General features: G+C 34.1%; 6 protein-coding genes, 2 long non-coding RNA genes, 2 other non-coding genes and 2 pseudogenes across 20 annotated transcripts in view; 7 read left to right on the top strand and 5 right to left on the bottom strand.

Moving 5' to 3' along the window:
• Window positions 1–22,034: 22,034 nt before the first annotated feature.
• Window positions 22,035–23,792, bottom strand: LOC105172354 (spermidine hydroxycinnamoyl transferase pseudogene; annotated as a pseudogene).
• Window positions 23,793–52,100: 28,308 nt separating this feature from the next.
• Window positions 52,101–53,761, bottom strand: LOC105172355 (hydroquinone glucosyltransferase pseudogene; annotated as a pseudogene).
• A 13,591-nt stretch (window positions 53,762–67,352) lies between these two features.
• Window positions 67,353–70,106, top strand: LOC105172783 (homospermidine oxidase). The gene is made up of 5 exons (XM_011094360.3): window positions 67,353–68,122; window positions 68,202–68,586; window positions 68,673–68,786; window positions 68,873–69,411; window positions 69,702–70,106. Exons 1-5 carry the CDS (start codon window positions 67,353–67,355, stop codon window positions 69,922–69,924), a joined length of 2,031 nt encoding a protein of 676 aa, XP_011092662.2. The 3' UTR covers window positions 69,925–70,106.
• Window positions 70,107–86,785: 16,679 nt separating this feature from the next.
• Window positions 86,786–92,279, top strand: SLG1 (Tetratricopeptide repeat (TPR)-like superfamily protein). 5 transcript variants are annotated; one of them, XM_020697108.2, is made up of 6 exons: window positions 86,786–89,882; window positions 90,046–90,122; window positions 90,268–90,431; window positions 90,740–90,838; window positions 91,466–91,588; window positions 91,781–92,279. In XM_020697108.2, the coding sequence occupies exon 1, from the start codon at window positions 87,103–87,105 to the stop codon at window positions 89,671–89,673; it is 2,571 nt and encodes an 856-aa protein (XP_020552767.1). In that variant the 5' UTR covers window positions 86,786–87,102; the 3' UTR covers window positions 89,674–89,882; window positions 90,046–90,122; window positions 90,268–90,431; window positions 90,740–90,838; window positions 91,466–91,588; window positions 91,781–92,279. The 5 variants fall into 5 exon arrangements, with proteins under 5 accessions (XP_020552767.1, XP_011092045.1, XP_020552768.1 ...); XM_011093743.3 differs by lacking the exon at window positions 90,046–90,122; XM_020697109.2 differs by lacking the exon at window positions 90,046–90,122 and having other exon boundaries at window positions 91,463–91,588.
• A 525-nt stretch (window positions 92,280–92,804) lies between these two features.
• Window positions 92,805–94,570, bottom strand: LOC148785205 (uncharacterized). The gene is made up of 3 exons (XR_016067978.1): window positions 94,509–94,570; window positions 93,929–93,996; window positions 92,805–93,066 (listed from the first exon to the last, which is right to left on the bottom strand). It is a non-coding gene; the product is annotated as an uncharacterized LOC148785205 (long non-coding RNA).
• Window positions 94,571–97,798: 3,228 nt separating this feature from the next.
• On the top strand, window positions 97,799–116,328 carry REV3 (recovery protein 3). Of its 3 annotated transcripts, XM_088885795.1 has the most exons (15): window positions 97,799–98,071; window positions 98,239–98,321; window positions 101,663–101,720; window positions 102,863–102,912; window positions 103,002–103,114; window positions 104,337–104,379; window positions 104,849–104,917; window positions 106,848–106,997; window positions 107,086–107,257; window positions 107,347–107,438; window positions 107,527–107,907; window positions 109,441–113,090; window positions 113,296–113,599; window positions 114,550–115,164; window positions 115,968–116,328. In XM_088885795.1, the coding sequence occupies exons 1-15, from the start codon at window positions 97,966–97,968 to the stop codon at window positions 116,139–116,141; spliced, it is 6,060 nt and encodes a 2,019-aa protein (XP_088741921.1). In that variant the 5' UTR covers window positions 97,799–97,965; the 3' UTR covers window positions 116,142–116,328. The 3 variants fall into 3 exon arrangements, with proteins under 3 accessions (XP_088741921.1, XP_088741922.1, XP_088741923.1); XM_088885796.1 differs by lacking the exons at window positions 97,799–98,071; window positions 98,239–98,321; window positions 101,663–101,720; window positions 102,863–102,912 and having other exon boundaries at window positions 103,050–103,114; window positions 104,846–104,917; XM_088885797.1 differs by lacking the exons at window positions 97,799–98,071; window positions 98,239–98,321; window positions 101,663–101,720; ... (4 more) ...; window positions 106,848–106,997; window positions 107,086–107,257 and having other exon boundaries at window positions 107,349–107,438; window positions 107,531–107,907.
• A 7,192-nt stretch (window positions 116,329–123,520) lies between these two features.
• On the top strand, window positions 123,521–124,751 carry LOC110012724 (uncharacterized). Its single transcript, XR_002287927.2, has 2 exons — window positions 123,521–124,233; window positions 124,343–124,751. It is a non-coding gene; the product is annotated as an uncharacterized LOC110012724 (long non-coding RNA).
• A 2,509-nt stretch (window positions 124,752–127,260) lies between these two features.
• Window positions 127,261–130,932, top strand: LOC105172369 (zinc finger CCCH domain-containing protein 48). The gene is made up of 9 exons (XM_088886065.1): window positions 127,261–129,066; window positions 129,189–129,284; window positions 129,370–129,459; window positions 129,562–129,663; window positions 129,761–129,910; window positions 130,039–130,158; window positions 130,237–130,296; window positions 130,452–130,549; window positions 130,645–130,932. The coding sequence occupies exons 1-9, from the start codon at window positions 128,485–128,487 to the stop codon at window positions 130,790–130,792; spliced, it is 1,446 nt and encodes a 481-aa protein (XP_088742191.1). The 5' UTR covers window positions 127,261–128,484; the 3' UTR covers window positions 130,793–130,932.
• Window positions 130,933–132,250: 1,318 nt separating this feature from the next.
• TRNAA-CGC (transfer RNA alanine (anticodon CGC)) lies at window positions 132,251–132,323 on the top strand. The gene has a single exon. It is a non-coding gene; the product is annotated as a tRNA-Ala (tRNA).
• Window positions 132,324–132,579: 256 nt separating this feature from the next.
• LOC105172359 (protein farnesyltransferase/geranylgeranyltransferase type-1 subunit alpha) lies at window positions 132,580–136,657 on the bottom strand. 5 transcript variants are annotated; one of them, XM_011093747.3, is made up of 6 exons: window positions 136,455–136,657; window positions 135,603–135,888; window positions 134,968–135,077; window positions 134,490–134,610; window positions 134,262–134,357; window positions 132,580–133,274 (listed from the first exon to the last, which is right to left on the bottom strand). In XM_011093747.3, the coding sequence occupies exons 2-6, from the start codon at window positions 135,840–135,842 to the stop codon at window positions 132,846–132,848; spliced, it is 996 nt and encodes a 331-aa protein (XP_011092049.1). In that variant the 5' UTR covers window positions 135,843–135,888; window positions 136,455–136,657; the 3' UTR covers window positions 132,580–132,845. The 5 variants fall into 5 exon arrangements, with proteins under 5 accessions (XP_011092049.1, XP_011092050.1, XP_011092048.1 ...); XM_011093748.3 differs by having other exon boundaries at window positions 135,603–135,869; XM_011093746.3 differs by having other exon boundaries at window positions 136,490–136,657.
• A 4,707-nt stretch (window positions 136,658–141,364) lies between these two features.
• TRNAA-CGC (transfer RNA alanine (anticodon CGC)) lies at window positions 141,365–141,437 on the top strand. The gene has a single exon. It is a non-coding gene; the product is annotated as a tRNA-Ala (tRNA).
• Window positions 141,438–142,030: 593 nt separating this feature from the next.
• Window positions 142,031–144,179, bottom strand: part of LOC105172358 (protein farnesyltransferase/geranylgeranyltransferase type-1 subunit alpha-like) — a 5,537-nt gene continuing 3,388 nt past the window's right edge. Inside the window, exons 3-5 of the mRNA XM_011093745.3 lie at window positions 143,967–144,087; window positions 143,739–143,834; window positions 142,031–142,734 (exon numbers count right to left, since the gene is read on the bottom strand). Of these exons, the coding sequence (XP_011092047.2) occupies window positions 142,306–142,734; window positions 143,739–143,834; window positions 143,967–144,087 (646 nt within the window). The 3' untranslated portion in view covers window positions 142,031–142,305. The remainder of the gene's footprint in view (window positions 142,735–143,738; window positions 143,835–143,966; window positions 144,088–144,179) is intronic.

Here is a 144,179-nt window from a genome sequence, read left to right as displayed (position 1 = left end):
GATGGTTGTACCTTGGCCTAGTGAAAGATGATTGGTGATTTTGATTATGGTCATTATATGTCTTGTTCAGTGCAATTATAACATATAGTGAGGATGGTGAGTTCCAAGATTAAACCCGTCGCTTGTCATTGAATGACAATAAGATCTCCTATGCGCTCTAAGATTTGTTTTATATTCCTTAAGTCGGTGGTTGCAACGATTGGTTAAATTGGAAAGGATTTTCTATGTCAATCAATGGAGTAAATGTATTTAGAATGATAAGTATAGTTGTCTAGCTCAAAATGGGAACTGACATCGAATTTTATGTCTTGGACTTAGACCAGGAGACTATTGATTGAAATGTCGTATCTGCATGGTACTTGGGAACCTAAATGTTCGAGCCACATTTATCTAGTCCCTAGTGTCATACTGTTGCTAGACGACCACCTATTGTGACGGGCGCTTCTGCATTAATGGTGAATCAAAGCTGATTAATAAAATTAAATTTAGTCAGTTAATTGTGTTGCACACAAATTCAAGTCTAATTGAGCGTCAACTTAATGAATTGCACACATAACACTATGGAAATAGTACAACTAATGGCGGAATTAATTTTAAAAGAAATAAATTAATAGTTTAAATTAATTTTGAAGAATAAATTATTAGATCATTTAATGGAAACGTCCATTTGATGAATGATCCAAAGTCTAATTAATAAAATTAATTAAATTTGACTGTGCTTCAATTAATTAATGGAATTAATTGATATGGACCCAGATTATTTAATTAGTTTCGCGTTCAACTTATCTTTGAGATTACATACAAGGGCTTGAAAATGATTTTCTCTGTCTACTCACTTCTCTTTCAAGTTTTGCACTTCCATTTCTCCCCTACACCCTCCACTTATCTTTTTGCAAACATACATAGATCCCCCCAAATCCGCATGCACATCCAAGCTACCTTTAGCTAATAGGGCTGTCCTTAAGCAGCACAGCAAGGCGAAAGCCCAAACAACCCAACAGGGTTTTCCCTACTAGATGAGCATAGATGAAGAGAAAAAGTATTATTTTAGTCCGTTAAATATGCTTAATTTTAATTTTAATTTGATAACTATGTCTATTTTTGTTTAGATTCAGTAACTTACGAAATTGCTTACTGTTAGTCCTCTGACAAATTTTCGGATAATTTTATCTCTATGCGAGTTTTGAAAGGTAGTTTTAGTCCATATGGACTCATAGGGGTAAAATTGTCCGAAAATCTGCCAGAGGACTAAAAGGAAGCAATTTCATAAGTTACTGAATCTAAATAAAAATGGACATAATTATCGAACTAAAATTAAAATTAGGCATACTTAACGGATTAAAATAATACTTTCCCCAGATAAAAATATATATTTTCTTTTGCATGACAATTGCTTGCAACTCCAACAGTCTAACACCAAGTCTTGCACTACTAGAGTGTTGGAGGAATGATGATGTCCCCTCAACTAATTTATCTCTCAAAGTCCAAAGTTAATGAAGTGAGTCTCCATTGAGAAGCCCAGCAGGTCAGGCCATGTTGGCCCATGAGTAAGATATTAAGTCCACAATATGATCTAGCTTTACTAACCGGGGCAGACCCAAAAAACGAGTCCAATCCAGCATGGCGAGTCAACTCACAGTAGGGATTACACGTCACACAAGTTGCTGATATCCTATGGCATCTCATACTAAAAAATCTCCAACTAATTTCTAGTGATTCGACTAAAACAAACTAATTCCTATTACATTTCTCAGTGAACCGATTCTCGAATTCTTAGATTGACCTTACAAGACCCCTTAAAAAAGTCATAACTCTTTCCAACTAAGTTCAAATCTTAAACCATTTTTTTGTTATTTAACTAACATGTCCAACTTTTAAATGACATATCATTCGCCCTAACTACTTCTCGATCAATGCGGATGCCTATAAATTGACACTTCCCCCATTAATCTTAAATTTTCGTGAAGATCTTTCGATTCTTGCGATATGGTTGGACTCCAGTATGCATCAAATATAAAAGATCTATATCTAACAATTACTAGCAACTATAAGAATTATATATTAATTATCAATATCATATAACTGTATCTAATAAACAACTACGACTAAAGTAAATTTTTTTTGAAGAAATTGATTACAATCATCAATATCAAATATTTATATGTAATAACTATTGACAACTAAAATCATGGGGCTCCAATTTCCCCAATTAAGCTACATCTCATTGGCGTAGGAGTTGAGAGTTATTAACATAATATCATTTCATTATTTTAGGTTTTCTTACTACAAGAGAAATTAATTTGTCAGATCTTGATTATGGGCATAATTTGGTGTTCGTCATATTTTTTAAATATTTCTAGAAATTGTTCAAATTCTGTATCTATATAGATTTTCCTTTCTTTAATTTCTTACATATTTTAATCTATTTTTGGTATTTTTTTTAAAGTCTTTTAAATTAATTTCATAATATCCTATTTTTCCTTCTGTTAAATGTAATTTTCTTTTTTAAGTAAGAGCGATGAACTATTATTAATTAAAATAAATTGATTATAATTATAATTATTCCTGTCGACATCAATATTTAACAAAAACTATTACAATAATCATATTCTACCCAACAACACCTGCTATTACAGTAGACAACAACTTTCACTATGCAGTAGATAATATCCCACACACATGGTAAAAATCGAACTCACAACCTAAAATCAATAGGTCCTCAGTTTCGACAACTGAACTAGGCCTCATTGGCTAAATGCAAAACTAGACATAGTTTGCAAACCTAATTGATCAACCAGCGGTTTCTTCAAATAGATTTTGTCAACATTTTGCACTTTCTTTGATAGTAACGTATACTCTTATTGTCACGATTCCTAATAAGGTAGTTCGCATGAGTTCGAAGTGTAGATTGGAGTTTGAAAAATATTGAAATAATAATTCTTGTCGAATAGTTTCTTTCTCTTTTCTTTTTCCCGACATTTTTATGAAATAGAAGTTCAAAATAGACATTCAATAATAATTATTTAAAAAAAACAAAGGTTTTAATTTTCTTAAAAATGTTGAACAAAAATTCTACAATAACTAATCAAAATTCAAATATTTTTTAAAGTGTAAAAAAATTAAAATTAATAATTCTTATTATATATTTTATTGTTTAATTATTATAATTTGAAGTATATTATATATTTTATTATTGAATTCTCATAATTTAGAGTATATTCATTTAAGCTAGCATGTAAATTTTCACAAGTAAAGAAAAAACCAAAGTTAAAAAAGTGATTTACATCTTATTGTCGTGAAGAAAGTAAAGAAAGTGTTATATATTGTTTGGTACAAATGTCGCAAAGTTGATACAGTACGTTGACACAATTATTTATAACATGTAATTCAATTAATATCTAATAGCTAAAACAAAAAAAAAATAATTTGCTAGTAATTTCAATTATCTATAACATGTAATTCAATTAATACCTAATAGCTGAATAATAATTAATCAAAATAAATTTAAATAGTTAATATTAAATATTAAATATTTTTTTACTAAAAAGTATATGTCCATGCAATTAATAACTAGTTTTATTTAATATAAATGAAGTTGGAAAAGGCTATCCAACTTTAATTATAACAGGAATATTTGCCAAGACTTCTACTTTTTAGAGAAAGTAATTTTTGTCTACATCACAACCAATACTCCGCAACAGTATTGCCAGTGCCATTCAATATGACCCAACACCAAAAAGAACAATTCTCAAGTTGACATGCTACACAACAGATAAGTTGCAATTCCTCACAGCAGAAGATTTTACAGTACACATAGCACTAGCATCATTCAGCTACAGCCACAGGAATTCCAGCTTCCGGTGAACCAGCTGACATTAAACCTGCCAAACAAGGATTTCCAATTGTCATTCTCAATTCTGAAAAAAGATCTGGTCTAAATTGATGGAGGAATGACTTGAACAGAAGAACAATACCACACCCACCCCTAGACAAGAAGAAGGGAAATCAAGTGCACTCATACAACTGAAGCCTAATCATGCTCATTCAATGGCAATCATCTAAACCCATGGTGCTCGCTAGTTGCTTCCACAAGCTATGAAGAAACTCATCTTCTATAGCCTTACAACCTCTATTAGCAACTTCTAAGAAATTCCAATCTCACACGGAAATGCAACCAAACCATACCATTCTTAAAAGACACAGCTTGCTAGCAGCATAAAGGTTCAAATATCAAACCTTCCTCGCTTAACTACAGGTTAGTGAATTTTTAACTATATTCAAGTTTCACGAAAATGAGTTAGCTTGTCACCAAATACTTTTAAGGAATCCAAATGCATCCAACATCACTTTAGGGGAAAGCTAGTTGGTCGTAAGGTAGACCTCACAAGGAAAACACAGGGTGAAACCCTATATAATGCAGACAACATACGACTGCAGGGAGAGACCTATCAACTTAAAATAATGAGTGAAGAAGGGAATAGAGAGCAATTAAGATTGAAGAATACAGGAACGAAACCTCAAACAAGATAAGAAAAGAGACAGGAACAGACTTGTCCAACGCGCGCGGAATATGGTGTCAAATGAATCAATATGCATAGCTCTAATCTGCAACTGAGTCAACCTTCCCCAAAACATCTCATTATAATAACATCTTCATTGGAAAAATAAATATATTTCATACTAGATATTAAGTTACATAAATGGCATTGTCATAATTGTGGTCAAGTAAAAAATTAAAATAGAATAATTTTACACTTCTTTCTATGATTAACTAAATATACTTGTCATCTTCAGGATTCAGTAGAATCCCTTCTCTCATTCAATGACCAGTCTAGGCACTCAACATGGCGATGGGGATTCCACATTAGATCCACTAGATCCATGCTATTACGAATAATCCTGGATTATTACATGCAATCCCCATCGCCATCCTGCCCTTGCCATCTCTCCCCTAGTTGTCGCCCTCCTTCTCCTTCCCTTTCTCCATCTCGCTGTCCAATGCTGCCCCCTTCCCTCTTCCCTTAGCTCCTGGCCCCATCACCACTCCCCCTCTACATCCGCCCAATACCATTGCTGGCCTCCCCTTTCCCTGTTCCAATCACCGGCCCTTTTCGTACAGGCCCTTGTTCTCAATAATATAAAATAAAAAGGAGAGGCCGGGGCGGGGTTGGGACAAGCCCCATACCCGGAGCCGGGGCAGGTTCAAGAAGTCCCAAACCAGGCCCCGATCGACTTTTTTTATTTATTACAATTTTAATCATGTTTTGACGAATTTAATTTTGAGCATCTCATATTTGATACTTTTTCTTTTTTTTGGTAAATTTAGTGCTAAACATCTTACATTTGGTCATTTTTTGACAAATTTGATTCCCTTCATATTGAAATTAGAGTAATGGTCACGTGACTTTTTCATTAAAAATGGAATAGAAAAATTACAAGAGACTAACATTGGAAATTTTCTCAACTGTATAGGACGCAATATAATAAAAGTGTAGCAAACGGTACTAGATTCAAAATGAGGTTAATGTATGAGAAGAAAAATACGATTTCTCTAAGGAAATTACTATAATAGTACATATCCTTCCACATTTGTGAAATTCAAAGCCGCAACCTTACTAATCAAATAAGATCTCATTGATAGTCATTTAGTGTTGTAGTCGTGCGTTGTTGGCCGAATAACAATCAGGGGATACTTGCGGGTGAATTGAATCAAATTTTTGTTTAATTTCGCAGCAAAGTGCTTAGGTTAGGGTTTTGAAAGAGGAAAAAATTGATACGAGACAAAAGTACAGTCAATGATGTTCCAACCCTGTAAATTTGTTTTACTCTTCAACTCCCATAAACCCTACCTTCTAACAAACGTGCACTTCATCTGGCATTTGAGCTCCAAAAAGTCAGATTTATCAGATTTTTGTCTATAAGTTAACACTAACTTGGAAGCCCATTTATATATCATTTATGATGTTTAAGAGTTGCATGATACCAACTCAGTTTACAATGCATTAATTTTAATTTGGTTTTGTAATTATGATATTTTGGTCCTATAACTTACTAAATAGCAATTTAATTTAATACATTTTTAATTTTTGTGATTTTAAAATAAAATTGGTCAAAAATTTCAAAATTAATGACGTTACTTTCTTGCCAATTTTCATAATTGTCCAGCCAACTTTAAAAATACTGAACAATTTTATCCTGAAATTATAAAAATAAAAAATATACAGAACTAAATTACTAATCTACTAACTGAATTAAATTACCAAAATATACAGAACTAAATATACATGATAATTAAAGCTCAACTCTCTCTCTCTCTCTATATATATATATATATATATATGTATATGTAGTTATCATGTATATAGCTTTTAGTGAGCTTGCTACTGTACAATACTTTTTTGTTTGGCAAAATTATGATTTTGGTCTTATAACTTTAAATTGTTTGTATTTTTTATTCTGTAATTTATTTATTTCCACATTTAATTTTTTCTTTTTTTAATGAAATTAGTTTTAGATATATCACATTTGGTTTTTTTTTTTTTGATAAATTTAGTTTTGTATTGACAATTTTAATTCTAACAACTTATAGTCAAATGACAAAAAATGAGATGTGTTATAGTTTTGAAGGGGATCATAATTGTCAATATAGGACCAAATTTGTCATAAAATGATCAAATATGAGATATTCATAACTAAATTCGTGAAAAAAAAAAACTAAATGCATAAATACAGTAAATTATAGGACCAAAAATACTAACAACCTAAAATTACATAACAAAAAATATAATTTTGCCTTTTTGTTTTTAGTAATTGCTCCAATAACTTAGCCATCATGCCTCGATTCTTAACTGTAAGCTAATAAGGGAAAGTGACATTTAATAAGCAAAGGTTAGGAAACTTGTAGTCCATATCAGATTTAATGGAATTTAAATTAATTATGTAATAAGTATAATATATTTATGGTGTGATTGATGTACAGCTCAGAAAAAATGATTAATGAGATAAATATTTAATTTATTGGCTGAAAAATCCGTCTCAATTAGAGGAGGACTTTGCAACGACATTGTGAGGGCGACCTTAACTGGTGTCCGAAAGAGAATAACTCAAAGCGTCGCTGGAAACGCCCTTCTAAAATCCGTCACAGAGTTTTTGTTGTCGCTGACAGGCAGAAAAATTATCACAATTTGTTGTGTGTTCTAAAAGTCTGATGATTTTTTGTAATGAAAGTGAGCTGCCCCAAATTTTGGATCGATTTTGCGACCATGAGAAAACATTTATGATGGTGTTTCGTGCATCTACTTCTGTCGTCCGACAACCGTTGCCAAACTCGTTGCAATGGAGGGGTTGACTGGCAACATCTTGCCCAGACTGTCGCGAACGCACTAGCCTGTCATAAGTATTTGTAACAGTGCTACTGATCGAAATATTGTTGAAAAACCCGTTGGAATATGTTTCAGTCGCTATATATGGCTGGTCTTTTTCCATCACAAACTATATTGCAGCGCCCTTCGCAAATTTATCTGTATATATATATGTCTTTCATCTCATTTGTATTCACTCTTTTGAATCATTGAAACACAAACAGTACCTATGTTTAGCTGGTTTGCAAGTACATTACAAATATTACCATCATCGTGTTTCGTTGATCTCTAAGCTAAGTTTGCAAGAGGTGGACCTTGATTAACTTGGTAACAATTGGAACTTTTCTTTATGTGTGTAGTTTAAATATTATTTTTAATTATGTATTTCAGTATTAATTATTATTAGTGGTAATTAATTAATTTATAGTTTGGACTATGTATATATATATATGCGCATGACGTACAATAGTTTATTATATGTATAAAATATTAGATATGTTATTGATGATGCCCCTTAAACCTTTCACACACTAAGCCCATAAGCAAGTCATATCACTCAGTTGGTTGCAAGACCGGTTGGTCCACCAATAGGGAAGTAAGGCCACAGACTAACTTTTTAAACTGTCAGGCCAAAAAAACAAGCCCGTCCCAACCAGACACATCATCATACCATTGGATGGACATGTCATCAACACATCAAGACATGTCATACTAAAAGATCTCATATAGATTTACACAGATTGGACCAAAATTGAACTGATAAGCCACTAATAACAGCATCCCGAATGTCACGGTAGACCTGGCATCACTTGGTAGAATAGTCATATCTCTTTCAATATGTATCAAAAGGCAAAATATCACTTTTGGTCCCACTAGATAGGGCCCTTCTCACTTGCAGTCCCACGCTTTACGAGTTCAACACCTTTAGTCCCAAAATTCTATTTTTTTAACAGAAATAGTCCTATTTCGTTAACAAATTTCGTTAACAACTAACGGAAATGGCACGTGACTTGTCAACCGGGGTACATGCAAAAAAAAACATTCTAAAGAAAATGTCTAATGGAACAATGTTAAATTTAATTTAATCATAAATCTATTATTTTAAGGTTCATGTCTTTTGATCCAATTAAAAAACCCAAGCCCACTCTCTCTCTTTATATTTATAAATTCAATTTATAGATTAATCCAAGTTCAATTTAAATTAACCCAAATAATTTAAAGGGCTATGGTAGTACGCTACCTGCACATGGTGGTTATTCAAGAATTTTTCATGGATCTTGTGATGAGATCTCGAGCCCTAAAAGCTTTTGCCCTAGCCTTGTCATTTGCCTCCAAGGTTACAACCGACTCGGCTATGCTAGGCAACACATCGAAACAACAGATGCATTTTTTCAATCCAAACCACTTTTCTAAACCGACTTTTTAAAAGTTTTCAAACATTCGACCGTAGGACAGGAGGTCGTGGTTCTCGCTTGAATCTTTTCCAAGCTATCACAATCACCATTAAGCCCAAATATACCTATAATTTGAGTACTTTCTCATTATTCACGTGAGTCTGGAAGCTAGTATCACTTAGCCTTCCAGAATTAACTCTCCAAGAGTCGTGTGTTAAGAACACTGCTTTAGTCCTTATTCAGGTATTAAATACTGCTTTTGACGATTATCTACTACCGTCTTGGTGTATTCCCGATATTCGTTATGTCATGGCCCAAGCACATGTAGGGGATGTTAGAGAGATCTCAACCTTCTTAGTAGTTTGGACATGATTAAGTCTTGAATAATTTAAACTTTCTCATCAGTCTGACACGACTAAGTCTGGGAAAGCTCAAGCTTTCTCATCATTCTGCCATGACTAAATCTTGAAAAATTTATCCCTTTTATTTAGGAATCAAATTCCTTTCATCAAAAATTTTGTGAATAAGTACGTTTTTGTGTCTTAGTGTTTTCCAACATCTCAACTGAGTAAAACATCATATATTGAATAATTTGGAACACAACCCAACTCCTACTAACCTGTAAGCTCGTTTTCTAGAGTCACACCCAGTATGATCTTAACAAACCGAATATTCCATTACATGAACTCCCAAACCTAGATTAAAATTCATGTTGAATCATAAGACTTCAAGTCATTGATTCTAATCGATGCCCTACATTGCTTTTCCTTATGTCCTATTGGATTGTAATCCGATTGATTGGACAAGCAAGGACTGGAATTTAGTCAGTTATAGAAAATGTAATTATAAATGATGTTTACAAGAAGTTGCATAAAATCAAACTCCCACTATTTTCTTGGTTTTGTATAAGAGTGTCCTATTAATTAAGTACTTCGTAGAAGAAGGTTTGTCTTACAATCAGGCCAAGGTGATTCAGTGAAACACCGATCTGTTTGAAGTCCAACTAAGTTTGATTTCTTTCTGATAGGAAACCATTCAATCATGGTCCCTTTAGGAAGAACTTAATTGAGTGAAAATTACATTCTCATTTTAAATTTTTAAGAACTCCCACTAAATCCACATCCTGTCGATCCAATTGAAAGACTATCTATTTGGTTTACCACTACAAATTTAAAATACTTTGAACCTCTCAAACACCATAGACTTGCGAATCCCATACTATTCTTATGTATTATGGTGACCTATAGGTGTCATATTGGATCCAATGCAACAGATTATTGGTAAGCTCATTCTGTCCCAGAAAGAGCTTTTATGGTCGTTCTCCCTTTTGAAAAGATTTTAAAAACTTATAGATCCAAATTGTCTATTTCTAGACTTTTTGAATCTATCAATCTTCCTCATCCTTAACAAGAACAGATTGACCTACCAAAATTGTAAGCTTCGTTCTTCATTATCAATTTAATCGTTTATTTGAGTATTTGTAACATAATTATGAGATAGTGAAGATTTATGTTTCAACCAAGTCCGATTCTATGTCAAATAAAATAGCTTTATTGATTAAAAAAAACATGTAATAAAAAATTGGCTTAAATGCATAAAATCTCCCTGTGTTCTAACAAGTCCCCTTTAAAACCCCCTTTGTTTTAGAAGTAGGCAAAAACCCCTCTGTTTTATTAAGCGTACCTCAATCGCCCATCTGCGTTAAATCTAACTAACAACTTATGTTTTTTATAAAATAATTGTTATACTCATACTTAATATATATTATTTTTTATTTTAATGACCGTTGGATCTTCTTTCATTAAATAATGATTGTTAGATTCAACCAATTAATCTCAATCTTAATCTTAAAAAAATAAAAGGTCAGAATTGAAAAAACTATTTAACTTATATTTTATATAAATAATTCAAAATTATAAAAAAATATTATTGTATGAAAAATAAAAATAAAAATCCTAACTACCCCCTCCCCAATCACCGCCACACCCCGCCCCCCCAGATTGGGGTGACAGACGAAGGGGGCAGCATCACCTCCACTTTTTTTAATTAACTTAATTATATTAATTAAATATATTTTTATTAATTAAGAAAAAATTTAGATAAATATAGTAATTAAATATATATTTTAGTTAATTAAGTAGATAATTATAATAATTATTGTATTTCAATTAATTTATAACTTATTATTATTATAATTGCTTAATATTTATATTCATGTACAAATATAAATTTGAAAAATAAAATTTAGTATATTAGTGTATGTAATGTAATTTTTTTATTTTTTACTTTTATTTTATATTTAATATAAGTATGTTTAAAAATAAAACGAATTTATATTTAAGAAGACAGGAAACTGTAAAAAGAAATTTAAAAAACCTATTTGACCATAATAATTTTAGATACAATATAGGGGCATTTAGTCTATTAAAGACCAAAAAATATCAAAATAGAAAAAAATCAAACCCAAATGCACTATAAGTGCGTGTTGGATACCTTCTGTTAGTTTCTAAAGAAAACGGATTTTTTTGCTGAATTTGTTAAAGTACAGGGGGGTTTTAGCCATTTCAAGAAAACATAAAGGGGTAAAATAGAGTTTAGCCTAAAAAATTATCCACCAATAAATAACAATAATATTTTGATCATGTTTGGTTAAATAAATACTATACTGACATGATCGCTACTAACCTAACTTAATCCCTAATTTCTGCACCAACAATCTCGTTATTGCTAAATGTAAGAACCATTCGTTTTGGCTCTCTACTCCTCATCACCACTTGCAAACCATTAGCAGATTGTGAACAATTAGTATCCAATACCGAAGGTAGAATAGTAGTCATGTTAATAGACAATTTAAAGTTTTACCTTCGTCAGAGAAGAGCTTGGGACACTCCCTCTTCCAATAGCCCTTTTCTGGACAGTAAATACAAACATCATTTGGAATCCTTTACTGCCGAACCATTTTTCTCTTTTCTTTACCGCTGCCTAGCGGTGTACCAGGAGCACTCGATGTGCTAGAAGTAGTTGATGATGTCTCAACCTTCTTCCTCTTCCAACGTCCGGCACCCTTTTCCTCAAGTCATGTTGTGGCAAGATTTTACCATATGTTTGATCTTATATCACATCTCCACTGCTTAATAGTGAATTAGGTATAGGAATCAAAAGAGTCTTTTTTGAGTTGTAATGGGGCTTTAGATATGAGTTGGAAGAAAGAAGAAAAAAATATAGAAACACAAAAGGTTCTTTTAGGTTAAAGGAACTAGATGACAATGCTTGCATAGTATACCACTCTTACGAATTCGATTGGTTCAAGTTTATACTTTGTTGACCCCCTTGTTTTCTTGACTTTCTTCTTCTTTTATTTTCATATTTTTCTTTTCTATCACAAATTCTTCTCCAACCTTCTCTTTTTCTGGAGTTTCCTCATTGTTCCATTGTCTTTTTCTCTTTCTTTCTCCATCAACTTTCATGCGCCATTTTTCTCTTTTCCTCCTCATTTTTTTTAGAGGGAATGGAGATTGTGCATTTGAGCCATATGCTAATGGGAAAAGCAGTCCACAAATTGTCATTCTAATCCTTTAAAAATATGATTCAAAGGTCTAGTTAAAAAAAAGTATCATTAAGGCTTGTATTTTGATTATAATGACAAAGAAATTAAGCTCGGGCTCAATTGGACTACTAAGGGTGGTTATTTGTGCAGGTTTAACAAAATGTTTTGGTTGAGTCCTAATGCCCTTATCACTTTCATGACACCCAACTCAACAATGAAGTCTCAACATATACAACTTAGCAAGTTCTAGAAAATCAAACTAGAGATGATATCACACTGCCAAACAAAATATCAGATCAATAAGATATGTGCTCACAGGCCCAAAAGCTCACAAAAATTGGCCCATATATGTTACTCACAAGCATTTATCATTCAAAATAATCATCAAGATAATAAAAATAGATGTGGCAAGTTTAATATTTTTCCTATTCATGTCCATTATCTCCTGCAATCCTAACACTGCATTCATTTATCATGTCATCAAAAGTAAAAATTAGGGTATAGCATACCAAGACTCAACGTGTAGCCAAAACAAAAGCATTCACCGCACATCATGCCGACTAAATATAATCATGAAAGCATACGTGATAATAATGCATTAAGATCTTTGAAAATAATGCATTAAAATCTTTGAAAAACCTACGTAACCAAATGAATCACGTCTATGTATATCTACATATCGTTCAGTTCACACTATCAATTACCTTTTCCACTATGATGAATTTCCTTCTAGTTCATCAACATAATTAATTAAATCTAAGAGTGGTTCAGGCTCGTAATTTATAAAAACAAGCACAGTAGCACATGAATATATGAAAATGAAGTTGTAGATTAATTTGATAAAATACTTAAAATATGGCCTCAATTAGGTTTTCAAAACTCCCTAGCAAAAAGTAAATTAGTTCATACTAGCTAAATCTAACACAAATAAGAAAGATTAAGAAAAAAAAACTCATGGGATAGAAAATCAGGCTTGAATGGCAGGATCTACTCATCCACTCATTTCCATGTCTTCTCTTGGTGCTTTGATGTGAATCTCAGAATTTTTTCCAACCAAAAAAAGAACCTGCTCAGCTTTTTTCTCTTCCTCATATTTATATTAGTTCCCAAGAGTCATAAATTTAGTCTAATTCACCTTCTATTTTTCTTAATCCTATTCCTACCAAACTTCTCAACATAACTACTAAGAAATAAGCTTCTCCACATAATACTTTGACACAACAATTATGTTGCGGACTCTTCAATTTTCGCCTAGTGCATATTTGGTAACACGTTGGTCACAGGTAAAACTGGATTTGGTTCTTAGCTAGACGGACCATTGATAACCCACAGGTTACATGTTAAACTGACTTTGAGCTTCTGTTTGCTAACTTTCTGATAACATGTTGGTCATGGGTTATTCTTGATACATTTTTTGCTGTATTTTTGGACTTTTCTCGCACTTGAGATGTTTTGTTGCAACTTGTTCTTTTTTTTTTATGAAAGCATCTAAACTGTAACAAATAAACCCTAGAACAAGCATCATATCACAAGAATATAGAGATATTAACAGCAAAATGTAGCATATAATTTTCACTAATCAATCGTCGTACCTCTCGTACTAGTTCTAGAACTCGTTAGTCATCCAGCCCAACTACTATGTACTTTTCGGTTTTCCCCATGCTATTGTTCAAAGTTCTCAAACGCCAAATATTTTCTGGGTAGGGACCCCTCCTACATAAGTTTAGTTCTCAATCGAGGACTATCTTAGATTTCTCAAACAATTAGTGTAGTTGGTTCAATCAAATTGGTTTGCGTCAAGTATAGAGTATAGTGGATGTTTAGACATCTACAATAATATAATAGTATCTTACTAGATTATCGTAACATTGTGCTTAAGTTCAGATTTGGTCTTTAGTCATTAACCTCTTCCACTATTTTTACAAAAACACATCACTTTCAAATGGGGTTTCAAAAAACTATTTTCTAGTGGGTTGGGAGTCCACAAGAGAAAGTCTCCATGTCCGATTTTACAATTCACATGAAAAAAAAATCTTATGGGAGGTATACGATACCATTCTATTCCTATGAGATCCCCAAGATATTTTATGTCATCTCTTTATATGATCCTAACAACTCCAAGCTAAATATATTACTCAGCATTAGACCTAATCCATCAACCAAATCGTAGCACTACAACGCCCCCCATGACTCGTGAGACAAGAAATAGAAGTATATTCACTTTTTTTAGAACTATAGTGTAGCTTTATTTCATCCCAAACATGCCACGACGCATGAGACCACGAATATGTGAAATTAGTTTTGTCACTACATTATCTTGAATGAAAGGTTTGGAATAAATACACCTTTGTTTATAAGTTCCATTTTGGGTCCAATCTTAACTTGGTCCAACCAAGTGAGAGAGGTTTTAAATTTAACCGAGAGTTTATCATAATTTATTAAGTCTTGCAGGATAAATATATCCAATATACCAAACGCGTTAATAAAAACACATCACATACGTAACTATAAGCCTAGCATGCCCCTATTGGATGATCACAAGCCTCAAATCTATGCGACTTATTAAGCCCGCAATGAATTTGTGGTCAATTCAGGGTTAGGCTTACGCTATTACAAGATATCTAATACATTAACAGACAATAGGCCTTATAAATCTCCTCTTTATTATCTTGGACACTCCATCATAGGCTCCACCGGGCCTCTACTCTATGGCTCCTCTGTGGGCTATCCAATAGCTTCCTCCATGGGACTCCATCGCCTTGAATTTGCCTTCCTTACATTTTGTTTACAAAAAAATAAATGGCCTCACCTTCTATCTACTCTCATTACATCAAAAAAAATTAAGAAAGTGCAATCATCAATTCGGAGGAGTACAAAGGGAGGAAGAAAGCAAACTTTATTATTCCAAGGCTAAAAATAAGAGAGACAAAGAAAAATTTAGAGGCACGCAGGCCCCTGCCCAACAGATAAAATAAATCTATCCACGGGCTTAATGATTCTCATATTAATCCGATTAACTTAATTATAAACAAGCACGAAAAAAATACACCACATAATTATGCTAATTTATCACATATGATAACCAATATCATTAAAGAAACACATATTCAAGTGTAGAAAATACATATAAAATTTTGTAATTTAAATGTTTGGCATAGGTGCAACCTATGCAAAACGATTCTTGCGAGAAAATTCTTTTTAAATTAATTTTAGTAATTTAATTGTTATTATTTCAGTTCGCTAAAGTATGTCTAATATTAATTTTTTACCGATAACTATGTCCATATTTGTTTAGGTCCAGTAACTTTCAACATTGCTTACATTTAGTCTTCTGACAGATTTTTGGGCAATTTTACCCCTATGCAACTTTTAAAGAGCAGTTTTAGTCCATATCCATTCCTTTTGCGTTTTATTGTTAATGCTCGTATAGAATGGTCTCAAAGCCTAGGTTTATTGAAGAAATATTTATTTATATTACATTTAGATATTATTTATCCACAAATGAAGGAGATTCTTTGAGAGAAAATGGAATTGAACGAAAGTTCGAGTTACTACGAAAACAGAGAATATTTTCAGATTTTGAAAATACAAATAAGGGAATTTCTCAGGGAAATTCTTGACAAATATTACAATAGTCCTAAGAGGATTGACCCAAATCTTCTCAGGCCAAAAGAATAACAAGAATGGTTGAGGAATTTTCAAGTTCGATCGATACTATCAAGAAACGCGGTGAACCATTTACACTCCACCGAAGTCCATGGCAGAACTCTAGCCAAGAGAAGCGGAACGGGTAAATTCCTGCATAGTTACAGTTCTAAAAATTATGATTAAAGAAAGTGACTAGAAAGAACTTGAGCTAGATACCTCGAAGATCTCCCAAGATCTGAAAGAAATACAAAAGACGGTTTAAGACTATGGACATAGGTTAATTCATATACCTATGAAAATAGAAACCTTGATCAAGAAGGTGGACGAGATTCTTAAAATCCTTCCCGATCTACACAAGGATCTTATAGATTTGAAGTCAGAAAGTGTAGATCTAAAGAGAAATCAAAGGGAGGCCCTTAGACATCATAATCCAGACAAGAGAGAATAAAGGACGTCCATCAGAAAGGGAAGGCCACGGAAATTCTAAATTTGATGACCAGAGAAGATCTGACCATTGTATTCATTAAACCTGCAAAGTAATGGAGGTGACGAGAGCAGATCTATTAGATTTATAAGAATTGGCGAAATCCTTTTCCCAACTGGGGATTATAGATTTAGTTAATATTCAAACCAATGGAATCACTCTAATACTACCACCATCGAAGGGAAGTACATGTTCCAATGATCCTCCAGAGAATCATCAAATGAGAGAGAGTGCGGATTTCCACACCAATGGCACCCCAATGTTCGTAAGGACCAGGCTTAAAGAAAATTTAGGAAGAAATCCAAAAAGAGTGCCTGAAATACACCTTGAGTGAGAACCATGCTTCAACCCTTACATCCATACGACACTATACTTAACCTGAATATAATTAATTTTTGAAATACCGAGAAATTAATAGATGAATGGGTTGCAACAATAAAGATAGCAACAACTACCTTAGAATTCGACAAGAAAAACTTCATAAAACTAGTGGAGTCAAGTTTAGACTGTTTTGCAAAGATTGGATGGGATAATACCCCAAAAGATACCAAAACCAGCATCCTTGCTGGATATTCAAAAGGTGGGATACCAAACCGACTAGTAAGGCTTATCAAGATACACTTCATCGGAGATGGTTACTTCGAAGGAAATAGAGCAAAAAAGGTTAGAGAATATGCACAAGCTATTTTTAGCCTTGAATTAAGAAGTATTTGCACAGTAGACGAATATATCTATTGGTTTCGCAAGTATTTCTTCCAAAGTCGAGTAGCAACAGAAGTAACAGCTCCAATGTTCTTTGCAAAAATACGTAGTTCATGATGGAAAATATTGATCCAGTCATACAAAGTACCTGAAAAACATCTAGATTAAGTTGAAAGAAGGATGTTGTTCCTTAAAGACAAACTGAAAGATTGGTGCCATCAAGCACCTATCCAAAAAAACATGAATAGGCTGAGACATAAGATCAAATGGACCCCTCTCTATTGTGATAACAACGATTTTCAACTATTATAGGAGAATCAAGCGAGCCAAGGAAGAGGAGGAAGCAAAATAGTACCTCATACCCTAGGAGTTCCAAAAGAACCTTTCCCAGATGAAAATCATTTTGGTCCAAGTTAAAAGCCAGATCATACCAATCTGGATAGAAAATAGGACCAACAAAGGCTTCATCCCAAGGATCTAGATGAACAGATGCAAGATCCACAGGAAGAACTCCTACAATAAAAACTTTCAAATAGACCCATACCCGTACCAATGAAAGTTTCATAAACTTTAATTGCTAGACTTGCGGAGCAAGAGGTCATATCTCTCTCGATTGCCCGCAGAAATGGTGAATTGAGAAAATTTGAAGACATAGATGACATTCTAGATGCAGTCTACTATGGCGATTTAGAACCCATTTACCAATTCGAAGATCTTTTGTCAGACAAAAGCGTCTATGAAGAGGAAATAGAGACTGATTCGGATGGATCTTCAACCGAGTTAGAATAATTATAATGAGGATATAGGCTTCAAACCTCTAAAAGCCTGTCAGGATTCTTTTCCAGGATGACGGTGTCAAACAAAATTATGAGAAGAATCATGTGACAAGACTCAAACCTTATCCCATATGATGGAGGAATTGGAAGAGTCTTTAACCAAATAGGACTGAACCAAAGAAAGCATCACATAATCTACAAAGTAAGTTCGAGTGAGTTTGCTATACCTATCGAATTTACTGGTAATGTGATGGAAATGCAACTTATTCCTAAAGAAGAAATTCTTGAAGAATTGAGTAAGCTTAGAGAAGAACTAGCTGTCTCTATGAAATGGATCCACGTAGGAACTATTTGAAGTAGTGATAAAAGCAACTCTTTAAGAAAGAAATTGATTCAGAAATACGTTTATCAATAATGGATAGAAGAACCAATAACTTGAGAAATGGTTGTCTTAGGATAATGGTAGGTAATCTGTATGCATAAAAATTAATGTCTGAAATTCATCCTAGGATTGCATACAACCTAGCAGAATCTTGACCCTTAATTAGAATTTTAAAAGAAAAGATCTAATGAAATAAGGTAATAGACCATATTCTATAACTTGTAGAATAACTTATGCCATTTTCAATACACATTATTAAGATTTGTTTCTTTGAAAAGAATACATTAAGATTCCTAGAATTTTCAAGGAATTTGCTAAGGTTATGCCACCAGATTCAATTAGGATACCTAAAGTAGGTGGTGTCGATATTGTTACAAAAGATCGCCCAATTTTAGATCGAATACTTAGCTCTAGAACTGAGTTTGGTAGCAAAATGTCCTTTTCGAAAGATAGGATCATAGGCTACAAAGGGAAGGAGAAAGAATTATTAAAAGCATTAACTCCTCAAGAGAGTAGGTGGATAACGTAAAACTTAGATACCCTGAAAAATGGAAAGAAATACAAGTTATATTTGACATGTCTAAAAAGAAAACTTTTTTTCTTGTGATGACTTATATAATTTGCACCAATCTGTTGTTGATAGATATGAAGGCATGTTAGAAATAACAGGCCATGAAATTCTAGTTGTAGGTATTGCAGGACGAGAAAATGGAAGTATGACTTTTGGGTTAAGTTTTTTTGAAGATCATAAACCATGGGGAAGAAAAGATAACAGAATGACATTCAGTTTGATGGCGTTACCATAAGGATTGAATGACGAGTCCCTTTTGTATATACAAAGCAGTTGGTATGTTGTATGATCACTATAAGACAGAGTATTTTGCAACTTATATAGATTCAGCATCAGTAATTTGCACTGTAAAACTTGGAGTTTTCCCTAAAGAAGTAAGGAAACCTTAGCCGTTATTGCAGGAAGGAATTTTTTACAGAAAATCCTAATACTCAATAAAGGAATACGAGTAGCCAAGATCATGATCGGAGGAGCATTTGGATCACCCTGGTTTAGGGTAAAAACACATCTTATTTACTTTCATGATATAGGTGCCGATATCTTGTTTGGTAACAATTTTATTCAAACATTTGCAAGATATACGCAGAATAATAGTGAGATATAGGTTTCGCGAAAAGAAAATGCCTTTAACAGGATAATGCTTATAAATTTTTGCAGCAAGCGTCGTGAGTTTGATGCCAAATTAACTCATCCAAAACTGCACGATAAAAGAAAATTTGGTAAAGTTCTTTTGTCTTTCAGGCAATAGGGACTCATCGATAGCAGTAGCTTCTATGAGGAATTTGAAGAGTAGATTAGGAACCTCAAAATAACATTACAAGAGATAAAATCATTAGACATTAGCAAAGAAAGCAAGCTCTTTCTTGAGAATGTCACGAGACTCAGAGCAACTACAGTGAAAACACTCTGGCATGGTGGGATAGGAAAAAGATCGAAACTACTCTGAAAATTAAAGAAGAATGCAAGTACGAGTACGTTCCATATAAGTCTATCCAAATGAACATGGACGATTGGAAGGATATGCAAGTAATTATCAAAGAACATATCAATTTTGGACTCATCAAGCCTGTAGTCCTACCTACAATAGCTCTGGATTTCTGGTGAGAAACCATGGTGAGATAAAGAGAGGTAACCCAGGTTGGTAATTAACTATCAATGTATTAATAAAGTATTAAAATTTTATAATTATTACATTCCTAGTAGAGAGCACTTAATTGATTGCAGTAAAGGTGAAAAAGTGTTTCTAAGTTCGGTTGCAACTCTAGTTTTTATTAAATTAAAATGGAGAGTGAATTAAAAAAATTACAGTACATATACAGTATATTTGGAATGTGCTTCCAATGCCAAGAAACATTAAAGGCAATCGCGTGAATTTTTGCTAGACGTCAAAAGTGGTTGAAATATGTTGTCATAAATGTTTTCTTGATCTTACCAATTCCTTCAACTCTTGTACCACAATTTCTCAAATGAGGATAACCTGGTGATATAAAAATATCTTCCTTTTCCTAATTGGAATTAACCCTTGTACAATCAAATAGATCAAAACTCACACGCTAAATTTTGGAAATCTTCAAGAGCATGCTCTTTATGCATTAATATATGCTAACCAAAAAATAAGGCAACGACAGCAATATATGGCAAGATCAACTCTTCAGGACGACACGAAAATACTAACTAATTGCTGCTGAATTTTACCTCATAGACAAAGTTGAGGTAAATGATTGATTCTAAGTCAACTTGGTCAGCATCCTTTGTTTCCAGTGGGATTTGAAGCCCAATTTGCACCACCGTGAAAATCATATACTTTTGGCAATCACGTAACCTAATTAACCCAAGAACGACAACAGATCTCAAACATTAAACCTGTGGATTCCATCCCACCTTTTCTTGGTATTATCTGATAAGAAGGCATCCACAAACAGAATGTCAAGGCACGCAAACGGAAATGTAAATTTAAAAACCAAACGCCAGAATTCAGCTTTCAACTACTAGCGGAAAACGAGGCACTTATGGAATTTTCTTTTTGCAAGAAATAAGAAACGAGAGTTCAGAAACCCTGCACCTGCAATTCAAAACCCATGATCAACCAATTAATTTTTTTTTTTTTTTAAAAAGGGGGCATATAAAATGCATGTAAAGCAAAACCCATACCCAAAATAATCAAAACGATTCCGTGAAAATCAAATAGAATGTAATGAGTTAACATAAACGAAATGTGAAAAAGTGAATTGATAAAAGATCCACAGGGAGGAAGCAAGAATTAGAGCAAGAAACCCTTAGTAAAACTCGGCCCATTCAAGCATACAAACATGTATTTATATTTCAAAAATTGTCCGAAAATCTGTTAGAGCACTAAAAGTAAGCAATTTCGTAAGTTATTGGACTTAAACAAAAATGGATATAGTTATTGGACTAAAATAATATTTTTTTCTCAAAAAACAAATAACGATTTACGTCCTTATATTTTTTAAAAAGTAATGTAAATTGCTATTCACGCTAACAATTTATATGATTAGAGGAGGCGGAGAGGGAGAGAGAGAAAAAATAAGACGTAGAAGAGGAAGAAAAAAAATAATAAATTAATTCTCTTTTTTTTTTCATTAATTATACACCAAAATCAGTTATTCTGACTCTCTCCTTAGTTAATAGTATAGCTATTATTCTGACGATAATGTTTCATTCAATTTCACTCTAAAACTTCTTAACGCATACCAATGAACAACAACATATATCTTACTCGTATTTTATTTTTAAATTTTTAGCAACTTTAATTTAGTATCTTATAATGCATTTTACTTGTATTACTTGACTACTTATTTTAAAACAAAATTGGATTACGAGGGAAGAATTCGGTCCAAATCAAATTTGATCTAATTAAAACAACTATGTACTTGTAATGTAATTATTATTTTTTTCTACTGTAAATTAATCACATAATCAGTCTATAGTTAATATGGGCTAAAAGTTATTGCATTGTGAGTCTGCCTGGCTCAGGGATGTACTGCATTCCGGGTGCAAAAGACATTATTTTCCCATACAAGAAGTCCGGCAAAAAGAAAGTCGAAAATGAAAAATTCTTACTTAAAATCAGATTTGATCGAATTAAACCAATCACACAACAGATATGATATATTCATTATATAATTCGTCACTTATATTGAACTGTGCATCAATCACACAATAAACTTATAACACTTGTTATATAGTTGATTTAAATCTGATCAAAATCAATCCAAATTAAAATTTTGGATCGAAATTAAGGAGGAAAACCAGTTGCAACACACTTCTCCGATTTGTTCACATGATTTCTTATGGCATGAATATATAAATTGATACATTAACATATGGGAACTTGAAGTTAATCAGGCAGAAACTATCACTCCTTAATTATCTATAATAATTTGATTTCTTGAAGTCTATTACCATATCACGACCTCATCAGTTAACTCTTCATCTCTCTCTTAGTTCATCCCTTCAACCCACAATTATAGATCCATTCTTCTTAGTTTCATTAATGTCTTCGTAGAAGAATTTCTTGAAATCCCCCATACAGACAGCCTGAAGACACAGTGCAACAACCAAAGATCCATCCCCCTCGTAACCCGGCAGGACCCGCGAATCCCCGTCGCAGTCATGTGTTCCGGGAGCCATAAAGATTTCTCTTCCCCACCCAAAGTCTAAGCCCTGCAAAGGAAGAGCCATCCAGCTTATCACTCCAATATTCGGGTTCCCGTAGAATGGCCCCTGATTTGTTGTAATTGCATGTATATCTTGCAACCTGGAGAAATCTTTCAGGTTTTTCAAGAAATCAATGGCCGAATGCACGTACTCGCTCGTTACGCTGTCTATCGCTTCTCTTATTTTGCCTGCAGCATAGCCTAGTGGCCTTGTCATCAGCTCCCCTGAGAAGCTGGTTGCTATAACATCAACTACTGCATTGCCGAAGAACTTGTCCGGGAGCGGTGGCTTCATGCGCCTGCGTATGTCAACGCATATGACCATTGCAGTTGGCTGCTTGTGTACATGCCGGCGGGCTTTGCACGAACATCTCCATATATGTGCTGCCATGGACTCGTATCGGGTGTAGGCACGTACCCTGCGATCACAAGCCCGCGTCCTGTTAGCTTCGTTCTTGAGCATTTCGACCTGGATTTTCGACAACTTGAACATGGTAATTGTTGTTTCCTTTTTCCACTCGTTTTCGCTGCTCGATTGGCCTATTAGAAGGGGTGGAGGATCGAACTGCGCATGCTTGAAACGTGGTTGTGCCGAGGGAGGCTCTCCAGCGCGCAATAGTTTCCTGTCAAGGAAAGGCGCTGTCCGTAACGGCTTCCCGCGAGCAAGCCTAGCCCATTCGGAGATGAAATGGAAGGCGCTTTGCCCGTCAGCCACAGCATGAGATATAGTATAGCTTAGAGAGATGCCGCCACATCGAAACTTAGTGAGCTGAACGCACAGCAGTGGAATTTCTTCAATGGGGACCATATAGTTTATCTGAGGAATAAGGTAACGAAAATGGGGAGATGGAGTTAGATCACCAAGGTCATTCAACGTCGCCTCACAGTGAGCTTCAATGAGTTGGGCACCTTTGCCGTTGCAGTCAAGCTCGAGACGGGCACCGTCTAGCCAGCGTAGACGGCCGGCCAACGGGTAGAAATGCACCAAGACTCGTCTTAAAGAAGTCCGCAGGGTAGTGAAGATGGTGTCTTTGGGTGTGAGCCAGTTCTGGGGAGGCCTGTAGAAATAGATTGTCGGGACATGAGTTAGAACACCGGCTTGGTCCAATTCTGTCAGGGGCATGCAGCCGTTGCATGTCCGTTCAGATGGCTGGACTAGGCAAGAAGAGTTCAATATGACTTTAATTTTCATTTTGAGAGAAAAGGGAGTTGTTGGTATGGTATTGGATTTTATTACATCATTAATTATGTGGTATTTATAGACCACACTTTGGGTGGCATTTGAGTCTTATGACCATAGATTAAGGAAGCTGGAACTGAGTTCATGAACTGTACTATAGTTTAGTTACCAGTAATGGTGGAGATTTGTGGATGAAATGAGCTTTACGGGAGTCGTAATTGTTCCATGAATTCTGACTTGTTTTAGCAATCCTCCTTATGATGCCAAATTCCCACAAGCTTTGATATTTATCCTAACAGCAAATGAATTCTTATTAGATCAATACAAGTGCGATATTGACGTTTATAAAGCCTTATATCACTTGCCGTTGAAGTGCATAAGTACACAAATATTCTCAAATTTGCAGGCCAAAATACCCCAAAAAGAGACATATTTTTTAAAAGATTAATAAAAAATATCAAGAATAGACGTTCAAATACATACGATTGCTCTCCCAAACAAACTCCCACTCTTGTTTCTCCTCTTTGCCTCATCAATTCATTGTTGTTCAAACAGTCATCATCAATTGCCGACCAAGCCCGCGACTCATGGTAAAATTGCAAAGTTAGTCCCAGAAAATAGAATCATCTCATACTTGATCCTGCATTTTACGAAATTTTAAAATTGACCTCAAATCCTATTAAAATTTGCATATAGATGTCAAAACCATTGCGCACAAAAAACCCCTCCCACTGTGGACTAGCATGTGAAAGTCACATTCCCTGTGTAATTAATGGGTCAATAAGGTAAAATCGCAACATTTGTCCATAAGGCGATATATACAACCAAACGACAATATCAATAAATATAAAAGCATCATCCAGAACTAGGACCACTATTTAGAAAATGAGAATCATCCACCTATAAAACAAAACCATAAATATTGTGAATCCTTAAAAACTACCTTATGCTTTGATTTGTTCATATATACACAACCTTAAAAAACAACCATAAATATTTGAATGCCCCACAAAAATCCACAATTTCTAAATAATAACTTCAGTACTGTCTTTTTCAATTCAATTTTATCTCTTTTCACTATCAGTTAATTTCATATTTCTTCGCGTGTGATCATTCACTAGTCGAAATTTTTACCTAACGTATAGAGTTATATGTAATTTTTACTGTGTTTAACCAAATTCTAATCCCGAATGTTTACTGCACTTACATTTGTTTTAATATATTAATATAGCAAAGGTTGAGTGCGTATGAAATTCCTCTTCCACTTGAAATGATGAGAAAAATGTTTAAGAAACATATTTCATTACACTTATTTGATACCATTTTCATTCGTAGCACAATTAATGCTAGTTTCGTACTTACATTCTCAACCATAAAAACGAAACTCAATAGATAAGTTTTGGATAAATTATATTTTGTCATTTAAATTATTTTTACATCTAATTTTTTTTGCGTCAACTTATCATCTTAATTTTATAAAATTTCCATCCTGCCATACATAACCATTTTTCGGTCGATTTTTTTATTGAAAAAACATCACATGCAGTGTATATATAATGTTTAACGGTAATGCGGTGTGATATTTTTCAAATGGCACTGCATATGATGTTTTTTCGATAGAAAAATTAACAAGAAAATAGTCATATATAACAAAGTGTAATTTTCACAAAATTAAGATGATAAGTTGACGAAAAAAACAAAATATAAAAATATATTTTACCCGATAAATTTCATAGTAAAATGCAAACCATCCCCTTTGTCATAATCGAATTATTAAAAAAGACTCCCTGTAATAATAATAAAAAAAAAGAAAGAAAGAAAAAGACCCAACCTATCTCCCTATCTTTTCCAAAAGATGCCCCTATTCCTAGAGGTGCTAATTTTGTAGCCATTAGTTGCTCGACTTTTAACTCTAAAATGACATTTTTTGCCCATAATTATATACCATTGAATCTTAAGAAACATACAAGTAAGGAAGCTTTTGGGAATTTAAATCAAAAGGTTACAATATCTGAAAATAAAAACTATTTTCGGATCAATTATTCTCTCCAAAGTACATCTAAGGGTTGGAACTTGGAAGCTTGTTATTGGTGTGGATGCGTAATCAACTCTCAATTTGTGGGGGCAAATTACGAGTTATCTTAAAATTAGTGCTAAGGTTTTGAAGGTTTGTAGCCAAGAAAGCATGGAACCTCCCGATTGACGCACCTCGTCATGACTGAGAGTTTTGGGCTCGCTTTGAACTTGAGTCATTGTGTTTATGTTGTATGTATGTAGTTTGTGTCTTTCATTGTGTCATATGAAGATCTCTTTTAAGGACATGAATTGAAATTTGGACCTGTACTTATGGGTTTTTTGGTGGATCAGTTGTAGGTATGCAAAATTTATTGTCAATTATATTGACAAGTTTCATATATTTTTCCATCAATTTTATACTGTTTTTATAGAATAAGATATTAATTGATGAATAAAATCAAATATTGCCATGTAATCGAATTGAAGTATTTAAATTGTAAATTTGTGCTTCAATAATATTAACTCATTAAAATAAAAAATAAAATAAATTTTACGACAGAAAATTCGGTGTGATGTATATGTATTTGAGTTTTTATACTTACTGATTAATTATTTTTATGAGTTGGTGGGAAATAATGTGTTTAATTATAATTAAGATGACAAATATGAGCAATTTGGATCTTGATTGGATGACATGTGGCAGCATCAAGGAGCTCCAACGTCATAATTGAGGGTTACCTATAAATTATAGCCCCAAACTAAAATTTGAGTTTGTTTTGTATTGTTGAACTACTTATTTAGCTAATCCGTCGAGTTAAGACCATTCGTAGTGTGATTGGAATAGTGTTCTTATGGGAGTGACCCTGACACCTTATACGTTTTTGTGGACTTCATAATTATTTTTTTTTAACTCTATGATCACAACAACTGTGCGACGCCAACCCAATCAAATATATAGTTAGATGGGATTTTATTAATTAAAGTATTCTTGAAGAATGGCAACCTCAAGATTACATGATAAATGAGTGGTCATATTCGTAACTACAGCTTCTCAATAATTCTTGCATGTTATCTCCCACAAAAAATTCATGAGATCTTTATTCTTGTACAATCAAATACTATCATGGGATCTTTATTCTTGTACAATCAAATTATTGTTTTATTTCCCTTCTTTGTTAAGACCAATGCAATCTCAATCATTTTCATGCGTACACATACATTATGTTTAGCTAATGCACCCCGATATTACTAAGGCATGGGGAGACCAATTCAACTTGAATTGGATTTTTTTGTTGTAATTTTTATTATATTTTAATTTTTAATTATATATATATATATATATTATGTTTAGCTAATGCACCCATGATATTTCATAAAAAATGAACAATCGTTTTAAAGATTATTTTTAATCCATGTTTGTCTACATTTACGATATACTAATTGTATTTAAAAATATGAAAGATCATATTAAACGTGTTAAACTATTTTCTGATGCATGCCATAAAAAAGGTTTAGTGCTTCATCAGAAGAAAGCTAGTATTGTTGTCAATAAAATTGAATTTTAGGAGTTCTTATTGATGAAGCAGGAATTAAGTTATAGGATCATATCGTGGAGAAAATCTATAATTTTTCAGACATACTCAAAGACAAGAAGCATTTGCAGAGCTTCTTGGGAGTTGCTAATGTTGCTGGTATCTTTATCAAGGATCTTGCAAAATACAGGAAGAATTTCCAATCAATTTTAAAGGAAAGGGAAAGCTTAAAGTGAAAATGGGAAGAAATCCACACAAAAAGGGTTCGCGAGTTGAAACAAGTTTGCAGTAACTTACCAAAGCTTGCTATACGCAAGACAATGATGAATTGGTGGTCTATACAGACGCCAATGACTATAGATGGGCAGCAGTATTCATGAAAAAGACACTATAAGGGAATAACCTTGTACATATATACTAGAGGATTGTTCTCAAAACAACAAGCCAAAGTCTGGCACATTAACGAGAAGGAATTCTTTACGGTTTGGAAGGCTTTAAAGAAATGGCCTTTATGTTAAGGTTTTCCTAAAGAATTCATTTCAAAAGTTGATAATACTAATGTTAAGGTTTTCCTAAAGAATAAATTAAAATCTAAAATAGAAAAAGCTCGTATTATCAGATGGTAAGTTGAATGCCAATATTATTATTATAATATTGACATTATAAAATCTCATGAGTATGTTTTTGCAGATTTCCTGATAAGAGATGGAGGCATCTGAAGCAAACTCCATCATGCTGAGAATCAGGCACCTCCGGGAAAACCTCGAAGGACTTGACAAGAAGTTCGAACAGCTAGCGGTGAATGCTCAAGTTGCCGGATAAATCCAACAAGCTAATCCAGATACTGTCCAGGGTGCTATAAGGAGTTTCTTTTTAGCATCCACCTCGCTATGGAACGACCTACAAGAACCAATTCATAAGACACCTTCGGGGATGATTACGAGTTGAGGGAGCATGACTTTAAACATACCCTTAGAGTGCAGGGTTCTAGACCTATATCGTTAGATTCAAGTACCAATTGCACAAAACCATCGCCATACTCTGGTGAAACGGCATCAATTTGGTCACAGGAAGTGCAAACACCTGATAATTCAAGTCAACCCAACACATCTGGGGTAAAAGATGGAGAGATTAGTCTGAGGTCAATGATAGGCACCTCTAAGGCTAATACTAACAAGTTGATATCTTCTTCTTCTATTGCTTGGCAGGAATACCAGCATATGTGGAACAAATTAATTTCCCGCAAAGGAGTAAATCCAAGCAAGACCATCATCGAAACATCCGAAAAATATGACAGGGTCTAAATTTAAAGGGGTCCAAACCAGAAGAGGTTATAGAATGGTATGGTTTTGTAAGTTAGAGCTCTAATTTCAGTCCATACTATGTCACCCAGTTTTTCAAAAATTTCAAAGCTGCAGGAGTAGATTAGCGGGGCGGTCTTTGACTCATGGCAAAATAACCCCCACTTAAAGAGATGAGATATTCAAGAGATAAAATTCATTTTAGTTGCTCCAGAGACTGAAGGTAGAGGGTCTCATCCAGCATTTCATTTTAAGAAGTTGCAGAGACCGGACATGGTAGCTTTCAACAAAATCAGCTGTCTCAGGAGAAGCTCTCCTGGTATCAGCTACTAGTGAAGACGATATCTCTAACAGAAGAGCTTGGGGATTATGGGAGTGTCTCACTGAGACAAACAAAGTCAATTATCCAATCAAATTTTTTTCTCAAACAAAGTGAGTGGATCGTTCTTGTTAAATTTCATGACGTGAAAGAGCACTGAGTTCGCATAAAGCTTATTTGTGAAGAAGCAGATGTTATCCATTACGGGAAAGAATGTCGCCACTTACAGTTATTATTGGAACAGTTATTATTGGATGATAGGATCGCATTTTGTGCTTATTCATGTGATATTCGACCTATTTTGTAATCAAAATGCTCCTAATTAAATGTTATTTTGCAGCATTAGGACAAATGAGATGAAAAATGAAGAAAAATAACCAAAATAAAAACTCGGACAAAACTCAAACTCGATTTTTGGCCAAAATTTGGAGCTACTTGAACTATCTTTTGATGAATGAGGAGTCTAACTAGAATTATAATTTTATTTCTATTAGTTTTTTAGTTCAATTAGGAACCTATCTTCAATCCTATTAGAACTTGGTATCTAGTTACTATATATATATATGATGTAATTCACTTTAAGAGACAATAAGTTATTCCATGAGCATGTCTAGCTAGTTCTCTTATTCCGGTTAAAGACTTGGTGAATGCTTAATTCCAACAAGTTGTGAGATCTAATTTATGATTTCTACTTTTATTCATATTGGTATTTGTGTTGTTCTCAATGTTTTTATTACAAATAATCTGATTTATGAATGATAGGTACCATTATTCATTGTCAAGAATATTTGCTTAGCCAATTGAACCTGGGAATCCGTAATTATTTGTTTAGTTCAATAACTAGTGGTAACATAGCATAATTGATTATGTAGAAATTTTTAGATTATGTTATTGGTTAGAATTGGATCTTTCTAGTTTTTAATGCTGTCGGTAAATAAATCTTGAGGACGTTCTCAAGGTTGTTTACTGATTAGGGATTTAGTCAACGGACGTTCCTTGACTATCCACAAGGTAAGGAAAGGTGAGATTGTTAGGTTGTACAAATTATCATAACCAATTTATCTATCATTAATAATTGTTATCTTTGCATCTACGATCGACCGCGGAATTAAATATGATCCTATCTTTAACTGGAATACTTTTCTCTTATATTTATCTCTTCTATTTTTATTAGCTCTTTAGTTTAATTTGGCTTTTATTTTTATTCTTCTTCACAATAAAAAAATTTCCCTAATTATTTTTATTTCTGAAGGAATTAATTTAAAATCAATCCCTGTGGGTTCGACCCTAATTTAAAATCAATCCCTGTGGGTTCGACCCTACTCACACTTCTATAAAAGTGTCCGTACGAATTATTTTTGGTGGATTCGACACCCATTATTGGACAACATATTAATTATGAAAATGAGACGATGGTCGGAGTTAATGAGGAATTACCAGTGGTCAAGAAGAAATTATGTAAGAGATCATCATAAAAAGTAGCGAAAAAACAATGTCGATAGTGTAAGTTCAAACTTAATTTTCAAAGTTATAGAAGTATAACTGTCAAACTTAATTTTAATTTTGAAACGGTCAAAAATTTCCATACCGTTCCTACAAACATTCCTAAACGTTAATTATATTGAATACTCAAAAAAATATTTTCTAATTTATGCACTATCAATATTTCTAGAACTGTTCCAAGACCGTTCCTACGTATAATATTTTTTCACCTTGGAACGGTAAAAAACTGCTAGACCACTCCTACAATTGTTCCTATGTCGGGTTGATATTCTAAACAAGAGAGGGAACTTCAAAACATAGGAACGGACGACTAAATTCGACTGTTTCAAAGACTGTTCCAACAAATTTAGTTACGCGCCAAAAGAAAAACTGGAGGAAAAATTAAATTAGTAAACGTTTGATACTTTTTCACCGTTTCTAAAGTTGAATTTTCCCAAGTCCGTTCCTAAGTGTGTCGATAAACCTGTTCCTAGAATATTTTTTCAACCCGTTCTTAAATGAGTTTCTGAATCTGTGCCTAAGAATGTCCATAGCTTGATCATTTTTTTCTCGATTACGATATCTCTACATCCGAGACCCTAATTAATGCTAAATTTAAATGTATAACAATACTTACCATATGTGAACATTTCTAGCTGTCCGATCTAAAATCAAGTAGTTTGATGGATAGTTGCATCGTTTTTAACGTCGTTGATTGTGTATCAAATACAATATTTCAACATCCGTATAACAAAAATGCCCGAAACTTTAGTGACTGTAGTATTTTGTCAATCTAATAATATCCAATGGTCCAATTAAAATGTTAACGATCTGACTACACGATCCAATACAACAGTATAAGATGTTGTTTACATCTATGTAAGACTAATAATTCTGTACATACAAATATACTTGATCTTTTGAACAACTGCTAAATTCTATTCGTAACATTATATGTTTTCAATTGCCTTAATTACTTGTTGGTCTACTTTTTTATGATCATTAACATGTCTGGGACAATTTTTCCTATATTTTTCTCAATTTTTTGGGAAATTAATTTTGAGACACTATTGGGAACGGTTTGGTGATTATTAGAAACGATCTCGTTAAGTTTATACAAAAACTAACTGGTTGTTGGCATGGTTACTAAATGGGAACGACTTTTTAGTAAATGATCGTCCACCCCATTTTCTTCTGCTCAAACCCCACCCCCACCCCACCCCACCACATTTTTGTTTGCTGAACCCCCCCCCCCACCCATGGTCGTGTCTGAGGCAGGTGTCGCCAGAGCACCAGCATTTCTGGTTCGAGAGCATGAAGGACATTAGTTTTAAATTAATTTTTTTATCTAATACATAATCTAATTATTTAATTTATTTTATTAATATTTTGTTTAATCTTCTTACTACAGATGACCTATTGGTTCAACTGTGACGATGAGTCCATGTTCCGAGTCTTCTACATGTGGGCCAGGAAGTACATTCAGAAAACCTTCTCCATCGCCCGTCCAGCCTAGTCAGGCCACTATGGCTGGCCAATGAGATTGGGCTCCAGCCCCAGGCGTACTAGGCCAGCGAGGACTTCCAGCAGGAGTCCTCCAAGAATGTGGCGAACCGGGCAGCGAACCCCACAGCGTGCTCAACTATGTACCAGGGGGGGTCTTGCTCAGTTCGCATACACAAGAGGAAATTGATAAGTAACTAATAATTTCAGTCTGTCAAATCATTATTTTTAAATATGATCCTAATTAACTGTTTTTTTCTTATACAGGAGACAGAGCTCGGACGGCCGCCCAAGCAAATGAAATTATTCAAGAGCTGCTACAAGAAGAAAGAGGACGGCGACTGGAGTGGGCCGAGGGCGGCAGACGTGGCGGTAAGTAGCTAATATTTGATATTATTTTTTTTAAATAATCAATTCTTCATTTAATAAAGTGCTACCAATTTAGTTTGTTTTGCAGGAGACGTTCCAGAAGATATCGGAGGATCGTCACCACAGCCCATGGCCAACAACCTCAATGCCTCCGTCAAATCCTAAGCTTCGGTGGTGATGACAGAGCAGCAGATGTGGCTGGCTGCAGTCAGGGGCAAGAACAATGGCTGAGTATTTGGCTTTGGTTCTCAGGCCCACGTCTCCAGCCGCACATTCACATCACCACCGCCACCGCCACTGCCACTGTCAAATCCAGTTATAAAGGACCGCATCAGCCGTGACGAGATGATGATGGCCGACATGAGGTGTATGATGCGGGAGATGCGGGCCTTCTCATCCACTACAGAACGACCTCCAACGAATCCCCCGGCTAAGAATAAAGACAATGCTGACGAGGACCATTTAGATTAGATTTTATATTTTTTTTTATTTTTGTAATTAAATAATTTTTTTATATTAATATAATATTATTTATTTATTAATTATTTCATAATGTTTATTAAATTCCATTGTTTTATATTTATTCAATTAATTGAATAAATAAAATGAATTCAAATTTCATTAAATATATCTGATAATTTATTAAAATGTATAAATTTATTTATTCATTCAAATTTATTAAATATGTTAATAATCTCTAAAAAATTATAAATTCAAAATTAAGAACAGGTTTAGTAATGCTAAAGAAAATATTACAAAATTTTATAAAAGCCCGTTCCAAAAACCATTTCAACGACTGTCCCAAAAAAGTATTCCTAAACTGGATGAACTGTTACAAATTTAAATATAACCTTTCCAAATAGAATTACTAATCAGTATCTAATATGCGTTCCAAATTCTATAAACCGTTCCTAATTCTATTACTAAAATAATTTTACAAATGTGTCTCAAATTCAATAACCCGTTGCAAAAAATATTCCAAACGCTGAACTTTTTAGGAGACACCTAATTTAATTTTAGGAGATACCTAATATCAAACTAAAATTAAATTCACAAAAAATTCATTTCATAAAAATTCAAAAAAAATATAGAAAATAAATTTTCTGGAAAAAATAGAAAAAAAATCAAAAGCCGAAATATTGACATCAAAATTACCTAATTTTTACTGCCATGGACCATTATTAGGCAACAACCCAAGGTGATGGGTTCTTCTCAAATTGATGGTTAATAGAAGCAATTAATTAGATTAATTAATTAATTTTTTTAGACATAAATCTAAATCTAACTGAGGATTAACCTAAAGATTCATATACAGACCACTACAAAAGTATTAGAATTAATTTAAATAATTTTAATTAATTCGAAAGCATAAATAATTGTATCATTTAATAGGAAGATCCATTTAATGAATCGGTAAATATTTAATTAATTAAATTCAGGTCTAACACAACTAAGGAGGTGTTGAAGGCTCCTCCTTGGGGACTGATTGTGGCCAAGAATACAACGCAAGAGGGCTTCAAAATGTGGCGACCACCAACACCAACATAACTAAGTTGATGATGTTTGATTTGGGTGTTACAACAAGCCAAACGCATCAAGGCTTGATTAGCTTGACTAATTGAGGGGGATTACTAATGGTTAATGCAAATCCAAATTCTTTTCTTTGGTTGAGAGAGTACGAGCTATCCAACAATTGTCTCGTGCATGCTGATTCCATTTGCTGGGTGTGGACAAACAGATAAAATCTACGTTGATCCTTGCATGAACGCAAATCCAAAACAATACTAGTAGTCGATTTAGAAATCGAAAATAAAAGAGAGTTGAAATCCTAAAAAGTCAACGGATAGACCCCTTTAAAGTTAAATTTAATTTAAATATCTTTTCTGCTGCTTTCTCTTAATCCTACGCACGTACCGTTGCTTTTATAAACTCTACCGCTTTCAATTTGCAACTGTATTTCCTTGTTTTTAAATGGATATCTCTTATCTTTTAGGTTAATCCTCTACCCGGGTCTCATGGAGCACCTTCCGCAATATGGGGGAAGGGGCACTGTGTAGCTGGTAGTCCGTAATAAACGACTACTTCCATTCAAGAGCAACAAAACAGAAGTCCCGCCGACACTAGCGCGAGGCACGAACAAGAATAGGAACACGAAACCCGACTGTAGCAACACAAGTAAGTAAGGTGCAGTAGGAAAGCAGTAAATTGAATGCAATTTCAGAATGTGGATTTCATTGGTAGCAGAATGCAATAAACATTGTACAGAAGATGCTAGCGCAAGGGCATCGCCTTGAGGGGGCACTAGCACGTAGACTACACCAATCTTCTCAATACTCATTCCTCCATATAATAGTCTTTAAAAGATTTTTCCTATTTATAGAGCTATATAGTGAAAAGGTTGAAAATTGCACCTCAGAAGGCACAAAGTCCCCCACAAGTAACCAAAAGTATTTACATGTGTACAAGAAGTACATGACAAAAGGCTTATGCCTAAAAACTCTAAGACTGAGGAAGTCCAGCGTCTATCAATGAAAGGCTGTTGGTCGACCTAATTGAGCAGTTGTATTGATGAATATGAGTCAAGGGTGCCTAGAGTGCGAACAGTCCTTGGCATTCTCCCTCACTTGAGATGGCGATGACCTTGGTGCTAGGGAAGCATGGCAAGCTTCAACAAGAGGTTGGTACGCCTTAAAGTCTGTACCCACTCCCAAATGTTCTCCTCAATGCTACATCCCCTCTATTTCACCTAGTACTCTGTGTCATTGCACTTTGTGGTACTTGTAACTTGGTGATTCAGGATCGCTTCAGCCACCTTCTTTTTTGTTAATTCAAGTTGCGGGCAGTTGGGATGATTACAGGTGTCGTCCTCCTTGTCTGTTCAATATTTCTTTAGCTAGCTCACGTGGAGGATATTGTGGATCTTCCACAAAAAGGTGTATCTCTACTTTGTAGGCCACCATTCCAACACGTTTGATGATAGGTAAAGGCCGCCATATTTTTTAAAGAATCGGTATGATTCGGGACCTGGTAGGAACACAACGGGAACATAAAAATAAGCATATTTAAATTTAAAATAGAAAGGGAACTAGTCCCTTAATTCCAGGCATTCGGTATTCAACAAGCATAAAACAAGTTTGAAATAAAACAAGTGGCTATTGTAACATAAAGTGACAGAATGTAATCACGAAAATCTACTTTTCTGATTTGAAAACTTTCTTCAAGATTTTCTCCTCCAACCATGTGCTCACGCAAAGACCAACGAGATCTCTTCTACGTTGAACACACACTACACCACAAGGTGGTGTACACCAAACCTTACTAGAGATAAACTGTATGTAGTATAAAAGACTTGATTATACTATTAACTTGGTATATTAAACTCAAGAGGACCTTGCTCTCACATGAAATTAGTTTAAGAAGAACAAGAATAGAGAGAAAAAGAGGGAGAAGAGAGTTGTCAAGATGATAAGTTGTGAAAGGAGTGTTGTCTTTTGTATCATATACAAAATAATATATACACAAGCCTATACACTATACACACAAAAGGCATCTCATGTACTTATTATGTACACATCGCTGTCAAGTGAAAAATAGTTACAATATGTGTCCTCACAGTTCACTACCTACTTATACCATAAGTACTCCAACAATAACTCCCTCATCCTTACAATCTCATATATATATGTATATTACATATAAATATATATATATTCAAGCTAGGCTACATAGCCTTGGGCCTCCATAAAATTAATCCATCAATTCTTAAAAGCCTAAATGAAATTTATTTAATCTTATCAAATAAATTCTAGCCATATCTCAATTAATTAATCCATCAAATAATTGAGCCTAACCCAATTTATTTAATCTCATTAAATTACCAAGTTAAAACCCTAATCAATTGATCTTATTAATCAATTCATCGGGTTCAATAAAAATTAATCTTATCAAATTAATTAAACAAATTCAAATTTAATTAATCTCATTAATTAGTACATGGATCCTCCCATTTAAATTATCATATCATTTAATCTCTTCAATTAATTTAAGCTCTTTAAATTAATTCATTCCTTCTAGAATTAGGTCATAATTAATTCTACTACTTCCTTGAGTGGTGTTTTGGTGACTCTGTAGGTTTCACCCTCAGCTAGACTTGGACTTGTGTCAACACACAATTCAATTGGCAAATATTTTTGCGCTAGATTAATTAAATTAGCTAGATTAAATTAATCGTTTTCTATTAACACTTAATCCAAAAGTGTCGCACCCCAAAAGTAGGACTCTTGCCTTAGGCCCTATTCTTGGGACATGACCTAGCCAAAGTCTTAAAAATAATTTCTACTTAGCAATTTAAAACCTGATAATCGGGACAACTATGAGTCTAAGCACTCAGCCTCCTTCCTAATCACCTTGATCACTTTCCTAGGTCAGTGGAATCCTGACTTGATCAATTTATCACCTATATCTGGAGGAACAAATTTAAATTGCATAAGCAAAAGCTTAGTGAGACCACGAGTGGCTACACGTGGAAGAAAACAGTCAATAATAGAAAACTCAATTTAAATACTTAAATTATATCATACTGACTAGCAACAACAACAATTGAGCCTGCAAAAACCATATTAGGTAAGGACCATATCTTATGATTACCACCTTGTGTCTCCAGCACGATCATATACTACCTCATCGTCGATGCAAGGAATGACCCCACGACCGCATAGAATTGGCCATGCCTAGATACATGGCAGTGCCAATCACACAGGCAACCTCCAGCCTGCCCGTGAGAGGACACCCAAGTGAGAATTGAATGACGAAGCTTCAACTGGTAGCCCAATTCCACCCCAGCGTGCCCCACGAACCGTCTAGCCCATGACCCATTGACTGCTTAGCAAGAACTACCTGATGAAATCCACAAAACCAATAACAATTATATAGAAAAATAGACCATTTAAAGGCTACATGCATATTCAATATTACGACGGATTGATCAATATCAAGATAAAAGAGACCTTTTGGATACTCATATAGACTAGAGATGGCTCCCAACTGAAGTTAATTACGAATACTAGAATACCACATGACAATAATAATAATCACATCGTAGCACTACTTCCATAGAGTTCCTATTATGTTTTGTGGCCCAAAGTTATTATTGATTCAGCCCACTTAGAAGCCCACGGATCCGCCCAGCTGGCAGCCCACAACCCGACCCATTTCCTATCACTTATAATGTAACCCTAAAACTATCTCTATCACTCATTCTCACTCTCTCTCTTATGCGCCGTCTGCTCTCTTCTTCTCTCTCATATCTTTTTTATTCTCTTTCTTCTTCTCTTCACTGGTGAAATGGTGACTTTCCATCACCAATGCGATGGTGTTAGGAAATCCACCATGGCTTTCCTTCTCGGACTCTTTACTCGATACTATTTAAAGGGGTTCCTCTTCCCCTTATGAGACACGGTTGAAAACCAATGAGAAATCCATCCTTGTGCCTTCATCTTTGTGATTACTGAGAAGAGTCTTTGTGACCGACGTGGATATAGATATGAGTGATCGGAGTGTGGTCGGGTTTTTTGATTTCGTGGTGTTACCGTGGGTCGGTGACTTTGGGAATGGTACTTACTTGTGACCGGTTTTCCCTTTACTTGGATTTGGCATAATCTGAGCCGATTTGTTAACTGAGTTTGTTTTCTTATTCTTACATTTGTTTATTCAATATTTCTGTAATATTAGTTTGTATTTATTAAGGAGTTTTGTACTTCAATAGTTTGTAATAGTTAATAGGATTGTCTGATATCCACATTACAGTGGTATCAGAGCCTCCTCTGATATGAAAGCTTACTGTGACGGTAACCTCCAAACTCTCTCTTTACATTCTCCGATTTATTTTTGTTATTATATCTCGTTTTATATTTCTGAGGTGCATATCCCCCTGATTATCCTCCTGGTCGGACCCGTAAGGTCGTCGAGTATCAGGATTGGGTGTTAAGCTGGAAAGGCCTCGGTCTCGTGACTGTTGATTTATTATCTAACTGTTGATTATCTCGTGAGATCTAGGATTTTCTCTTAAACTGCTACTATTGCTCTGTGCCTGTTCTTGGTGAACTGATAAATTGCATTTTGAACCCATTTTTCTGGATAATTTTGGACTGTGAAATATTATCTCTAACTCGTTGATATACTCCCTGTGACTTATTAAATTTATCTCTGTTGAAATCTGTGACCTAGTATAATCCATTTTTTGGGAACTGCATTAAATCCGTGACTTAATCTGCTTTTGAATATCTATCACTGTGATTTATGTGACCTGCCTTGATTTTTGAGATATTGTTTCTTAAGTTCTGTAACTATTTCTTGACTGACTCCACTGCAAAACATTTTTCTCTGATATTTATTTCTCGAAAAACCTTCTCTTACTTTTTCAAAAGAAAATCCTCATTAATGGTCAGATAAAATTTGCAACCATTTGATGGAAAGGATGATTTTTCTATTTGGCAGCAAAAAATGAAAGATATTTTAATTCAACAAAAGGTTTTTAAGGCCATAGATGGTAGATACTTTGATTCTATTTCTAAAGAAAAAATTTTGGAAAACGATGAATATGCCTATTCTTCCATTATTCTAAATCTGTCTGATAATGTTCTAAGAAAGGTTGGTAAACAAAATTCCGCAATAGATTTATAGGAAAAATTAGAAGAGCTTTACACTGAAACTTCTTTGTCGAGTAAACGGGTTTTGCTTGAGAAATTTTTTAGATACAAGCTTGATTTGTCTAAGAACATTGATGAGAATTTGGATGATTTCACTAAATTAGTTCAAAATATAAAATTGACTGGTGATAAGAATATTGATGAGTATTCTCCTATTGTGCTTCTAAATGCTATCCCTGATACTTATTCTGATATGAAAGCTGCTATAAGTATCGTAGAGCTAGCGTGAACCTTGATACTGTTGGGAATGAACTTAAAAGCAAAGAAATAGACCTAATAACAACCAACACGAGGTCAATTCTATGAGAGGGAAGTCTAAATTTAGGAATTCTAGCTATAGACATAACAGTAGAAGCAAAAGCCGTAATAGAAACAACAATAGGAGTAAATCCAGAATTGGGGATAATTCAAACAGAGATGATAGAACCAGAGAGAGAAGGTGTTATAATTGTGGTATAAAAGGTCACTATATAAAAGATTGCAGAAAACCAAGGAGAGATAACAAAGATAATAACACTGATGAAAAAGAAAGGGTTAATTATGTTGCTGATGAATCTGGAGAAGTGTTTGTTGTTTCTGATGTGAACTCTATGCATCCCATGAGCATGTATGAATGGCTTGTTGATTTTGGTTGTACTTTCCATATAAGTCCTTTTAAAAACATTTTGTCAAACCTCAAACTTGGTGATTTTGGTTCTGTCCCCATGGCAAATGAAAAAAGTTATGATATTAAAGGCATTAGTGATATTTCTTTGATTTTCAATGATGGTTATAGAATGACTCTCAAACATGTTAAATATGTTCTGAACTTAGCCATAATCTTATCTCTTGTGCTGCATTAGAAGATGAGGTATTAGAGGGCAAATGGGGAAAGGGCATTATGAAAATCATGAAAGGTTCTCTTGTTGTTTTTAATGCTGAAAAGAGACGCAATTTATATTTATGCTCTGTCACCTATGATTCTATGGCTGCATCTGTGAACATGCATGATAAATCTTTTCTCTAGCATAAACGTTTTGGGCATATCAGCCAAAAAGGACTTGAATTTCTGAACAAAAAAGGCATCTTATGTGATAAAGTTGACAAATTGCCATTTTGTGACGAATGTATTATGGAAAAACAACATCGTGTGCATTTTCCTGCTACACCTACCCCAAACCCTTCTATGTCATCTTGCATACTTGATTACGTTCATGCTGATGTATGGGGTCCTTTTAAAGAACCCACCTATGGTGGAAATCGGTACTTTCTGTCAATCGTTGACAATTTTTTCAGAAAAGCTTTTGTTGTCTTACTAAAACACAAATCTGAGGTTTTCGAAAAGTTTGAGAAGTGGAAATTTTTTGTTGAAAACCAAATTGGAAAAAGGCTTAAATCCTTGCGTACTGATAATGGGCTTGAATTCTGTAATAAAAATTTTGATGATCTTTGTGATAAATTTGGGATTAAGAGAGACAAGACCAATCCCTACACCCCATAGCAAAATGGCGTTGCTGAACGCATGAGCCGTACTTTACTTGAGAACGTGAGATGTCTACTGATCAGTTCAGGTTTACAAAAATCATTTTGAGGTGAAGCAGTTTTAACTGCTGCTTACTTGATTAACTTGTCTCCTTCTGTGCCATTATTGAGTAAATCTCCTGAAACTATTTGGAGTTGTAAGAAACCTGATATTTCTCTTTTTCGTACCTTTGTTGTTCTGCTTTTGTTCATCAAAATTCTGATAAACTTGAACCTCGTTCTATGAAATGTGTTTTTATTGGTTATCCTGATGGGGTTAAAGGGTATAGGTTGTGGGTTCGTAACCAACCTGGTTTTAAGGTCATTATTAGCAGAAATGTGACTTTTAATGAGAATGAGATGCCCTGTCTTTCAAAACCCGAAATAGAACAAAATGACATAACCTTTAATAAGGTGGAGGATAACCAAGAAGAGGGAGAGATTCTAGAAGAGAATAATGAAGATCAAAACATAGAAGAAACCATAGAAAACCCTTTAGAAAACAACCAACTAGCACGAGATAGGGGTAGAAGAGAACGAAGGATCCCTTCTAGGCTTAATGATTTCCAAGTAGCACTCAACATTTCTGAACCTTCAAACGTAGACGAAGCTCTTAAGTCTAAAGAATGGCTTGGTTCCATGAATGAAGAAATGAATTCCTTAAAGGATAACCATACTTGGGATCTAGTGCCTAAACCAAAAGATTTTTCCTTAGTGGACCGCAAATGGATCTTTAAAATCAAACAAGAAAACCCTTTAAAATACAAAGCTAGATTAGTAGCCAAGGGTTTCACTAAAAAAGAAGGGATAGATTATAATGAGATATGTTTCCCTGTTGTTAAATACACCACTGTGCGTATAATTCTTGCTCTTACTGCTCACTTTGATTGGGAGTTAAAACAAATGGATGTCAAAACTGCTTTTTGCATGGTGATCTTGATGAAAGCATTTATATGCAGCAACCAGTTGGTTTTATTGATAAAAACAAACCTGATCATGATTGCTTGTTGAGAAAATCTTTATATGGCTTAAAGCAATCTCCAAGGTAATGGAATAAAAAGTTTGATATGTTCATGCTTTCCCTTAACTTCAAAAGAAGTGACTATGATCATTGCTTATATTTCGAATTTTTTAATAATATTCCTGTCTTTCTTGTTTTGTACGTTGATGACATGCTTATTGCTAGTCCTAGCATAAAACTGGTTGAATCTTTACAAAATTATCTTTCCAAAAACTTTAAAATGAAAAATCTTGGTGATGCTAAAAGAATTCTTGGCATGGACATTAGTAGAAATAGGAAAAAGTTTTCCATACTTCCAAATCAAAAGACTTACATTCACTCTACTCTAAAAAGGTTTTTAATGGAAAACTCAAAACCCACTTCTATGCCATTAGCTGCTCATTTTCAATTGTGTAAAGATCAATGTCCGAAAACAGCTCCTGAAAAGGAAAAGATGAGTAAGATTCCTTATTCAAATGTCATTGGGTCAATAATGTTTCTTATGGTATGTACTAGACCCGATATTGCATATGCTATAAGTTGCTTAAGCACGTACATGTCAAATCCTGGACCTCCCCATTGGGAGGCTCTAAAATGGCTTCTAAGGTATCTACGTGGTACTGACAATATAGGTATAAACTTCTCCAAGTTCTCTAATTCTATTAATCTTGTTGGTTATGTGGATTCCAAGTATGCAAATGAAAAGGATAGTAGAAAATCCACCACTTCATACATTTTCACTTTGTGTGGCTCATGCATAAGTTGGAAATCCCAACTACAATATATTGTTGCATTGTCTACCACTGAGGCCGAATATATTTCTACAGCTGAAGCATTCAAAGAAGCGATTTGGCTAGAAGGCCTCACTAATGAAATAGGTTTTCTCAAAAATAAACTCACTGTTTTCTCAGATAGTCAATCTTCAATTCAACTTTGCAAAAATCCCGTTTTTCACGATAGGAGTAAACACATTGATGTAAGGTTTCATTTTATTCGTGACATTGTTAGCAAAGAGGTTATCAAATTAGAAAAAGTCAAATCCGAGGAAAACCCAGCAGATATGGGTACTAAGTGTCTTCCTGTTGAAAAGTTTGTTAATTGTCTGAAAATTTTAAAACTCACTCCTGACTAGTTGTATTGCAGGTAAGACGCGATTTCTTTTGCAGGTACAACGGAGCAGGGTTGAAGGCAGTGATGATAATGCCAGATCCAATAACTCCTGACCATTCTTTCTTTAAGGGGCTTTGGTCCAAGGTGGAGTGTGTTATGTTTTGTGGCCCAAAGCTATTATTTATTCGGCCCACTTGGAAGCCACGGATCTGACCCAGCTGGCAGCCCACAACCCGACCTATTTCCTAACACTTATAATGTAACCCTAAACCTATCTCTACCACTCATTCTCACTCTCTCTCTTATGCGTCGTCTGCTCTCTTCTTCTCTCTGATATCTTTCTGATTCTCTTTCTTCTTCTCTTCACCGGTGAAATGGTGACTTTCCATCACCAATGCAATGGTGTTAGGAAAGCCACCATGGCTTTCCTTCTCGGACTCTTTGCTCAATACTATTAAAAAGGGTTCCTCTTCCCCTTATGAGACACGGTTGAAAACCAATGAGAAATCCATCCTTGTGCCTTCATCTTTGTGATTACTGAGAAGAGTCTTTGTGACCGACGTGAGACATAAATCTGAGTGATTGGAGTGTGGTCGGGTTTTCTGGTTTCATGGTGTTACCATGGGTCGGTGACTTTGGGAACGGTACTTACTTGTGACCGGTTTTCCCTTTACTTGGATCTGGCAGAATCTGAGCCGATTTGTGAACTGAGTTTGTTTTCTATTCTTACATTTGTTTATTCAATATTTCTGTAATATTGGTCTGTATTTATTAAAGAGTTTTGTACTCCAATCGTTTGTAATAGTTAATTGGATTGTCTGATATCCACCCTACAGTTCCAAAGGCCCATTGAAATCTAAGTAGATAGCCAAATATCATATTTATTTTCATTCATCAATGAACAATTTCAAAAAACATTTTACACAAGTTCATCACAAAGAAAGATCACTTTAAATACATATATATAGTCATGCACAATAACATATAACATTCCTCTAATTTTACAAATAACAATATACTTTAAATGGCGTTCACAATGAGGTCCATAGTAAAACACGTCTTGAACGATTACAAAAAAGCTGAGTGGATAATTCATCTCCACCAAATCCTATGATTCCAACATTCCCACAAGTATGAATATGACGTTCACTTGTACTAAAATGGGGTTATGTACGGATTCTATATTTTTATTTTTCTACTAAATAGAGTGGTGGGTAATTTTAACACATCCGTATCTTTCATGTTGCATTTCTGTTTTGATTAGTTAACTAAACATAATTAACAATGGTAGTTGAAAAATAAGGAAATTTGCCCAACAAGTTGTCGGGCCAACCTATTAAGTAACTTTCACATTTTTTTGTTGTCCTTTTTGTAAATTATAGTAACTTACGAAATTGCTTGCTTTTAGTTCTCTAACAGATTTTCGGACAATTTTACCGCTATGCAACTTTTAAAAGGCAGTTTTAGTTCATATGCACTCATAAGGGTAAAATTGTCCGAAAATCTGCCAAATGACTAAAAGTAAGCAATTTCATAAGTTACTCTACCTAAATAAAAATGGACATAGTTATTGAACTAAAATTAAAATTAGACATACTTAACGGACTAAAATAATATTTTTCCCTTATAGTACTGAAATAAATTGGACAATAGTTAGTTATTTCATTTTAATTAATGTATATAGAATTTTACATCTTAAACGGATGGGAATGTTACTAAACTTCTCATATTAAATAATATCAATAATAAAATTGATAAGTACTATTTTTAACAAAGAAAATACAACTGTTAAGAAATAATTTGTTAACTTCCAATTATACATATTCAGTTTCAAGAAACAAATTATGCCTAATTTCTTAATTACAAGTAATCAATATAAACTTAGTGAATTATTTAATAATCATAAATTGAACCAATCAACCAAACGAGTCATTAGGGAGTAGCATGACATGTGGAGCAGTAGGAAGACACGTGCCATACTCCACAATTTTCATTCTCTTCTCTTCTTTTTTTTCTTTTTTAATAACTTGTACAAAATTATAAATTAGTCCCTTGATTTTTTGACTTGCATAATTTAAGCCTAAATTCTATAAAATTTCAATTTAATCCCTTAAAAATTTTGGTATATATGAATTGGACTATAATTTATTTTCTAATTGATACGGGACTTTCTAATTCTAGCAAATTGGGTAATTATGTTTAATGTATATAATTTCTTCTGCATATTAAATTAACTCAAATACACTTTTTTGTAAATAACTCTTAAATTTGAAATAGGTAAAAAAGAGTATATTCCTGAGTAATAGTAAATAATTTTATTAAATATTGTACGTAATATTTAACATAATTATTACGGGGTGTCACAGAAAGCACCCGTTACTATGGATGGCCGTCTAGCAGCGGTCCATGGCACTAGACAATAGGTAAAAATAACGTGAATCTTAGGGCTACCGAGTGTCATATGGGTACAATTCTTCCATCAGCCATCTCCTGATCTTCGTCTAGGGCATTAAATTGGTCATTAGTTCTCATCCTGGACTAGACATATATGTTTAATACTCTGATTATGTTTCTCCACTTGATCAACATAGAAAACACTATGTTATTTGATCCGCTGTTGTGGCCACAAAACTCCCGGGAGCACAACACACATCAAAACGCGCAGGAGATTGCTCTGATGTCATGATAGGCGATGGATCCTCTCTTGAAACTCACTAGTCTTCATAAATGTTCTGACTATACTAGAAAAAGGCTTGTAATATACTACATTAGAACATGGTCATCTTTCACCAGACCCTAGGTACAGTTATCCCATATATGAGACTTCGTGGATCCTCAAGTTCAAAGATTAAACCCTATACTATCTGAGCCGATCTATTTAAGTCATATCGATCAAGCCTCACAGGCTTCCATATGACGACTCCCTACAAGTCAGTTCAGTCGGCTTGACAATCTTTGTCAACCACCCACTAAAATTTTATAAACTTCATATGTCTATTGCCTATAAAACAAGGTACCCAGCATATAAACTCAATATAGAACCCTCGATGCCCATTCTTAGGGCTCTCCACTTGGAACTATTCAGATCCAACCCTTAAAAATCAATTTCATAATTGCCATCAAATATGCAACCTAACTTCATTAGTTGATTAGTAATTTGCGGGCTTTGTTGCAATGTATAAAAATTACATGAGGAAGAACAACAAAGTAAGGCCAAATGAATACTTATTCATATTCATTTAATAAAATATTCCAAAATAAAAATAAATTACTTAAATAGATTATACAATAACCAATCTAATTGGTTTTCTTATTGCAACAATTTCTGCATCAAGCGAGGATCTCTCCCCCTTAATGCCTTTGATAATATTGGGTTTGGGACCTTCACCGTCACAAGGTCTTCCACATTGAACTCAATGAAACTGCATTTTTTATCTTCATACTTTTTCATCCGCTTCTGCGGTTTTCCAAGTAATTTATGGTGATGTCAATGTTCTGCTTCCATTCCTGAGAAAAACTATGGGCGAGAAGGGATCTCACACTTTGTGGCGAGTCGAAGGTGTGAGGGAGGAGCAGTTGCTGCCCAATAACAATTTCAAAAGCACTCTTGTTGGTGGAAGGGCTCTTTTGACATTGAAACACAGTTGGACGACATCCAAGAGCATTACACAATACTTTTGAGTACCGAGCACAAAGTGTCAAAGGTATTCTTCAAACATGGAATTGAAGCATTCAGTCCGGCCATCAGATTATGGGTGATAGCTTGAGATCACAAAAGGTTTGGATTCGAGGAGTTTGCACAACTTTATCCAAAAGACGCCAGTGAAACACGAATCCCGAATATTGAGAATATTTTTCGGCATGCCCAAATATTTGACAACATGCTTGAAGAAGAGATGAGTTGTCCTTTCCGCCGTAACATGCTTTGGGTCTACGATAAAAGTGGCATACTTTAATAGTCCGTCTACCATAATGATGTTGGAACCTAGGTATCCCACCTGAGATAATCCTAAAATATAGTCCGTGGAGAGGCTCTCCCACGATCTCTTTGGGATGGAAAGTGGTTGCATCAAACTTGTTTTCTTCTAGTGGTCTGCCTTATCCTCTTGGAAAATCAAGTAAGGTGCGGACATAGGCCTCTACATCATCCCTCATCGTGGCCAATAGTAGGCCCTCTGCACCAACACATTGGTGCGCTCTTCTCCCGAGTGTCTGGCCCAAAGAGTATCATGGCATTTCGAAATGAGTAATTTCGTACCTCCTCGCTTTTTGGTACATATGAGGGGTTTCCTTTGATCATCAACAATCCATCTTCTAACCAAAAATTGACTAGTTTTACCCTGCTCGAAGAGGTGGACCAAGCCCTGCGCTGTAGGACCTTTCGGTAGTAATTTGCGCCCCTGATCCTTATAGAGGTGGAAACCACGTTAAAGAAGGGCGCTGCTATTGACCCCAAAGTCACCAAATCCGTTCTACAGCTCAGGGCGTCTGCTACATGATTACTAGAGCCAGCCCGGTATTCCAGCACAAAATGAGACTCAAACATCCTGCAAGTATACGTGTTTGCTGGTCAACTTCGATGTTGTACGTTTTGACCATGAAGGGAGAGCCCAATAACTAATACCTCCATAGTCTGAACCATTGAACTACGCCCATCAACTCTTTCTCTTCCTCTGAATAACGCCTATCTACATCTTTTAGCTTCATGCTCTCAAACGCAACTGGGTGGCCATCTTGCATTAGGACCCCTCCTAATGCAAATTCTGAAGTATCACTCTCCACCACGAAAGGTTTTGACATGTCTGGTAAGGCCAACATAGGATCTATCACCATCGCTTCCTTTAAGTTGTCGAATGCTACTTGGCATTGAGGTGTCCAATTCCAAGTCTCCGTCTTCTTCAATAAGTCTGTCATGGACTGTGCTATCTTGGAGTAGCCCTTCACAAAATACCTATAATAATTCACTAAGTAAATAAATGAGGTCAACTCATGGTGGCTACCAATCCTTAATAGCATGAACTTTCTTAGGGTCCATCTGAATCTGTTCTTTCTCCACAATGTGCCCCAAGAAACTGATAGTCCCCTTAGCAAACAAGCATTTCGACACCTTCGCATGTAACTCATGCTCATGGAGTCTTGCTAGAACCTACCGCAGATGCTCTACGTGCTCGGCCAAGGTTCAACTGTAGATAACAATATCGTCCAATTACACCACCACAAATTCGTCAAGAAAATCATGGAGTACCTAGTTTAACAAAGTGTTGAAGGTTGTGGGACTGTTAGTCAGGTTGAATGGCATGACAGGAAACTCGAAAGCTCCATACCTCGTGACAACTATCGTCTTCACCTCATCCCCCTCTTGGATTTCGGACTTGCTAATAGCCTAAATCAAGTTTATCTTCTTAAAGTACTTCAACCTACTTAGACGGTGGAAACAGTCTGCCACAAGTGGTATGGGGTATTTATTCTTCACAATAATTTTATTTAGCACCCGATAGTACCATCACATATGTAGGGAGCTGTCGGCCTTCTTCTAGAATAGCAACAATGCACCACATGGCGACTTAGTGGTCTTGATAATACCATTCTCCAACATATCCTTTCGTTGCTTCCTAAGCTCCACAAGCTCAGGCTATGACATTCTATATGGTGCTCTGGCGAAAGGTTTTGTGCCAGGCCAAATCAATTTCTTGATCCACTACCCTCTTAGCTTTCGAGGCAGCTCGATAGGCATCAGGTCCTCGAACTCCTTCAACAACTTTTTATCATGCCATGGATGGGCCCTAGCGCCTGCTTATTCTTCAAAACTAAGAGTGCAAAGTATGATGGTTAATTCCACTTGCGTTCTTTCTCAAACCACATGGCCGATAGATTTTTTTCACCAGTCCACCCAACGAGTGTGGGGATGATACAAGGCTTAGAGCCTGGCATCATCAGTGAAACAACATGGGGTAAAACCATGGTACGTGTGTCTCGCAAAAGCTCAAGCCCGAGGATGAGCTTGAAATCATCCATCACCACGACAAAAAGATTGGTCTTGTCCTCGAATGGACCAACCTTAATCAACACAGATTTGGCCACACCAGTAATAGGTTGTGCAGTCGAGTTAAACACCTTCACCCGACCAGCACAAGTCTGAGTCTCTCCACTTCGGCGCTCGCAAGGTAGTTGTGAGTAGCTCTAGTATCAAACATGGTATGGATTGGCTTACCATAAATCTTCACATCAACCTTTTCTTTTTAAAAGTTCGGGGCTGTACTTCTTCCTCAGAATGGCTCCCAGTTAGAGTCGGGGCAGTTCCCCACCGCCGGTGGCAGGATCTTCTTCGCCGCCACCTGATGGGACAAAATGTTGCACCATTAAGAGATGGCACCCAAGTTGTCCTCGTCCTCCTCTGATTCATTATCGCCACTGGTAGATGCTCGTGGCTCCACTAATTTTACAGGCGACGCCTTGTCAGTAAAGATCGCCAACATATTCAATAGTTGTTTCTTTAGGCAGTCCCGATATCTATACGCGTCTTGGCACAGGAAGCATCTGTTGCTCTTCTATGGCGCTCCCTACTTGTTCTCTTGGAGCCCTATTTGAACTGCCATCTTCGCCCCTCCAAGCTTACTATGTGCAGTGTTAGACATTGTCCGCTTACCCCTCCGGTTCTCAAGGTTGAAATTTGTTAAGCATTCGACCGCTGCTACAGTCGATCCCAAATCAATCACCCGTTGACGCTACAGCTCAAGAAATGCCCGAGATTTCAGTCCTGTCACAAATGTGAAGAGTTTATCCTTCTCCAACATGTCTCGGATATCCAGCATCAGAGCCGAGAAGGCTTTCACATAATCTCACATAGAGGTTGTATATTCCAACTTCCTCAATGCCCGCTTGGCATTATACTCCACGTTCTTCGGGAAGAACTGCTCTCAAATAGCTTTCTGAAGAAGGGTCCAAGTATCTTAGCCTGAATTTCAGCATATTTGGTGCGCCACCATAGTTTGGCATAACCAGCCAAGTACATCGTCCCAATCATCACCTACCTCGCCTCGTCTTCCACGTTTACAGCATGGAAGTATTGTTCCATATTAAAAAAAAATATTCTCGACCTCCTTCTCATCCCGAGCATCATTTTAGGTTTTCGATTCAGGAATCTGAAGCCTTACACCATGATCATGACAACAACAGGGGCGTTACTCACTTCATGTTGGAGAAGACGAAACCTGAATAGACATATGCTCCATCTCACTCCTCATATCAGCAATGCCACTACCTCTGAAAACACTAGCCATTTCTTGGACAACCTGCCGACATTACTCCAGTTCGGGATTCAGCACCGTGATCTCTTGTTCCAGAAAAGGGACCTCCTCCAAATTCATCACCAACTCAGTCAATCGGGAGTTTTAATCCTTCAGGTTAGTGACCCACTCGCTAGGTGACGTTGCCCGTTCAAGCTCTTAGCATCTTGGCCCGTCATTCTAGCAAAACTTGCGTGGGCCACAACATCCCGCCTCAGCCCCATGGGTCAGGTACCGAGGCTCTGATCCACATCTCACAAAGTTCTTTCCGCAATGCGAAACCGTGTGGCTGGTACTTCCGCTTGACAGCAACAATAACAGAACTCCCGCCAACACTCACATGAGAAGACAACAAGAATAGCAACACAAGCAAGCAAAGTGCAGTAGGAAAGCAGTAAATTGATCAGAATGTGGATTTCATTGATAGCGGAGTGCAACAAACATTGTATAAACAATTCTAGTGCAAAAGGATCGTCTTGAGGGAGACACTAGCACTAGACTACACCAAGCTCCTTTTTACAAAAACAATTCTTATTTACAACACCAAATACTGAAAAAGTTGAAAATCGTAACTCAGAAGCCACAAATTCTCCCACGAGTCAATAAAAGTATCTGTGTACAAGACGTAAAAGACAAAAAATCTACATCTAAAAATTCTAAGACTACAAAAATCCAACGTTTATCAATGAAGATTGTTGATCGACCTGAACGATTTGCATCGAGGTGCCTGGAAATGCGGGTGGCACCTGATACGCCGCAAGGTAGCTTAGCCCTTTGCAAATATCCACTGTGCAAATGTTTCTATCAGCATTTCCCTGAGTTAGAACCTCTCAAATAACACTAAAGAATATCTTATGAATATGGCTGTCCACGATTCCATAAATTAATCAAATCAAATCAAAATTAAAAAGTTCGTTTAGTATTCAGTTTGTATTTTCTTAAAATTTCGATTTTCAGTTGGAATTTCAGGTTTTAGTATGGATTTACTAAATTCTAACAAATATCATAATGTTATTTTTATTTATTCTTTATTAATTTTTAAATACTAATTATTTGTATACTTTACCTATAAAAATTAAAAAAATAAAATGTTTATTTATTATTTTTTAATATTTAATTTTTAACATTTTTCTATGTTTATGAAAAATTCGATTTACTGGATATTAATTAGAAAACTCAGATAATTATCGAAATCGAATTGATCAATTCTATTCGATATTTAGCACAGTATTTTAGCATATTGAATTTTTTATTTATTAAAATTTTAGTTTGATTTTTCAAAACCGACACCTCCATTTACAATATATGGCACTATCAGAAATATAACATTTAATTATGGTTAATTATCATGATTGGTAATGAACAGTTGTAGCAAATAGTAACTACGGCTACCACAATTTTCAGCTATAACCAATATTATTATAGTCTAAATATGTAAGGAGAAACATATTCCTGTTTGCCTTTTTCCCTCATTGAATGCTTCATTTTTTAGTCTAAATAAAGTCATCATTATAAGTTAATTACATTTTGTCATTTAAACCATTTATGTTTCTACACTTTGTCATCTAAATTTTGTTTTATGTTAACTTATCATTTCAATTTTATGAAATTTTACACTTTTTCATTTATAATTATTTTTTAACTAAGCTTTTTTATCAAAAAAATCACTACATGCAGTGCACATATGAAATTTAAAGTTATATAATATTATATTTTTAATATATACACAACATGTTATTTTTTCTGATAGAAAAATAAATAAAAAGAGGATTATATGCAGAGTGCAAATTTTATAAAATTAAAATAATAAAATAATACAAAAAAATTTAAAAATAAAATCTAAAAACGAGGATAATTCGAATTGAAGAGACGCTCTACCTACCCTAATAAATGAGCCCAAATAATTGGACCCAACGTGCTGGTTTTTATTTCTTTTTTCTGACCAACACAGAGCACGTCCTGATCCATCATTGAGATTCGTGACTATCCATTGAAAGATTATTGAGGAAACACATCAAACCAATAACTTAATTTATTGAAAAGAAAAGTATTATTTTAGTCCGTTAAATATACATAATTTTAATTTTAGTTTGATAACTATATTCATTTTTATTCGGGTGTAACTTACGAAATTGCTTACTTTTAGTCCTCTAACAGATTTTCGAACAATTTTACTCCTATGCAACTATGAAAGGCAGTTTTAATTCATATGCACTCCTAGGGGTAAAATTGTCCAAAAATCTGCAAGAGAACTAAAAATAAGCAATTTCAAGTTACTGAATATAAATAAAAATGAACATAGTTATCGAACTAAAATTAAAATTAAGCATACTTAACGGACTAAGATAATACTTTTCCATTGAATATCCGAAAACGGAAGAAGAAAATTTAGAATTTGGAGTTACTTCCAGTTGATCCATTGTTGGACAACATGAGCGAGTGCTTGGGTAGAAGATCCCTCTTGGCTCAAAGCATTTCCAGCAGCAATCTTAACATCATTCATCCTGTTTCGAATCTGCTTACCTTCTTCCCCTTGCATCAGTCGTTTCATCAGTTGTGCGATCTGCTCTCTCCCCACAACCCCATTTTCATTCTCTTTTACTCTTATTGCACCCTTCAAACCATCCGTCAAGAACACTGCATTCATCCTGTGCTCGAAGCAGAGCGGCCATGCGATCATCGGCACACCAAACACTGCGCTTTCCAGTATAGAGTTCCACCCACAGTGCGTCACGAACCCGCCTGTTGACCTGTGGCTCAGCACTTGAATTTGAGGAGCCCATGAGGCCACCACTAGTCCTCTCCCTTTAGTCCTTTCCAAGAACCCGTCTGGTAGAAAATCCAATGGATCCTTCACAATGCTTTGACTGTTCAAATATGCGTCGGCAATGTTTTCTTGCGGGGTTCTCACCACCCAAAGAAACCTGTGCCCACTCATTTCAAGCCCCAAAGCTAGTTCGTTGAACTGCTCCACTGATAAGGTCCCTCCGCTGCCGAAGGAAACAAAAAGCACTGATTTAGGTGGCTGATCATTCAGCCATTTCACACACTCAGATCCTCGATCGGATTCGGCTTCCGTGCCCGTCCGGATCAGGGGACCGACTGGATAAACGGGGGGAACATCCGGACGGCGTTGTTCTAAATCCTTGAATGCTTCTAGTTCCAATTCAAGAAAGCTATTCACCATAACGCCGTCGGCTTCCAGGAACTTGTTGCACCAATCCAGAGCCCATTTATGCACTTCACTGTTCCTTTCTTTCATTGAATCCGGTAGATCTTCCGGGCTCAATACAATGGAACCTGGCAACGTGATTGGCTCCTCCATGTCTCTGTATTCCGAAGTGCAAGATTCATCAAGCTTCGGCATCAGTACCGAGAGTGACAATTCATTGGTTGCTATCACATGGAAAAGGTAAGCTGGGATTTCAAATTGCTTTGCTATATCAATGGCATCAATAGCAAAAAGATCCACCACAAGAGCAGTAGCTGGAGTTCCCAACTGCTTGAGCGAAGTCAACGTGTCACGGAGTGCGGGAAATGATCGCGTCAGGCGGACGGACACCAGCAACTCGACTCTTGCGTTCTCCGGAAGATCGTCTGTCGACGCCGGTGGGAGAAACACGGTGTTAATTGTGGTGGGCAGACCCTGAAGAAGGGACTTCTGAGATTTCATGGAAGAACCATCATCTAGGATGATGAGTGTGATAGTGCAGTTATGGTGGAAAACAAGTTTCTTGGCAAGCTCGATGAATGGGATTAGGTGGCCTAAAAAGATTGGAGGAGGTAGCAAGGCTATGTTGTGTGGTGGTTGGGATCTTTGTGTAGCTTCCATGGCGGACCACACACAGATATTGTGTAGTTTAAATCAGCTTATTTTGTATGAACTGGTGAGATTGTTGCAGGGATGCGACTTTTGGTTGTTCTCTATATATAGAGAAGGGATAATTACACTACCAATTTATGAGATTTAGTGTATTTATACATAAATACTCATAATTTAGAAAATTGTATCTAGTAGTCTGGTGTTAAATTATATCTAACAAATATATCTATTTAATCGTCAGACTTCGTTAAATTTGATAATATTAGCGAAAAAATTAAAATAAAAATTAATATTTAGCTCGAGTCACTATAGGTCAATACATCCTTTTGACCAAATACCCTATAAGGATGAGGATATATCTACCCACACGTATTAGCATGTGAAGATGCATAGTGATATTTTGGTCAGAAAAAATTTGTTTGAACTGCATATATCAGTAATTAATCAATCAAGATTAAATATAAATTTATATTCAACTTAGTTTTGTTGATATCAGCAAATGTTTTGTGAATTTTTACAAATGGAAGGCCTATTTGTTAAATAAACACAAACGTCATGGGTACTAAATATAATCTTTTAAAATATAAGGGGTTTGCGTGTAACTACATAAAAACATAAGGAGGGCATTATAATTATCCCTATATAAAAGAAAGGGATAATTTCAATTTTGTCCCCTTAGTTAGTCACTAGATCAGTGTTGTTTAGACCTCATCAATCCTGGTCCTCAATTTTTTTAAAAATGATCAAAGTCGGACCTCTCTTTATTGACTGTCTAAACTGACAACAAGAATACTGTGGAGGAAAATTAAAAATGGCAGTAGAAACAGAATAAAAGATCATCACTAACACACACACGATAATTTCAATTTCGGTACCCTGGACCACAAAACTAATGTTGGTACCCGATGTTGCTTTCTTGTGCATGACATGGACGGTCTACCCATGACTAACTTATGGGACTAAAATTGAATTACCTCGAAACAAAAACAACATTAGCAATATATACTTCTTCACATGCATTAACGCATGAAGGCATACGAGGGTAATCTAGTCATAAAAATAAATCAGTAATAAGTGAATTGAGGGTAAATACAGATTTTTTTCCTGATTTTTTTATTAATATCAGCAAATTCAATAAATTTTAACTAACGAAAGAACTTCTTTTTAAACAAAATTATATATCAAGATTGCTAGATGCAATTTCTCAAGTTATAATTATCTCTTCTTTAATTTATTATGCACGTGTTTTACTCTCGCCCGATCTAAGCCGGATATGCGGGATATGTGGCTATAGTCACATTCAATTATGAGATGGTTGGCCCGCACACATCCACAATGTCACAGTAAGCAACATATTTTTTTTATCCAAAGATGTTTGAATATTAAGGCCACGTTTATTTTGAATGATTAGTTATCGTATCATTGCTAAATATCTCTTATTTTATATTTGGTTGAATAACAATTTATCTCATGTGATATTGAAAATAAGTACATTATTTTCTTATGAAAAAAATATAGCAATTTACTCTCCTATATTTTTTAAAATGAAGCAATTTACCTCTTTATAAAGGGTGGTAAACTGTTTCATTTTAAAAAATATAAAGAGGTAAATTGTTGTATTTTAAAAAATACAGAGAGATAAATTATTATTTATTTTTTCATAAGAGGGTAATTTGCTCATTTACAATATCACAAGGGAATTGCTTGCATTATTTCCCTGTATATTTACTTGGGTATGGGTCGGCTTGTGACATTTGCTTCAAGCCGGGAACTAAATTCTATTCAGCTGTGATTGAAATCCATATTTACATTAGGGTATTAATTTATCACAATGGACCACCACAAGATGGCTAATTCTTGGTTGATACAATTGTACTCATTAATTTATGTAATATTTCAGATTTACCCTTGTTTTTGTAATAAATTCATGACAGCTGAATAGCAATTTACCGTCATGTGATATTGAAAATGAATATATTACCACCTTATTAAAAAAATTATAGCAATTTACCCCTATGTACTTTTTAAAATGAAGTAATTTACCTCCATAGAGAGGTAAATTGTTGTATTTAAAAAAATATAGGAAAATAAATCATTATTTGTCTTTTTATAACGGGATAATTTGCAAATATTTAAGTCTTTTTAAATGTCTTATTCTGTGGTGTGATATTGATATTTTTATTTTATTACGGGACAATTTTGTCAGTTACATATTTTAAACGTCAGGGGCGTCAAATATAATTTTCAAATCATAGGAGTTTGCGTGTAATTTCATCAAATCACCAGGAGGGTACTATAATTATCCCTATATAAAAGAAGGGATAAATTTCAATTTTATCCCCTTAGTCACTAGATCAGTTTCGGTCCCTATGTTTAGACCTCATTAATTCTAATCCTCAATTTTTTTTAAAATGATCCAAGTCGAACCTCTCTTGACTGACCGTCTAAACTGACAATGAGGCCATTACGGAGGGAAACTAAAAATGACAGTAAAAACAGAATAAAAAGGTCGTCACTAACACATGATAATTTTAATTTTGGTACACTAGACCACAAAATTAATGTTGGTACCCTATGTTCCTTTGTTGTGTATGACATGTTCGGTCTACCTATGACTAACTTATGGGACTAAAATTAAATTACCTTGAAACAAAAACAACATTAACATAGGTTATTTGCAAATATTTTGGTCTTTGACAATAATTCTTTGACAACATCAGCAATATATACTTTTCCGCATGCATTAACGCGTGAAGACATATGAGGGTAATTTGGTCATAAAAATATTTACTTGACTTGTAATAAATTAGTAATAAGTCAATTGGGGATAAATATAAAAATTTTTTATTCATATCAGCAAACTCGATAAATGTTAACTAACAAAAAAACTTAATTTTTAAACAAAATCAAATATCAAAATTGCTAGATGCAATTTTCAAACTATAATTATCTCTTCTTTAATTTACTATGAATTTTGTAATGTTTATAAATAAAAATTATTTTAAATAAATACGATTCTTGATGAAGATGAATATAGTGCTGATGGAAAACTGATATAGATATAAGATGTATGTATAAAAAAATGTTTTAAGTATTTTTAAATATTTTATATTATGTGATGTAATATGTCATATTGATATATTTTTTTTAAATACAGGACAATTTTGTCAGTTACATATTTTATTCCTTAGAATAAGTACAAAAATAAATACAATTTAAATTGATCACACGATAGTCATCCAATGATTAATGCAAAATAAATAAGCTATTAAATTATCATATTATCAGATGTCCCAACATTAATCATTATATTATCTATCCCCTTTTAAGTATACGGGGTCTGAATTATGTGGTATTCTCGATGTGTGTGCATCAATTTAAAAATTAAAAAGAATTAATTATTTTTTTTTTAAATTTTTACTATTTGAATGTTATGTTTTATAAAAGAAGATGAAATTTTATTACATAAAATTATACCTTAGTCTTTTTTTATTTTATGGTCAGTTTTGCTGATACGGTATTTTTAAATTAGTCATATATGGACTAAACATATTATTTTTTTTAATTATAGTCCATAGTTACAAATTCAAAACTACAGAAAAGCCATAAGAATCGCAAAATTAAAGGGGTCATTTGTTAAGTATGTGTTAATTTTTGGTGTACTAAGCATTTTCTTGCATTATATTTGGACTAAATGTGCTAGTTACTATTAATTAGGGATATTTACACTTCCCTCCTCCAAGGTTTGGTGTAATTACACGTAAACATCTTGTGGTTTAAGAAATTATATTTAGCACCCATGAGGTTTGCTTTTGTCTAACAAATAAGTCTTTTCATTAGTAAAAATTCACTGAGTTTGCTGACATCAACAAAAAAATCAGAAAAAAAAATCTACATTAACTCCTGATTTACTTATTACTGATTTATTGCGAGTCAAATATGTCATTTTATGATCAAATTACCATCATACGTCTTCACATGTTAATGCATGTGAGAATGTATATCTTTAACGTTTTAAGGATAGTTTGGTTTGAAAAAGATTATTTGACATGCAATAAGTGAATAATAAGTTAATCAAGGATAAATATCAATTTACATTCAGGTTTTTTATTGTTAATGTCAGCAAATTCGATTAATTTTGATTAATGGAGGAATTTATTTGTCAAACGAAGTCAAACCTCAGAAGTGCAGATGTATTTTTTCAAACTATAAAAAATTTATATGCAGTTATATCAAATTTCAGAAAAAAAAAGTGTAATTATAGTCATCCATTGCCTCCCATAGTTATAAACCAAAATGCCTTTTTTCCTAAAGTCATATACACATAGAAAACTGAAAAGACTCGTATACCACGTGCGGTGCATATAATATATAAATTGGACTTGAGGTGAGTTTCCACGTGTCAACCCAATGGTGTACCCTCCCCATTAATCAATCTATTTAAATTCATGAACAACTCCAAGAACTTAAGGAGTCGTAATATTATATTAGGTAAATTACAATAAATTTTCATTAGATTTTACATAATTATAAATATTTTTTTGTTATTTAAAAAATTATTAATACTTTATTAATTTTAATGGTCGTCTAACAATTAGTTCAAATCGTTAGGTTTTCATCCATTTTATGGTGAATTGATCAAAATGTCCTTATGGTTTAAAAATTATAATTTTATTTATTTTTAAACATTTTCTAATTTTTTATAATTTTTAAAATTGTATCATCCACCTTGTTCGAATTTTTTATAATTTTTTTTTATTTTTTTTTAAAAAATAAAAAAATTACAATAAGGACAAAGTCGATAATTTAATAATTCCATCAAAGGGTTACATACTTTTTTCAAATATCAGGGAGGTATTTATAATTTTTCAAATAATAAGAGGGATTTTTAATTATGATAAATCCCAAGAAAGATTGTTGTAATTTACCATATTATCTATCGTGTAATAATTTTAGCCATTTATATTTTGAATCAATAAATAACCAAGTGATTAGTTCTATAAATATATTAATTGCTGGTCTGTAGCCAAGACATCTAATAATTGTTTGGTTCATTAAACAACAGCTGAAACTACTTGGAATTCTTTATCATAATTTATGTTTTTATTTTTTCATATTTCATTTATTAATTAGACTCATATTAAATGCACATGTGCCAATAAATTTTGGTGCGGAGATCTGTGAGCAGATCTGACCCATAATGTTTTGCTTCCTGCCGACGACGAAACTTGGGATGCTCTCTTTAATTAATTACATCGTAGTACGTGACATTGTTTAATAACTGATAGGTGTAAAAAAAATGTACATAATATGCATAAAAATAAATTGATCTAAATAAGTTTAAGTAATTCAAAAAAGTAGAAAGAAATAAGAGGTTCATAACATTTTAAGAGGTTCAAGAGAACCTGACAGGCGGCCTTGACGTGTGCCCATAGAAAATAGATTGGCAAGGGGAGAAGGCTGAAAGCATCCCCCTACTCACACTATGATCAAAACCAAACAATATGTTCGCCCCTGAAGGGCCACACACGTGGCAACTGCTCTCCCACGTGGCATCTCATCAACTCATGTGTTAGCAATCACTTTGGACCACATTAGCCCTAGGAGGACCCCCTTTGGCAGCTGAGATATCACACAGGTGACTTCCAACTACTGGCAAATTGGTGTAGGAAGAGACATCTGAACTCTTGAAAGCTCCCTATTACTCTGGCTGGCAATTGGTTGAACCATTGTTGTGCGGCCCTGGAGAAGGTGGTGATGAAAACATGACAATTGATTCCATCCGTATACCTGTGCAAAAGAACTACATTCTCAAATCGCGGGAGGTGTTCTTGAGGGCCAATTGACCCATCATATTCAGTAACGGGGGTACAACAGTTCGCCGGGAGTTCATCCGCTATCACCGCGTCTGTGAAGGGGACACCCTGCTGCTCGTCTCCTAGGACTCCTGCAATCTGGTGTTGCACGTGCTTGGGGCCCTTCTGAATGCATTCCAGCTGAGTCAGTCATTGCTTGGGAACCTCCTGGGGTGCCGTTGGAGGGAGCCCTTGTATCCCCGGGGTCCTGGTTAATGTGGTGTCTCCTTTTGTCGAGCCTCCTTCTACTCCTCCTTCAGGGATGTCTGCTTCCACCATGGGGGCTGAGCGGGAGGGGACCAATGCCGCCATCTGCTCCCGTACTGCTGTTGCGACCACATATTGAATTGTGCCCAGCAAGGCTGGGGAAAGTTCTCCTAAAGTGGTATCTGAAGAGGTGCTCCGCCTCGGAGGATCAACCAAAGGGTCCACTACTCTTGGAGGTGGCATCGGCGGTGGCAAGGCTGGGACGGATCCTCCTCCAATTGGGGCTAGGGAGGTTCCACAACGACTTGCAAAGGGTGATTGTTGCTGGGCGCCTCCTTCCGCTTGTTAGTGGGATTGTTGGGGTTTCCATACTAACTCACGCATTAAACTCAATTTCCCACATGCGACGTCAATAGATGCATGTAATTTTAGTACGTCCAACAGTCTTGGATCTCGATGATGGACTTGGACTTATTGAGCAAATGAACTTGAGAAACAGGACCTCCAAATCAAAGCATTAGCACTCAGACACTCAAATTAGATCAGAATTTAGGAATTTGAGCTCGTTTTTAACTATTCATCAGCTCGCGAGCTTTTTCTATTTTTTTGTATATATTTTTATTTATAAAATTTTTATATATTTAATTTCATATTCAATACTTTATCAATTTTATACTCAAAATTGACCATGTAATATAACTATTAATCAATATCATACATTTTATTTTGGATAATAGTAAATTATGGTACTTTTATTTGTACATTTAGACTTTATACAAAAATAAATTTAATCAACAACTTAGTAAATTATAATATTTTTATAATTAAAATTATTATTTAACATGACATATATAAACTTTATGTTATGTTTTAATATATATTTGTGTTCTGTTATACTTTATTTAAATTGACAAGTAATACCCTTATGATTTTTCTTTTTATCTATTTTTGAGTTTTATATTTATATCAAGATTCATACTGTCATTATGCAATCTATTTCATCACTTACAAATTTATGTCGAAATTTAGTAATTCCTATGAATTAATCTAAAAATAATGATAATAATAATAATAGTGATGGTTGAATAATTTTAATTATTATTATTATTTTATTATATATAATGAGATAAAAAAAAATTAATCAACAATTAGGATATCTTAAATCTGAGCACCCGATTCATACCAAATTTAAATATCTATAAGACTATGTCGATTAGATCATATCAGATGGTATGATTTAGAATCAATGACCCGATTCAACGATACACCATCTTGAATGATTATTCTTATATTCCAAGTACGATATTTCAACATTTGTATATCCAATAAATCTAAAACTTTATCAAATATATTCTGCTGTAAGTTTGATGATAGCTAACGGTTTAATCTGAATTTTGATGGCCCGACTAACCCATATTGTTCAACAATGTAAGATGATAGTTACATCAATTAGATACTAACATATATAAATATATAAATTTATTGGAGATTGAGAACATATATTTTTATGTATTTCAATTGCATTATTCCAGATATAGATACTTTTCTATAATTTTAAATTGTTCAGTATGATTTTTTTTTTTTGTATATTTCACTAATTATATTACTACTAAACTAATTAATAGTTTATATTTATAACAATAAATTAAAATTTCATACTATATTTTGGTATATTTATAACACAGTATACATTATGCAATCTATTTTATTACTTATAAATTTATGTAAAAATTTGGTGATTCCCATGATTTAATCTAATAATAAAAAAGAAAACCAACTCGAGCTCGTCATATAGGAATCGAGCTTGCCAAAAAAGATCGAGCATGACTCGTTTACACCCATATTTATAATGGTCTCTTGCTACCATTACAACAACCTGTAACAAATTGTAACGACTTTCAAACAGGCAGTTACGAATAATTTATGACGCTCGATCTAGCCACGGTAGGCTTATCCGTTACAAAAGTTGTTACAAATTAAGAAGCAATTATAAATTTATTAAAAAGGCCGTTCCAAAAACAGTTAAAATAAATGATTTTTTTGTAGTAACAACGCGATTATTATTTTGATCTTCTAGAATTCTAGTGTTTATTATGAACTTGTATTGGGAACTACCTTTAGAGTCCATATCAGTATCTAAGAGGTCCCATTTATCTTGATATTGTTCAGTTCGTCATAATATTCAATATGCATGTGATTATTAAACAATCCATTTTCATATGATTGCTCGACTAGTTTTAGGATAAATTACAATGACCTCCCCTGAGTTTTGATATAATTATAAATACCCCCTTATTATTCAAAATTTACAAATACTCCCCTAATTCTTGATGAAATTATGTAATCCTTAGATGGAGATATGAAATTGTCAACTAAGCCTTTGCTGTATTCTTTTTCTTTTTTCAAAAAATAAAATAAAAATTTGTAAAAAAATTGGCCAGAGTGGATGAAAAAATTTAAAAAAATTATAGTTAAACTATCCACTTAGTCAATAAACAAATGTAAAAAATTTTAAAAATAAATACAATTATAATTTTTAGTCCAAAAGGGAATTTTAGTCAGTTCACCATAAAAAATGGATGAAAATCTGACAAAGGCTAATGGAATGGGCTATTTGTTAGATGACTGTTAAAATCAGGGTGGTATTGATAATTTTTCAAATAATGAGGGTGTGCTCATAATTATGTCAAACTTCAAGGGAGGTTGTTGCAATTTACCCCTACTTTTATGAATTTGTTCAAGTGGTTTTTGCTATGCAGTCAATAGGCCCAGAGCTTGAAGGTTCACAGGAACACTAGGCTAGCATTGGGTTGCCAATAGAGGCTTCATTGTTCCACCACTTGGATGTCCTTGCACGAGCAGGCTTGATGTTTTGTGCATGTGATTGGCATCACCATGTACCTAGGCATCCCCAATTTAATATAGTTGAGGGTTCTCTCCCAGCATGAAGGATTAGATAGTAAATGATTTTTTTCAGAGACACAAGGTGGTGAGCACATCATTCGTTCATTACCTTACACGGTCTTCACAGGCTCGATCGATATTGTTGTCAATTAATATGATGTGTTTTAAGTTTTTAGATCTATTTTTCTATTATCAGTGTTTTATTTCACATGCACCAATATCTAGCCTCACTAAGCTTTTGTTTTCGTATTCCAAATTTCTTCATCCAGATGAGGTGTTAGAAAAGTAGTCGAATAGTAAGGATATATAATCGACTTGGATGCAAGATTATTATTCTTGGTGAGTATATTGTGGCTATAATTTTTGTTAGATCGTATTCGAAGAATATGATCTAAAAAAGGGGTTTCAACCCGTAAGATAAATTCTAATTTATCAATATAATATATATACCACAAAAGGTAATAGATACCTCCGAAAGTTTATATTCACCCTCACTAGATGTCCTCATGTACATAACATCACGAAAAATCATACCACAACTTAAAACACAAATTCCGATAAAAGACCAGAATATTTAACAACCCGACAATAAAAAATTCTGGCTTCAGATGTCACGGCTGACCCACCTAATAAAGACGATGACACCGCTCAAAGTCCAATGTGGCTAATCAGTGTGATCTATCTCCTAAAAAATACGTGGCAAGGAATGAGCTACCTACTCAATAAGTATAGCCAATCAGTATATATATATACACAGGCAACAATTCACGTACATGCAGTCATATTGACTAACAATCATTAGTCATATAGCAACATCAGATATAAGCAGTAATACATATTCATAAACTGTAAATCAATACACGACATAATATCTGACATTATCGTTTGTTGGCTAAGGGCCCTACTTACTCTAATTGGAGTACATCAGTCAATGGTTACATCAGAGAGGGGTTCGTTTAATTTCACCTCTCACTCTTTTCATATTCTTCTAGATGGATGTTTGATAACACCAATCCTTTAGTTTGTATTTAAGGAAAGACATTCTTCGCGCTACTGAATCTAGCTGTCATTCAGGTACTTTTGTATGACTGGATAAATATTTCCCTCTATGGACTGCATATCTTTGCGAAAAACATTGGAGCTGCTACTTCCGTTGCTACTCCACTTTGAAAGAAATACTAGCGAAACCAATAGATGTATTCATCTACTGCGCAAATACTCCTTAGTTCAAGGCTGAAGAGAGCATATGCATATTCTCTAGTCTTTTCTGCTCTACTTCTTTCGATGTATCCATCTCCGATGAAGTGTATCTTGACAAGTCTTCCTAGTCGGTCTGTTATCGTGCCTTTCGAGGCTCCGACAAGGATGTTGGATGTAGTTTCTTTTGGGGTATTATCTCATCCGATCTTCACAGATCCCTCCAAGCTCAACTCCACAAGCTTTATGAAGTTTTTCTTGTCTAGCTCTACGGTAATTGCTGCTATTTTGATGGCTGCAACCCATTCATCTATCAATTTCTCAGTATTTCGAAAATTGATAATATCCAGGTTGTTAAGTATAGCGCCGTATGGATGTAAGGGCTAGAGCATGGTCCTTGCCCAAAGTGTATTTTCAAGCACTCTCTTTGGATTTCTTCCTAGATTTTCCTTTAGCCTGGTTCCCACAAACGTTGGAGTGGCTTTAGTGTGGAAATCCGCACTTTCTTTCATCGATTGATCCTGTGGAGGATCATTAGAATATATACTTCCTTCCGGCTGTGGTAGTGCTAGAGTGATTTCATTGGTTTGGATATTGACTAAATCCACAATCCCGAGTTGGGAAAAGGATTCTGCCAATTCTTGTAGATCTGATAGATTTGCTCTTGTTACCTCCATTATTTTAATAGATTTGATAGATGCGATAATCAGATCTTCTCTAGACTTTGGATTTGGAATCTCCGTGGCTTACACTTTTGGTGTAGAAGAGGTACTATTCCAAAGGGCGTCCCTGATTCACTCCTGTCTGGATTTTGATGTCTCAGGGTTCTCCCTTTGGTTTCTTTTCAAATCTGTAATTTCTGCCCTTAGATCTGTAAGATCCTTGTGTAGATCGGCAAGGATCTTTAGGATCTCGTCCACCTTTTGGCTCAAGGATTCTATTTTCATAGGTATATGGATTGACCTATGTCCATAATCTTAAACTGTCTTTTAGATCTCCCTCAGATTTTGAGAGATCTTTGATGTATCCGGCTCGAGTTCCTTCCAATTGGTCATAATTTTTAGAACTGAGATTATGTAGGAATTTACCCTTTCCGCTTCTCCTTTCTGGGATTCGACCATGGACTTCAGTGGAGTGTAGACGCCTCACTGCATTTCTTGGTAGTACTTGTCGAACCTCAAAGTTTCTCAGCCATTCTTGTTCTTCTTCTGGCATGAGAAGTCTCGGATCAATCCTCTTGAGACCGTTAAAACACTTTTCAAGAATTTTCATGAGAAATTCTCTTCTTTGTATTTTCAAAATCTGGAAATATTCCCTATTTTCAGATTAACTTGAACTTTCATTCGGTTCCATTTTTGTCTCAAAGAGTCTCCTCCACTAGTGGATAAATAATATCAAAATATAATGTAATCATATATTTAATCAATAAACCTAGGCTCTGCTACCATTCTAGGCGAGCATGGGTGAAAATATGCATAGAGATGCAAAAATAGTGAAAATGAACTAAAATTCTCACTTAAGAGTAATAGAGGGGTAAAATGGTCTAAAATTTAGCGTAGATCCATTCAGATTCTGTCAGAGGACCAAAATTGAATGGTTTTGGAAAGTTAGGGAACTAAAATGAGATCGTTTAAAATTAAGGGACTAAAATAAAAATGACCAAAGTTAGGGGACTAATTTTGCCTTTAATCTTTTTATGATATTATAATAAATTATAAAAACATTTAATATTGAAATCATTTGAATCCCTTTACAGAAATCCAAATCTTGTAATCCAAGTACATCCTCAGTCTAATAAAAGAATTCTTACTAGTTGCTTGAAATGCAGTTTCCTAGCTACCAATGTTATGAGGAAGATGACACATAATTTAAAATGAAGCCAGTGACATTAAGCCAATAACGTGGACATTATTCAAATGGAGCAATCAACTTGGTTTATTTAAAAATATTAGCACATCTCTGCATGATTCATCTTTTTATTTCTTTAATCATATCAAGTAAGATATCACTTTTAATCATATGTAACGTTTTTTATTTATTCTGTAACCTCATATGGATCGTTTTCTATCTGGGCATGATGCACGCGGATATGTCTACTATGTAAATACATTATACAGATGAATAACAATTTATCCTATGTGATATTGAAAATTAGTACATTACTCTCCTACAAAAAAAATATAGCAATTTACTTCTTTATACTTTTTAAAATGAAGCAATTTACCTCCCTTTATTTTAAAAAATATAAGAAGGTAGATCGCTATTTGTTTTTTCATAAAGGTGTAATTTGCTCATTTGTGATATCAAAGGGGGTTGTTTGTATTTTTTCCTTAATTTCTTTCTTATATAATATCCATTTTGAATTTTTTGTGTACCTTTTCTATTGCTCTTAAAACTAGTTATTGAGTGTTTTTCGTAGAAGGGAAAAGGGCATCAACCCTCAAAAGTTTCATACAAAGAAAGGTCGAGGTTCCAAGCCCTCCTGCAGACAAATTGAAACGTGAGAGTTCCAACATCATCGGATAATGATGGAATGTCTTTCAAGAATTGTCCCAACGACGAAGAGGTCTTCATGTGTTGAGCAAAGCTTTCGAACCACTCAGAACTGGCCAGCCAAACTTGCAATATAATTGGACAAGTAGAGCTGATAAAGCCTCTCCGTGCTCACCGTTTGGTATGCCCGCATGAAAGGACGTTGTTGTTTCTTAGAGCAACAACGTATTTAGGCCATGTTTTTACCAACCCTGTTGGGGTATCTCGTTACCAGGATTGACATAGGACAATCTCCTGTATTGCATCTATAGGACTCAACTCTCTGGCGTTTACTATGTTACACTAATGTCCCAAGTGTGAAGAGGACAACTTGCTTACCAGGACACATTACATGAGGTATTGAAAGCTGAAATTCCAATTTTGGGTCCTTAATAAGACAATACGTCTTTTCATCTGCCATCCCCATACTTGTAATGAACCCTTCTCAGTCTTCTGCCCTAAGTTTTGTTTGTATTTTCCCACTTCTAATGAATCAGTCTATTATGTTAATTAATCTATTGTATGCTCATTTTGTTACTTAATGATGTTCAACAGGATTTTGTACACTTGCAATAACCTCTCATTACAGTTTTAGTTAAAAAAAAAAATGTTACAAATTCATCCAAAAGTTAATAGCAAAATAACAATTACATTCTATTTGATAATGATGTACTTAAATTAAGGTTCGAAGCGCATTTTAATCCATAAAAAAAAAAAAATAAATAAATAATAATTCAAAAGGGCGTTTTAGTCAATTCACCCACATTTAAAGTGCGCTAATTTTTAGACATTCATTAATTTCAAGAAAATATTTATAATTTTTTAAATAATAAATATATATATATATAATTACAATAAATTTAAAAGAACTGGTGGTAACTTATCCTATTGTTTTTTAAAAGAGAAAATCCCCCCAAGTCCTGGCACGGGATACTACCTTGTGTATATAATAATAAAGAACTAGAGCTCGAAATGGGCACCAAAGCAATGGATCCAAGAAAATCAAATTCCACACCAACCCCTTTCTTCCTCCTCTTCTCACTCTTCTCTCTTGCTGCCTGTCATGAACACCACCCACTAGACCCCCTCACTCCATTTGAGCAGACTCAAGTCCAGACCATTGTCAAGAGCTTATACCAGAATGTAACCTTCCACTATGTAGGCTTAGATGAGCCTGACAAGGCAGCAGTCCTGTCATGGCTATCAAGCCCTCAAACCAACCAAATCCCAGATCGCCAGGCATTCGTCATAGCTCGTGCTGATTCCCAAAGCCATGAAATCGTCGTCAATTTAGCTACAAAAGAGGTTGTGACGGACAAAGTCTACGATGGCTATGGATATCCCATGCTCACATTTGAGGAGCAAGCAGCTGCCACTCAGCTCCCTCTAACATACGCACCATTCCTGGCCTCCATTGAGAAAAGAGGCCTTATATTAGATCAAGTTTTCTGCGGGAGTTTCACCGTCGGGTGGTATGGGAGTGAAGCAAGCAAAAGGGTTGTTAGATTGATGTGCTATTACATAAATGGCACTATCAATTTTTACATGAGACCTATAGAGGGGATAACATTTACTGTAGATCTTGAGGAGATGAAGATTATAGGATACCACGACCGTGTCGTTGTTCCGGTACCGAAAGCTGACGGGACGGACTACCGAGAAGCGGTGCAGAAATCCACGTTTGACAATCATTTGAAGAGCATAACAATATTGCAGCCTGATGGACCGAGTTTCACAGTTGAGGGACACACTGTAAGGTAAATTTTCAAAGAATGAAGTGATAAGTTTGTTGATGAAATTGAAGTCTTTAGTTTACCATGAATTCTTGCCGTTTAGGTGGGCTAATTGGGAGTTCCATGTAGCGTTTGACATGCGATCGGGCCCAATTATATCGCTGGCCTCAATATACGATCACAAGGAGGATGAGTATCGTCGCGTGATGTATAGAGGTTTTGTATCAGAACTCTTCGTTCCGTATATGGACTTAACTGAGGAGTGGTACTACAGAACCTTTCTGGACGCTGGCGAATTTGGGTTCGGTCAGTCAGCTGTACCGCTCCAGCCGCTAAGAGATTGTCCAGAGAATGCAATGTTTCTGGATGGCTACTTCACTGCGCAGGACGGAACGCCTGCAAAAATATCGAACGTGTTTTGCTTGTTTGAACGGTATGCTGGAGATATAATGTGGCGCCACACAGAAGGTGCTCTTCCTGGAGACTTGGTGAGTAGTTTAGGATAGAGTCTTGACATTTTCATTCAGAAGAAAATTTGTATCAAACTGAGTTTTTGGAGTTGTTTTTCTTGCAGGTTACAGAGGTTAGACCAGATGTGAGCTTAGTCTTAAGGATGGTTTCAACTGTGGCAAACTATGACTACGTTATCGACTGGGAATTTAAGCAAACCGGCACGATTAAAGTCACTGTAAGTACTCGAATGCTAAACCGAGAACAAGAAGTAATAACTATGCCCTGCACTTGTTTTTTCATTTTTTGATCTATATATCGCAGGCTGGACTAACAGGTTTGCTAGCAGTGAGAGGCTCAATTTACACACACAAAGACCAGATAATGCAGGAAGAGTATGGCACATTATTGGCAGAAAACGTTCTCGGACCGTACCATGATCACTTTATCAGTTTCCACCTAGACTTAGACATCGATGGTGAGACAAATTCCTTTGTCAAGGCTAAATTGCAACGAGCCCGTGTGACCGATGGTAGATCACCAAGGAAAAGTTATTGGAGAGTTGTTAATGAAACTGCTAAGAGGGAGTCAGATGCCAAGATCAATTTGGGCTCAGGAGCAACTGAGATACTTGTTACAAATCCTAACAAGAAAACTAAGGTGGGGAACGACATCGGCTACCGTTTGATCCCAAGAACGGTGGCAAGTCGCCTTCTAGCCAACGACGACTATCCACAGAAACGCGCAGCGTTTACCAAGTATAATGTGTGGGTTACACCTTACAACAGATCAGAAAAATGGGCAGGAGGGCTCTTTGTTGATCAGAGCCATGGAGATGATAACTTAGCAACATGGAGCCTCAGGTACTGTCACTATTGTTCCTTATTGCTGAGACATGGAAAAATTATAAATTTAGTCCCAAGTAGGAGGTTCGTATTGTTAGTCCTGTAAGAATCTATTTTCACAAATTTGGTACAGGACCAAAAATTCTAACCTCCCGTACTTATAGGACTAAAATTGTAATTTTCGCCTTAAGAATGTCTCAATTTTTTTATTTCATTCTATACATAATTTCTTGTCTTGTTTTAATTTACCCATACATATTCTAAAACCTTATATATATATATATATGTATGTATGTTTGATATTGCAGGGATAGGGAAATAGAGAAGAAGGACATTGTGTTATGGTACACGCTAGGCTTTCATCACGTCCCCTGCTCTGAAGATTTTCCCATCATGCCCACTTTGACTAATGGCTTCGAGCTCAAGCCCACCAATTTCTTTGACTACAATCCTATGCTCAAATTCAAACCTCTCAAACAAGTCCCCACCCCCTCTAATTCTACTTCATCCATCCATCTCCTTCCTCAATGATGTAGTCCAGGTCTTTACGAAAGGATGAAACTGAAAATTTTACCCGCGACACGATAATTCACCGGTGAAAATACGATTTTTGAGAGAGTGTTTTAGTAAGAGTCGTCACTATCAATTAATAGTAGTTGGGTTGAAAAAAAAATATTTTTGGTATTTATAATAGTGTTGGAAGTTATATTGTGTGGTGGATTGCATTTGTTTAACATGCGCCTCATATATGTTAGATTACTTTCTTACCCTTACAGATTAATACTTTTTACCAATATACGTCACTCGTTAAAACCTATGCACTCAATTTTTGTTTTTCTTTCAACATATTCTTCCCAATTCAATTATCATTTTCAGTCTAAAATGTTGCTTGGATTTCATTATTGATGCTTAGGCCTCCTTTACATTGGATGATAAAATAGATGTGGGATGTATTAATTTATGATTTAAATTGTGATAACGGGATGATTGAGTGGATTACGATACATTTATCTAATTCTAGTAAAAATCGAAGTATGGGAATGTTGGTCCGAGGTCATGTTTAGTACGAAATATATCAGAATTGATTAGGTTAGCAAATAACTTTGTTGTTCCTGTAATAAGACAAAGCCGTCACGTCGTTTCATCATGTACTTGTCTTGGGTTGGGAGAAAAGCATAAAACAATGACGGCAAATAGGAAATGAAGATTAAATCACATTAGAGGGGGGTGGGGCGGCAAGTGATTAAATCACAGTATCGCTTATCCGGTATGGAGCCATCGTCGATCGTTCGGCATGGGGAATCCCCCTTTAGAACCCTTTTTGTTCAATAAGATACCAAAGTGGATGATTGACTCATTCCATACTAGAAATAATCGCAGGAAATCCTTTGATAACACGGATTCCTATTTCTCAATGATATTCCACAATCGAGACAACTGGCTGAATCCCGTAAAACCATTTCATATCGGGCATTGTGATAGAATAGCCGGCCGTCCAAAAGTAAGTGAACAAAAAATATGTCATGATTGTGGAGGATATCACTGCTAATCACTCAATGTAAAGGAGCCTTTAGTTTTCAGGGTTTTTAAAGCAATTCAAACATTAATATTCTGATTTTATTTTTTAAAATTATATTAATTTGTGGCAGGTAATTTTTTAATATTATTCTAAATAAAATATTTATTATCTAATAAATAATAAATTGATATTAGATTTATAAGTGGTGAATAGGAAAGACAATGAGATAATATTAAAGTGAGAAAAAGATGCTTAAAAATTATATTAGGAAGTTGGGTATGTCTATATTATAAATGGAAGTTTGAATTCAAAATTAATTATGAATGAATAAAATTGTGTTAAGAAAAAAAAAATAGATTATTTTCTAATAATTATAAATTGTTTAGACAATGATAAATATATCTAATTAAAAAATAGATAAATAATATTTGTACGCGATTAATTTGATAAAAAGATATTTTTAATCACTTTAAGAAAAATTAATTTGCTAGAGTAAAATAAAATTTAAAATGAAATAGCACCCTAATAATATATAAAATTAAATATTGATGTAAACTTTAAAAAATAATAAATAAAAAATTCAAGAATAAGTACTATGAAATCTAAGTAAAAGTTAATTAATCAGATTAAATCAAAAATGCTTTTGAAAATTTTAATATGAGTAACTGCTAACTAATTGATTTTATTTTAATATTACTACTACATAATTATTTTTAGATTATACTATCATTTATAATTTCTATCATAATATACTCCCACTGAAGATAAGAAAATAATAATAAACACAATTTATGATTATGATTAGATATATAAAAGTGAGAATTTCTACAAAAAAAAAATATATATATATATATATATATAGGCTCATTGCTACGGACTTTTGCAACGATCATAGATCATACCAAATTAATACTACTATTTTTTTAGTGATATGTGCTTGACTCTTTTTATGACTGTTATGGTTTATCAAGTTTGAGAACTAGATCTCATCTATCGGAGTCGAGGGGTATCGATCATACCGACCAAGCCTCTTGGGCTTTCATATGACGAGTCCTCATCAGCCAATTCAATCGGCTTAACAGCTCTTGTCAACCACCGACTAAAGTTGCATAGACGTTCCACTTTTGTCGTTAATGAAACATGACACTCATTCAATGGATGCAACACTTAGTGCAAGTCTCGATATAATACTCGACGACCAATCTTGAGAATTTCGACTTGCAACGTTTCAAACTCACCAACCAGTAGTTGGTTTTATAGTTGTTATCCAATGTGTAACCCAACTACCTTGGTAGTATAATTGGCCACCGGACTTTGTTGTGATGTAAAGTAGTAAAGCAAAGTACATATGAAGTTAACACAACAAAACAATGCCGTTGAATAAAACTTTTATTCAATTATTCAATATTACATAATGGAAAAAATTGTTTAGCATTTTCCGACGATATCTAGATTAATGTGTTAATTCTTTCTTTGTTTTTTTTTTAATTATAGTCTTCAATTGCTAATTCAAAATTGAAGAAGAAAAAATGCTATTTCTTTATACTTATAGGATCGAAATTGCATTTTTTTTTCATGATAACGATTATAGTTTTCACTATAAATGTGTTAATAATTATCTACAGTGACAAATTAATCCATAATTTATTGTTATTATATTTATATTATGATAAGATTAAAATTATTATCACTTAATATATATATATATCTTTATCAATAATTTTAAAATTACTATTTAATATTTTGTTATTAATATTATATTCTGTTTTAGTGTGCTATAGGACTATAATTCCGTATTTCGTATATATGAAATTTCCGAGATCATATCAAAGGATAAACTCTTGCATGCATATATAAATAAAAATAAATTACAACGGCCTCCTTCGAAATTTGATATAATTATAAATGCCGCTATTATTTGAAAAATTATCAATACCCTTGATTTTAACATCCGTCTCATTCTATTAGTCTCTGTCAGGTTTCTATCAATATTTTGTGGTGAACTGATCAAAATGCCTTTGTGGGCTAAAAATTATAATTTATTATTTATATTAGTCTCTATCAGATTTCTATCAATTTTTTATGGTGAACTGATCAAAATGCCTTTGTGGGCTAAAAATTATAATTTATTATTTATTTTTGAACATTTTCTGATTTTTTTTATAGACTAAAGTGCACAATTTTTTTATAATTTTTCAAATTTTTTCATCCACCCCGTCTTATTTTTTACAAATTTATATATTTTTTTTACATAATTTTATTAAATATTAAGGGTTATTCATAATTTTTCAAATAATGAGAAATATTCATAATTATACTAAATTTCAGAAGAGGTCGTTGTAATCTACCGTATAAATGATGTTCATGCTTCACTCTAACAATACTTAAATCATTTATTAATAACTTTGGCATGGAAATAATTAATGACACAAATGTTTGACCCGTAATTTACGAATGGACATTTACGAGACACATGCTTTGTCTGTTCAAATGTACACACTATATTGGACTAGTTATACAATTTACGAGGGTGTTTGGCTTAAACTTATTTAAAATACTTTTAAAATAAAGATTTTAAAGTATTTCGATAAATAAAATGGCAGAAGATGTCAGAATATTTGATATAATAATTTTTTTATACTGCAATAATGATAAAAAAAGTTTTTATTGATTTATAATTTTAAAATTATTTTTTTATTAATATTACTTTCTGTTGCGTGCATATATAAATAATGTTATACTTCATTTATTTATTAATAACTTTGTCACTGTAAATAATTAATGACTTTCTATGACACAAATATTTGATCCCTAATTTATGAAGGCCGCGGACTAGACGTTGCTGTCAATAATAATGTTTTGAAAATAGGATCGGTTGATAACATTGGATGAATTATTGAGTTACTGATTCGATCAATCTGATCTAATTAGGTCCAATAGTTGATATGAACAGGTTGACGGGCTCCAATAGCCCACAGATAATGTATGGGCTCAGCGTTCAGGACAAGTCTGTTCTCGAAGGGCCAGACAATGATAGGGTTACGGACCTAGCTAGCCCAGATGCTAAGAAGTCCGATAAAGTTGCAGCAAAATTAATAGATTTATGGACGATAATCACTAATGAAAATAAAATAGATAGGGCACGAGTTGTTAGGGCAAAATAGAGATGATGACACTCGTCCGAAGATCCTTGAATAGGTTTTGTATTTAACATTACGGGGAGCAATGAAAAGAGCATAGAACAAAATTCAAAGAAAAATTTCTTCTTCTTCCTCTAAATTCTGAAGCTCCATCCCTGCTCGAATAGGGATAATCTTTTTATAATTTTTTATCGTACTATTGAACAAAACGATTGACTCGGAATATATTATATATGTGTATATATCAAAAAATTATATATCAATTGATTAAATAAATAAAATGTATAACAAAAAATTATAGAAATAGTACAATTTATAAATATATATAATCTATAACATTTTGTCAATAAAAAATCAACAAATTTCTTGGAATAAGCCAATTAAATCAAAATTTATAAACTAACAAGAATTTAAAATGTAAAACCACACAATTCTTGAAAGTTGAATACTTTGTTGCTTTCCTATTTTAATCAAATAGAGATAGCAATCGATGCCTCTATATAATTTTTTTTCTAAAGAAAAATCCCAAAAAGATTTAGAAAAACTTGAAGAAAAATGAGAAATGAGTAGATGAAGTCATGAAGGATGGAAGAAAAATCCTTAAAAGTAATTTATTGTCCCACATCGAAAAATAAAAGTAAATTTAAGAAATTTAAGCTATAAATCAGGAAAAATTTAAGTCAAACTTATTGTCCCAGTTACAAAAGTATAAGTTAAGCACTTTTAAGTTGTAAATAAGGAATAGCTTAAGTCAAATTTATTGTCCCATATTTAAAAAGTATGAGCTAAATTTAAGTACTTGATGAGGCGATAAATAAGAAAAAGTTTAACCCAAAAGATATTAACATTCGACGATATTTTTCTTTTTTTTTAATAAAAATAAGGCTAAAACCAATGTTGACCTGATCACTAGGCGATTGGTTTTGCCTGATATTGATTTGTTCATATTGATTTTAACTTTACTGATTTGAAACCTATAAAATTGAATTGAACACATGATCGATTCTTAAATAAATCGATCGAACCAACCAATTCGATTCGATTTTAAAAACATTGCTCAATAATTAAATACATATTTCTGTAACACATTGTTAAGGGTAAGGGATATCACACGAATCACAAATATATTAAACAAATGTACGTATTTGAGAAGTCCACGACTGATCGGCCTTAAACTAATTTAACGATTATGATCTATAATAATATTATATAGAGTAAATAGCAATTTATCCCCTATGATATTGAAAATGAGCATATTACTCTTCCTCTTTAAAAAAAAATATAGCAATTTTTTCCCTGTACTTTTTAAAATAAAGCAATTTACCTCCCTGTATTTAGAAATCATAGGGGTAAATTAGAAGAAGATTGCTTGCATTTTTCCCATATTATATATTTAGCATTAGCATGCACATGCTTTGTCTGTTCAAATGTACACAATATATTGGATAATTGTAATAGTTACAAAGTTCACCCTTGACTCACTAAGAGCGTGTTTGGTCTAGACTTGTTTAAAATATATATCCTATAAAACATTTCAAAAGTTTAAAAATTTTAAATCTTATTTTAAAATAAAATTTTAAAGTATTTAGATAGATAATTAAATGTTAGAACTTATAAAATACTGGAGTGTTTGATATAATTATAAGTTTTTCATATTGTAATAACGATAAAAAAAACAAGTCATTAGACTATTAGAATTTATAATTACATAAATAGATAATTTTACTTTGGGGTAAAATCTTATAAGATGTTTAGAAAAAGTCCGGTGAAATTAACTTTCTTTTTTTAAAAAAAATTATAAGATATAAAACATTTTATTTAGGATCTTAGAATTAGTATTTAAAAAAAAATTGCCAAACGATTTTCAAGAGCTTAATTACAAGCTCTCAAGTATCTTATAAAGAGATTATACATTTTCGAAACGTCTTATAAAATATTTTGATAAGCTTATTCGATGTTTTGAAAAGTTTATAAATTCAGTCAAACACCCTCCAGTTAGAGATAATTAGATTATTGATTTATTTTATAAAGTCTTCCCGTTGGTAGCAGTAATTAAAGGATATAACTACGTATAATCACAGGTTTAAATATATTTTTGATCTTGTAACTTTGGTATTTTGATGTTTTTATTTTTTATTTTTTTTAAGTTTGTAAAATAGTCATGTAACGTTTTGACATTTCGTAATTTTGCTCTTTTCAGTGCTGAATTTTGCAAAGATCGTTGAAATGAATCATGTGCATCTCACGTAGTTCATATAAATTGTGGTTTTTGTTCTTATTGGTTCATTTTTGTCAACATGGATGAAAATTTAAAAAAAAAAAAAAGACGTGACACATAATTTATTTCGAAAACTTTTGTAAAATCTAGCACGAAAAGGACTAAGACTACAAATTGTAAAAAAGTTACATGACTCTTTTGCGATTTATAGAAAGATAAAAGATAAAATTATCAAGGGCACATGAAATATTCCAATAATTTTTACAAAATTCGGTAACACAATGATTAAAATTACAAAATATCAAAAAATTACAAAAAAACTATTTTACAACTCTGAAAAAAATAAAAGATAAAAATATGAAATCACAAAATTGCATGAAATTTGTGAACTCTTATTTGAGTAGATTTGTTAGTAGCACTAGAAAAAAAATTATTATTGATTATAATATTAATAGCTATGGTTAAGAATTATGATAGAATTATTATTATTAACCACAGTTAAATAAAATTAATGCAAAAAATCATTTTTTCAATAATAAAAAAATTATTTGCTAACTAAAAGCCGTGGTAAAAATATTTTACATGATTTTAGCCATGAAAAATATTTTACCCATTCTCGCAAAAATCACGACCAAACAGCTGTTACGTGGCCGTTGTCAAATACTATTTGCTACATTAACCATGAAAATTGATTATGATTAAATGTTATATTTCTTGTGGTGTAGCTTGTAATTTTAAAAGGTAACATTTATCTTGGTAGCCTAATTTTTTTATTAATGTCATTTTTGTACTTGAATATTTTTAAATGATCCAATTGATATATGAGTTTTGTTGTTAATATCATTTTGATACACAATTTATATCTTTTTATATTAATTTATTTAAATAATGATCATTTTACCCTTCAATTTAAAATAAAATTAATAAATATACTTAAGAAAGATTTGTATAAGTATCAATCAATATATTTTATCTTTATTTTGGCCATTCTACTTTTATTCTTCATATTTGGTTATCAAATTTATTACGTTCTTATTATTTTTTGGTATTTTTCACTGTATTTATTTTTAATTATTTGTCTTATATAATATTCAAGTAAGTCCTCAATAAATTAATTTAAAGTAGTATTTTTTTTCTATTTTATATAATAAATATCTACAATATAAGTATTTTATTTATCGTCAAAGGTATTTATCTTTATTAATCGAGATATTATAATCTAAATACAAAAACTTAAATTTAGATTCAAAAGCTTAAATCTTATATTATAAATTTTTAAAAATTATTAAAAATTTATTCTAGCATAAGTATTAATACCCCCAAAGTTTATTGTAAAGAGGATTTATAAAAGGAGAAGGAATTAAAAAAAAAAAATCAATTTCTAGCTTACACAAAAAATTTTCCCCCATCATGTATTTAAAAGTGTTAGCACTTTGAAATATCTATATCGATTTTTTTATTTTATAAATGGTAACAACGTAGATATTGGATCGATTCACTAATCCCAACGTCAGTTTGCTAATCAATTAACACCTTTAAAATTGTGATATTGCAAATTAATACATTATCTTCTTATGAAAAAATAAATAGTGATTTATCTTCTTGTATTTTTTTAAATACAACAATTTAATCCTCATGATTTTTAAAATGAAGTAATTTACCTTCTTATACAGGGAGATAAATTGCTTCATTTTAAAAAATATGGGGAGGTAAATTGTTATATTTTTTTCATAGGGGGTAATGTGATCATTTTCAATATCATAGAGGGAAAACAGTTGAGCTCCGAAAGGATGAGATCACTGAAGAGTCGTCGCTACTGACTCTATAACAGCATAATCTCTACGGAAAAACTTCAATCCGCCACATTAATATGATTTAAATATATTTGGGATCTTGTAATTTTGATATTTTAATATTTATATCCTTTATTTTTTTTAGAATTGCAAAAGAGTTCTATAACTTTTTTATATTTCGTAATTTTGATTCTTTCGTTACTGAATTTCACAAGTCTCTGGAATAAATCATGTAGACTTGACATGGTTCATCTAGATTAGGGCTTTTGACATGTTTGGTTCATTTTTGCCAGCATAAATTAAAAAAAAAATGTGGGACATGATTTATTCTGGCAACTTTTGCAAAATCCAGCACTGAAAGGGCTGTAATTGTGAAATGTCAAAAAGTTATAGGACTCTTATCAACCCCTAGAAAGATAAATGATAAAAATATCAAAATCGCAATGAGCACATGATTATTCCAGCAACTTTTGCAAAATCCGGCATTGGAAGGACCTAAATCGTGAAATATCAAAAAGTTACAGGACTATTTTCCAATCCTAGAATAGTATGCGACCCACTGAGTCCGTAGTGGATCTATGGTCAATCTAGGGTGACATTACAAGATATCAACCCATTTACATATAATGGGCTTTATAACTCCTCTTTATCGTCTTGGTCTTCATTGTGAGCTTTGTTTTTCGGACATCTTCTCCATGAATCCATCGCAGGCTGAACCATGGCTTACTCTATGGATCTCCATCGTCTGGACTTGTTTCTTAAAGTTTTTTTTATAAAATTAAATAAACCTCCAACCTATCTACTTTCATCACAATTGAAAAAGAAAACCCAATTCGATGTTTGGGAGAGTGCATAAATAGGAAAAAAGCAAGTCTTTAAACACTAAAACAATAAAGAAAAGAAAATTAAAAGACACTCAAAACCCAACTCAACAAAAAAATTAAAACCATCCATACGGTCTAAGAATTTTGTGATCATCCTATTGCCAATTCAACCAACAATAATAGGATGAACATACATCAAATAATCATGCACTATGCAAAAATTATTCTTGTTTGAAAATTCTTTTCAAATTAATTTTAGTAATTTAATTATAAAATATACCAAAACTCAATAAAAATTAAATTCACAAAAATTAATCATTTTAGAAAAATACACAGAAGATACTAAAGAATTAAATTTTTGAAAAAATAGAAAAAAAACATTGTTCCAATCGCCATGTCGCCCCAATCGGCCTCTCATGCTGCAAGGCGTGCGCATGCAAGCACCCCTGCCAGCTGCGTGTGCCCTACCCAGCACATAGCGCAATGCTTGCGCATGATGCTCCACGCAGGGGCCCTCTCCCGCACCCAAAGGCACACACTTGCGCGTAGAGGTGCGCTGGCTAGGATGTGTGCGCAGGGCTCTTGCTCACGCACGCCCGACTAGTAGTAGTAGTAGAATTTCAGAAAATATAAATTTTCAAAAAAATTGTCATGCCCAAATTAAAAGGCAAAATTAAACATTCAAATTTCTAAATCTAGATATGCAACATGTGGTAAATCTCATGTTTTCAAAGCCAATTAAGCATGTTAACATATTGAAACACGTAAAATATGTACGATTCTAGGCCTAGACACCGAATCAAGTTTTCATACCACTTGAAGGAAGTGAATCGGTTGGGAAGCGTGGCGGAAACTCAAAAATACAAAATAATCAAAATGAAGGTATATAAGACCGGATCAAGGGTACCCTTTGTCTTTTCCAAGCGCTTGGGGTAAAATAAATAAAATTCCAGGCCATGAATCAAAGAAGAAAAAACAAGCGACAAGATTATATAAAGAAAACATTACCCTCATTGTTTCTCTTCAACGGACTACAAGAATTGTTTCTTTTCTACTCAATCTTTCTCCACGAGCAAGAAGCCTTGAAACCCTCTAATTTATCCACTACAATCACTGGAAAACACTACAAAAAAAGGCAAAATTTATAACAGGTTTTTTGTAACTGCTATATGGCCTTTCCAATTAGAACGACCTTTGTAACGGATTGTACGTGCTGACATCATTAAGGAGATAGAAAAAGAAATTATCTTGTAATAGCCAAAACTGTTACAAGGGCCATTACAAAAACAGACCGTCATAAAAACTGTTATAATTTGTAGTCTGTCACTAACTGCTATGGTTTTTGTAACGCCTAATTAATTTTGTAACGGCTCTTTAGTCAAATAATCAGTCGTTACAAAGACAATAGAAAAAATCATTTCAAAACATACAAAAAAGCAAAGATACAAAAACCGTGATATTCGGGACCATTTTTTTTTTGTAATGGCCGTTACAAAAGCCGTGACAAAGTAGCGGCTATATTTTCTAACAACTAATTTTCAAAGGCTATGTTAGGCGTTCCGAAGGCATTTACAAAAGCCGCTACAAAAAGACTTATATATATATATATTCATTTAATTTGTTGTAGAAATTCTTATACTAGCCACACACACTCTCAACACTCTAATTTTCGTACATGTATATTTGATTAGCTTGTAGATTATTACTCAAATTTTGGACCATAAACTAGTATTGATCATCACTTAAGTTGGTTGATCAGGTAACGGAGACTAATTAATTTAATACTTTATTGTGTTTAATTAAATTAATTGTAATTTACTTATTTTAGTTTTTTAATTTTTTATTAATCTTATATCATGTTAATTATATATGTTCTCCTAAATAGTGAACGTACGTAGTACTCTAATATTTTTAAATATATTGGTCCTCAAATTAGAACATTAATTAGATATATATATTTATGTGTGAATATAGTGATATATATATATATATATATACAAATATATTATCATGTTACGAGAATTGAGGAGATGAATGTATAATAAGAACCTCCCAGAAAGGGCAGGTCTAACATTGGAGTTTGAGGATGGCCTTAAAACTTTCATAAAATGGGCAAAGGGTCATCATGGACATATGGATGGATAAAAAAGTAGGTGTCCTTGCCTAAAATGCAAAAATACTAAGTTTAGAACATCCGACGATGTCAGTTATCACTTGTGTATGCGAGGGTTTATGCCACAATATTGTAATTAGATTTTTCATGGCGAGGATAGAGTGCAGGAGTACTTTGACGCTGCGACTGTCCCTCTAGTCATGAGGAGCAAACCCCAGCTGTCTATGTCGAGGGTAATTATTTACATTGTACTGATGAACAACATATGGATTAGGCACAGCGGATGATTTTTTATGCAGTCGGGCCAAATTATTTTTCTTCTTCTCACGATGTTATGCCTGATGATGGTACGAGGTCCTCTCCTGTTGACGTCGGTCCTTCTTCATATTGTTATGGCGGTGGCCCCTATGATTATGAGACAGGGTTGGCAGACCGTTTTTATAATGTAGTGTATACCGCTGACCAGCCATTGTGGAACGGTTGCACCCAATCTCAATTGGCACCTATTGTTGAGTTGGTGGATATCAAGATAGACGACCATATTTTTAAGCAATCATATGATCAAATATCCCAGTGGGCTAATAAAATATTGCCCCCGGTCACACCCTACCGAGAGATTACTACAGCACGAAGAAGTTGATAAAGGATTTGGGTTTACCAATTGAGAAGATCGATGCATGTAAGAATGACTATATGTTGTACTGGAAGAACGACGTCGATTTGGAGTATTGCAAGTTTTGTGAGGCCGCTAGGTATAAGTCGACCCGAGGGTGAGATCCACGCCGCAAGAAGTCTCCGTATGTCGTCCTTAGGTACTTTTCGCTTACTCCTCGTCTGCACAGGTTGTATTCTTCGAAGGCAACTACCAAGCACATAACGTGGCATGCACACATCAAATGGAGGAGAGGTCAATGTGTCATCCATTCAATGTCGAGATTTGCAATCATTTTGACCGGATGTATCCCAATTTTGCAGAAAAGCCGCGTAATGTTCAGCTGGGCTTTTGCACAAACAGTTTTGCCCCTCACGGTCAATATAGTCGTACTTATTCATCTTGGCCCGTTATCGTTAGACCGTATAATCTCTTCCCTGATATGTGCATGAGTTCTGAATACATATTCCTGACAATGGTGATCCCTAGCCCTTCTAATCCGAAGCGTCGATCATTGGAACCGTTGATGGAAGAGCTGCTGCAGTTATGGGATGTGGGTGTTCGAACGTATAACAATGCCACAGACAATGCATTCATCATGCAGGAGGCATTGATGTGGACGATGAACTACCTACCCGCCCATGGGATGGCGTCTGGGTACAGTATCGTTGGTGTTATGAGTTGCTTGATTTGTATGGATGACACACGGGCATTCTATCTGCAGCACGGTAGGAAGGTGTGCTACTTTGATTGCTACAAACAGTTTCTCCCTGAGCATCATCCCTACCAAAGGAACAAGAAAGCCTTCACGAAGAATTTTGTCGAACATAAGGTTGCATGTCCGAGGCTGACAGGAAACCAGTTCCTAGATTGAGTTGTAGGCATTAGTCCTACAGTTGAAATACTGTTGACACTCCCTTTCGGCTATGGTAGCGACCACAAATAGACGAAGAAAAGCATCTTCTGGGATATTCTATACTGGGCTACACATCTGATCCGACACAACCTTGATATCATGCGCATTGAGAAAAATATGTTTGACAATATATTCAATACAGTTATGGCCATCAAGGGAAAGACGAAGGATAATTTGAATGCACGTAGGGATTTGAAGATTATTTGTAATCACCCAGAGCTTAAGTTGGACGAATGTAGACCAAACGTTATGCCTAAAGCAATCTATACCCTGACGAAGGAGTAGAAGAGGACGATATTTGAATGGATTCGTCTTTAAATTTTTTGATACCTATGCTTCTAACCTTGCCCACTGCGTTGACATGATGGAATTGCGGATGTACGGCATGAAAAGCCACGACTGTCACATATTCATGTAGAAATTGATCCTGATCGCATTTCATGAGATGCTTCCATAGCATGTATGGAGTGCCTTAACTGAGGTTAGTCTTTTATTCCAAACAGAACGTCACATGGTCGACAAGTCAACAATGAATTGTGTGGTGTGTGTTAAAAGTTCATCGTATACAGACGAGAATAATGACTTCTATGGAATCATTGAAGAGATAATTCAATTGGCATATCCACTTATTCCGAACTTGCACATCGTTATGTTCAAATATCGTTGGGTCAATCCAATAAGAGGCATGAAGGTATACTCATGTTATCACCTCGTCGATGTAAACTTCAAAAAGGGGTACCAAAAGGATGAGCCGTTCATACTTGCACAACAAGCAGTACAAGTGTATTGCACTGAGTACCCAAGTATGAAGAGGGACAAAGCGGATTGGATGGTTGTCTGCAAAACCAAGGTTCGGAGAGTTGTTGATGAGTCCAAATGGACGGAGATCGCATATCATCCGGAGGAACTCGTATCAGTCCCTGAAGTTGCTATGGACAATCAGTCATATGAACTACGTGATCCCAATGGTTTATAAATTATTGTTGATCTTTTGATTGCACACCAGTAGGGTGCAGGTACTTCATTGATTCAAGCTGGTCAAACTGATAATGAAGATGAAGACAACTTCGAAGACTACGAGACTGACGATGACGAATACGAGGCTACATAATATGTAATTTTTTTAATGAAATATTTTTCTATTGCAACGTTTTAAAATAAAAAAAAAAGTATTTTTATTTTTTAAAAAAATGTATTATTTGGAATGGCCAAATTATTAAAAAACCATTACAAAAGCTGTTACAAAATAAAGCGGTCAACTTCTATCAACAGGCAGGAAATTATATTTTGTAACAGCCACGTTCTACAAAGTTGTTACAAACAAAAAGTTTTGAAATCAAAATAAAAAAAAAAAAAACACGTGGGAGTTTTAATTTTGATCGGCCGTTACAATTATAAATTATACTAGTGTTACAAAGCAGTTACAAAAAATGAGCTATCTCATAAATTTAGATCGAAAAATACGATATCTTTACATGCAGGCACCTGATTTATACCAAATTTAAATATATACAAGTATGTGCCTATTAAATCATATCAGACGGTATGATTTTAAATCACATGGCCTGATTTAGAAATACACCGTCTTGAATAATTATTATTACGTTCCAAGTACGATATATCGAAATCCATATATCCAATAAGGCTACAACTTGGTCGAGTGGATTTTTTGGTGAGTGTGATCATATTTGATGGTTTGATCTTAATTTTGATTGCTCGATTAACTCATGCAGTTCAACACTATAACATGACAGTTACATCATGTAATATTAAAATTTATGAATATACAAATTTATTGCAAACTACTTACATGTATCAATATAAAATACAAACTTTTGTTTTTTAATTTATTTTAATTATATTGTCTCACTACAATGGTACGTTCTCACAGTATTAAATCATCGAAAATGACAACTTATTTTTTCAGACAATTTCATTGAAAATAATTGATTATTTTGGAATTCCCTTTGTAACGACTTTTGGAACTGCAATTAACAAAACGACGTCATATTCATAGTTTGTAATGGCCTTTGTAACGATTTTTTACACGGCTACCATGAACTGCACAACTTGTAACGACTTTTTACACGGTCAAAATGTTGTAACGACTTTTGTAACAATTTTTTAAATATTGTAATTCTCTTTGCAGCTGCTTTTGAAACATCCATGGCCGTTTCAAAAATTACATACATATACAAGACTTGTAGATTTTTTCCTTCCTCCCCCCATTTTCATCTTCTCCCTCTCTGCCCGTTTCCCCCACCGCTGCCTATTTTTGCCCTTTTCCAAGCTACCCGTCCCCCCCGACCTGCGCCCTGTTCCCCTATTCCCCCCCCCCCCCCCCCCCTCCATAAAAACTCAAATTTTTTTTACCAATTTCTGAAATTTTTTGTAATTTCTATATTTATTAATTTTATGTTGTTAATTTTCATGAAATTATGTTGTTGATTTATATAATTTTATGAAATTATATTGTTAAATTTAAGAAATTATGTGGTTAGATTTATGAAATTATGTTGTTAATTTTTCTGAAATTATAGTTTTTAAAAAAAATTGGAAAATTTTCATAATTTCTGATTTTTTTTGGCATTTTTGCAATTTATGTAATTTTTCATATTAGGATTATTATTGGGTTTTAATTTCTGATTTTTTTTAATTTCTATGATTTTCAAAATATTTCAGAAATTTTCAATAATTTTTTATTTTTTTAATTTCTATAATTTTAAAACAAACAGAAATTTTTCATAATCTTTGAAATTTTAAAAATAAAATTCAGAAAATTTCAATAATTTCTGAATTTTTTTAATTTCTGTAATTTCTGCAATTTTCTGTAAATTTATGAAAATGTATGTATTTTTCTGTGGATTAGAGGACCTTAATGTAATTTACGAAAATAGAAATTTTATAAAATTATTAGAAATTTAAGGACAACAATGCAATTTCTAGGAAAATTATGCACCTAAATGAAATTTTTAGGAAATTAGAGAACTTTAATGTAATTTTTGGAAAAAAGGCATTTTATGAAATTATTATAAATTTAAGGACTACAATGCAATTTTTAAGAAAATTATGCACCTAAATAAAATTTTTAGGCCCAATTTGGACTTTATTGCAATTTTTAGGAAAAGCATGCATTTTAGGAAAAATATGAACCTGAATGCAATTTTTAACCATCTATTAGAGTTTTTAAATAGTCAACGTTTATGGCTCAGCATTTTAACATATTTTGCTATCGATACGTAGGTCATTTATTAGCTATTGGAAAACTAGTAACAATACTACATAAAATAGTAGGGCAAATTATATTTTTTGCCCTAGTGGACATATTTCTAATTTTAGTCTCACAGTTAGATTAATTCGCACATTGAGTCTTATATGTAGTTTTTTTTTTTTTTCAATTTGAGGACCATTGAAAGATTTCCTTCCAATTTGATAACGACAACTGCACTCTCCGTCAGTCAATACAATCAAAATGAGGATAAATTATATTTTTGGTCCGAAAAGGGGGTGTAGCTGTAATATTATTATGTTTGTGTAATTTGGTCTAACACTAGGAGGTGTCGGTATAATTTACCCTATATTTTTTTTATCATTAATTAAGTTTGTGGATAATTAAACTTTATCTATTAGAACATCTTGATCAAATAATATGCCATATTATTATTTTCTAATACTAACATTTGAAAATGTCATGAATCATCTATTACATTTGAATTCGTTTTTTGATTATTTTGTGGAGATAGAAATAAAGAGAGAAAAATAAAGATAAATAAGTGTGTGTTAGAGATAGTATGTATGTTTGGATTTATTTTTGGAGATAATTTAAAATACGTATTGTATATTTAGTGTTATGTTTTGTTTTGGGGGACAAAAGTTATTATTCATTGTCAAATTAGTCTTTTTTTATATATATTTATGTATATGTGTGTGTATATATGTATATTTGTTTATGCTAAAACAGTTAAAAACACCCAAATAAGGTGTTTCTAAATTATTACAAATATTGGGTATGTTTTGACTCGTTTCGAAAATAATTTGAAAATAAAAACAAATATAGTGTTAAATTTTTGGAAAAATTATATTGAAATTCCGTGATATTAGATCTAATGTAAACAAATATTTTTTAATCTTTGTAAAATTATAATTACGTTCTTTTGAGTTTATAATTGTAATTATAAATACGCTAATCCTATTTAGGGACGAAATTTTACATTACACTAAGTTACTAACACCCCTCAGGCGGCAGTATTGAAGCAAAAAGGGGATAGCTGAGCTCGGAATGGGGAAAGAGGAACAGAAGAGAAGAAAAGAATACAAGGAGAATAGGAAGAGGGGAGAAAGAACCCAAGAAAGAAGAGAAAACAAGGCGCTGTGGGCTGTCGCCACCGCATCCAAGGAGGGGATACCATCTGCTTGTGCTGATTTTTTGTTGGACTGAACTCCCAATTAGGCTTCTTCAAAGGTGCCTTCAGAAGGCGCGCCTGGCGAGCCCTCTATAGAAGGCCCTTGCTTGGGCGCTTCGCCTTTGACAACTATGAGTAGAATGAGTGAGGCCCTTTCATTGGTGCTTCAAAGGACACATTATTTGACGAATTCTAGAACCAGTTTTCTAGTTTTTGCTGATGTTCTTAAATCATGTGCTGCAATGTCAGATACCCACTTGGGAAAATCTTTGCATGGTCAAGTCATTAAACAAGGGCATGATTCGTGCCCGGTTGTTTTGAAAGCTTTGCTGAACATGTATGCTAAGTGCAAAGCTCTTGAAGATTGCCAGAAATTGTTTGGTGAATTGAATGGTCATGATACAGTCACTTGGAACATTCTTTTGTCCGGGTTTGCGGGTTCAAGGTTTCATGATTATAATGTTATGAGATTGTTTAATATGCTCCATGCTGCATCTGATCTGAGACCAAGCCCTATCTCGCTTGCAATTGTTCTTCCTGTTTACGCGCGCTCCGGCACTCAGGATGCTGGGAAGAGTATGCATGCATATGCAATTAAGTCTGGAATGGAAACACAGACACTGGTAGGAAATGCTTTAGTGTCAATGTATGCAAAATGTGGACTTGTTTTAGATGCATCTGCTATTTTCCGTGGAATTGCTGATAAAGATGTTGTTTCGTATAATGCAGTAATTGCAGGTTTGGCTGAGAATAAGCTTGTGGAAAATGCATTTGAACTTTTCCATGAGATGATTGAAGGGCCAGTCCTACCTAATTATGCCACCATTGCAAATATTCTGCCAATTTGTGCTGGTTTTGGTGATACTGTTGGTCACATATTGGGCAAAGAGATACATTGTTATGTGTTGCGACGTACAGAGTTGGAAAATGAAATTATGATAATTAATGCTCTTTTAAGCTTCTATTTGAGAATTGGACGAATACGAGAGGCAGAATCTTTATTTGGAAGGATGAAACTCAGAGACATGGTCTCCTGGAACACTATTATTGCTGGCTATGCTTCAAATGGTCAATGGTGGAAATCGTTAGAGGCGTTCCGTGAGTTTGTTAATAAGAAGATGATTGGACTGGACGCTGTAACTCTGATAAGCATTCTTCCTGTTTGTACCCAGTTATGTAATCTGCAAGTAGGAAAGATGATACATGGATATGTTTTACGGCATCCTGCTCTACATGAGGATACATCTATTGGAAATGCCCTTATAAACTTTTATGCAAAATGTTGCTACATGGCAGCAGCATTCCATACATTTTCTCTTATTCCTCAAAAAGATGTGATCTCATGGAATACCATGCTTGATGCATTTGGGGTAAATCTACTAGAGAAACAGTTTGCTGACCTCTTATCTAGGATGTTTGTGGATGGAATGAGACCTGATGCAGTTACTATCTTAACTGTGGTGCAGTTTTGTGCTAGCCTTTCCAGAGTAAAGAATGTTAAAGAAGCTCATGGGTTTTCACTGAGATTGAATCTTTTACTTACTGATGGTGAACCCACTCTTGGAAATGCATTGCTAGATGCATATGCCAAATCTGGAAATATGGAGTATGCATCAAAAATGTTTGAGAACCTATCCGGAAAGAGGAATGTCGTTACTTGCAATTCGATGATTTCAGGATATTTGACTTATGGTTCGTATTATGATGCAAATATAATATTTGAGTGGATGTCAGAGAGGGATCTTACCACTTGGAATCTCATGGTGAGAGGTTATGCTCAGAATGAGTGTCCTAGTGAGGCTCTCAAGTTGTTTCATGAGTTGCAGTCCCATGGAATCAGACCTGATGCCACGACTATCATGAGCATCCTTCCTGTTTGTGGTCAAATGGCTTCAGTTCATTTTCTGAGGCAGTGCCATGGATATGCAGTTAGGGCTTGTTTTGAGGATGCTCATTTAAAGGCAGCTCTTCTAGATGGGTATTCAAAATGTGGAAGCATAAGTAGTGCATATAAACTCTACCAATCAACTCTTCAGAAAGACCTTGTTGTGTTCACAGCTATGGTTGGAGGATTTGCAATGCATGGAATGGGCAAAGAAGCTATTAGGGTCTTTGACTATATGCTTGAGTGTGGTATCATACCAGATCATGTTGTAATAACTGCAGTTTTGTCTGCTTGCCGTCATGCTGGTCTTATTAATGAGGGCTTGATGATTTTTAGTTCAATAAATCAGGTGCATCATATGAACCCGAGCATTGAACAGTATGCTTGTGTGGTAGATCTCCTTGGTCGTGGAGGCCGCATAAATGAAGCATTTTTCTTTATAAATCAAATGCCTATTGCAGCAAATTCAAATATTTGGGGCGCCCTTCTTGGTGCTTGTAAGACCCACCATGATGTAGATATGGGTAATGTTGTGGCTGATCACCTTTTAAAAATTGAAACTGGTGACATTGGAAATTACGTTGTTTTATCAAATCTATATGCTGCGGATGCTCGATGGGATGGGGTATCAGAGATGAGAAGGCTGATGAAGATGAGAGACCTGAAAAAGCCAGCTGGTTGTAGTTGGATTGAAGTGGAAAGAAGTAAAAATATATTCATAGCCGGAGATTGTTCTCATCCAAAAAGAAACTTAATTTACAGCATGTTGAGTCACCTGGATGAACAGATCAAAGAGCTTAAGTCTCCTTATATTTGAAGACAAGGACAACCAAGTGATGTTACAGTTTAAATGGTGAACATCTGACGAAAAGATGTTCCAGTCTGTCTTCTCCTTATTGACCTGGATACCAGTGCTTCAGTAGTCAAATTTCATGGTCTTTCACTTCACTAGATGAAAGAAAGATCTTTAGCACTATATCCTGATCACTCAAGTGGGTGGTTGGCCCGTCTCTCAGAATGCAAAATGTAAGTATCTCTCCAAGTGATTGGACTTCCGAGGCTTAGAATTATTTTTATATCTTACCCAATTCATTTACGTATTTCCTTAGGTGATTAATGATTTAAGTTACATATTGTTGTTGCTTCCAATACCTTTTGAATAAAATATATGATATTTGTGATGTCCTAGGATATCTATTCTTCGTGAATTCATAGGATATAGTACCGTCCCTCGCCTCTATATCCAACTGTGCCAGGAAAGATTAGGTAATTGTAGTCTTGTCTCTCTTTAGTTGATTGGTTGTGTATTCACACCCATGTTTAGGTTATGAATTCTTGTATTGGACATTCTACGTTTGGTGGTTCGCTGCATGTGGTGAAAGTGAAATGGCTTCTTTATTTTGACCTTCAGGCCATGATATATGTCGGACATTCACTGTCCGTTAGTTTGAAGTGCTACTCCGACCTCAGTACCTCAATCTGCTCTGGTAGTTTGGGATTGATGTGCCAACATAATGAAGGACCATGCAACTCTTAAAGCTTAAGTTTGTAGTGAAACCATTTTATGTACTCTCTGTAAGTTCAAATTCTGTTCTAATGACTCTTCTAAGTACTCTCTGTACACTTTTAGTTGAACAAAAAATCATTCCTCAAATCTCAGGAATCAACAGCTGATCATTGAGTATTCAGAACCCATTGATCTGATATTCCAAATTGAATTCTTTTATAAAGATTAAAACCCGTAGCAGCCAAAAAAACAAAATCTTTCAGCTGAGACAATATGAATTGAGATCTTCTAAGTACAAAATGCCTTTTTAGGTCTATCACTATGGTTTGTGTGTGGGAAATCACTGAGAGGATTCTTCTTAATTTTTTTGTTGCAGGTGCTAAGACATAATTGCAGCTATGGTTGTCCTTCAGAATTGTAAAGATCCTGAAAGCTTATAATGTTTGCCTTGCTGGTTTATTGAAGCAAATTTAAGGTGAACAAATTTATAACGTGGCTATTGTTCAGTTTGGTTTTGAGTTGATGACTTTATTTTTTGTGGAGGGATTGTTGTTACATATTTCTATATACTCTGAAAGCTGAGCACAATGCTGGTTTTCCTCCCCACCCCCCCCCCCCCCCCCAAAGTGGAGGAACAGTTGCTGATGGTTTAGAATTGCCGTAACTGAAAAGGAAAGTAGTGAATTTCTCTCCATTAGCATGTTATAGCATGTCAATGGGTAACTCTTTGTGAAGCCCCTATGTAATTGCATGACACCAGTTTCTGCTTCTTATACGAGATGAACTTCTGACAGATAACAATGCCTTAAAAGCAGACTACAAGGTGCTATTAGCTTTTCCCCATTTTCTACTAAGTTTAGATTAGAAGCAGAATATATTAACTTTTTTCAGCAAAAGCTGAAAGCGATGGCAACACTTTCTAAATCAGACTCCATGTAAGGCTTCGAAAATTTGCTAACTTGACGGGCCATCGTAAGCCTTACTGCAATAAGACAACAGGGTAAAGCATGATTGATCATTGAGCTTAACATATAAACAAAAATTCCTATTTTCTGCTCAAGTAACTAGAAATGTCTGTTTCTTTTCTTTCTGAAATCAGCAGGTATTCGTACTGCAAGATCTCAATCTCAGTGAGGTTGGAGATAAAAGCTAAGAGCGTTGAGCATAATCGGTATGGGGACAGCTCCAGACCCAAAGTACAGTACCACCTGGTGCACCAGTCCTGGTAACTTTAGAAAATGAAGTTTATGAATCTTGATACACAACCTCCTTCCTACAGAAGCCTTTTTACCAAAATTCTGCAAAGTGTAGGGAGAGCTTAGGACTTCAAATTCAGTTTACTAAACAGTATCTCAGGCTTGTTATTCTGAATTCCAGACTGATTTGTGTTTCTTTATTTTGTATAATCTGGCAACAGGAAATCAAATTGAGGGAAATCAGAAGCAGCTTGTAGCATCAGGTTTTGCAGGGAAGGAATCTGATTGGGAGATCTAAAAGCCATCATGAGTTTCTTCTTGATTGTACGTCTCTCAGGTGATACCATGTTCGGTTATTGTACTATTTAGTCTATAAGAGCGGGATTTGAGTGATACCATGTTCGGTTATTGTACTATTTAGCCTATAAGGGCGGGATTTGAGCTTTTTGTTCTTTCGGTTGTTTTGTATATTTCTTATCACCAGTTAGAATTATAGACGTTCACTGGTTAAACGGCCCAAAGAGGCTAATCTCGATCTTATTTGCATACTCAAACGATTAGGTTGTGTTTACAAGGGGGTGTGATGATGCTGTGGATATGATAGCCGCAGGTGCACAGAAGCTAATGTTAATGTTAAGAATGAATGTATTGTGTTTTTAGCCATATAAGACTTGAGGACGTATCCCTAGTTGGCAATCAACTCATTTGTTTTTTGAGACAGTGATGGGAGTGACTACATATTTGTTTATAAGGTAAATTACAACAATTTTTCTATTATGTTAAATTCAAACTCTTGACACTGAAAGATGCGAATTTTTTGTATTACTCTTCCTCTTTTAGAACATCTAATCAATTATGTATGCTATTGAGAAAAGATATAACTAATCATGCATCTGCAATTATCTTACTAATTTGCAATTATTCTTTTTTTAGTTCAATATTTTTTAGAATTTTGCTTCAAAAAAACTTGCTCTTTGCTGCTATAATTTTAAGTGGTTTATTTCATATTTTTTTTTATTTTTTAACTGTTGAGATTAACTGATTAGATCTGACAATTATTATTTAATCGAAAAAGATCCAACGATCGTTAAAATAAAAAATAATATATAATAAAATGGGCATAACTGTCACATCAAAAAAGTTAACGCCATTAAGTCTGTAGCACCCCTTTCGCTACAAGGGCTGTATCTTCCCTAAACGTCATACTTATAGTAATCCCTGTGTTCATAAATATAAATTTGCACATAATCAACTAATCAATTTGCATACGTAACCCCAACATGTCATAGCAAGTATTATCAACTTACAATATTATATATATATATACATATCAAACACCACAAGGTGATTCACCACAAGTAATCCGTACAATTATATTCTCCCTGTACAAACAAAATCTGAGTTGTACTCTAACTGACTAAGAGGAGAAAACTGCATACTGGCCCGACCTGCCTGAGTATAGCGCGTGGACCTATTCTTCAATAGTCAGACACCTCAAAGTCTATTCCTGAAAGAAAATGTCAACAGGGGAATGAGTCTGCCACTCAGTAAGCAAATAACCAGTCCTATCTATACATGCATGTCAACCATAGCCCAAACAAGATAAATAAGCAACACAAATGGAATACAATCAATTTAATTCCAACATAATCAACTTTATTGCAACACAAATGGAATACAATCAATTTAATTCCAACATAATCAACTTTATTACACCACATGACTATCTCATAATAAGACAACTAACCAAACTCCATTTTTCCTGGTTTGCTTACCAGAAGGTGATATTGTGTTTTTCCCGCCAACTCAATCTCACCATTATTAAATTTAAGTGAATCCCCTTGACAGCTGGCTCATCAATCTCATTTCGCACATAGCATTTTCTTTTCGCACATAGCTATTTCATTTCGCACATAGCATTTTCTTTTCGCACATAGCTATTTCTTTTCGCACATAGCATCGCATCAAAGCTCTTTTCATTTCATTCCTTTCTCATATCGCATCAAAGCTCTTTTCATTTCATTTCGACTTATAGGCTTTTCAACACGTCAAGGGGTATTCACACCACAATTACATTCAATTTCCACCACTCCCTCATTTCCACATATCACCATTCTTGTAAGCAACTAGTAACATAAAATAATATATTATTATATTCTCATTTTCAGACACCCACAATACATCAAACAACAAACATAATATTTCAACGTATTTCCTCATTCCACGTACACAATATCGACAATCAAATCAAATCATTCATCACTTATATACTTTCAGACAAATCAATGGCAGCATTAACCACAAATTCATATAACAGTAAAACCACAAATACAGAAAGCATATATAGATAATGATAATTATTTACTTACCTCAACCTCACAACGTTTCTTTCTACTCAATCGCTAATTGTCAGTCCTTTTCACCTCACCCCCGTATCCTATAATGAGTTATACCACACACCATTAATATATCGAGAATATCGTAATTTCTTTTAAATATAATATTAAATATCATTCGTACAATTTCTAATAATTCTTCAATATTACATTTTTATCGAAGTACAAATCTTTATTTTTCCTCTTTATTAACATACCATTTGTTAAATATAATTTTCAAATTATTTTTATGAATTTTCTACCAATTTATCGCTATTATACACTTTAATTGAACAATAATACACATAATTGCGTATTTGGTTAACAATTCCAATGGAATTATATAAATTGGCTATAGCAACAGTCAAATCTAATAAATTTAATAATCTAATTAACCAACGATATCATTTTTATATTCGATTTGATATTTAATTCGACACTATTTTAAATAGTCAAACTCGTAAAATATTCTGATTAAGTAGTACACCGCTTAGCATAAACAACATTTAATAAACAGACTAATTAAATAATATAATTATATAAATTAATATAAATTAAAATCAAAATTTCGTACCTCAGATGTCGCCGAAATTGCGTATGTGCAGATGTATATTGTAATGTGTGTGTGAATGTGATTGTGCATGTGTATATGTATTAGAAATAAGTAAGAGAGGAGAGAGAAATGAGGCGGTGGGTTGGTGGGCCTCTCACTCTAATTCATACATATATATATATATTATTATATTACTTACTAACATATATATATAATATTATTATTTTATTTATTTAATTAAACTTTTCATAAAATACCAATTACGTCCTTCTTAATTTTCTTAATTAATATAAATTGTCCCAAAATATTATAACGAACTCCAATTTAATTCATTCAAGTGTTATTATATTCCAATTATGACCCATAATTTATTTACTAATTAACTAAATTTTATAAAGATTTATCAATTAATCCCCCAATTATATATTATACTCTTTGGGCCGTTACAAAGTCAATTTCAGACAGCGACAAATAAGCTATGTTTAATAAAATAGAGAGCTTTTGTACAAATCGCAATCCATGACAAGTTACGAAGAAAATTTCGCATGGCGTGATTTCTCTTAATTAATTATAAAATATATGGACGCTACAAATTGGGACATATATGCTTGTACTTACTACATAGGACGTTATTAGTATTACTAGGATGTACTGCAATCATGCAAAAACATACTTGTAACAGTCCGTATCGGACCCTTTGATCTTAGTGGATAACGTTCCAAATCAATGAAGTTTCACTTGAAATCTTTTTAAAATGTAGCAATTTTTCCTCTTATGTTTTAAAAAATAAAGTAATTTTACCTCCAGGGGTAAATTGCTATTTATTTTTTATAAAAAGATAATTTGCTTATTTATAATATCACAGTAGGACAAATTGTTATTGACATTGTTTTAAATAGCTTATAAGTTGACCCCAACATCTTTGGGTGAGATTTTAGTTATTTATTATTCAGATGAGGGAAGATTACATTTTATTCTATTTCTTCTTTAATTCTAATAGAGAAATAAAGCATATGCATTTACATTAATCCATTTCTCACTTGTAAAAGTTTCGTGCAATTAAAACCAATTCTAATAAATATAATTAATTATTGGATTAAAGATTACATCGTTCTTATGGTCAAGAAAAAAAATTAAAAATTCAAAAAGTCCAAATTTCGGCTTATTTATTTAAATAATTCAAAAAGAACTGCAACGCAAATAATATATTGTGTTGGCTTGTTTCGTTCATTATTATTATCATTGGCATTAATGTGCAATCGACTTGATGATGTTGTAGAGCTAAAATCCACATAATCACAATATGCAGTAAATGATGGAAATAGGATTTGTGAAATGTTATATATTGGTGTATATGTTTGATTAACGCCAAGATCAAGGTCAAGATCAACCTGTGCAGAAATTAACTTCTGCAAGGCAACACTTATGGAGCTGATTGAAATCAATAATCTTATTGTGATGGTTGAATCACGTAGCAACCTTGATTTAAAGGTTGAGGCATATGCACTGTAGAAAGACCAGTTATATCCACCCCAACAGTATCACATTTAACTGAACTATTAGACATTCTGCTACGACTTTTCTTTTGCCTTCTGGATGTTCAATCAATGTATAGAAGGGATTCATTTTTGTCGCAAAGCCATCAGTGCAGATAGAACCCATTTATACACGAAATATAAGTAAAAAATATTTATTTTTGGCTGCCATGGATGGGATCAACAAGCACTTCCTCTTGCATTTGCGATTGTCAATGAAAAATCCTATCTTGAAAATGGTTTATTCAAATGTTGAGCAAACTTATTTTAAGAAGACAGTCTAGGATGTGCCTTATTTCTGATCGTCATCCCGATCTCATTAAAGCAGTAACCAATATATAGGACTTTCTTCCTCTTTGCTGTATGCATTGGTATTACTTGAGGTATGTGTGTTTTTAATTTTAACAATTGTTACAAGAATGCAGAACTGAAAGATCTTTGTTGGAGAATTGGTTTTGAATACCAAATTAGAAAGTTTAATTAAATTATGGACAAGATAAAGGGCCACAAGGTAGAGTCATTTGTATGCTCAGACTATATTGAGAAGGAAAAATGGACATGGTGGATGGCAATGTAGTATTATGACCATCAACATGTCAGAATGCATCAATGAAATTCTAAAAGTGACTCGACACCTGCCTGTGATTGCAATTATGGAAATAACATTTACCCGTTTTATTTATTATTTCGTGAGAGGATAGCAAAGAGTAGTCTAATATTAAACAACAACCAACTCTGGACAAGAGTGGAATATCTATTTCTTTTTTTATTCTTCATTGGGGTTGATGCACTAAATCAGATTGGTAACATACTCAATCAAACGGGTAATTTTCTCCCTTTTTACTTGTGCAAATAACAATAAGGTTATGCATTCAAGTTATTCAAACATTGGTCCAAAAAATATGTTGAGCATGTGGTGATGAGATACGATCAATTTGAAAAGTCTGTCTCAGCTGTTACAAAGCACCACATGGACATGGGTTAAATGCCCACGCTGTCAAAATTGTCATGCGAGTATGTTCATGTGATAAATGGAGTTAATTTGGAATCTCTTGCTTACACGCTCAAAAAGTATGCACTACATTAGGCTTAGTTTTGCATCAATGGTTAAGAATATTATGATTTAATGGCTTACAAAATGACATATTCTAAGTCTTTTAAACTTTTAACGGCAAAAGAGTATTTGGATTTCCCCAAAGTTAAGTTGGTCTGCAAGACTATTCTTTATGTCTCTACTCGTTTTGATCAGATGGCAAAGTGAAAATAACATAAAGTTTGGAGGGTGAGTCAATATAAAAAATAGTTCGGTGGATAAAGTATAAAAAAGCTTATAGTTCGGAGGACAATATGTAATTTATCCTATTTTCTCAAACAACGAGAACGTCTTCGCAATTATATCAATAGTTAGAGGAGGTGGTTGTAATTTACCAAAAAAAAATATATCGATTTAAGGATCAGAGGGGTAGGCGCTAATTGTTTAGGTATGGAAATAGAATAAATAATATGATTTAGGTATCAAAATAAAATAGATAATATTGTTTAGGGTCTAAAAATAAGGGAAAAATGCAAACAACTCCCTTATGATACTGCAAATAAGTAAATTACCCTTTATGAAAAAATAAATATTGATTTAAAATATAATAATATACTCCCTATATTTTTAGAATAAAATAATTTACCTAAATTGCTTCATTTTAAAAAGTATACAAGGGTAAATAGCTATACTTTTTGGAGCGTAATGTGCATAAATTGCTATTGACCCCTAAAAATAATATAATTCTCACATTTTCAAAGCTTTCATGGTACGCTTGCTTTCTTTTAGTTTGCCGTCAAATATATAAGGCCCACCGTGATCTTTGCTCGGCGCCAAATTCAACACTAAGATGGTGGAAATTAACTGAAAAGGTTTGAGAAAGAAGAGAACGCAATATTCAAGAACTGAAATGGGGGACTCTCAGCCCCAAGCATTTAGTGTTCGAATAGTTTCAATCGACTACTACATGGCGCCGCCAATTCCTGGCTTTGACGTTTCTTACAGTTCTTTCCACGGTAAATTTCTTCAGTAGCTAGTTTTTTGGTTGAATTCATGAAAATAGAGTTTTTGTTCTTTTAATTTGAAGTGCCTTTGCCTGTCGGTTTCTGTGTCCAATTTGTTGCGTCTGTTTACATTTTGGACTCTTCAGTGGTTTGAGGTTGTGCGAAATTACTATGTTCAGGTGGGAAGGTGAACGAGGTTCCAGTGATCAGAATATACGGCTCGACTCCGGGTGGTCAGAAGACTTGTTTGCATGTTCACCATGTATGGCCAATTTTTCTGCCTTAAATGGGTGTTTGTTTGTTCTAATCTTTTTCTTGTTTTCTATAAGATCCTGTTTACGCGTAAGTTTGTAGTATGCACTTGAAATTTTGTGAAGGTAAATGGAAAGCTAGATGATGAATTTAATTTTGCTTTTGCTGACCTTTGTAGAAGTTGAAATATGAATGGAATAGATAATAGTTTGAACAGGGCATTTAGGAGTTCAAAATTGTCCACATTCTCTATTTCTTGATAAGAGTGTTTGATTTGCTATTCAGACACCAAAAATTTAGCTGTAATCGACATCATGAAAATCAATTCAATTTAAGGAAGCACAGGTGTAAAAAGATTTGTTTCATATTTTGTTCATCAATTCGTGCATTGACATATATTAGGAAGTCAAAGAAGATTAAAGGTGTTGATGTTGTAGGGTAAAGCTAAAACAAGAATCTTCTGGTCTCTGGAGAGATTTTGAGGGGATACAGAAGCATGTTATGTGATATGAAGCTCCAATTCCTGATTTTTAGTCTCTGGTTATACTGATCAGAAGCAGCACCTGATACTGTTGTGATGGTTCTTTCATGAGAATCGAAATTATTACTTGTAAAAGGTTTCAGGGGTTCAGGTTTCGGACTTGTTGGCTCTTGATGATATTCTGCTGTTTTACAAGTTGGGTACTGGCTACTTATCCTCAGTAGAAAGATTTAGAATATGAATAAGTTGCTATCTGGAACTCTCCAGTGGAGAAACATCTGAAGAGTGATTGAACTAGAGAGAGTATCTTGTAAAGGATGATGCATTGTTTCACCTTCACTTGGTACAAAATATTTAAACTGCTGCAGAGGGACTTTTTTGGGATAAGAAGGGAGTTGATAAAGATTTTGCTAATTCATAGAGAGAGAGTGAGGATGTTCATTTATTTTTTCCTGGAACCCAGTGTCGGGTTGAATTAAATTTGGGGATGTACATGATGACCATTCTAAGTGGAAGTATGGAATGCTGTTAGGTTTAACACCTGACAATTCTGATTGCATCCAGTGGTTTAATTTCTTGGATAGGTATGATATTATCTGGAGGAAATTCTCCAGTACAGTTGTTTAATGTTTTGGCTAATCACAATAGGGGATGTTGAGAAGAAACTTGCTTTGATTACATAATATCAGTAGTAGGAAGCTGCTGTTGCTGAAATAGTTGAGTCATGAATCAATGCAGGGTGGTTATATTCTACTCTTGTATTCTGATGTGATGAGATTACAGTATTTAAGGGCTCAATTCCTGAGATTTCATGAGGGAAGTTCAGTGAAGGGAGAAGATAGATGGCCTACTAGAAACTCTAAACTTATAAGGTTTCTGTAGAATCTGATGACAGTACTGCTGTTTATGGATCTAAAGATCCTTGTCTTTGGATGAGATATATGTGTGAGAAACGTCATTCTGAAGGTTGCCCTTTTTATGTGGAAAAGAGCAATATGCCTTATTATTACTACTTATAATCATAAGACGAGGTTCACCATTACACTTCGTGTTTTTTTGTGGAACAAGGTTGGGGTCCTGGGAAAGGACTGAAGATTTTAATCATTTCTTATTGGATTTTTGAAATATCTCCTGATATCCCATGCAGTCTTGTGGAATTAAATATGCCATGCTGTTCATTTTGCTAGGATTGTGTTTCCAGCGAAGCTAAGGAAGGAAGTAGAGCTTGGACTGTATTGTTGTTATCAGTTGTAAGGAGAGAGAAACAGAAGAGCATGTTGGGTTGAGAAAGGAGTTGGAAGTGCTTGATAGATTTCCATTTGCTCTCCTCACTTTAGTGTTGGACATGTACTTATTACACAAATTACATGGTGCATATATTCCCCTAATGATTCTTATAATATCAAAAGCATGTGTTTGAAGTCTGAAGTGATTTCTGTTACTTGTATAAAGTTTAAGGGCATAGTTCTTGAGTTTGCGTAACAGACTCTTTGGAGTTCTCGTTGAGGAAATGTTACTAGTATGCTTTAAAAGGTCTGGTTTCATGGTTTGAGTGGTTTTCAGTGTGGGTTTCTAAACAAGGAACATGGTCATGGTTTAGGCTGCACCTTTATTTTAGACAGTTCTAAATTGATTGAGGTCATTGATTTGATCTTCTTTATAGAAGCTTACTGTCATACTGTCACTTCACTCTGTACAGATTGAAGATCTTACTAGTTAAACGGAAAAATGGACAAAGATTTTGCACTTTGCTCCCCAACTGTTATTTTTCTTGCACTCGACTGCCCACCTTTGCATTTTGTAGCATTCTTCCTTTTTTTCTTTTTTTCTTTTTTTCACTTTCAGGGGAATAAAAAGGGAATATTCGGCTGTGTGAACACTTGCATTCTGTAGCACTTTGTCTTTTTTTCTTTTCACTTTCTGGGGAATTAAAAGGGGATATCCCAGCTGTGTGAAGATGCCCTTTTAGGGTGTGATAAAGTTGTAATTTCACACCACAATATATATAAAAAGAAAAAAACCCAAGTCTTCTTCAGCCGCCATTCCCAGCCACCTTCAATAGTTATCATCCTATATGCTTCTTGATTTCCAGCATATGAGAAAAGGAAAACAAAAACAAGAACCCCAAATTGCAAGATATTTGAAAAATCATTATATCAAAGAGAACAAAAACATAAAATTTTCATCATTTCATCAAAATTCCCACATCAAAATTCAGCAGAGAAAAAAGGGGGCAACAAATACACACCCAATAACGTGACAACAAATCTCCCTCGTAGGAAGAACAAAAGATCGAGAATAATGAAACCCTTGAAGAAACACAAAAACCCACTTATTATAGGAAGCACAAGCACAATCCTCACTGATAACCACCATAGCATTTCTGTTGGCGCCACTGTCCCAGTTGCGGAGCCGCTGTCCCGCCATTGCCAGTTTTTTCCTTGGACCTCCTCAACACCATGATCATCTCCCCAACATCATTTTTCGATTATCCTCTCTACTCCAAATGGGTCGTGGGGGGGTGTTTTCTATTGACCTTAAAGTTAATTCAAGTAAAAGATGTCCTATATATAGTTTCACATATTGGGAAAGTGGAACATGAGCTAGCACTGGAAAAGTAAACTATTATCATTAACTTCTCGCATTTTTGGATCATGTATCGCATTTATCATATTACAATATTCTTTCCGTCTTCTTTTGTTTTTGCTTCTAGATGTTATTCATTACCGTTATCTAAAGCTGTAACTGGAATTCTTAAAATTATAGCATTGTTTGTACCACATCATTTTAGTTTCATGGATTAGATTGTTTTTGCTGATGGAAGCTTGCAGGTAGTGGACTATAGCTTAAGTTACCTGTGTTGTATGCAGGTTTTACCTTATCTATACGTTCCCTGCTCTGGACTGGGCCCTATAGCAAATGATGAAGGTATCTCTTGGCTGATACTGTTGTTTATCTCTACACTTCTGGTGTGTCAAGACCCAATATTGGTTAAAATAGTTATTTGTTGATCAATATACAGTTCAAAATAAGGAGTTATTTTCCACTGATGGCAAAAAGGGGAATTTATATTTGTTCTTTGTTTTTATCACTAAAACTATGGGACAGAAGATTGTTGAGGTGTAATTGTATTGTTGAAGTATAAGTGTGAATAAGCATTTATCCACATGTTCAAGTTCAGAATTAGATATTAAAAAAAACATTCTGTAATCTGAATTTGTCAATTTGTAAGAATTTGCATTTTTATATGCGGAAAAAAGGGCTACCAATAAAATAACTCAAGTTATTTGAAGTTACAATTATTTCTAGGAATACATATCTCTAAAAGCTAAAAATTGAATTAATTGGGCCATATATCTCTTTAGCTGGTGTCTTGCCTTTAAGCTTGACAACAAGCATAAGACCTCCTAAAACTAGAGATTTGGCATATCGAGAGGAGAGGACCTCTGCGGTGCAAGAACATGATTTCCTCTGTTCTACAGATACTCCTAAGTTGTAATGGTGGTTGTGTTGCTAATTCTTTGTCATGTGCTAATATAGAAAGTACTTTCAGCTCATGAGTCAGAGTGGCTAGGGAGTTTCCATTTGCCAGGACCTAGAAACATGTGATAATTGAAAAGATATTGCAGCTTAGAAGTTCTGTACTGGGTAGATGTCCACCCACTTTTCTTTTATTTGATGATCAACTCTTCTGTTTGGTCAAAACTCATTCCAGTACTCCTGTCACTAACCCAACTTGCATTAGGGAAATTTACCACTTGAGCCTTCAGTTGACCGAAAATGTAAAGCTTTCTATATTTTGAAGTCCTTCTCCAAACCATTTAAGTATTTGATGATTATATAGGTACATTATCTACTCCTTAGGCGAAATAAGTAATCTTATAACACAAATGACATTGTTATGAATTAAATGGTATGCTTGATCTCCTGTGAATTGTCAGCGTTATAGTGCTGCTTTAACTATTCTCCTCATAATGCATTGCTATTTTATAAAAATTGTTGAACTAATTTAGCTTTGTACAGGTAGTTTGAACCTAATCTTTCTTTATTCCTTTCTTGTAACTTAATAGTTGATTCACGCACACAGTGTTTATCTCTAGCCCTTGAGAAGGCTCTAAAGGTATCTCGCTGCTTCTTGATTCACTTTTGACTTGTTCATGGCACACCACACTAGCATACCCTTATTACTTTGGTTCTGATTTTTGACAGCTCAAAGGTAATGCTGGCGCAAAACGTCAGCATGTGCATGGTTGTGAACTTGTTCGGGCAAGGAAGTTTTATGGCTATTATTCTTCGGAGGAGCTGTTTGTGAAGATCTCTTTGTATCCTAGCGCTTGATATTTTTGTTTTCTGGCCTGCTTTACATGATGTTATAGATAAATGTGATTCTAAAATTTTAAACACTTAGCACGAAACTGGTGGAGCTAAAATGGATTTTAGCTCCTGAAGCTTAGAGCTCTAGAAATCGCCTTCCTAGTTCCAGTTTACAAGCTTATATTTCTCCCAGAAGTACAGAATTTGTTCTAAATTTTGCAGTCTAATACTGCAATATCTGAGATAAGTGTTTTCGTTCCTTTTTATTTCCTGTTCTTCATTGTGTATGTACGGAGATTATGTTTGATTCTTAATATTTTTCTCTTTATTTCAAGTAATCTTGTTTACTGTAGTATGAACTCCATGATCAACTTCTCTGTAATGTGTTTTTCTTTTAATTGATTCGCGCACTGGTCACAGGTGAAGTTACTGTGATTGCTTAATTGAATTTATTAGTGCTATGATAGGGAAATGTGAAAAACATGACACTTGTGGTAGTATTGTTCAGTGGATGAGAGTATTAGGCACTATGGAAAGAATGAAAGGGAGAATACTATTGTTGCCATTGCCAGGGTTCTATTGCATTATATTTAGGGATAATTACACTGCCCTTCCATGAGGTTTTGTGCAATTATGCATAAACTCCTTGTGGTTTGGGAAATTACACCTAGTTATCCTCCGGAAATCTGTTAGTAACATAACATGCACCGAATTTGCTGGCAAAAAAGTTGAATGAAGATTCATATTTACCCCCGATTGACTTACATACTTATTGTATGTCAAACTAGTTTTTGGTGACCAAACTACCCTTATAAGTGAAGATGTACCTCCTCATGTGCTAATGCATGTTAAAATTTATAAGGGTAATTTGGTCAAAAAGATTTGTTTGACTTACAATAAGTGAATCGGGGATAAATATAGATTTTCATTCAATTCTTTTGCTAATCGCAACAAATTTCGTGAAGTTTGACTAATTGATGGACAAAGGATGGAAACAAACATGATGTATTTCCCAAACTACAAGAGGTTAATTTAGTCTTCTCTATGTTATTATTTCAATTGTCTATTCCCTTGTTTATTATTTTACTTTTGTAAGACTTCAGTAAGACATATCCTCATATGTGTAGCCTTCCTTGCACTACTGCAATTACTGATTGACTACCCTTTCTGTCTCTCTCTCTTTACTACCATTTCAAAATTTTCCATAAAAGACCTTGACATAAAGATCAGCTATTACCCCCAGGATGTTTCACGTGCTGCAAATCTTCTTCTGGTAACATTTCTTGAGCTTCCTTCTTTTGGCAGTTCACATCATTTGATAATTTTATTGTTTTGGGAACTTTTCTCAATTTATTGCATGGTATCGATAGTATGGGCTAGAATGTGTTTGGGCAGTTGAAGCATTGTACTTAATCCCAAAGTTTTGGTGTGATAGTTGTATTCTACAAATATTGGGTTATATGGGTTTCCTTCTTATTCTTTTTGTTTATTAATTTTATTGGTTTCACCATTTTGTGTGTGCGTCTGTGTGTATTTCTCTCTCTCTTTCTATATGGTATTTAAGTGGAAGGCTTCTCCTCAATGAATACTTAAGTTATCTTGCAATTTTTATTCTTTTTCTACATGCCAATTTTAAAAAAACCATCATTAGTGTATCTAAGCTAAAATTCTCAGTTGCAGGTTCCTTTCCTAATAAATTGCTAGCTTGGAGGATATTTAACCTTTTCTTTTTTCCCCAGTAGACGGGTGCAATCTTGGATAAGATGTTACAGCCTTATGAATCTCATATACCTTTCCTTCTCCAGTTCTTGGTATGTATATCTTTTCATATCTATGCACTTGTGTATTGATCATAGTTTCCCAAGCTTAGCTGCTAATTGTGAGTTGTGACTCTCGCTATATAGCACTTGCATGCTAATAGTTTATCATCATAATTCTTGCAGTCGTGGCACTTTCATGCCCATTATCCCTTGCCTTTTATTGTTATTTTTTTATTTACCTTTCTTGTCGTGTTATATTTCTTCTATAGTCATCTTCAATTAAAATATATATTGTGCCTTTCAGGATGTCCTATAGCTTGTCTGTCGAGAGAAGTCAATAAGAAAGATGTTATATATATATATGTATATGTATAAAAAGTAATGATTGATATGAAAATGATAAAAGATCATTTCGAAAGAGAATACGTATAAACAAATATTTTTACACTTTAATTACTGTTTCAAAATGAAAATGTAAACATACAAGCCGTTAATGTTTCAGTGAAGTGGTTATTTTTTATATGTGTTTCTGTACTTGTATATGCGTGTATATTCATATTCTGAAAATAGAAGAGCAAGAGCGGAAATTAACCGATGACTGGAATTTTAAATTACTTTATTTTTGCTAACTTGTGAAAGGAAGCAAATGAAGAAACTCAAGATGCAGGCTGAACTTTGGAGAAAATTGCCTTTCCCGAATTTTTGATAAATAGAGAACTTTCCATTGTCCTCCTTGTTGGAAGAAATGAAAAGCTATACTTTGTTTCTTCTCCTCCTCCTAGTAGAGATGTGATCATATGCTTCCTTCGATGAACAGGACAATGGGAGAACAGATGTTTGATTTTGGAACTGCTGATATTTTGGGGTATATAATTTGGGTTGTTAGAGGTCTGGAAGTCTTTCCAAACAGTTAAGATTGTCATTTCATATCTTACTTTGAAGTGATTATTTTCTGCTTAGTGCTGGTTTCATGAAATTTTCTCCCCCTTAAACAAATTCACATCACCTTTGGGGCCACCTGTACAGAGCATAAAGAATTAGTTTTATTGGAGCATTTCAGTGAGCGAAAAGCCTCCAATCAATAAGAAACTTCTTTTATATTAAAATAACTTTGCTCTCACCCAAAAAGTGTTCTGAATAAAAAAACACAGAAGAAAGAAAGAGAATTGGTTAAAATGTAAGCATTGTTTCAGCAACTTCATATATGTTTCATATACTAATATGTACCGCATCAATATGTAAATTGAAAATTGCTGAAGTTTGAGTATGCCATAGTGATTGACCTCGTATTATAGAATTCTCAAATTAAAATTTGTTTGTCAACATTATTTATTGTAATGATGATTTTCCTTTTTCTTTGGCTGAATGTAACAAGCAAGTATAACAATATTCTAAGAGGAATTCTTAATGATAGTTTATTCCTGTAGTGTAATTCTGCGAATTACAGTCAGTTTTCAGTCTTAAGTCAACCTAACACTCAGCAAATCATTCAAAGTCCTCTGGTTTGCATTTTACTGTTTGTAACACTATGAGCTTAAACATTTTCTGTTAAAGGCTCTTGGAGTAATAGTCTTAGTTTAACTTCAGTATTAACATTTCTGATAAGGGCTTTGTTTCTTTTCTGAAACCTGTAGCAATAACATATATTTGGGGAATAGAGATTGTGAGAAGGTTTTTAATTAGAGGTAGTTGATTTTATCTCTTAACAAACAGTGTTATGCAATAAACACAAAGCAAAGGTTGTACAGTTCTGGAACTTGTAAGCATTATTATTTAGTGAATTATATTTTTTGGTTTTGTGATAACTTTATTTGGTTCTCCAATCTGTGACCAGATATATGGTTTTGTATTACTAACAATATTAACTTGATCATTCTCTATTGATGTCAACCGTCGCTTCGGTGTTGCATAACCTCTTCCTTGAAAGGAGTATAAGGACCTATCTCATAAAGCTTGATGTCAACTTGTCTGTAATTTTCAGATTGACTACAATCTGTATGGGATGGCCCATATACACGTTTCAAAGATGAAGTTTCGCTGTCCTGTTCCAGATGCTTTCTCTGAGCGAAAAGTTAACCATAATAGTGTACTGAAACCATTGGCTGATGACTCCAGTTGCATGGATTTTCAGGTTTTCTTGATGTCCTTTCTGCAGAGTTCTATAATGAATTCTGAATTTCGGGTTTGATATGCTCTATGCTGTGTAATTTTGTATCTAGGCAGATGTAGATAGAGATTTATGTTTGAATACACCAATATGGATATCTTCTACAATTCCGGATGGTTGGATCTGGCAATATTCACCTCAAATTGATTCTTCATCGAATGAAGATATTCCACTTTTTAGACGTCAGAGTACATCTGAGCTGGAAGGCGATGCTGTAGTGCATGGTTTGTTAGATTTTGTTGTTGTCTGAAAGTTGATGCTGTCGTCTCTATTGTCTTCAGTTAATTTTTCTTTGTCATACACTGATATGCAGATATCATAAATCAGCAGTTTATATCATTTGCACCTCTCTCTCAGACTCACTCTGATGTGAAAATGGTTCAGTCACTAATACCTATCTGGGAGGTTTGGTTTCATTTCACTTGTTCTCCCCTGGATGCATATGTTAATCGAATGTTCATACCTACGGTGAGCTGCTTCTTTATTGTGCTAGGAAGAATTTGAGAGAAATGGAGTGCCTGATGCCATACCTCCTGAGTCTCATAAACCACTTCCGCAAGATGTATTGAGGCTTCTGTCTGATGGAGTTGAATTTGAGAAATTTATGGAAGTGAGAGATGTTGCAGAAAGCTCATCTCTTTCGACTCCAGAACCAATTGAATCTTCAAAGGATTGTGGAGATATGGTTGACTCTGGGATTGCTAACCTTGAGAATAGCAATCATTTGCCTTGCAAATATTTGAAAGCAAGTGATCGAAGTTCTCTATTATCATTAGACTCACCATTTCCAAATGTTGATGCAGCAGAAACTAATGAGATTGATGCAGCTGCTCAACCACAAATATCTTGCACCCTGGAACCTTCAAGTGCAAAGGTAATACTCAAGGTTTCACGACTCAAAATATATATATATATATATTTTTTTTTGGGGGGGGGGGGGGTATAGAGAGAGAGAAAGTGAGTGAAACATAAGTTGAAAATGAAAACATATGCCCTTACCCTTCATTGGCATAGAATTCTGAGATAGTTTGATTGTGATGCCACATAAAAGAATGCTATCCTTGTATGTCAATGTACTTATTTACGGATTATGGACATGATATCTTAGTACAGATAGAGAAACCTGCATTTTAATGCTCCCCAAGTACCTCATAGTCATAGTATAACCTTGCAGATTCAGGTACGATCACGCATGCTATTTGATTAATGTGCCTAAATTTTTCCCTTGAAGATTAAAGAATTAAATCGTGCCATGAACTTACCTAAAGATTTCATATGAAAACTATCTGCACCTGAGTTAATAAACATAAAATAAAACGTTCCTGCACGCACATGACAAACTAACTGAAAAATCGGATCCTTGTTGGGGTTACTAAGTCCATGGAATTGGCCCTATAGGGGCAGTAGACTAATAAACCTGTACAGGTGGTGGTTCCCTTTCAAAGTTTATGTTAAGGTTGAGTAAGTTTTATTGGGGAAAGCCAATGATTAGAGGCTTTGGGAATTGCTCGTGAAGTATTCTCAAACTTAAAATATGTAGGATGGTTTATCTGCTCCAGAGAATCATGAGCCCAATGGACCATTTTGATAAGTTTTGATTCAGTCACCGAATTTTCTGGCATCAATTTATTGTGATATTTTTTTGTTCTTTTTTTTAGAATTTGGCTTTGCAATCTTGTTTACACTTAATAGTGAATATCTTTGATCATTTCCAGTCTGGGGAGCTGGGGACTATAAAATTAGTTTTTCGTTTATTTTGTATATTTACTATTTTGTTGTAACGTCCATTTCTATGATGAGTTGCATTGCTACAAATAGATTACATCTAGTCTGATGTTACATATACAAGTTAGCAAGCTAATCAAATTTTGTAAGGACAGAATGCACAATGTTGAAGCTTCTAAATATATCGATGTGCGATTCTTCTTACCCATTCTGACGCCTTTCCACCTGATTGTGCAGACTCAAACTGACTCCAGGATGTGATTACGGACAGCCTGTTTAAACTTACATATCTGTTGAAATGCTATTGCATTTAATATATTGAGTTAAAATTAGTCATGGAAACTCACCAGTGATTGGGACTTTCTAGAATCTACAAACTGTTTGATATAGTTGACTTAATAGCCATGAATTTCTTGTAGACTCTTCAAATAAAAAGATCTTATACTGGCTTATCTTTCCAATTGTCTGGCTGAAAGGGATGTCTCCATCTTGAAACCATCCTGCAAATTTGCTTATCCCTTGGCTGGAAACATCAGTTCTCATATATAATGTTAAAGACTCGGTTTTATATACTCTTCATGATTCTCTCTTGTTTGATCTTATTTACACAATGTGCTCTTGGGGTTTTCTTTTCTCCTTTTATTTTGTTTGTGTTTTAACTCTTTGGCATTGGGTCCATTAGGCAACAAATGAAGATGCCTTAAGGCTTTTGAGGTGGCTTGCATCTTCTCAAGCTGCTGAAGATATCAATTCTGATGACGAACTTGCTCATAAAACCATTTTGAGTTCCTTACTACATCCAAAAGACATTGACAAGGTGTTAGAGAGAGCCAATGTTGACTATGAGAGTGAATCTCAGAAAGAGTGTCAAGACATTCTTGATTCTATTGATATGCTTAACTTTGAAGAATTGAATGACGGAGCCTTTAACCTGGCCAAGTATAATCATTCTAGCAAAGTTTTGTCAAATGAAAAAATACCTCAAGTGGATGGTTCTGGTGATGATGTACAATCAACACCTTGCTCCAATAAGTCGCCCAAAGCAGAAACTAGTGAAGCGAAGCCATCTCTGGAAGTCCAATCATGTCTTGAATTAGATTCCGACTTAGTCTGTAAGCACAGAAGGAAAAGACCTCGATGGGGTTCTTTACCTATTTCTTCTGAGAAAGTGAATAATGTTTCACATCCTAAAACATTCTCCGTCTTGAATGGATGTAACAATGAGAAGAAAGAAGGTTCAGGAACTTCTTGGTTTGGGAATGAAGCAGAAGAAATTCCATGTCTAAAGGTTGATCAGACGAAGGATGTGGGTTGCACAGAACAAGCTAGAGTGATGGTTGAATGCTCTACACGGGATTTGATGAGGAGAAAGCGGTCCCATAGAGTTGAAAACTCTGAGTGTACAAGTCCGGTGGAAGATTGGAAAGCAGAATCATGCTCTGATGCTGAGTGTGAGAAAAGAAATACAAATCTTGACACAAAATTGTGGAGTGATATGGAAGAAAAAGAGGCTTTCCTTTCACCGTTGCATATACCTCCTGTCGAAAATCAGGTCACAAAATGTCATGAAAGGAACATAAATTCTGCTGGTGGGGCATGCAATGAGGCTATTAATGTTAAACCCTCCACTTCTTATTCTCCTATTTTTGGTAAATTGCCGCTATCATCCAGCAAGGATGGCATAAAGGTAGGTAATCTCCTGAAGAATGGAAATCCAGAGTATGCTATTCAGGTTGATTCTGAAGATAGCCATCCTGGTCAATATTTGCATGGCTGTGTGGATTATGATCCGTGCCTTCAAGTTCGTTCGTGCAACTCTGAACATGCTCATGTTTCTAAAAGAGAAATTAAAAGTGAAGAGTTTGGTTGCATGGAGCTGCAAACAGGTGCTGTGGGTTCATGTACTGTGACTCCAAATTCAGCTCTAAGTGACCTTGTTACCAAAAATCACTCGAAAAGTGAACCTGGATGTCAGACCTCAATCTCTGTGTGCAAGTTGCCCGACAATCCGACTGAGGATATGAAGGACACTGAAAGTGAAACAACTCTTGTGCAGTTTGACAGTTCACCAGATCATGGAAGAAATGCTAGTTTATCTAAGCCTTACGACACATCAAAAAATCTAAACAAGGAAGCCGAAACTGTAAAGCTAATTGGTATGACCTTCTCCAAGAAATCTCCGATGATAGATTGGACGGATGAACCCGAGAGTGAAGCTCCAGTGTTGCTTGGGGATGGGGGGCATAACTTAAGAACATTCATTCAGGGAAGATCTACAGATAGTGGCCTCCCTTTTTTCATGAGGAACCACCAAGAAGAAGAGCTTCTGGGCCTCAGCCCTAGCCAGTGTAAACATATTGATAAAAATGAACCAGTAATGGGTGTTCCTATCATTTATCAGAATGATGGGTCATATTTATTAATGCTGACACCTGCAGTGTCGCCACCTTCAAGGGAATCTGTTGATAGGTGGCTGTCATTTGATTATTCTGATACTTGGAGGCACAAGATAGAAGCACAATCAGCATTTCATCCAATATCCAAGGAATTCTCAGTTGATATGGTGGATTCACAAAGTTCTCAGTCCGATGATAGTAATTGCCCTTTGCCCGAGTGTGCTTCTTTGTTCAATAAAGAGACTAATTTTAAGCAGCGAATGGAGCATAATCAAGAGAGCTGCTGCGTGAAAGTTAAGAATCTTAATGAGGGCAAGGAAAACCTGTCAATTGGATGCTCACAAGATACCTCTCAGATATCTGGTCCTGATAAAAAGACGAGGTTGACTCCTTTGAGTCAAATTGGTTTTCGGGATCCAGCAAGTGTGGGTCAAGGGCAGCAACTAACGCTGCTCAGTATTGAGGTCCTGGCTGAATCTAGAGGAGATCTGAGGCCTGACCCTCGATTTGATGCCATCAATGCAATTATTCTTATTATTCAGGAGGATGATGAATCTACGCTCGAAGCTCACGTGCTTCTGCGTTGTGATTCTGCTTATGTTGAAAAGGATCTTGATGCAGTTTCAGAGTCGAAAGTATTTGTTTTTACTGAAGAATTGCAATTGTTTAACCATTTCACAAAGATAGTCTGTGCTTCTGATCCAGATGTCCTAATGGGCTGGGATATTCAAAGTGGTTCCCTTGGGTTTTTGGCTGAAAGGGCTGCACATATAGGTGTTGGTTTGCTAAATAACATATCAAGAACACCATCTCAAATAAATGTAGCTTCTGGAGATTCCAGAGCTTCTCAAAAGGAGATGGTTAAAGAAATATTTTCTGAATCGGTGAATGCTGATGCAGTCCATCTAGAGAATACAATAATTGAGGATGAGTGGGGTCGAACACATGCTAGTGGTGTTCATGTAGGTGGTAGGATTGTGCTTAATGTTTGGAGATTGATGCGGAATGAAGTTAAACTTAATATGTACACAGTTGAAGCCGTAGCTGAAACAGTTCTTAGGCGAAAAATTCCGTATATCCCTTCGAAGGTACTAACAAAATGGTTTTCAAGTGGCCCTGGGCGAGCTAGATATAGATCAATTGGTTATACATTAGAGAGAGCAAAGTTGAATTTGCAGATCATGAATCAGCTTGATATGATAAACCGAACATCAGAACTTGCTCGAGTATTTGGTATTGACTTTTTTTCAGTACTATCTCGAGGTTCACAGTACCGTGTTGAATCAATGTTTCTGCGATTAGCACATACGCAGAACTATCTAGCCATTTCCCCTGGAAGCCATCAGGTTGCCAATCAACCAGCAATGGAGTGCTTACCTCTTGTTATGGAGCCGGAGTCTAGCTTTTATGCAGATCCTGTTATTGTTTTGGATTTTCAATCTCTTTATCCATCAATGGTTATTGCGTATAACCTTTGCTTTTGTACATGTTTAGGAAAGATTACACCTCCAGGGCCAAATATCCTTGGTGTCAGTTCATATTTACCAGATATAAATACTTTACGCAATTTGAAACGTGAATTACTGGTCACTCCTAATGGTGTTACCTATGTTCCTTCAAAAGTTCGGAAAGGGATACTACCTAGACTGTTAGAAGAGATATTATCAACCAGAATCATGGTGAAACAAGCAATGAAAAAATTGTCACCATCTCAGCTAGTTCTTCACAGGATATTAAATGCCCGACAGCTTGCTTTAAAGCTTATAGCAAATGTTACTTATGGCTATACAGCTGCTGGATTTAGTGGACGTATGCCTTGTGCTGAGCTTGCAGACAGTATCGTGCAGTGTGGCCGTAGAACGCTGGAAACTGCAATTTCATTTGTAAACTCAAATGATAAGTGGAATGCCAGAGTTATTTATGGTGATACTGATAGGTGTGTAATTCTATTTGTCAGTTCTTCGAAAAGATGTGATCTTTGGTTTCTAACTAGTCCATTAGAAATAGAAGAAATACTTCATCATAAATCATTTTTGCTGCATAGGATACATTATCATGCATGATTGAATGAAAAATCTATTCATATGTGCATATCTATGTTTTCTGGGACTAAATAATTCATTCTCTCTTATTTGGTGCAGCATGTTTGTACTCCTTAAAGGGCGTTCTCTTAAAGAAGCTTTCACAATTGGACAAGAAATTGCATCAGCAATAACTGAAATGAATCCAGCTCCTGTCAAGTTAAAAATGGAAAAAGTTTACTACCCATGCTTCCTCCTTACAAAGAAAAGATATGTTGGTTATAGTTACGAGAGTCCACATCAGAGCAAGCCAATCTTTGATGCTAAGGGTATAGAGACAGTGCGAAGGGATACATGTGGGGCTGTATCTAAGACTTTGGAGCAATCACTAAGGATCTTTTTTGAAAGCCATGATATTGATAAGGTAAGGAGCTCTCTTTTCCTCCTCAATGATCTTGTCTGGATTAGTTTGCTTCATATGGCAAAGCCATTTGATCAAGATAGCTCTTATGAGATTTCTTACCAGATAGGCGGCATGCAAGCATGTTGTTTCATGTCAGCTATTGGCATGATATAGCAGGATAGCAGCAACTTGACTTTTAGCTTTCGAGTGAAAGTGTGAAACCATTATTTACCTTCTCTATGATGTAAAAGTCTTCTTTAAAGAAAGTATCCATTTATTTAATTCGCACCACCAGTGAGACTCATTAGTGGTTATCCTGTTACAGGTATCTCGGTAAAAGATGGCCATTACTATATGATAAGATGACTTTACCATAACAATCATAATAATCCCTCATAAATATTTCCACTTTACAGTGTTGTGGCCACAAAAGAAAAGGAAAAGGAATAGTTACAGATAGAGAAATGCGAACTAACTGAAACAAATACATATAAACAGACAGATGCGCACACCAAAACATAGAAAAAAAAAATGACTGAGGTTGGGCAAGCTTGTGCTTAGTTAGGTTATAGAAAAATAACTTTCTACTCAAGGCATCTAAAAATGTTCGCTACTTTTATCTTTGATTCTTATTGGTACAAATTGATTCTGTTTTGATGTCAATTTTTTAGGGTGATGGAGCAGTTCTAGCTGAGTAGATAATGCTGATCATCTGTAATTTGTTATCCTATGTCTACCGGGATTTTCTTCTGTCCATTGGTTGAAAACATTCAGAGATATTCATTTGTGTTATGAACTGCCTGTGAAACTCACTTGCCAGGTCAACCGACTTTTTTGTACAAATATAGAACAAAGCTCAAGTGTATATTGGTGTTGATTTGATGAACATATTCCTGATAAAATACTCAAAAATGTAGAATGTTGATAATTTCAGTGATTGTTACAGCCTCTTCTGATTTTCCTTTGATCAGGTCAAAGCATATATGCTGCGTCAGTGGACAAGGATATTATCTGGCAGGGTCTCTCTTCAGGATTTTGTTTTCGCAAAGGAGGTTCGCTTGGGCACTTATAGTGTGCATGCTTCTTCACTTCCTGCAGCTGCAATTGTGGCCACTAAATCAATGAGAGCTGACCCGCGGGCAGAACCTCGGTATGCTGAGCGAATACCTTATGTGGTGATCCATGGTGAACCTGGGGCTCGTTTGGTTGATTTGGTGGTAGATCCGTATGAACTTCTAGCTATCAATTCCCCTTTCCGGTTAAATGATACTTATTACATTAGGAAACAGATAATCCCAGCTTTGCAGCGAGTATTTGGGCTTGTTGGGGCTGATCTGAACCAGTGGTTTCTAGACATGCCCCGCCCAGGACGTGAAGCTATTGGCAAACGCCATTCTCTTGCACCAAATCCACAGCGGACGAGAATTGATTACTATTATGCGTCAAGACATTGTATCATCTGTGGTGACTTAGTACAGGGATCAGCCCATCTTTGTCCCAACTGTTCTAAGGATGAAACGACTGTTGCTGTGGCCTTGACAGGAAGAACTTCAAAACTGGAAAAGGATATTCAACACCTTGCTGCTGTAAGTATACCTCTGCATATTCGAATATTTCTTATCCTATAGAATTTCTAATATCGTAATAATTTGCTTAGGGGCTGTTTGCAAAAACTTCTGCTTTGTGGTGGGAAAAAACTTGTAAGTTTAGCTGTAGTAAAAGTTGGTAGTGTTTGACAAGGTAAGTAAGAAGTGGAAAAAAAATGAAGATAGAATGTTTTGGGATAAAAACTGAAGTTGGAGTGTTTAGGCATGAAATGTCAGGGACAAACTTTTAAGTACTTTTAGTTTTACCAAGTACTAGAAGTTGGTGAGAGGAACTTACAGCTTTTGGCTTAAAAAGCATAGGCTAAATCACAAATACTCATTTTAGTTTATTTTCAACAAAAAGTGTGATTAGTGCTTAAATTAACCCTAATGTAGACACTGCCATTATATTTTTCAATTTGTGTAACTTAAGCAATCTTTATTTTAGTTTCTTTTAAATGCATAAAATCTCCAAAGTCAGCCTCATCAAACCAAAAACGTGTGCTACCTCCACATTTAGTAAACTATTCATGGACAGTCAACTCTCTTCCTACGTCGATTTCTCTCATTTATCAAAATGGTTAACTATTTCAGTTTCATCTCCTACGAGTGCCTTTATTGCTCTTCGCTTTATAACATGCTAAGCTGCAATTATTCTCTCTTTGTTACCCAATTTTTCACAACTTTTTTCTATCGATGGATGGATTTGTTACATGTGAGAAGGCGATCAATCTTTGTAATAGACAACAGAATGTATATTTGAATTCTTGTTTATTACCATGGTTTTGTATTGTTATATGCAGATATGTAGACACTGTGGGGGTGGAGATTGGGTCATTGAAAGTGGAGTGAAATGCACATCACTGGCATGCTCTGTTTTCTACGAGAGGATGAAAGTTCAGAAAGAATTGCAGTCACTGTCTCAAGTTGCTGCAAGAACCGGTTTCTATCCAAAATGCATGGTAGACTGGTTCTAATTCTGCCCTCTATTCCTCTTCTCTGCTTCTGACTTATTGTCATTATAGTGTGTGTTGTACAAATTGATGTATCTTAATAATATATACTTGCTATTCAAACATACTCGAATACTTTTAGAGTTAATTGGTTAAAGAAATAGTTATCTTGTTGAATAAATAAATACATTTGAGGTTATTTTAGTTAATATATATTTTCTCGACAAAAATTAGTTACTACAGTAAAACCTCTATAAATTAATAATTTTGGGACCATGAAATTTTATTGATTTGGAGAGATATTAATTTATCAATAAATTAATATTTTATTAATTAAAAGAGAGACTTTTTAAATTCTGCAAATTTAATACATATGTATTGAAAATAAATGAATTCATATATGTTCCATTGATTATATTCATGCATCAACCAATTCTTTGTAACTAATTAAATATATTCATGTATAATATCAATTCATTATATACAATGAACTACTATATTTATGGACGCATGTATCAATTCATTGGAATTGCTTAAAATACACATGTTTATATTAATTTGTTGCACTTGAATAATTATTATAACTAATTAAGTATATCCATGCATGATGAATGAAATATATACTATATAAATCTCAATATGGAAATAAAATAATTCATAACACTCAATCATGTATTCTCATCTAAAAGGCATGGCAAAATCGATCAAATGCGTAAAGCATTACAGAGTTTATATTTAATATTTATGAATTATTAATTTAGAGTTTTAATGGGACCTAATATTTATAAAGGGATTTTTCAAAAAATTATTATCTTATCGAATTTGATGATTTTTTATATAAAGACCCAAGTCGGAATCGAAAGATTTTATTATTTTAGAAAATTTATTGATTTATAAAGTATTAATTTATAGAAGTTTTACTATATTTTGGTCTCACCATTCACTACCCAATAAATAATTTACGGTGGAAAATAAATAAATAATTTGTTTAATCTAATGAACTGTATTTATCGTAATTTATTTTCTTGATAAAAGATTTTTTGTGTGGCATCATTATTTATTTATTTTTGGTTTTTTGATGGTGCACTCGGCTAGACTATAACTGAATCTAGTAGAAGTGCGAATTGATTATAAATATAATTTACAACATGGACAAATAATTTTCATTTTATAATATGAAAAACGGTTTTAATGAAATAAAAATTCAGCAACCAAAATTTATAAAATTTAAGGTTAGTTACAACGGCTTCCCTAAGATTTATAAGAATTATAAGTATTTATTCTTGTTTGAAAAACTATAAATATTATATTTTTGTTAGATAATAATTAATTTTAAAAAACTTATAATATTTTAAATAATGAGAGATATTTGTAGTTATGAGAAACATATGACGAATTCGTTCTAATTTATACCAAAATATGTTTTGTCTTGTTTGGTGGAATAGGAGGGATGCCTTGTTTGGTTGAATAGGAGGGAAATAAAAGTAAAACGAGAAAGTGCATAAAACATATTTTTAAACCGGAATGTGTATCCCTCTTTCTTTTCCAGTTATTTGTTGTGAACATAAATTTCAAAGTATTTTTGTTCCTAGAATGGAAATAAAATGGAAGGGTATATTTGTTTTTTGTTTTACCATTTAATCATTTTTATATCTTCAAATAAACTATTAAAAATTTTTGAGTTCAATATAAATGTTCAAATGGATTTTATTGACTTTATCGTTAATACTATTATCATTTTATTAATATTAACAATATCATTATCGGTGTAACACGAAAAATAGATCATAGATGAAAATATAAAGTATAAGAAGGTGCACATCGTAAGGGGGTGTAGCTCATATGGTAGAGCGCTCGCTTCGCATGCGAGAGGCACGGGTATACAAAATAAAGCATGTTGTCCAAATTGTGATATATCATAACAAAAGGCATGGTACACTTTAAAGATGGTATGTGAAATTTTTCACGGCACATGGGAGATCTCAGTTCGAAAGGTACCCAAATACATGGGAGCTCTCCAAAAATTTAATCCATGAACTATTTGTGAATGGGAACACAAAGCCTTCCAACCGTCAACCAGTGCATGTGTGCTAGGATAGGTCTTTTGGGCATTCAAACCGTGTATCAAAGGGTTTCAATACTATCGCAAACTTATCAGTATAGATGAGACCCATTATACATAAAGTACAAGCAAAAAATGTTAATTACAACTGCCATGGATGAAAATCAAAAGATTCTCCCCCTTGATTTTGCAATTGTCAATGAAGAATCATATCATCTTGGAAGTGATTTCTTAGACAATTGAACAAAATGTTATACGAGGGCGACGTGGAATGTGCTTTATTTCTGACCGTCACCCTAGTATCATTAAAGCAGTCGGTGAAAGTTCGGATTTTGTGCCACCTCACGGCGTGCACCGTAATTGCTTGATGCATGTGTGTTCTAATTTCGACAATCGTTTAAAAAAAATATTGTGTTGAAGGATATTTGTTGGAGAGCTGGCTCTGATATCAAATCAGAAAATTCAATTGAGTTATGAAAGAGATAAAGAGACAAAAACTAGCCGCGTTTGAATTCTTAGACAAGATTAACAAGGAAAAATGTATAGTTTCTCATGATGGTGGATGGCGATACAGTATTTTGATGACCAACATGTCAGAATGCATCAATGAAATATTGAAAGGAGCTCGCCGCCTACCGTTGACAGCATTAGCTGAGATGTTGCTTCAATGTACTATCCATTATTTTCATGAGAGGTTAGCGAAGAGTATTGTAATGTTGCCCAACAACCAACTATGGATGGATTTTACATACAATATGTCAAACGTTGGCAACAAAATTCTGTTGAGCATACTGTCACCAAATACCATCAGTTTCAACAGTCCGCCTCGATTGTTACAAGACATCAGCATGGACATGGACTCAATATCCATATTGTCAAAATTGCAACCGAAAATGTTCATGCAGCAAGTGGACTCATTTTGGTATTCTCTGCAGTTACGCTCAAAAGGTATGCACTGCATACATGATTAATGTTGCATCAACAGTGAAAGATTATTATGATTTAATGGCTTACAGGAATACATATTCTAAGTCACTTGAACCTATGCATTCCGAAGATTATTGGGATGTCCCGAAATTTGAGTTGGTCCACGATATTACTATTTGTATCTCTACACGCCCTAGTCGAAATCAAACATCACGTATTCACAGCGAGATGGATTGGCTGCAAATGCATGAAAGGCGACAAACCCAACAAAGAGATTCTTCTACACAATCAAATGCGTCGGTGAGAGATTGTCAACAATAATTGTATAGTTTATTGTATTTTTTTGTAATTGTATAAAAAAATATACACTATTATATTTGTATACTTTACTGTTTTTTAAGTTAATATAATTTTAACGTTATGATTTTTTGAATTTCAACATGTTGTTAAAAATTAATTGAATATAATTAATTAAACAAAAAAATTAAAAAAGGGGACAGTCGTTGTTGACATGGACATCAACCACGACTCCATGTCGTCGATCACATCCATGACATGGTCAAAATTTAACCAAAAAAATTTTTTGCTCGAGTTGTGGATGTGATCCACGACTCGTTATAAACATGTTATACATTTTTTATAAATTATATTTATATATTTTTTTATAATAATAAAATAATTAACCCTGTTTTTATCCATTGACGGATCTAGAGATGCTTGATTAAGTCCAACCATATATTTTGGTGTATACAACGAGATGTTGAGTTGTAGGGTTATGTTAGTTTGGTGATGACTTAATATAACTCTTCTCACTGTTCCTTCTCACTTGGTCGCATACCTCAGTTCCTGTATGAAGGGATGAACATGAGATTGAGAAATTGAGTCAAATATGTATGAGTGGAAGGTGTTGAACATCAGGCCGAGTTTGTGGACTATGACCAAATATGCATCCATATCTGATATAAATTTGAAGCCTTCCAACTTAATATTGGGATCGGGACTCCTCTAATATAAACCCTATCTAAGATAGAGTTTGTAGTCCTCCAAATGTATATTGGGATATGGACTCCTCTTAAAGATATGGTTGAGTACAACTATAAATAGGGTACATGGTTATGATCAAAGAGATATAGAAACGCAAATGTGATATCAATGAGTTGATCACAACACTCTCCCAATATATACGATGTCCAAATAGTCTCTCTCTCAATATATTGTTGGAATATGTGATCAGGACTGGTTGTTTATTTGACAGTCTTTATCAAAATAATTTAATTGATGAATATGATAAGAGTTCCTCAAACTGGCATTATGTTTTGTTGTGCTTACCACTTAAGTTGAACAATGTTCAATGTTACAATGAAATGTCCACAGACTGAAAGGTTAAACCCGTGGAGTTGGGCTGCGCATAGGTTTGATAGCTATAAAACCAACTTTTAAGGATCGGTTTGAAATGTTCCAAGTCGAGGACATCGAAATCGGGCATTGAGAGTCCTATAGAGACTTGCATTAAGTATTACAGTTGTGTTTCTTCGGTAGAAGACGTAGGTCGTTTATGCAATTTTTTAGTTGATTACTTGATAAGCTAGTCAACTGGTTGAACTGACTCGCGGCAATCGTCATATGAAAGCCTTAAGGGCATGGTCGGTATGACATAGTTTTGATAGTACGGGATTAGTCCTCGGACTTGAGAAATCATAGCAGTCGCACGCATACGAAGACTGTCTCTTGGATCTGGCGAGCGATGATTGTATCATGAAATATAATCATCATAAACCTTGTCTAATATAGTTAGAGTATGTAGCAAAGACGGTGGATTCTAAGAAAGAATCTGTCTCTTATCAATATTGTGATAGCGAGATCTCCTATGCACTCTAAGATGTTTAGACTCTTGAAACTTTTTACTGTAGCGATAGATTAAGTGGGAAGGATTTCCTACAACGATTAGTAGAGTAAACACATCTCGAGTATGAAGAATAGATGCCTAGTTAAGGATGCGAACCGACGCCCAATTTCATGCCCTAGACTAAGACCGAGAGACAATTCACAGTAGCAACGTACCCGTATGAAACTCAGAGCCTAAATATTCACGCATAATTCACCTAGTCTCTAGTACCATGGGTTGTTGCTAGACGATCACCCATGGAATAGGTTATTTCTGATTATGGGATAGTAAAAAATAATTAATTAAATTAGATTTAATTAATTATGTTGGTCAAGCACGCTCAAGTCTAGCTGAGGGTGGATATAAAGAATTACACCCCAATCATCGGATTATGATGGAATTAATTTAAAATTAATTTTGGAAGATAGAGCTTAATTTAATTGAATTAAGTTAATTTCTTGGAGAGAAAATAAATGATTGGATCATTTATGTATCAATCTATGGGTTGGATTTTTACAAAAAATTACTGATTGAATTAGTCAATTTTAGGTTTTAGACCTTTTAAATTAATTGACTTAATTTAGTGGGCTTGATTTAATTTATTGATTGGACTCAAAAATTAAATGAGAGAGTAGCTTGGGTCTTTAATCGGAATAAAGGATTTAAAGTGATGGATTTAAAATTAAATTGAATTCAAATTTATGTCCATTGACACTGGCTTGATCTATGAGAGACTAGTTCACTTTAGATCAAGCCCATGATCCAATTTGACCTTGTGTGTTCAAAATGAGATATTGGTTGATTTTTGGGACGAAATTTTGCCCTTTAAAAGCTGAAATTTTCAGCTAGGGTTGAGGTTATTGAGAGGATGGAGACTTGGGATAAGCTAGTCTTTCATTTAGAAAGTTGTGACCAGGTTAAAACACTTTTACACTTTTTTATCTCACACACAACACACACATACATTTTTTGCTTCCCCAATTCAACAAAATTTCATGGTCTCTCTCTCCTTTGCTCTCTCCATCTTATTTTTCTTGCTTTTTTTGAATCAAAGAAGGAACGAAAAAGAAAATTGAAACTGTCAAGTCATAACATTCTTTTGATTTTCTCTTTTCCTTTCTTTGCCTTGCTAGCACAAGAACAAGAAGATCTCTGGTGATTGGCGTGGACGATAAAGGGTTTCAAAGGTTGAAACCTCGTGGAGGAAGATTTGGTTAAAAGGAAGTCACCACACAAAGCCAATTGAAGTAAATGACAAGGGTAGGATCCAATTTAGTTTATCTTACACCCTCTCAGTTTTCTCTTTATATACTTAGCCTATAGTATATTGTTTTATACGCTGAACGTAGGGGTGGCAGATGAGTCGAGCCGGCTCGCGAGCTCGACGAGCCGGCTCGACTTTGAGCTCGACTCGAGCTCGAAAAATTCGAGCTCGAGTCGAGCCGGCTCGAGCTCGAGCTCCTATCGAGCTCGAGCTCGAGCTGGGTTTGAAGTGTTCACCAGCTCGCGAGCTGGTGAATATTTTTTATTTTTTTTATATATATATATTTATTTTTGAATTCTTTATATATTTAATTTTATATTTAATATTTAATCAGTTTTATAATATAAATTGATCATATATTATAATTATTAATCAACATCATATATTTTATTTTGGATAATAATAAATTATGGTACTTTTATTTATACATTTGATCTTTATATTAAAATAAATTCAATCAACAACTTAGTAAATTATAATATTTTTTATAATTAAAATTATTATAATATCTTTATGTTATATTTTAATATATATTTGTATTACGTTATACATTTTTTAAATTGGCAAGTAATTCACTTATGATTTTTTATTATTTATAAATTTATGTCAAAATTTAGTAATTCTATGAATTAATCTAATAATAATAATAATAATAATAATAATGATGATGATGATGATGATGATGATTGAACAATTCTAATTATTATTTTATTATATATATAATGAGATTAAAAAATTTAATCAATAATTACCATGTCTTAAAATTCGGGCATCCGATTCATACGAAATTTAAATATATACAAGACTGTGTCCATTAGATTATATCTGACGGTATGATTTAAAATCACATGGCCTGATTTAACGATACACCGTATTGAATGATTACTCTTATGTTTTGAGTACGATATCTCGACATCCGTATATCCAATAAGTTTAGAACTTTACCAAACGTATTTTTATGTAAGTTTGATCATATCTAACGGTCTGATCTGAATTTTGATGGTTCGATTAACCCATGTTGTTCAACAATGTGAGATGATAGTTAGATCAATGTTATACTAATATTTATCAATATATAAATTTTGCAAATTGTGAATATATATTAATTTCAACTATATCTATGTAATAATTTGATGATTCAATCTCATAATTTAAAATAATAATAATAATAATAATACATTAATACTAATACTAATAATAAAATAATAATAATAATAATAATAATAATAATAATAATAATACAACAAAAGTCAACACCCATCTCTTTCTCTCTCTTTTTCTCGTTTCTTCTTTCTTTTTCTTTCTATCTTTCTCTTTCTAATCTCCATTCTTTCTCCAATCTTTTTTCTTCCCCAAATCCTTAGAACCCTAGCCCCAAATCCATCTCTCCCTCCGCCACCGCCACCGCCAGCCACCACCCACCACTTCTCCTCCCCCTCTCCCCCCCCCCCCCCCACAAGGAGAGAATTGCAAACTCTCTACAAGAAGAAAAAGATCCCTGCCAATATCACAAATGTCGCCGTGGCCGCGCTCTAAAAACTCTTCACATTGTTGAAGAGATTGAGGAATTTTTGCAGTCATGGGCTCAATCATGTCAATCTGAAACTGCAGAATCATCTATTGAGTCGCCGGTGACGTCGGAGGTAACATCTCCATTTGTGTATTTTTGGATGTGATTCGGGCAAATGCGGCTCGACTCGTCCGCCTAAGGCACCCTGGAGTGGTTCGCGTGGTCCAGGCGCTATCGAGCTGACGAGCTCGAGCTCGAGCTCGGGCTCAATTTCTCGAGCTCGAGCTCGAGTTCGAGCTTGGGAATGCAGTGTCGAGCTCGAGCTCGAGCTCAACCTGGGCGAGCTCGGCGAGCTCGAGCTCGAGCTCGAGCTTGAAGTTGCAGAGTCGAGCTCGAGCTCGAGCTCAACAAAAATGGCCGAGCTCGACTCGTTGCCACCCCTAGCTGAACGCCTGGGAAAGATCAAAGGTACACCCTTGATCTGGTTTTTTATACGCTTCCGAAGCGAAGCAGCTTCCTACATATATCTCTCTATGTTTTTTCTAAGAGCATCACCATAGATTTCTTGGATTTAAAGGTGTGTAAATAAGTGGATTACTTTAGTAGTAATCCAACATGGCGAGCAAGGTGCGTTCGTGGGTAAGATTCAAAGCGAGATCCAACATGCGGGAATCTTGAAAATGTTCTTGGGATGATCTTCAAAACAACGAGAAAATTGACGTGTTTATGATCGAATTAAGGCATGAGCTTGTAGACGAGTTAGACCCGGATATGTCGATCGACATACTTCCACCGCTACAGGTTTACTCGATCCACGATTATGTGCCAATGTAATTTTATATTTAGTGTGCACATAAATTATTATACTTGCGATATAATTTATCTTATGGATTAAACATTGTTATTTTCCAACACAACCGAACTGACTTCTACTCTCTCCTCTAATATTTAAATTATATTTTTCTCTATATATATAGTTTGTTTTATTTGATTATTGCACCGTTGATCTTCATTGATATTTATATTCCCTGAGGAAGATCTTGACCCACGGACTACCAAGAATATACTTGAGGAGAGGTGAGAGAAGCACAAACATGCGAAATCGTGACCATGGGTTAATAATAGAGCAACGTTGGCGAGCCTAAACGAGACCCCTAGAAAAACTTGTCATATTTAAAAGCTAGCGAGACACTTTTCTATGTATGTTTTCTTTTCTAAATTGTTAGAATACTAAGGAAAATTGTGTTCGTCAAAATGAAGAACTTGAATTTCTTAGATTTTTTTCTTTTTCTATGAGAGAGAGAGAGTGTCACGGAGAAAAAACCTGTAATATCGCAAATGAGTAAATTACTCTATATGGAAAAGAAATACAATTTACCTCTTTGTATCTTTTAAAATACAGTAATTTATTTTCATGTATTTTTTGAAATGAAGCAATTTATGTCTCTATCTAAAAAAATTGAGGAAGAAGATAAATTACTCTCCCTGTGATAATAGGACTGTTTAAAAAACTTCTTATGAAAATTAAAGTATCGATCCCCCCCTGTGATATAAAATAAAGTTCAAAAAACCCCCTATGTATAGAAATTGAGTCACACGTGCTTTGACTGCGAATTTACTATAAAAATATATTGTTTTAATATTTTTGTCCTTCTCTCACATCTAATATATATATTTATTAATAATAAAATATTATTTTATATAATAACTATTTAATTATTTATAAATATAATTTTAATTAAATTAATTAAAAATTATATATTTAAAAAAAACAGAGCGACGACAACGAATATGCCGTTGCTGCTGCAGAAGAGGAGGGCGCGCGCACCGTCCTCACCCCTAGGCGACTTCGACGACCGATGTTACCCAAATGGGCAGTGGGCGAGGGAAGGGGAGGAGGGAGGCAGGGGGGGGGGGGGATGGATAGGGGGTTATATTTCTTATTTTGAATTTTTTTATAGATTATAATTTTATATATTATAAATATATTTTAATAGTTATAAATTATATATATTATCATTCAAAATAATTATATATTAATAGATTTAATTTGAACGGTTGACTAGAATGGGTATTTGAGCTATTATTTTAAAAAAAAATAGGTTTAAGTTGAGCAAGGGGCGAGTGTGATTATTTATCGATAACATAGGAATGATTTTTTATATTAAAATTTTTTTAGGGGGATTTTCTATATTTTGATATATCACAGGGGGTCAAAATGAATTTAACCCTTTATTTTTATATGTTCATGAATTATTGACGCTTATTTACAATTTAACTTAATTTTTAAGATTGATTATCCTTACAACTCTTTAAAAAATGCTAAATTATATTTTATTTCGGAGAATTTTGGAAATTACACTTATACCAATTTTGAAAATTCTGAATTTACATCTGACCCCTTTCATTAGGGTTTGGGTAGAAAATGCTAATGTAAGCAAAGAGAAATACATGAATTTTTAACTTTTCTTATCATTTAACATTCTCATGAATATTTTTGTACTTATAAAAGAATAAATGTAATATACATATATAGAGCGAGAGAGAAAGTGATGTTAACGTAATTACATTTTTCATTCATAAACACTAAATTATTGCATGAAAACGTTGAGTTAAGGGTAAAATTTAAAACTTTATGGAATTATTTTTACTAACATTAGCATTTTTCATCTAAATCCTAACAAAAGAGGGTCAAGTGTAAGTGAATTTTTTAAGGGTGCAAATGTAATTTCTAAACTTTTTGGGGTAAAAGTGTAATTTCACATTTTTAAAGAGGTCTAAACATAATTAATTCTAATTTATAAATACATGAAAATTAATTTCACATTTTTAAACATAATTTTTAAAGAGGTCTAAACATAATTAATTCCACATTTTTAAAGAGGTCTAATTCTTGAAATATACATAAAAATAAGGGTACATTTCGATGACCTCCACTGAGGTTTTGACATAACTATTAATACCTCTTGTTATTCAAAAAGTTATAAATATTTTCAAATATTTGATAAAATTATATAATTCTTAAATGGGGGTATGGAATTATCAACTTTTTCTTTACTGTATTTTTGTTAAAATAAATAAAAAATTATAAAATAATCGAACAGAGTAGATGAAAAAATTTCAAAAAATTCTAAAAAAGTTATCCACTTAATCCATAAAAAATTAAAAAAATCATAATTCTTTTTATATGAATATTTTGGTCAATATATCATAAAAAAATAAATAAAAATTTAATAAAAACTAATGCGATGAATTAATTTTTAAACAATATTAAAATTTAAAAAATATTAATAATTTTTTAAATAACTAAAAATATTTATAATTATATGAAAAGAAATTCGGATTAGAATATACAATATTCAAATTAATGGCATTATTATTACTGATCGGTAAAATTCATATCTGTAAAAAGGGAAGTGGGAATTTCTTTTATGGTAAAAAATTCATTGAGTTTGGTTATTTCTAAAAAAGAAAGCGAAGAAAACAAAAAAGATGTGTTGAATTTCAAGTATTTAGTTTAATTGATCCTAAATTCTCGCGTCTATATATAGGAGTTTGACGTAGCATTAGATCAGTTTTGCTCCTCAAATTACTCAGAAAAAAAAAAAAATAAGTTCTTTGTTCAATTGCTCTTATCAAACCTTGATCATTCATCTCTGATCAGAGAAGTTTTATTTTCGGAGATTTTGGTTCAATATCATCAGGTTTGCTATCTTTTGATTCTGTGTATATTCTTAGAGTTTTCGATTTGTGTACGTTTTCAATCGATCAACCCAATCATCATCATCGATGGGTTCTCAAGAATCGGCAATGATTGGTCTGGAGTTCTTGGATTTCTTGTCGTGGCTTTTGAGGGAGTTGAAACTAAGGGCTTCTTTGTTCAGGACTCTTTTTGTATTTGATTAGCGAGGTTTAACTGTTTCTTACAAGTATGTTGCATTCTTCGACTCGAGTAAATTTTCTGCTACGTTGTCGATCTGTCTCGGGAGATTGGTTCAAGAAATACGAATCTTGGAAACGACGGTTCTGATATACGTGACTGCTGGATGATTCTGATGTTACTACGGAAAGTTATGGCCTGGCTGATGAAGATAGTATCATTGGATGTGGGATTCATTTTCTGCTTCCCTTAGGTTATGATTTTTGAGGTTCTTTCATGTCTTATATGCAAGATTTTGGACGCTGTTTGTGTCTGGTTTTTGCTTATAGTCCCTCAGTGAATTTTGTCTCCCACGCGTGGATCTTTGTTGGGAGATTATGTTTTGGTTCAAGAAATAAGAATCTTGGAAGCAATGGTTGCTCATATGCGCTATTACCGGATCATTTAATTATGGAAAGTTATGGTCCCGGCTGATGATGATTTCTGGAATTATCTGCTTTAGATAGGTTTTGATTTAAGTGGTTCTTCCATGTCTTAAATATCAAGAAATTGGACGATGTTGTGTCTGGTTTTCACTTATAGTCCCTCAGTGAAATTGTGCATGCAGACAGTATGGTTGGAATTTTAGGGTTTCTGTTTCTAGATTGTAAACTTTTTCTTGTGGCACTGAATTGAAGAAACAATCTGGAGTCGATGATATTTGGATTTTGGTGCACTTGCTCATGTTTGGGTTCCTTCAACTTTATATAGCGGAAGCAGCAGGCTTTATGGTTTGAGTTTCACCAACTTGGTTCAGTTTTTGATTGTTCTGTTATTCTGTTTTGGTTTAGTATTATAAGATGGCAGTCAAGGCAGCAACTAGAGTCTCAACCTGTGATGGATTTGGAAGACTGCCTGTGAAAACCCAAGTCTGCACCTACTGGCTTGCAGGGAGATGCAATAGGAATCCATGTAGGTTCATGCACAGAGAATTGCCACCTCCACAATCTCGTGAGATCCAGTTGGCACCAGCGAAGGACGTTCGTGGAATGCAATCCAGAAAGATGACCTGGAGGAGTCCTAAATATAAGAACCCCGAGACTGCCACCCTTTCAAGTAATAAAGGAGGCATGCACACCAGTAGAAGTGGTCAGAGCAGCCATCAGAACGTCTTGGCAAATACTGGAAATGAGAATGTTCACATGGATATAGAAATGACCATCGCTTCCTCGAGCACTCATGGTGATATACAGGCCCAGCCAGAGGTTTTGAAAGCTGTAAGAAGTGAACCTGAAAATTTTAGCTCTCAAAAAGCTAAGCCAAAGCAATGCAAGTACTGGGTCACAGGAAATTGTGTCCATGGAGACAAGTGCAAGGATCTGCACTCTTGGTTCTCTGGTTCTGGATTCACATTGTTGAAAAAGTTAGAAGGCCATACCAAGGTACTTATTGATAAATGAGTTTAGTATTGTTTAAAATCATGGTCTATATGTCCCCACTGTTTAGCCTTGCATTTGTTACGGGTTTCACTAATACACAAGTACTTTGATACAACTTTCCTCAGGCTGTGACTGGGATTTCGCTCCCATCTGGCTCCGACAGGCTATATTCATGTAGCAAGGATAAAACCATTCGAGCTTGGGACTGCCACACCGGTCAGGTGGGAATAAGTTTCTATCAATGAAACTGTCATCTTGTAAATAGGGTGTTCTGTTATTCATTTTTCTGTTCTTCTCTGGATGCAGTGTGCTGGTTCTGTAATTACCGATGGTGAAGCAGGGTGTTTAATCAGCGAAGGCTCGTGGTTATTGGTTGGACTGCAAACTGCTTTGAAGGTATAAATATACTTTCTTCTTTTATCATGTTCCAATGAACTATGTCACTGTATGCCAGTTCATCCTTTTCGATATGGACTTAATACTTGTGTTGGCAAACAGGCATGGAACCTACAACATCATGCTGAGTTTGGTTTCGGTCTACTTGCTGGGTTAGTTTGTAGCATGGTCCTGGATGATGATAAGTTGTTTGCTGGAATGGAGGTAACTCCCAGGGTCTTTCACCGTGTATATTTATGGCTGCATTAGCTGCACTGTGGATTCTCATTTTATGTATGAAACAAAACTTATATGGCTGCAGGATGGTAGCATACTGGTATGGAAATTGAATCTGGAGGCTCTTACCCTGGAGGCTGCTGAAATGCTGAAGGGGCACCAAGGCGCCGTGACATCACTTATTGTAGGGTCTGACAATAGGCTCTATTCAGGATCAAGAGACTGTACCATAAGGGTAAGTTTTCATATAATGCTCTTCTATTTCTTTTCTTCCATTTTCTTTTTTCTGCCCCTTTCTGCTTCCAATTTTTTTTTTTTTTTGTATGTATACCTAATATTATTCATTTGTTTACCGTTTTCCAGGTGTGGGACCGGAAAAATCTGCATTGTTTGCATACACTAAATCGGCACACAAGAGCTGTAACGGCCATCATTTGCTGGGATAACTATTTGCTATCTGCTTCTCTGGACAACACACTGAAGGTTTGGCTCTTTATAATTCAATTGGGGATGCACTGTGCTGCATCTTGCTAAATTCCTTTACTTCTGTGTGTCAAATAGATTTGGGCTGCAACTGAAAGCGGGACCATAGACGTGATTCATGAGATCAAAGAAGATTGTGTAAGTGAAATACATTGACTTGAAAAGAATTTACCCGAAAATGCATTGATTTGTGCAGTGCCTCCATTGGCCTCTGTATTTCCCATCCCTGTGTCAAGTGCTTTTAAATCTTTTTAGCATTCTGAAAATCTTGAATATATTTAATGCTGTTTCAGGGTTTTATTGCTCTTTGTGGCATACATGATGCTGAGGCCAAGCCTATTCTGCTCTGCTCATGTAACGACAACACTGTCCGCCTCTATGACTTGCCCTCGTGAGTATCATCATCGACCCAATATCGTTTCTGTCAATATCTTCTCCCCTCCTCTTTGGCAACTGTGTAATCATGTCTGTGTTTTGTGATTTAAGGTTTACCGAAAGAGGCAGAATATTTTCCAAGCTGGAAGTTGAAGTGATAGAAATTGGCAGCGACGGACTATTTTTTACGGGTGACGGCACTGGGGAGATCTCCGTCTGGAAATTGCATGGAGTTCCATGTGAAGAAACTGCGTTGTAACTCTACTTGATGAAGAGAGAATGCTGTTGATATGTTTTTCAGGCAATCTCGTCATTTAGATTGTTGATAACTGTCTCCAGAACACCAGCGATGTAAAAAGGCCACAATTTTGTATATGCACTTGCGTTCAATTATTCATATATTCTTCTTCATCTCTACCAATCTGTTCTTTTACTCTTTGGATAGAGGTGGAATTGTTAATTTTGCTTTTACTGTATATTTTTCTTTAGAAAATTATAAAACAAAAACTTTGAAAAATTAAAGAAAAAAATCTACTTAGTCTACAAAAAAAATTTAAAGTAAAATTATAAATTCAAAGTTCACAAGGGTAAAATCAATGAAAATCTAGCAAAGATCAAGAAATTATACTAGTTGTTGGATGAACGTTAAATTATGAGTATTTATGATTATCAAAACAAAAAAGAAATATTTATAAATGTCATCTTTTATGAAAGTTCGTTGCAATTTAGTTGTTTTCATATTGACAATTTCCGCTCGCTTATTTCTTTATCGTGGTAGACTTATTTTATAAGGCAAATACCACCTACTATTCAGTAGAAATAACAATCCACACATAAACGGGGCTTGAACTCATGACTTCTAAAGACATAGAACCTCAATTTCACCAACAAAATCAGATCTTATTGCCCCTAAATTTATACTTTGATGAAAATGAATAAATAGGGAAATTTGGCTCTTCTACGAAATATTTAAGCAAATATCATATTTTTGCAACCTCTGTTTCATTATCTGTTTGTTTGATGAATTGATAGGTGAATTTGTTGCTTTAAACTATGATGCAACAACACAAACACGTTAATCTAAAAAATTTGGATTACTGTACTTTACCCATAAGATCATAATATATATTTTATATTGGAAAAAATGTAAATATTCTTGTGTGATATTGCAAATGAGCAAATTATTTTTCGATGAAAAAAAATTGCAATTTATCTCCCTGTATTTTCTAAAATACAATAATTTACCTCTCTATATTTTTTAACATAAATAATTTACCTCCTTAGATAGGGAGGTAAATTGCTATATTTTTTCTGTACAGAGATAATTTGCTCATTTTCAACATCACGGGGGTAAATTGTTATTCACCCATATTATACATGAGGAAAAAGATATACAAATCCAAGATCAAGTTCAAAAGTTTTGGACTCGAGCTTGAGTTGAATATACATGTTCAAATGATCATGACTAGCTATCTTGTAGAGTTTTTTTTTTCGAATTTTTATTCATTTATTTTAGGGTAAATTACAAAGACTTTTTTTTATAAAATTTGACATAATTACAAAGACCTTTTTTATGAAATTTGACATAATTACAAAGACTTTTTTTATGAAATTTGACATAATTACAAAAACTTTTTTTATGAAATTTGATATAATTACAAAGACTTTTTTATGAGAATAGTATGATGAATATTTAACTACAAGGTTCGTTACATGAGGGGGTGTAGCTCATATGGTAGAGCGCTCGCTTCGCATGCGAGAGGCACGGGGTTCGATTCCCCGCACCTCCATTTTTTGCCCACCAAATAGAGCTTCAACTATTGAAAAGGGGTATTTAAGAGAATTCAACTGAAACTCGATATAAGAGTTTGTATATATTTATAGATATATACTGCGTTGATTAATGAATGAGGACTTGTTAATTTTATTAATAAGATTCTAATTTATATTAGACTGCGGTGTCAGATCAACATATTTGTAATGAGAATATATATAAATAAATATATTTTCACTTTAATTAGTGTTTCAAAAATCAAAAACTGCAAATGAAAATGAAACAGGCGTGGTACATATAATTCTTTTTAAAAGTCTAAACTAGTTGAACTGGCACCAACAAGAACAGCAGTTAGGTACAATGGATTTGTAATATTCTGAGAGCTCTCTCTCACAGGCTCCCATTCAAATGGGAGTTCCAAGTTAAATCTGACCTAGTACAAACTCATTTCCTAGGTTCATGAATACTCGGAGTAGTTATAGAGGATCGCTATTCGATTTTTATGGACTTAGACAAAGACTGTTTCTTTACCTCGGTATTAATCTTGAGCAGGAATACTGGTCTTGCGCCACCTCCAATAACTTGCTCTTATGGGATCTACCAATTGCAAGATAGAACATACTCTTTCAGCAAAGTTTGAATCGGAGGGCTTTGGGTCCGGAGACACAGCATCAACTGCATCTTTCAACTCGTTGCTAGGTTGGTGGCGATGGCTGAGAAGATCCAAAACCATGTTCAAAGCGTGAACACAATCTCTTTTGTCCAACAAAACGTCCAAGCAAACTGATGCAACTCGAGGGTCATTAACTAGAGAGTTCACATCGTTTTTGTAAAGTCCGCGCAGATATCTCCAAGGACTTTCATTCTCAGGTTTGGCTAAAATAGCCTTAATTGCAAAAGCAACTTCAGAGTCCCGCATGACCTCTAAGCCCCCTAAGAGAGGAGACCTAGTTACAACAAAATATCTCTGCAAACGAGAAAAAAATCACAGCATCAAAAATTAGCCAAGAAAATAAGAATACTGATTATTCAAGGTTAAGAGAAACTGAATGTTATTAGCCAAAGACCCAGAAGTCCATGGCATCCTGGTTAAAGATACCAAGAAACACCCACCACACTTCTTCTTTTTTCCCCCTTATGAGTTTCTTTGAGGGGCTAAACTTTAATCCATCTCATATACTGAGCTACTCGCTTGACTTCACTGAAGCTGAAAATCAGCTCTCATTTCTGAATATCAACATTCTCGGCAGCTGCAGAATCCACATATCCAACTTTCTGGTGGCAAGCCCCAAATTGTTTTCTAACATAGAGAACCGACAAGTTTAACTGAAAATCTATACTCTTTTGTAATGGAAAAGAAGCTCATTTTGCTATCTCTAACCATTTGGGTCAGTAGTTTTTAAGTTTCCCCACATTTTGGTAAATTCCTTTTGCTTCCACTTCATCCAAATCAATACTGTCCACAAATTAGTTTCCTTATGCCATTTTCCATCCATGCTCCAGCAACCATCAATCCACTCATTTGCTTGATCTTACTATCCTTTTGACTACTTTCTCTCCAATATTCCAATTTTCTATCTACACCCACAATTTCAATCCACCTTTCCAGTCAATAAAAAATGGGTGCAAAACCAAGGCCAAACTGGAGAACAAACCCAAAACTTCCGTAGCCTGGATCCTCTTCTATGTATCTTTCCAAAATTATTTTAATGATTTCTCATATTGGTTGGATAGAAATATGATTCTACAGATTTGGATTGCAAAAGAAATGTAAGTTTCCTCTTAAAGTTCTCTATTTCTAGATACCGTGCTCTGTTTCTACTCACCTATTAATTATCCACAGATGAGTTAGTTAAAACCATTAAGAATACTAACATATTCACTACTCAGTGCATGTGATAGTTTATGTTTGAACTCAAAGCAAGCATTCATAAGATGAACATTTTAAAAGCACCTGGTTCCAAGCAGAATTGTTGAAAATATCATCTTCGAGGAGCTCATCGCAGTAGGCAAGCTCATTTTCCCATCCTCCAAGAGCCTGAAGAACCCACTGCATAGAGAAATTTTACCATAATGTGGTGTAGGACAACAAAAAGGAGATCTAAGAACGAAAACTTGCTGTTTTCTTTAGGTTTAATTTGTTTTTCTGCCCTAGAAACAAGAAAAAGTGAATTCAGCACACCTGCCTATGGGACCAGGCATGATAGTTCTTTGCATCCTGAGAGAAGATTTCCCTGGTGAATTCAAGCTCCTTACTTGCTATTTGAGTCCCAAGCTTCTCAGCAACCCACCGCCTATGATGCCTAAAAATTGAATAGCTTGAAATGCCAGCCGATGTAGAGAAAATAATGAACACAACACTTAGTCTCTTTTCTCACTCTAGATTCAGGGTCTACAGGCAGGGCAACTTTGGTAATCTCCGACAGCCAATAACAGAGACAGATTTAACGCATTTTCTCCTAGCATTCCTCTTGAAAAGGGTAATTGAGAGTTCACCAGATTTTACATGAATATAAAAATTTACAAGTAGGGAGGAAAAAGAAGCTGAATGATGCGGGGAGAACATGCAAAGTGACTTTTACAGTAAAAGTTATATGGATCAGGTTCAAATTGGACTATTTTACACACCATATCCACAAATCAGTAAATTAACAGCTTACCATATTTGATAGTTTTTGGAATTATCTTTTGTAGCCTGGTCAACGAAATGCAATTCTTCATGCAAATCAACACTAAGTGCATCGAGTATTAGACGTCTGAATTGCCACACCTAAATAGAAGAAATTTTCAGCACAGACTTTATACCAAGGGGTCTTCAAGAAAGACATTCTAGTCAAAACTAGTCAGCCCTTGACATTTATACATTAAAAAATCACTCATCGCTCCCTAAATAACATTGTTGTATTTGTGTTATTCCATGTATAGCAAAAGGAGGACTCAATCCAAACTTGGCAAATCACGCATCCACAATGTATTTCTCACGCAAACCAACTACAAAATACACAAACAGTGGAGCATGTATATTCGCCTCAGCTTTATATACGTCCACGGATGAACCCACAGTCTTTACATTAACAGCTAGAATTATGCGTCAGATCATGCTTTGGGAATCTCACTCTTCCAATCTTAGCATCACATAGTTCCCAAAACAATAAAAAAATTGTGTACGCTTACAGCTATAATTAACAAATATAATTTCAACAATTACATCAACTGCCCTCGTATTGTTCATATCTAGTTAAATTCAGTTAAGAAAAAGTATAAACCAACAAATAAAGAAGAAGAAGAAGATTACAGTGTAATTCCCTGAATTGAGAAAAATGGCTTCTTTAGTGAGTTGAAGTGCGCGTGGGGATCGCTCATCCGCCAAGTATACGGCTCTAAAGTAATCCATGGTTTCGCTGAACTCATCGGTGTAAGCAATCGGCACGACCGGATTCGGGCCGTCATATTGCGGGACGGGCCGAATATCAGCCCATTCGGGTCTCTGCCTCATGGGTATTTTGGCTCTCTCTTCTTCAACCCCGCGATTCATGTCGACCTCAGTTGCAAGGCTTTACGACTGAAGGTAAAGCGAACACCTTGAATTCGGAAAAGGCCAATAGCTTCTATTTTTTTAGTATAAAACTATAAGAAGAATTAAAATTGAAAGAATTTCTTTGAGAGTGAAGTGAACACAAGGGAAAAGATAAATTATTTGTTAAGAAGCCCACACATTTATCAGAATGAAGATAAATTATTTACAGGGAAAAGGTTGTATCTTGCTTCTCATTTAAACCCACAAGGGAAAGTTCTGTCACAATTACACTAATAAATGTGAATCTGCAAAGCCATGTTGCCTGTAGGATAAATTTGCCCATTTGAAGGTAGAAATGCTCATTTGGTAAACAGAAATAGAGATTGAAGATTGAAATGTCCATTTAGAGTGCTTGTCAATATTTCTGTTGACTTTATGAAATGGACACGTAGAATGTAACTCTATTTTCATTGGCAGTCATTGATTAGAGCATGTCAATTTTATAGAGCTCGACACTCTATTCTCGAGCTCGAGCCGATGAGCTCAACTCGAGCTCGACAAACAGAACGGCAACAACAAGACAATTCCAAACAGAACAGCAAAAATAGACTTTTCGTTGTTGATCATTACCTGGAATTCCAAACAGAACAGCAACAAGACAATACCTGGAAGGCGCACTCATCGCCGCACTCGTTGCTGTCCTCGTTGTCGACTTGCCTTTCTTGTTGTCGTGAATTTGGGGGCTAGGGTTTTTAGAGAATGGTTTGGGGAAAGAATGGAGATAGAAAGGGAAAGAGAGAAAGGAGGAGGAAGAAAAGAACGATAAAAAGAGAGAGAGAAAGAGATGGGTTTGACATTTTGTATTATTATTATTATTATTATAATTATTATCATTATCATCATTTTAAATCATGAGTTTGAATTATAAAATTTTTATATAGATATAGTTGAAATTAATATATGTTCATAATCTGCAAAATTTATATATTTATAAATATTAGTATAATATTTATGTAACTATCATCTAACATTATCGAACAACATGGGTTAATCGCGCCATCAAAATTCAGATCAAACCGTTACATATGATAAAACTTACAAAAAAATATATTTGGTAAAGTTTTAGACTTATTGGATATACGGATGTCTAGATAGAGTACTCAAAACATAAGAGTAATCATTCAAAGCGCTGTATTGTTGAATCAGGCCATGTGATTTTAGATCATACCGTTTGATATCATCTAATGGACACAGTCTTTTATATATTTAAATTTCGTATGAATCAGGTATACCCGAATTTTAAGATATCGTAATTATTGATTAAACTTTTTAATCTCATTATATATATAATAAAATAATAATTAGAATTGTTCAACCATCATCATCATCATAATTATTATTATTATTATTGTTGTTGCTGTTGTTGTTATTATTATTATTATGATTTCTAGATTAATTCATAGGAATTACTAAATTTTAACATAAATTTATAAATAATAAAAAATCATAAGTGAATTACTAGTCAATTTAAAAAATATTAACGTAATAAAAATATATATTAAAATATAACATAAAGTTATATATATCATATTAAATAAATAATTTTAATTATAAAAAATATTATAATTTACTAAGTTGTTGATTAAATTTATTTTTTTATAAAAATAAAATGTATAAATAAAAGTACCATAATTTATTATTATTCAAAATAAAATGTATGATATTGATTAATAATTATAATATATGGTTAATTTAGATTATAAAATTGATCAAATATTAAATATAAAAATAAATATATAAAAAATTCAAAAATAAAAATATATATAAATATAAATATATATATATATATATATTCACCAGCTCGCGAGCTGGTGAACAAGTAAAACTGAGCTCGAGCTCAAAGTCGAGCCGGCTCGACCCATCTGCCAGCCCTAGTTTAAAGTTTTCATTATTCACATAAGATAATTACAACATATCAGTAGAAAAGTAATATTAAAAAGTTATTTTTTTTGTGTAGGAAAGGATTAATTTGACAACTTTACAAACTTAAGGACTATCTAATGAAAATTATTGACCATTTTACCCTCCAAAGAGTCAAAATTCGGCCTCATTTTCGTCGAGAAATGGTCAGAGGGACCAAACTAAGACAAAAATTAAAGTTTAAGAATGCTAATGTTAAGAAATGAACCTGAGGAATAAAATAATTTTAAACAAAAACTTAAGGGACCAAATATAATATTTACCTAATAAAATATTATTTTTAATAATAAACTAATAATTATTTATTTTAAATATTTGCAAACGGCCCCTACGTTGAATAACCATTTGTCGTGTTTGGTTTTACTAAAAGAGTTAAATACATTTTACACCTCTGAATTATATTTATGGTTGCAATTATTTCTTAAAATATGAAACGAACAAAAATCCCTTAAACAAAATAATTTGTCATGGATAGGACAAAAATGCCCTTCTAACTTACTCTTGTACTTTCTTTTTTACGTCCTAAAGTATGTTTTATAAAAAAATCTCCCACAAAACTACTCTTAATGATTTTAAAATTTTACTCATTTTTATTCAAAAATAATATTTAAAATTTATAATTTTTTATAAATTATATAAGATAAAAAAAAATATTTTCAAGCCCAATTTATGCAAATTTGTTTTACAAAATAAATTATCTATGCTAAAAAAATTCATGTAAGGATGTGTAGATCGTGGTGTAACAATATAGAGTTTGTACATATTTTCATACTAATTATAAAAATCATAAATTTTTGGTATTATTTATTATAAAAAATAATTCTATAATAATTCAAATTATGATTTAATGGAATGACTATAATAAACATATTTTAGTGGGTGTAAATAATAAAGGCATTTTCAACATAAAAAATTCGAATTGTGAAGAGGGGTTTTGTTATCTTCTATATAAACTACAAAAAAATTGAGTTTTAGATACAATATAAATGACAACGGCTCAAAAGTTATGGTAAATTAATACTATTAATCACAGTTAAATAAAATCAAAATCTTAATTTTACCACGATTAATCAATATTTGTTATGAGTTTTAGTTGTAGTTAAAACATTTGTCATAGTTTTAGCCATGGCTAATATTTTGACTACACTTGCACTCGGTACGATATAGACGAGTCATCTAGTGCTCCCACTGTCTAAAGGAGGGCGTATCCGTTCCAATTTCAGATGCTAGCAGCGCCTCTGACTCTTTTACTGGCGGCTTCTTCCCTCATTGGACAGTATTGTTGCTGAACTTATCTCTGAGGAAAATAATGGCTAATAGTCGTTACAAAGTGGTGGTTGATTTGTATTTGTCATGTTTTTGATCTTTTGACTATAGTAGCTAACCATAGCGAAAATTAATATGTTTTCTAGTCATAGGAGAGTAAGTCCGACAATATATACATATCTCATGGGTGGAAAGTGTATTTAACCCTTACTAAAATAGTACGTTAATATTAAAGGTAAATCAGAAGGGGCTTCCATGAGGTTTACCTTAATTACAAATACCCCTCGTTTAAACAATTACAAATACTGTAATAAATATTCTTTTACAATGAGCGGTTATAAAGGAATATTTATTTAGAATATTTATAATTTTAGGAGATATTTATAATTTTTGAAAGAAAAAAAATATTAATAATTTTAGTTGAGAATCAGCTTGAGCTTTGGAGCTTTCTATTTTCACTAGGAGCCACCTTTAACTTCCATTTTTCATAGGGTTTCTTCAAAGTAGCTTCTCAAGCAAGTCCCATGAAATGATTGCTTGAATTGTTTGAGTTTATTTTAATTAATCACTATTGAGTTTAAACTTTTATGCATTTGAATTTGGTTTTGATTAATAATTAGAGTGAATTTGATTATTTCTGTACTAATTGAATTCGAGCCGTTAGGGTAAAATACACTTTGCCTCCATAAACTATTTTTTATGTACCATTTACCCTTATAGTTGTTGGATGAACGTTAAATTAAGGGCATTTATGATTTTCAAAACAAGAAAGAAATATTTATAATTGTGTCAGATATTATAAAAGTTCGTTGTAATTTAGTTGTTTTCATATTGATAATTTGCGCTCGCTTATTTCTTTAGTGCAGTAGACTTATCTTATAAGGCAAACATCACCTACTATTTAGTGGAAATAACAACCCGCGCATAAACGGGGCTCGAACTCATGACCTCTATGGTCATAGGGTCTCAATTTCACTAACAAAACTAGATCTTATTGCCCCTCAATTTATACTTTCAAGAAATGAATAAATAGGGAAATTTGGCTCTTCTATGAAACATTTAAGCAAATATAAGGAAGTTAAAAGGAGAGAGAATTCAAGATTCATATTTTTGCAACCTCTGTTTCATTATCTGTTTGTTTGATAAATTGATAGGTCAATTTGTTGCTTTAAACTATGATGCAACAACACTAACACATTAATCTAAAAAATTTAGATTACTATACTTTACCCATAAGATCAAAATATATATTTTGTATTGGAAATAATGCAAATATCTTTCTATGATATTATAAATGAGCAATTATTCTTCGATGAAAAAATAAAATTACAATTTATCTCCCCATATGTTTTAAAATACAATAATTTACCTCCCTATGTTTTTTAAAATAAACAATTTACCTCCTTAGCTAGGGAGGTAAATTGCTTCACTTTTCAAAATACAAGGGGGTAAACTGCTATATTTTTTTTTATAGAGAGATAATTTGCTCATTTTCAATATCACGGGAGTAAATTGTTATTCACCCATATTATACATAAGGAAAAAGATATACAAATCCAAGATCAAGTTCAAAAGTTTTGGACTCGAGCTTGAGTTGAATATACATGTTCAAATGATGATGATTAGTTTATCTTGTAGAGTTTTTTTTCAAATTTTTATTCATTTATTTTATGGTAAATTACAAAGAGTTTTTTTAATAAAATTTGGTATAATTACAAATATCTTCTTATTGTTTGAAAAATTACAAAATTCCTTGATTTTTGATAAAATTATGTAATCCTTGGATTAATATATGAAATTATCAACTATGCCCTCAATAATTTTTTTTTTTCTTTTTCTAAAAAGATGTAAAAAATTTGAACGCCATGGATGAAAAATTATAAAAAAAATTTATCCACTTAGTCAATAAAAGAATAAATAAAATTATAATTCTTAGTCCACAATGGCATTTTGGTCAGTTTACCATAAAAATGGATGGATTTCTAACGGAAACTAACAGAATGAGCTAATTGTTAGACGACAGTTAAAATTAAAGAGTATAGGTAAGTTTTCAAATAACAAAAGAGTATCTATAATCTGTCAAACTTTTGTAGTTTTTCCTTATCTTATTAATAGTACTATCTATAATTTTATTAATATTAATACGAAGTTGTAACAATAATATTATCATCACAGTAATAAAAATGATGGAAAGAAAATTATATTGGAAATTGATAATTCCATCACATAATAAAATGATTTATCTTTTTAAATTAATTTTGGGAATAGAATTAACTACAACATTTATGAAATGAGGGGGTGTAGCTCATATGGTAAAGCGCTCGCTTCGCATGCGAGAGGCACGGGGTTCGATTCCCCGCACCTCCATTTTTTGCCAACCAAATAGAGCTTCAAATGTTGAAATGGGGTATTTAAGAGAATTCAACTGAAAGTGACTGATATATAAAAATATTTATCCTTACTTCACTATTCTTTTTAATAGATATATACTGCGTTGATTAATGAATGAGGACTTGTTAATTTCAGATTTAAATATATTAATATTTAAATTATCTCTCAGTTCATCTGATTAACAATTCTTATAAAAATTAATTATAAATTTACATAAATTTATTATTTATTATTTATTATTGTATAGAAAGAAAGGATAGGATTGGTATGGATAAAAAAGGAAGAGATACCATTTAATCAGAGTAGAGGATGATGACCTCAATACCAATTTCTTTCTTGGTAAAATGAATTTTCCGGATAGAGAAACATTATAAAACATCAGTTTTCTGAAAAATATGTATTTTTTTTTATACAAATTTTCGCGCGAAAATGAGAATATATTTAAATTAATTAATAAGATTGTAATTTATATTAGACCGTGGTGTCAAATCAATATATTTGTAATGAGAATACATATAAATAAATATATTTTCACTTTAATTAGTGTGTCAGAAATAAAAAACTGCAAATGAAAATGAAACAGGCGTGGTACATATAATTCTTTTTGAGTCTAAACTAGTTGAACTGGCACCAACAAGAACAGCAGTTAGGGACAATGGATTTGTAATATTCTGAGAGCTCTCTCTCACAGGCTCCCATTCAAATGGGAGTTCCAAGTTAAATCTAACCTAGTACAAACTCACTTCCACGAACAATCCCAGGTTCAGGAATACTCGAAGTAGTTATAGAGGATCGCTATTCGATTTTTATGGACTTAAACAAAGACTGTTTCTTTACCTCGGTATTAATCTTGTGCAGGAATACTGGTCTTGCGCCACCTCCAATAACTTGCTCTTATGGGATCTACCAATTGCAAGATAGAACATACTCTTTCAGCAAAGTTTGAATCGGAGGGCTTGGGGTCCGGAGACACAGCATCAACTGCATCTTTCAACTCGTTGCTAGGTTGGTGGTGATGGCTGAGAAGGTCCAAAACCATGTTCAAAGCGTGAACACAATCTCTTTTGTCCAACAAAACGTCCAAGCAAACTGATGCAACTCGAGGGTCGTTAACTAGAGAGTTCACATCATTTTTGTAAAGTCCGTGCAGATATCTCCAAGGACTTTCATTTTCAGGTTTGGCTAAAATAGCCTTAATTGCAAAAGCAACTTCAGAGTCCCGCATGACCTCTAAGCCCCCTAAGAGAGGAGACCTAGTTACAACAAAATATCTCTGCAAACGAGAACAAAATCACAGCATCAGATATTAGCCAAGAAAATAAGAATATTGATTATTCAAGGTTAAGAGAAACTGAATGTTATTAGCCAAAGACCCAGAAGTCCATGGCATCCTGGTTAAAGATACCAAGAAACACCCACCACACATCTTCTTTTTCCCCCCTTGTGAGTTTCATTGAGGGGCTAAACTTTAATCCATCTCATATACTGAGCTACTCGCTTGACTTCACTGAAGCTGAAAAATCAGCTCTCATTTCTGAATATCAACATTCTCTGCAGCTGCAGAATCCACATATCCAACTTTCTGGTGGCAAGCCCCAAATTGTTTTCTAACATAGAGAACGAACAAGTTTAACTGAAAATCTATACTCTTTTGTAATGGAAAAGAAGCTCAATTTGGTATCTCTAACCATTTGGGTCAGTAGTTTTTTAGTTTCCCCACATTTTGGTAAATTCCTTTTGCTTCCACTTCATCCAAATCAATAGGTGTCCACAAATTAGTTTCCTTATGCCATTTTCCATCCCATGCTCCAGCAACCATCAATCCGCTCATTTGCTTGATCTTACTATCCTTTTGACTACTTTCTCTCCAATATTCCAATTTTCTATCTAAAACCACTTATTCATACCCACAATTTCAATCCACCTTTCCAGTCAATAAAAAAGGGGTGCAAAACCGAGGCCAAACTGGAGAACGAACCCAAAACTTCCGTAGCCTGGATCCTCTTCTATGTATCTTTCCAAAATTATTTTAATGATTTCTCATATTGGTTGGATAGAAATATGATTCTACAGATTTGGATTGCAAAAGAAATGTAAGTTTCCTCTTAAAGTTCTCTATTTCCAGATACCGTGCTCTGTTTCTACTCACCTATTAATTATCCACAGATGAGTTAGTTAAAACCATTAAGAATACTAACATATTCACTACTCAGTGCATGTGATAGTTTATGTTTGAACTCAAAGCAAGCATTCATAAGATGAACATTTTAAAAGCACCTGGTTCCAAGCAGAATTGTTGAAAATATCATCTTCGAGGAGCTCATCGCAGTAGGCAAGCTCATTTTCCCATCCTCCAAGAGCCTGAAGAACCCACTGCATAGAGAAATTTTATCATAATGTGGTGTAGGACAACAAAAAGGAGATCTAAGAACGAAAACTTGCTGTTTTGTTTAGGTTTAATTTGTTTTTCTGCCCTAGAAACAAGAAAAAGTGAATTCAGCACACCTGCCTATGGGACCAGGCATGATAGTTCTTTGCATCCTGAGAGAAGATTTCCCTGGTGAATTCAAGCTCCTTACTTGCTATTTGAGTCCCAAGCTTCTCAGCAACCCACCGCCTATGATGCCTAAAAATTGAATAGTTTGAAATGCCAGCCGATGTAGAGAAAATAATGAACACAACACTTAGTCTCTTTTCTCACTCTAGATTCAGGGTCTA

Source organism: Sesamum indicum, linkage group LG10, assembly GCF_026168435.1.
Source record: "Sesamum indicum cultivar Baizhima isolate 11 linkage group LG10, ASM2616843v1, whole genome shotgun sequence".
NCBI classification, from domain to species: domain Eukaryota; kingdom Viridiplantae; phylum Streptophyta; class Magnoliopsida; order Lamiales; family Pedaliaceae; genus Sesamum; species Sesamum indicum.
Note: the sequence above shows the minus strand (reverse complement) of the source record. Positions and strands in the feature narration are given on the sequence as shown.

Excerpts from the sequence above, each read along its gene's own strand:
- SLG1 (XM_020697107.2), top strand. The coding sequence starts at position 87,103 with ATGAGTAGAATGAGTGAGGCCCTTTCATTGGTGCTTCAAAGGACACAT.
- LOC105172783 (XM_011094360.3), top strand. The coding sequence starts at position 67,353 with ATGGATCCAAGAAAATCAAATTCCACACCAACCCCTTTCTTCCTCCTC. Across the intron at positions 68,587-68,672 it reads GTGCTCTTCCTGGAGACTTG|GTTACAGAGGTTAGACCAGA; the intron begins GTGAGTAGTTTA and ends TTTTTCTTGCAG. Across the intron at positions 69,412-69,701 it reads TTAGCAACATGGAGCCTCAG|GGATAGGGAAATAGAGAAGA; the intron begins GTACTGTCACTA and ends TTGATATTGCAG.
- REV3 (XM_088885795.1), top strand. The coding sequence starts at position 97,966 with ATGGGGGACTCTCAGCCCCAAGCATTTAGTGTTCGAATAGTTTCAATC. Across the intron at positions 98,322-101,662 it reads CTTGTTTGCATGTTCACCAT|GTTTTACCTTATCTATACGT; the intron begins GTATGGCCAATT and ends TGTTGTATGCAG. Across the intron at positions 106,998-107,085 it reads CCAGTTGCATGGATTTTCAG|GCAGATGTAGATAGAGATTT; the intron begins GTTTTCTTGATG and ends TTTTGTATCTAG.
- LOC105172359 (XM_088886136.1), bottom strand. The coding sequence starts at position 135,842 with ATGAATCGCGGGGTTGAAGAAGAGAGAGCCAAAATACCCATGAGGCAG. Across the intron at positions 135,078-135,602 it reads TCAATTCAGGGAATTACACT|GTGTGGCAATTCAGACGTCT; the intron begins GTAATCTTCTTC and ends TCTTCTATTTAG. Across the intron at positions 134,611-134,967 it reads TCCAAAAACTATCAAATATG|GCATCATAGGCGGTGGGTTG; the intron begins GTAAGCTGTTAA and ends TTCAATTTTTAG.
- LOC105172369 (XM_088886065.1), top strand. The coding sequence starts at position 128,485 with ATGGCAGTCAAGGCAGCAACTAGAGTCTCAACCTGTGATGGATTTGGA. Across the intron at positions 129,911-130,038 it reads CAAGAGACTGTACCATAAGG|GTGTGGGACCGGAAAAATCT; the intron begins GTAAGTTTTCAT and ends ACCGTTTTCCAG. Across the intron at positions 130,159-130,236 it reads CTCTGGACAACACACTGAAG|ATTTGGGCTGCAACTGAAAG; the intron begins GTTTGGCTCTTT and ends TGTGTCAAATAG.